The sequence below is a fragment of the Notothenia rossii genome, assembly GCF_949606895.1.
Source record: "Notothenia rossii genome assembly, chromosome: 8".
Taxonomy (NCBI): domain Eukaryota; kingdom Metazoa; phylum Chordata; class Actinopteri; order Perciformes; family Nototheniidae; genus Notothenia; species Notothenia rossii.
In genome coordinates this window covers 75895263-76037855 of record NC_136906.1, presented here as the reverse complement: position 1 = coordinate 76037855, position 142593 = coordinate 75895263, and the positions used below count along the sequence as shown (strand labels likewise).

At 40.7% G+C, this 142593-nt stretch overlaps 13 protein-coding genes across 15 annotated transcripts in view; 9 read left to right on the top strand and 4 right to left on the bottom strand.

Annotated features, from left to right (window-relative positions):
• hsdl1 (hydroxysteroid dehydrogenase like 1) overlaps positions 1 to 1594 on the top strand; it is a 4384-nt gene extending 2790 nt beyond the window's left edge. The window contains exon 5 of the mRNA XM_079643252.1: positions 270 to 1594. Within this exon, the coding sequence (XP_079499378.1) occupies positions 270 to 341 (72 nt within the window). The 3' untranslated portion in view covers positions 342 to 1594. The remainder of the gene's footprint in view (positions 1 to 269) is intronic.
• Positions 1595 to 3169: 1575 nt separating this feature from the next.
• On the top strand, positions 3170 to 8995 carry LOC307016831 (gap junction Cx32.7 protein-like). Of its 2 annotated transcripts, XM_079646152.1 has the most exons (4): positions 3170 to 3234; positions 4155 to 4307; positions 5729 to 5914; positions 7975 to 8995. In XM_079646152.1, exons 2-4 carry the CDS (start codon positions 4179 to 4181, stop codon positions 8569 to 8571), a joined length of 912 nt encoding a protein of 303 aa, XP_079502278.1. In that variant the 5' UTR covers positions 3170 to 3234; positions 4155 to 4178; the 3' UTR covers positions 8572 to 8995. The 2 variants fall into 2 exon arrangements, with proteins under 2 accessions (XP_079502278.1, XP_079502279.1); XM_079646153.1 differs by lacking the exons at positions 3170 to 3234; positions 4155 to 4307 and adding an exon at positions 5209 to 5306.
• Positions 8996 to 10361: 1366 nt separating this feature from the next.
• On the top strand, positions 10362 to 12631 carry gja13.1 (gap junction protein alpha 13.1). Its single transcript, XM_079642501.1, has 2 exons — positions 10362 to 10506; positions 11168 to 12631. Exon 2 carries the CDS (start codon positions 11196 to 11198, stop codon positions 12054 to 12056), a length of 861 nt encoding a protein of 286 aa, XP_079498627.1. The 5' UTR covers positions 10362 to 10506; positions 11168 to 11195; the 3' UTR covers positions 12057 to 12631.
• A 965-nt stretch (positions 12632 to 13596) lies between these two features.
• On the top strand, positions 13597 to 17328 carry LOC307014524 (gap junction Cx32.2 protein-like). The gene is made up of 3 exons (XM_079642502.1): positions 13597 to 13747; positions 15279 to 15417; positions 16231 to 17328. The coding sequence occupies exons 2-3, from the start codon at positions 15289 to 15291 to the stop codon at positions 16876 to 16878; spliced, it is 777 nt and encodes a 258-aa protein (XP_079498628.1). The 5' UTR covers positions 13597 to 13747; positions 15279 to 15288; the 3' UTR covers positions 16879 to 17328.
• Positions 17329 to 18413: 1085 nt separating this feature from the next.
• On the top strand, positions 18414 to 28342 carry cUnh1orf198 (chromosome Un C1orf198 homolog). The gene is made up of 6 exons (XM_079642128.1): positions 18414 to 18775; positions 19522 to 19572; positions 20041 to 20166; positions 21305 to 21472; positions 23222 to 23650; positions 26163 to 28342. Exons 1-6 carry the CDS (start codon positions 18458 to 18460, stop codon positions 26217 to 26219), a joined length of 1149 nt encoding a protein of 382 aa, XP_079498254.1. The 5' UTR covers positions 18414 to 18457; the 3' UTR covers positions 26220 to 28342.
• A 6912-nt stretch (positions 28343 to 35254) lies between these two features.
• Positions 35255 to 41406, top strand: clec11a (C-type lectin domain containing 11A). Its single transcript, XM_079644301.1, has 5 exons — positions 35255 to 35599; positions 36916 to 37021; positions 37765 to 37872; positions 39155 to 39238; positions 39600 to 41406. The coding sequence occupies exons 1-5, from the start codon at positions 35513 to 35515 to the stop codon at positions 40010 to 40012; spliced, it is 798 nt and encodes a 265-aa protein (XP_079500427.1). The 5' UTR covers positions 35255 to 35512; the 3' UTR covers positions 40013 to 41406.
• A 388-nt stretch (positions 41407 to 41794) lies between these two features.
• selenol (selenoprotein L) lies at positions 41795 to 52437 on the bottom strand. The gene is made up of 9 exons (XM_079644300.1): positions 52258 to 52437; positions 51309 to 51387; positions 51145 to 51198; positions 49276 to 49321; positions 48076 to 48203; positions 47392 to 47506; positions 46572 to 46694; positions 44384 to 44521; positions 41795 to 42889 (listed from the first exon to the last, which is right to left on the bottom strand). The coding sequence occupies exons 1-9, from the start codon at positions 52361 to 52363 to the stop codon at positions 42755 to 42757; spliced, it is 924 nt and encodes a 307-aa protein (XP_079500426.1). The 5' UTR covers positions 52364 to 52437; the 3' UTR covers positions 41795 to 42754.
• Positions 52438 to 54469: 2032 nt separating this feature from the next.
• On the bottom strand, positions 54470 to 83581 carry ttc13 (tetratricopeptide repeat domain 13). Of its 2 annotated transcripts, none has more exons than XM_079645498.1 (23): positions 83357 to 83581; positions 81814 to 81908; positions 79845 to 79920; positions 79688 to 79758; positions 79504 to 79569; positions 78175 to 78267; positions 75335 to 75451; positions 73967 to 74077; positions 70609 to 70691; positions 70331 to 70472; positions 67837 to 68011; positions 67556 to 67712; positions 66379 to 66509; positions 66168 to 66300; positions 62813 to 62905; positions 62520 to 62603; positions 61340 to 61424; positions 60490 to 60599; positions 60254 to 60389; positions 59642 to 59721; positions 58867 to 58945; positions 58109 to 58188; positions 54470 to 58028 (listed from the first exon to the last, which is right to left on the bottom strand). In XM_079645498.1, exons 1-23 carry the CDS (start codon positions 83523 to 83525, stop codon positions 57914 to 57916), a joined length of 2481 nt encoding a protein of 826 aa, XP_079501624.1. In that variant the 5' UTR covers positions 83526 to 83581; the 3' UTR covers positions 54470 to 57913. The 2 variants fall into 2 exon arrangements, with proteins under 2 accessions (XP_079501624.1, XP_079501625.1); XM_079645499.1 differs by having other exon boundaries at positions 60490 to 60596.
• A 489-nt stretch (positions 83582 to 84070) lies between these two features.
• Positions 84071 to 89913, top strand: arv1 (ARV1 homolog, fatty acid homeostasis modulator). Its single transcript, XM_079644299.1, has 5 exons — positions 84071 to 84222; positions 84421 to 84540; positions 85004 to 85157; positions 87734 to 87958; positions 89306 to 89913. The coding sequence occupies exons 1-5, from the start codon at positions 84127 to 84129 to the stop codon at positions 89431 to 89433; spliced, it is 723 nt and encodes a 240-aa protein (XP_079500425.1). The 5' UTR covers positions 84071 to 84126; the 3' UTR covers positions 89434 to 89913.
• A 10350-nt stretch (positions 89914 to 100263) lies between these two features.
• On the bottom strand, positions 100264 to 106535 carry fam89a (family with sequence similarity 89 member A). Its single transcript, XM_079643251.1, has 2 exons — positions 106142 to 106535; positions 100264 to 102680 (listed from the first exon to the last, which is right to left on the bottom strand). Exons 1-2 carry the CDS (start codon positions 106382 to 106384, stop codon positions 102402 to 102404), a joined length of 522 nt encoding a protein of 173 aa, XP_079499377.1. The 5' UTR covers positions 106385 to 106535; the 3' UTR covers positions 100264 to 102401.
• Positions 106536 to 113943: 7408 nt separating this feature from the next.
• Positions 113944 to 119043, bottom strand: sprtn (SprT-like N-terminal domain). The gene is made up of 5 exons (XM_079645496.1): positions 117918 to 119043; positions 117149 to 117248; positions 116869 to 116997; positions 116472 to 116778; positions 113944 to 115624 (listed from the first exon to the last, which is right to left on the bottom strand). Exons 1-5 carry the CDS (start codon positions 118247 to 118249, stop codon positions 114744 to 114746), a joined length of 1749 nt encoding a protein of 582 aa, XP_079501622.1. The 5' UTR covers positions 118250 to 119043; the 3' UTR covers positions 113944 to 114743.
• Positions 119044 to 119962: 919 nt separating this feature from the next.
• Positions 119963 to 126222, top strand: exoc8 (exocyst complex component 8). The gene is made up of 4 exons (XM_079646323.1): positions 119963 to 121221; positions 121903 to 122156; positions 122646 to 122894; positions 125027 to 126222. Exons 1-4 carry the CDS (start codon positions 120066 to 120068, stop codon positions 125432 to 125434), a joined length of 2067 nt encoding a protein of 688 aa, XP_079502449.1. The 5' UTR covers positions 119963 to 120065; the 3' UTR covers positions 125435 to 126222.
• A 12889-nt stretch (positions 126223 to 139111) lies between these two features.
• The window catches only part of trim67 (tripartite motif containing 67), a 48852-nt gene continuing 45370 nt past the window's right edge, over positions 139112 to 142593 (top strand). Inside the window, exon 1 of the mRNA XM_079645502.1 lies at positions 139112 to 140332. Coding sequence (XP_079501628.1) covers positions 139535 to 140332 — 798 coding nt within the window. The 5' untranslated portion in view covers positions 139112 to 139534. The remainder of the gene's footprint in view (positions 140333 to 142593) is intronic.

The following is a 142593-nucleotide window of genomic DNA, read 5'->3' as shown; positions in this document are numbered from 1 at the left end:
AAGACTAGAGAACAAATCCAATCAAATGTGTGCAAAGCATCTGAATGAACTTTGAATATGTTGTATTTCTATTCCTAATAGAACAATTTAAATAATTCAGATATATTTTTTCATATTTTTTTTAGTTGAATTCTTAAATTTTTCTCTATTTAGTTTTTTTCCCATTTTAATGTATTATATATGTTATCCTCAGAAGTGACTCAGACAGTAACACTGATAATATGATCTGGAACATAAGATCTGTTTCTCTCTGCTGTTTCTCTTCACAGTACGGACTGATGAGACGCATTCCAGACTTCATGTGGGTTCTTGGATCACGTGTGTGGATCAGTTTAAGCTAAAAGCTCTGCTCTCCTTCCTCTGACTTACTCTAACCCACTTACTGGATCTTCTTGTTACAGAGTTTTAAACATCTGCCATTAGTCTAAATTCATTCAACTCTCAGGCTCAGTTAAGGTCGGTAGTTAAAGATCATTTCATTTCTTTATTTGGTGTCAGTATTTATTGAAGCTGCAGTGGAATTTCCTAAATTGATGAATCGATATACACTACAAGTGTATCAATATATGGTCGGACAAATGTGTGACATCCTTTAGTTACCTATAGAAACTAGACTATAGAACAATTATCGTTTGTATATCAAAACCTCCCCCTGGGTTGAACCTTGCATTTGTAAAGCAGATTGTGTGTTTCTTCCATGGTGAACAAAGAATACAAAACAAACTAGTAAATGGGGGACATGTTCAACAACTAGCAAAACTATATTAAAAAATCAGTTTACAAAGTCTCAATTATCCGGTTGTATGCTCAGTACTTCCTGAACACATTCTTTTGAACTTAAATCGTACTTTTTAAAACACTTCTGTATAACAATGATGCTCGATCAGACAAGACTCAAGTGTTCAAAGGCATGGTTCATTACATCTAAGCGAATAACTGAACGTACAATTATTCTATTTGTATATGTGTTCAGATCAAATGTTACATTAAAAAAACACAGCCAGGAGAAAGCAATACAAAATCAGCCGCCATGAAATAAACAAAATGTTATTTTTGACACTACATACAGTATACCCTGTGTTATCTGGTTTTATCCATAGGGTTTATTTTACGATGTTATTGTTTTGTGCTGACTTTCCATTTATCACTGCTTGTATCACTGCTTACTGGTATCTACCACACCCACAGTATATAAGACGCGTTCAAAGACCAAATGGCATTCACCCAAAAACACAACCACATTCCCAGTTAGAGAGACGGACTAATAACGTAATGTAGGATAATTATTCTCGATGTGTGCAGAGCTGTATTAAGCAATACCAGTGAATAGAGTTATTTTGATCAATATAATTACATCTAAATCTCAACGTGATGTACAGTAGAGTGAGATTGTGATGTTTGTTTCATTGAGAAACGATATTTGAGATACATGTGTATATATTGCTTTAAAATCAGTATTTATTTTAAACTAGCTCAACAGATCTGTAAACAAATTATGATGTATTTTCTGAGTGGTTGCTTACACATACAATACTCTATATAAATTCAATGTGTCATCATTATACAAAAACCATTAAATGTCTTTCTCCATTCCCATACTGTCCTGTGTTTTATTTAATTGAAGTGTTTGTCTATATATGAAATGTTGACTGAACTATATTCCGAAGGCCACACACGCTTTGTTTTTCTCCTAAAACATCAGGATGGTGTAAATCATTCACGTGAACAGACACTGCCAGAGTTCACCCTGTGACCCCCTTCACATCAGCCAGGTCACAGAGTGTTGGTAACCTTTAGTAAAAGTGAGTGAGGCGCTGGCTTCCTAAATCCACGCGGTGCAAAACCAACCTCGACTGCTTTCAGGGGATTCAAACACACAACCATAGTCTATGAATCCATTGTAGGTTTACTTATCTGCATGTATTGTGTCAGACAACAAAGTAAGATTATTTTCAGACTCATTTGGTAAAAGTCTTCATGAAATAGGTCAAGTTGTAAAGGCATTAGGTTTCCTTATAAACATTCATATAGCAAGCTTTCATACAAATACTGAAGCTTTAAGGAGATCCTATTATGCTAAGTTTCAGGTTCATAATTGTATTTTAAAGGTCCCATGTCATGCTTTTCCGGTTACCACCCGTCCCCTTGTGTGTTATGAAGGTTTTTCTGCATGTAAACGGTCTGCAGAGTCAAAACCCTCAAAGTACACCCTTTAGGGAGTAAAACTCTAAAACAGAAACGACCTGTCTATGCTGCCCCAGAACGCCTTGTTGGGGATTTCTCTTTTTCCATTGTTTGCTTCCTGGGTTCTTTGACGTGTGAACACCCAAATCAACAACAAATGACCGGATTGGCCCAAATGGACCAATCCGTGGATCCCCTCACACACCAGGATCTCTTGGCTAACAAATTGACTTGCATAGAGCTCCCTGAACGCTGGTAATAGACGAGTTGGGATGGCGGATAAATGCTTTCCACAGACCCATGCTCACAGCGTTACAAACCTTCTTCTTAATCAATATCAAGCCACACTTATTGTTTTTACTTCGGCTGTGAGCGTTTGTGTGTGCTCAGGATGAGTTTCGCTTGTTCTCGCTGTATCGCCGACCCGGAAACCTGTCCACTCCTCGCAGCAACGAGCCTCGCAACGTCCCGACCAATCAGAGCACACTGGGCTCACAGGGAGCGGGGGGGAGGCAGGAGCTCCAACAAGCCGTGTAGGACAGAGAGTGAATACACATACTTTACAGAGATGCTGTATGAGAAACCAATGTGAGTTTGGAAAATTGAACAATTTAAATCTATTCTAGTAGACCTCAACAACGGAATTATGATCAGTAGAAATGGCCATGACATGGGACCTTTAAGCCCAATGTGACATATATGTATACAACCTTCTGTACAAAATATACAAAAAGTAGATGAGGTAGTTGAGTATACTTCAATTTGTTGTTGAACAATGACAATAAATAATCCATACAATACAACCATCCCCTTCTTTCTGAGCCTGTTCATTCTCCACTGTCAAATGCAGCAGTATTGTCTCAGATATAAAACCCAGGTGTTCAGCAGCCACTCAGATTCAGTGTTTTTTGTTGTGGTTAGGATGGTGCCCTTCCAGATAAGACACAAAAGGAACGATGAAAGAATTTTCATCTCCTCTTACTCTCTTCGTCGTCCTCCTGAGACATCTTACTCTTCACTCATCTTTTTCTCTGTGGGTTTGTTCAACTGGTAAGTTCTTATTTGTATTTTATGATACTTATATGTATTCTCTTTTAAGCTGTAAATGGACTGGAATCTCTTAGGTAGGTTAATGGATTTATTTTGATTGGTGTTTTACAATAATCTACTCTGCATTTGTACCATGCACAATTTGGAAACAAAGGTAAATATGCTGGCCGCTTGTTCTAATGCGTGAATGCAAGAAACCGTAACAATAGGCTCAAAAGGCAGAGCTACATAGTGGATGTGCAATGGTTTAATAAAGTACAAAATGTAGTTTCTAAATGTCGAAAAGCTAAAAATTGGATTCTTCTTACTAACATTTATTTAACAGCTAATTTACCAAACAGTCAATCATTTCGTCGTGTAAGGATGCTTTAAAAGCTAATATTCTGATTAAATGAACAAATGTAAAAATAAAATAACTATATAACATATAACAAATACTTTACTTGTTGATGTTTTTGAAAGCTATGACCTTAAACAGTATAGCAGTATAGCAGCTTTTTTTACTCGGTCTTTATTCCTCATTGGTGGAGCTCACATTCTTTGAAGTGAGATTTGCAATAGTTTGTAATAACCAAGGTTAAGGTCTTAGTTGTTTTGGAGAGGTTAGATCAGCAGCTGTGGCATCTATCAGTAAACTCACAAGCCTTCAGGAAATGATAAAGTGTGGCCTTGTGAGAGAGACTGTGTTCTCTGTGTTAACAACTACAGGGATTCCTGTAAGACTTTTTATAAAACTGCAAAAAATAGGTCCAATCAAAGTGTGTAACTCAACTGCTAATGGAAGGAATAAAAAGCAGACATTGAAAAATATTCTCTTCCTGTCAAACAATAATACTTCTCAAACAACGCATGTATACCCTCAGATTGTAGTTGTTTTTAGGTCATGATGGATTGTTTTGTTCTGTTATGTCCTCACACAGAAAGCAGGACAACTGGCGACTGAAATGGGTGAGTGGGATCTGCTGGGCCGCCTGCTGGACAAAGTGCAGAGCCACTCCACGGTGATCGGCAAGGTCTGGCTCACCGTGCTGTTCATCTTCCGCATCATGGTCCTGCGCACCGGGGCTGAGAAGGTCTGTATATATATAATAAGCATTTCACACAAAGAAAGGATGTGGAATGTCTTCTAATTCCCAATAAATGTAGGGTAATAGATACCAATGAACACTTCAGTTCAGTTTCATGATCACTTTCGAAGTACAGGGCAGTAGATATTGACCTTACTATACTTTAAAGGTCACCTATTATGTGAAATCCTCTTCTTCATGTCTCTTCATCAGCATGTGTCCCCTCTTCTTCATGTCTTCTCATCAACATGTGTCCCCTCTTCTTCATGTCTCTTCTACATCAACATGTGTCCCCTCTTCTTCATGTCTCTTCTACATCAACATGTGTCCCCTCTTCTTCATGTCTCTTCTACATCAACATGTGTCCCCTCTTCTTCATGTCTCTTCTATATCAACATGTGTCCCCTCTCCTTCATGTCTCTTCTACATCAACATGTGTCCCCTCTTCTCCATGTCTCTTCTACATCAACATGTGTCCCCTCTTCTTCATGTCTCTTCTACATCAACATCTGTCCCCTCTTTGGAAAGAGACTCTGAAAGTTTCAGGAACAAAGATTCTCTCTCTTTTTGTCCTGATCCATTTCTATAAAAACCTGTCTGAAAATGAGCTGATCAGATTTTGGCCACTTTATGATGTCATAACGATGTTTTGGCTTGTGTAACCATTTGCCAATCACCAACCAGTAGCCTACTACAGAAGCCTTCCGAGTAAATAGCCAGAACGCCAACACCTCCTCATCACTCCACCACTCCCATGTTTTTTTTTGTGTTGCCATAAGTTAGACTCTCTCCGTTGGTGCGCCGGGCTAATGCTAATAATGCTAATGCCAGCAAATACAATGGCGGCTTCACAAAACATTTCGGATTTTTACAGGGCGTGGTTTGCTAAAAAGGGGTGAAAAGGTTCGCGAAAGGTTCGTAAAAAAAAGTTGTAGTTCCAGATATTTTTGGTGTGAACACAAAATCCCAGGAACTATCGGAACTATGCATGGGAAAAGTACGAAGGTACGCATGCGCAGCAACAATCCGAAATGCATAACGTCTCTTGTGTCACAAAGTGCATTTGCGTACCGACGTACTTGAGAAGCTTTTCCAGAAGGCGGTTAGATCACCGGACGACAGATTCGGTCTCCGTGTGCAAAGACAGGGCTGCTGTTAACGTGTACAACGGAATTGTGCCACAATTACGCCAACCGACTGCGGAGGGAGACTCCCCCCCTTCACCGGAGAACTGCACTAAAACAGCTGATCACAACGGTCACGCTCTGTGGTCACGGAGTACTCCACTAGCACCCCCCTCCCGTTGACGTTCGCGATACAGAGGGCTTCATCAAAGAACTTTGAGTGGAGCCAGAAGTTGGAGTACCAACCACTGACTGAAAGTTTGCATTGTGTATAATCTTTCGTTCTCTATTCTCTTCCTCTAGGTGTGGAGTGATGAGCAGTCCGACTTTGTCTGCAACACCCAGCAGCCCGGCTGTGAGAACGTCTGCTACGACATGGCCTTCCCCATCTCTCATGTTCGCTTTTGGGTCCTGCAGATTATTGCTGTGGCCACTCCCAAGCTGCTTTACCTTGGCCACTGCCTCCATGTGATCCACTTGGAGAAGAAGGTGTGTTTCTGCTGTGGGTGTGGTATAAAAGAGTGAAATAGTTTTACAAAACAATGGCAGAGACATTAAGATCGGTTCTACCACTGATCCTTTGTTGCAAACTTTAGGCGGCTGTTTCCAGATAAACTGGTCCCTACAGGCAAAAGGTTGATTAACCCTTAAGTTGTGTTCGGGTCTCCTGTGACCCGTTTCAAGTTAAAATGATATAATAACTACCTTTTTCTTTGCGGAATAAGGCTTATCCTCCGCAACAGCTATATAAACACTGAAAAACTGATTTTGACAATTTTAGCCAAGTTTGAAGGCCTCTAAAAAAAAAAGTGTATAATTTGGTGTGGGGGTCTGGGGAGACCCAGCTGAATTGTTGGGGGTGACTCGAGGTCAAATTTGGCCCAATCAAGATTCATCTTTGACTTTAGACACCCCTCCCCCTCCCCCTTCATCCACTGTAACAATAATTTAAAACTCTTTGGGGGGAGATTGTATTCTAATATTAGTCTATAGTCAGATAACGTAATGATCCACTGTCGTCACTATAGGAAATATAATGAGTGAATTGAATCACATGTTTTACTTAAATAGGTGGTGTAATGTTTTTTGGAACCATAAAATAAAATGACAGCAGGATTGTACGGTTATGAACGCATAATAAGTTAGTTATGATGTAGTTAAAACAATATTGGATGATAGTCATTATTTGTTTGTGTTTTGGACTGAGATAAATCATGGGTGAAGATCGTCAAGATCAGAATCAGAATACCTTTATTAGTCCCACATAGAGGAAATTTGCAGCGTTACAGCAGGAAAGAGCCATAGACAGCTTAGTGTTGCATATCTGAAATGCGTTAAAAAAAAGTACTAAGTTATAATATAATAAACAATAAACATGCTAAAAAAAGATTAAAACTAAAAAAAGTTACATAATTTTCAAAAATACAGATCAAAAACAAATCAAATCTCCAAATCAAATCTACAAATCAAATCCTGTAGCAGTTCTTAGGATTTAGCAGCCCGGTATATATTACAGTTATTAAAGATGGCATATGTATATAAAGTATATATTGCACATAGTTATAGGGTATTTAACAGCAGCAAGTTACACAATCTACAAAATACAAGATAGATACCTTGTAACAGTAACAAGGGTTTAGCAGCCAGGTATAAATTACACAGTTATCAATGGCATATATATATTGCACATATTGCACAAAGTCGGTTTGTATTTAGCAGCAAGGGGGTGTTATGGTCTGTGTTGTGGTGTGTGTAGGAGGGTTTACTAGGGGCTGTGCTGGTTGTAAAGTCTGACCACTGCAGGAAGGAAGGACCTGCGGTATCTCTCCGTGTGACAGGTGGTTTGAACACAACACAAGGGTTAAAGCAGCTTTAATGTGAAACTTAGAATTACATTCTAATGTACAAGTATAGCACCATGTCACACAAAAGCAGTCCAGAGAGGTTTACATAATAAAACAAAAGACATGTGTACATACATAGACATACTAAACTCAGATCTATTTTTAAGCACCTAAAACTCAGTTCTTGGTTTTAAAGCTAGTTTTGTTGTTGATCAGAGGTATTCATGACAGCAATTTGTATCAACACTTTAACATTATCTGAAACGTATCTGCTAATCACGGATATGCTGATCTTTTATATTGTGCTCATATCTTTTCCCAAAACTTTGCTAAAAACAAAACTGCATCCAAGTTTCTAGGAGGTAAAAAGCTCTACATGCAACAAGTGTTTTTGAAATATTTGTCAAAACTGAAAGCTAATCTCATACATTTCCTGGACTCCTAAGGCGTGAACCATGTTTCATCGGCTTTTATTGACATGTGTGCAAAGCTACAGCGTAGATATGTCAATGAAAATCTTAGGACACAGGTTCCTCCAATGGTGAAACATAATAAGACAGACAAAATAGTTAAAATAGTGGAATTAATACAAATAAAAATAGTGCAAGGTTCACCTTATTACTTCCAATTAATCTGCAGCGCCTCAAATCTGTAGGGTTACCAAAACCAAATCTAAATCTGATTTCTTATTCTTCCAAATCCAAGATGAAGGAGAGGATCAAGAAGCAGGCGGAGATGGATGACCAGACCAACGTCTTCCTCAGGAGAACCTACAAAATCCCAAAATACACGAAAAGCACCGGGAAGATCAGCATCCGCGGACGACTCCTTCGTAGTTACGTCCTCCATCTCGTGGCCAAGATCGTCCTGGAGGTCATGTTCATCCTGGGTCAGTACTTTCTCTACGGCTTCACCCTGGCGCCTCGCTACGAATGCGAGCGCTCGCCCTGCCCCCACAAAGTGGACTGTTTCCTGTCCAGACCCACGGAGAAGTCGGTCATCATCTGGTTCATGCTGGTCTCTGCGCTCGTGTCCCTGGCCCTCAGCCTGGTGGAGCTCTTCTACCTGTTTGTGAAAGCCGTGAAGGAGTGCATGGCGAGGAGGCAGGACTACACCGTGACCCCCGTGACGCCCCCGCCTTCCGAGAGGAAAGCTTTTAAAACCCGTGACGAGATGATTCAAAATTGCGTCAACCTGGAACTGGAGCTACAAGGGCGAAAGTTAGGGGTCAACGGGGTCAACGAGAGGAGTAAAATAATACTGCCTGAGAGCAACAGTTTGGGAGGGGAGGTGCACATCTGAAACATGGGGCAGGTTGAACGTGTCCAATTCAAAACAAATCAAATCAACATTTATTATAGCCCCAAATCACAAGAAATGCCTCAAAGGGCTGCACAAAGCAGACAAAAGCTAAATACAAACGTCATAGCATACAAATGATAAAAACATTGAACATCTGAAATGGAAGACGATTCCAAAGGAGAGTCGATCGGAACGAAAAAGCTCTGCCACCTACGCATGATTTGTGATTTCGGGGGATGGGAAGGAGAATGAGTTCCAGTGTTTGTGTGCTTTGGCTTTAGAGGTGTGTGTGTGTGTGTGTGTGTGTGTGTGTGTGTGTGTGTGTGTGTGTGTGTGTGTGTGTGTGAGAGAGAGAGAGAGAGAGAGAGAGAGAGTGTGTGTGTGTGTGTGTGTGTGTGTGTGTGTGTGTGTGTGTGTGTGTGTGTGTGTGTGTGTGTGTGTGTGTGTGTGTGTGTGTGTGTGTGTGTGTGTGTGTGTGTGTGTGTGTGTGTGCAGCAAATAAAGAGAGAGGGAGGGGGAGTAGCCAGCTTCTGTAAACAGGACTCAGTCACAGGCAACATTTCACTTTTCGGGCATAATACAAAAATAATAAACCGCAGATCCATCTCTTTAAAAAATAACGTCAGAAGATTTGCTGATAGATTTTGAGAAGGGTGCTTTCTTGTAATAGTTTTTAGACAATGATGGTTTGTAATTCTGTTTTCAATAAACCTCCAATATTTGCTAATATGTGTCTGAATGTTACTATTCATATTACAAACACTAGCTTACTAGTTGATGAATGATTTTGTAGCAGTTTTACACTTTGTTAACCGAGTATAGCTTATTATATTTGCCTATATTCAAAAAGCAAATGTGTTTATTTTAAACAATCAGCAAACTTTTTATTCCTAAAATAATTTGTTCATCGTATCAGGTAAATATTAACAAAAAGGGCAAATAGAAAATACCTGTTATTGCTATTATTTTGAGAAAGAAATGTGTTGAAATAGCCATTTTGGGTGGAAACAAGTTCAACGCTCTGTCCAAACGTAACAAATACACAATTTTATTCAATTGTTTAACGCTGTACAAAACACAAAGGGTACAAATATCAAGACTTAGTCTAAGGGGACTTATTTTACGTGCGCTAAACTTATATTGGCAAGGTGTGAGTTAGAGTCTGCCTTATATGGATGTTTCTGATAAGCTAGGCTATTTAGCTTAATATTTAGCTGACAGACATTATGATGGTAGCAGCAAACAAGTATTTCTATGTTATTTTATCTCATGTGCTTTATTGCTATTGCTCTTACTTTTAGATAGATAGATAGATAGATAGATACTTTATTGATCTATTGATTTTAATCAAGTGAGAGTAACAAGATACGGTATCATTATATCATAAAAATGTTTCAAACCTCAAGAAGATTGTTTTTCCACACATTTTCTTAAAAGAGATTTTTCAAAATGAACAAAGGGGTGAATGATACTGTAAAAAAGGCATCTGTTTGAAGGGGCACTTTGTGTTTACCATTAGACTGTTTATGTATGACAGTTAGTTCGTTGTGTCCGTATTAATTGGCACTAGATGGTAGAACTGTATTATTTACAACTATACACTTATTTAACATGCAGTCAAATAGGCAGAATATTCAAATATGGGCAGTAGTGGTTTTTATCTTTTGTGATAACTAAGTTGTTTATTTCCAAACATCCAAGGTCATTTAGCTGAGATACTGAGCTCCTGTCAATTATTACACTGACCGTCTTCCAACAACTTTTTTTGCCCTCGTTGGCTGACGGGAACAACGTGACATTTCTTGCCAGATGTGTGTTGTGCAACAATCTGCATCAGTCCTCATGCTGTCCTCACCCAGCTAAAAACTCCAAGGTCCAACTCTAAAGTTAACCATCTGTCCCAAACGCAGGCAGTCCTCTCCGACTGGTCGCCAGGTAAGATGCAACCATTGTTCTCTGCTACAGATTTTACGCTTTTTGAAAGAATATCTGAATATTTGTAAAGGGTACAATCCAGGCTGGGAATGTAGAGTACCGTTGTTTATTTTCATACAAATAATAATAACTGTAAGAAAGTTTTAATTGTACTTTTGGCTTTTCTATACCAGTATTCGTATGACCAATGATGGCACAGGATTAATTTCATGTTTCAGAGTTGCCTTCAAGACATATGTTTAATATCTTCATTCTTTATAATCAGAATTAGAATATAGTTTTTTCTAATGTTAAATTAACACAGAAGAAGTGCTTTTATTTTATTAGAGTTGTCTTGTTTAATTGTATTTACGCCTTATTGGTTTGAAGCCACTGGCTCTGCTGTTTTTTCCGTTCAAAATTCTCACTAATGACTAATTTAGGAGAATATTGACCAGCTACCTCATGACTCGATGAGCTCTGATTTCCTCTTTTTCCTCAAGTAGGCAGTTCAAGAACTTATTTATTTTAACCGAATTTAAAAAAGAGACGGAGCGTCTTTCTTCCAGCAGCCGCGTATTAATTGAAGTTAATAGTTCAGGTCACAAGGTGTGGCGTAGGATCATTGCAAACATAATGTGGTATCAGCTCATGAGTACTTTCTTTGTTCTTTTTATCACAGATTAGTAACTGATCATCACAAAATAAAGATGGGAGACTGGGGATTCCTGTCGACTTTGCTGGACAAGGTCCAGTCCCACTCCACGGTCATCGGGAAGATCTGGATGAGCGTCCTCTTCCTGTTCAGGATCATGGTCCTGGGAGCGGGCGCTGAGAACGTTTGGGGGGACGAGCAATCGGGCTTCCTCTGCAACACTCAGCAACCTGGTTGTGAGAACGTCTGCTACGACTGGATCTTCCCCATCTCGCACATTCGCTTCTGGGTCATGCAGATCATCTTCGTCTCAACGCCAACGCTGGTCTACCTGGGCCACGCCGTGCACGTCATCCACCAGGAGAATAAAATGAGGGAGCGCATGTTGAGCCCTGGGGGGTCCCAACTGAACAAAAGGCCCAAATACACGGATGAAAAGGGGAAGGTGAAGATCAAGGGGAACCTTCTGGGGAGCTACCTCGCGCAACTGATCGTCAAGATCATCATCGAGAGCGCCTTCATTATTGGCCAGTACTACCTGTACGGCTTCATCATGGTGCCCATGTTCCCCTGCGCCAAGAAGCCCTGCCCCTTCACCGTGGAGTGCTACATGTCCCGCCCCACGGAGAAGACCATCTTCATCATCTTCATGCTGGTGGTGGCCTGCATCTCCCTGCTGCTCAACTTCATCGAGGTGTTCTACCTGCTCTGCACCAGGGTCAGGTGCGGCTCCAGGCGTCACACTCACAAGATCACCTCAGCGGAAAACCCTGCCACCCTGTTGGGTCCAAAATGGCCGAACACAGCAGACGCACTGAGGGAGAACAAGATGAACATTGAGATGGAGAGCAGCCAGAGCATGGGGGGAAGTCTGGATGGAGCCAAAGAGGAGAAACGGCTGCTGAGTGGACATTAAAAAACATTACGATGCATTAAATACTTGTTTTATGTTTCTGGTTCCTTTTTCAGATACATCTAAAAGACTCAATATATTACATTAGGGTGTACACATTATGACACAACAACAACAACAACAACAACAACAACAACAACAACAACAACAAGGAAAAGCACGTTTAATGTGTAGTTAAGAAATGTTCTTGCTGAGTAAAGTCTGCTTAAATCTGTCCATCCATGTTTTGTAGGGGCACTTTGTTAGAATTTTACATATGTTTTTTATTATTTAACAGGAAATCTAATGATGGAAAGTCTGCAATTTTGATGATGTCTTTATGCTCTTAGATACCCACTTGTTAATCTGTTAGTGAGCAGAGTTTTGTCCTTGCCTAGTTTTGAATGTGTCCTGTAAGTATCCAAAACGAATAATTTGCTCACTGATAAACAATGATTATGATGTCGATGATTGTGGTGAAAAAGTATGTTTCCACTGTATGGCTGAAACATGTTTATGTGCTATGTTGTTTTTAATAAATTATTGAGGTTGGATTGAAGAAAAACTGTTTCCTGACTGAATAAATGATGTTCAGATGATAGGCTTCAAACACCTTTCTTTCAAAGATGACTGACACTTTTTAGTAACACTTTTAAGCTGGAAATATTTTTCATTACCGATGAGTAAAAGATATGTTTGAATTAATTGAGTACATTTTTTAAACCGTAAAAAGTAATAAAACATATCATCACCGCTTCCCAGAGCCCATGGTTCACATCATAAAGAGATATTCATTTAAATATATTATTAAATAAAAACTAACTTTTGAGAAGCTGAAACCAGTTTTGTCCTTATTAAAAACGACATTAATGATTAATCGATAAGCAACATTTGAGTAAGCCGTTAATCATTGCAACTTTGTGACAGTGTTCTTTTGCTTCGGAATAGGGTGCGTTCAACAGATCGATAAGTCAACCTCTGATTCAGAGAGAGGGTTTAATAAGTTCATGTAAGGATAAGGGCATTTACATAAGATGAACTGTGGGTCACACACTCACCTGCACTTTGCAATTCAATACAAAATCTCTCCAAAGACAATAACCCCGAACCATAACCCAAACACATTTTGGGGAGATTACAAGATACATTTGCTCCATTGGTTAAGAATTTCTGAAAATTAAGCAGAATGAACCATGAACCTCTTGATGCAATCTCAACCATCAATGAATGTGACAATCCTCACGTAGTATTTATTCAGGGTTAAACTGGATTTCGTAAGTGTGTACACAAGTTCATGTCATTGCGTCCTTGTCCTTAAATCCCTGAGATTGTATCTGAAACAAAGTGCAGAAAAGTCATTTCTTTCATAGGCGTTTTTCAAACAGCATCATCATCAGAATGTGACCCTGATAATGGTAAACAATAACCTGGAAAAGCAGTAAAAAATTCCAGTGAACATTATTTGTTTTATAGCGCTGCCAATCAATCATTAACCTTTACAATCTTGTCAGTTTTCCGCCAAAAAAAATGCTCCACTTTAAATCTATCATCTCCAGATGTCAGGACAACGTGTCAGCGCTCGCTGTTGCGCAGTATCATCGAACCTAAAGTTCAAGGTACCACAGACACAGCTTTGCTTGGTTCACTGGGCTCTCCGTCAGACTTCTCCACAGCTGGTGAGCACTGTTTGTCCGCAGAGGCCTTTCAACTCAAAGGTAAGCTGGTACCATTCTTTTTTCCAACACAACATACAATATTGAATTAGTTCAAAAGTACATTTAGTGATGTTGCTTTGAATTAAACACAACAACATCTACCAAAATGTTATATTATGATGGGTATGAGTTTGTTTTTTGACATTGGCAGTGTTGTAAGCATGTTAGCAAAAGTGGGTGTGTGAGTACAGGGGAACTCATTAAACAATATGTAATAACGAATTATTAATAATAAAATTCACTATTTTCTACATATTTCTACATTTTTCTCACGATTCTGAATTTTTTGCAAACAAAATTAAATGTTACCTTTGACCAATGGAGCCATGTTGTGTAATGTGGATACGTGTGCTTTTATTCTTGTGAACAATATCTATATATCTATCAGCGATTCAAAATCACAAAAACATCTGTGGAAGATAAATTCCTCTCCTATCAGGACTTCTGACCTCCTATAGCAAGACAACTTGAGATAAGTTGTTGTTATGCAATGGATGTTATCGATCCTTCTTTACCATGTGAACATACTACACTATAGATTAGGAGTTTTTACAACACGGGTTTATGTCTTTGAGCAAAAAAATACCTTGTGCTGTTGTTGATGTTTAACCTTTAAGTTAAATAATAATCAGAAAAAACTGCACCGCGCCCGATGTGTTAAAAAAAAAATGCTTCATCCTTTACCTTTGTGGTTTGAAGTGCAGAATGAAATTGAATAAAAAGCATTTCACAAATGATGCATCTGTTCTCCAAAATATCATACTAGATTAATACCATGTACAATCTGTTTCACCTAACCATGATGTGCCAAATGATTTGGAAACCATTGAGCAAAAATAAAATGCCATTAATAAAAAATAATGCGTGTATAACCCTGTGGTTGAAATACACTTCAACATGTAACGTGTTTTTTCTTAACACATGCTAAACCCTTGCTCCAAGTTTCATGAAAGTCAAGTTACTAGTTGTTTGTATTTGGGCGGCGGTGGCGAAGTCGATAGGGACTTGGCTTGGCAACTGGAAGGTCACCAGTTCAGGTCCCGGCAAGACCAAGTGCTACCGAGGTGTCCCTGAGCAAGGCACCGTTCCCTACACTGCTCCCCGGGCGCCGTTCAAAATGGCAGCACACTGCTCCTAACACTAGGATGGGTCAAATGCAGAGAAACAATTTCCCCACGGGGATTAATAAAATATATCAAAATAAAAATAAAAATAAATAAAAATGCTGCCAGACAACCAAATCTAACAAAAAGAACCTGACCTTTCTTGGCGGGTGTTCTTGGATTACTGAGTTTCCATCGGCCTCTATCTCCGGTTCACTGAATAGATGCTTTGTAAGACTATTTAAAGTTGTAGGGTCTGCATGTAATAAGTAAACGCTGATATTACTGTGTAGGCTATATTTATATGGGTTAGGGTTACGCTTCTCCTCTGTCTTTATCTGATAGAGTCTTCCGTTGTTAGATGTCTGCAATATCATCGTCCAGGCATCAATATCATAATCAATTCTTCTGTTTGCTCTCCTCACCAGATCAGAGACCATGGGAGAGTGGGGATTTCTGTCCTCCCTGCTGAATAAGGTCCAGTCTCACTCCACCGTCATCGGGAAGGTCTGGCTCACGGTGCTGTTCATCTTCAGGATCATGATCCTCGGAGCCGGAGCAGAGAAGGTCTCCTTTTGTTCATCAGTACTTTACTTTGAGACGTGTTTAACCTAACCGATGAATTACTTTTATGACACGTTAAAGGCTTTACGGTGAAATAACACTCTCTGCTGGCCGTATTAGGGTCCACAGTATGACAACTATATTTGCCTTAATTACAACCCTTATCAGCTTTTATAACAATACCAGGACTTGATGTAGCCTGTAGACTGTTCCGTGTTCATCGGATGAGATTTGATTCCAATTTTTGATGAATTGTGGTATTTTCTAGGCATTATAAGCACTTTTTTATATCTTAAATGACAATGTTATACTAAAAAGTTAGGTGCAATCATCTATCATCAATATATTTGTAAATGAACGGTGTATATAGCTTCTGTAACTCAATCACTTTTCTGCTTAATTGTTACTTTTCATTATTTTACCTTATCTGACGTTTCCAGTGGAAGTCCATAATGATGCAAATAGAGGATGATGGGAAATATGTGCAATAAATATATGAAAAGCCTTCACATATGTCCACCAAGGTAACATAGCACTCAGAGGACTGTATACTGCTGGATGTAGGTGGGTGGGAGGCGTGGATTTAAAAAGAAAATGCACCAAAAGTAACCTGAAGAGTGGCTGTCTGTTAGGAAGAAAGGATCAAGTGTCCTGTAAGGAGGACTCAAAAAAGAAAACATGATACAGTGGCATAAAGGAAAACCTTTTGTGTGCTTTTGCCCCAAAAAGCATTCGTTTTTATTTTGTATCGCTACTGAGACATCCTGACTCCTACTCTGTTGATAATAATATAAATGTATCTTCTGAATATTACAGGTGTGGGGTGACGAACAGTCCCAAATGATATGCAACACCAAACAGCCTGGTTGTAAGAACGTCTGCTACGACCACGCCTTCCCCATCTCACACATCAGATTCTGGGTCCTCCAGATCATCTTCATCTCATCACCGACGCTCATCTACCTCGGACACGTCCTGAATGTCATCCACAATGAAAACAAGCTGAGAGAACATATGAAGACCCACTCCACGAGCGAAATCGTCAAAGTTCCCAAGTACTCTGACGACAGCGGCCATGTCCAGATTAAAGGCAACCTGCTGGGGAACTACATGACCTCCATCATTTTTAGAATCCTTTTGGAGGTAGGGTTTATTGTTGGGCAGTATTATCTGTACGGGTTCATCATGGATCCGAGAATAGTCTGCTCCCGAGCCCCCTGCCCCTTCACCGTGGAGTGCTACATGTCTCGCCCCACAGAGAAGACCATCTTCATTATCTTCATGCTCGTAGTGTCCTGCATCTCTGTCCTGCTCAACGTAATGGAGATCTTCTACCTGGCCTGTTTACGCTCAGCCAGACGAAAGTCTAAAAAAACAGTCGCGTCTACGGCCATCACTCTTCACCCGCGTCTAAATGGAGGCATTCTGATCAAGAGTGACAAGATGAGCCTCCATGATGCCTGAATAAGGCCATTTAAATTGTGTAAAAAATGTACACAGTTGCATAATTACTGAGAAATGTTTTTGACTGAAATTAGTCCATTTATTTATTTATGTAATGCTTAAGAATTTCAGACACAAACGAGGCAACCTTTAAAAAGTGTACAGAAAGTGAGTATTTTGTTCCTTGCTGTTTTTTGTACTTGACACATTTCCGCTGGCTTAAAGCCATTTGGTTTAGCTTAACGCTTTTTGTTGTTGCTCAGAAACGGTTTTAAGGGCTGTTTTTGCCATCTTACTTTTAAGTTTCTTCAATAACGCTAAAATTGCAAGCCCAACTTGTAATATTTTAGTAACAAATCAATCTTTTTTCCCTGTTTTGTATTTGAATGTGATTGTATGTGCCTTGCGTTTGAGTATATTGTAAAAAGGAGTCAAACAATGTTTATTAAAATATTATTTTGTCAAAAATTGTATCTGAGTTTTTGACAATTATCACTGTTTTCATACACATTTCTTTTTCGTAAAACTGAAATATTTTAAATAGTAAACAAACAAAAACAACAACACAATCTTGAAAACCACTTTTAATAAAACAATTGCGAATAGTCAGATGTAATATAAACGAATTTATTTTTCGCCAGATGGCCAGGACACCAAGTAATGGAAAATGTGGCTTAAACGCTGCTGGATGTGTAAATAGTCCATGTCAATGTCAAAGGTGATGACATGTCAACGTTGTGTACACACCTTGTGTTGGCTGCCCCCCAGTGGCAAAACAAATCAATACTTGGATGAAAACTACATTCACATGTCTCTCTTGTAGTGTTTTGGCTTGTATGCAACACTCACCTATAGTGTCAACAAGAAATAGATTCAGTTGGAATAGGATTTTTTATATACACTGTAGATCTGCTGAATAATGCATCCACAAATTATGTAAAGTTATTTCAAAACATTTATGAATCAAAAGCGCTTATGAGGGTATATATTGGCCGTTTTTGTCTTAAAACAAACAAACAAAAACAGAATAACATAAGACCAAAATAAACCAAAAATAAAAACAGATAACTAATGGGTCTCTTCTAACATCTTTAAGGCGTCAATAATGTTAGATATAGGCCTACTCTTTTTTTTTTTTTTTTCGCATGGAAAATGCGTTGCTTTTATATTTATTTTATATTTTGCCTCAAATATTCTCATATTTGAGCTAAAATGTCTTGGTGCACTTTGTTTTTTGGAATACATTTAACAAATGATGCTTTTAAATAGTGGTGGGGACACAATTGGACCCTTCTGAAAGTTGTCCGGACATGTTCCCACTTTAAAGGACAACTATGCCATTAATGAACCCCATAAATAAGATTATATATATCGATTTTTAATGTGTTTTGCCCGTTTTGCCACTATCTGCGCACACGCTCTTGCTGGGAAAGACCATTAGATGGCGCCATTTAAAACATCTGGTCCATCTGTGTGACGTAAACCTTACGTAAACCGACGACCCGCCCACGCAGCGACCTACGCAAAACATGGACGTAAACCAGCTTCCTCTTCCTTCTTCTAACAAAAAAAAAATAACAACAGCTGGAAGCAGCTAAAGATGGCCGCCATGATAGCCTCCGCCAACACGGCGGGGCTCAGCTCCCACAGGATGGAGGAGAAGAAGTTTGAATACTTTTCCTCCATCAACTCCATGGCGAGGAAGATAATGCAGGAGAGGAAGACTATTGAAGAGAAACACGGCCCTACATGGGAGAAAATGACGCATCAGGAGCAGGACAGCGCCATCGATAACGAGATGATGGATCCTCAGATCCGAGCCCGATACGCCATGCACAGAGTAGACCGTGAAGAAGTGCTCTGTTACCCCAAACTTCTCATTCAGACGGGCCAGAAGATTGTTCACTTCGGAGAGGAGGTGATTTAATAACATTTTTGTTTATGTTTAATGTGTTTTTAAGTGTTTTTCCAGGTCACAATAGCCAGTGTTGTCATGGTTGCTAACTAGCCACGTAGCCGTTGAAATATGCAGGTTAACGTCATAGTGGCTAAAGACGTAACGTAGCATAGCTACCAAATGATTGTAATCGCAACTTTTAAGAAGGGATAACTATATAAAATGAGGCGTAAATGTGGAACAATACTCAATGTTATGTAAAATACACTACCCTCACATAATAAGTTGTCGAAAACAGGTTCGCTAAGAAAATATGTGTTTCTGTTTAAGGCTAACAACATAAATAATGTATGCAAGTCGTTGTTCTAAACATAGAATGAGACATTACTATATAATGAAGGAAAGTCAGTGAGTGTTGGCAATATAACTATCCTGTTGTTAGTTGTCAACAGCCCTGTACAACCAACACATTCACTGCCAATTTCATTTTACAAAGATGTGTACAAATAATAATAACAATTGTTTGTTTACAGAAAAACTGGACTTGTATATAAGTTATTGTGTGGTTAGTGGGTTTTTTAATTGCTTAACATCCTTGTGTACCTTTTTATAGTCCTGTCTATTATTCTTTATTTGCCCATCTTTGTTCCTGGCTGTCATGTCTATATTATTTAAGTAAATTGACAGCAATGCAACACAAAAAGAAATTCCTTGTACGTTCACACATATTAGGTTAATAAAGATGATTCTGATTTTGTGTTTCTTAGGATATGACCTGGCAAGATGAGCATTCTGCCCCTTTCTCGTGGGAAACAAAGGTAAGAATATTTAGTTAAAGTTTGAGTCTGCCGCTTGTTGAAGAAATGTGGCTCAATATTAACCCTGCAACTTAATATGTTGGTCTTTATTGTTTTGATTGTTTAGTTTAAGTTCCTTCGAATCGTGTCCAATGTATCCTCTTCCAATATGTTTTGTCTGACCAATAATAACAAAAAAAACCTCTAATATTAGGTTTACAATTACACAAATATATAAATGATCAAACTTTTACTTTTAAAAACGTTTTACTTTTAGATTTAGGTACTATTTGGCATTGTAGTTTGATAGTTTACTTAAATGTTTACCCATCATAATGTCCAGCTATTAACTCGTTATTTCAAGACTTACGGTTTGTAATAATGAGTTGATCTCTGCTGTGCACTATCTAAATATGTCCTCTTTACTGTCTAAAATGTGCAAGTAGTGTTCCGCTCAAGTCCTGAGATATTGTCGCTTCCATCTTTCAGAGCCAGTTGGACTTCAGCTTTACGTCTGGCCCGGCAGAACAGGGAGTCTCAGTCTCTCAGGCCGAATCAAAGCCTGCGAAGGTTCCTCATTCCAACCAGATCAGCAAGAGTACTCCAGGAACTAAGGTATGTTGAGAGGAGTGCCCTGTAGCTGGTTGGACAAAAAACACTTCATTCATCAAAAGGTTATATGTAGTTTAAGACTTGGCTTTCAAATGCGTCGCATCCAAATCTCACAGGTAGATTATTCTTAAAAATCAAGAGTTGGTCTGATTTGTCAAAGCATCTTTCACACATTGGAAGGGACAGAATCCTTGGCCAGGACTCTCTTGAAAAAGAGATGTTTAATCTCAATGAGACCTATCCTGGTTCAATAAAGGTCAAATACAAATGCAATTGATCAAACTGAGGAGGTAGGGTTGGTGTTATGAAGTAGATCTCAACATCCCTCTTTACACACAAAGTAAAAAAACCCAGCTTAGTTATTAAGGTGTTTCAATGGTTTACTCATAACAAAAATATTTGGAGCAACATGCTAAGGCCACGTTTACACGGAGACGAAACGGGTTGTATCCGCTACAGTTCTCTATCGTATGGACGGTTCGTTCACACGAGGCCCTAACGGAACCGCGGAAACGGTTAATAAACGATAACGGCTCCCAAGGTGGATAGATCTGCAGACGAAATGCTCTGGGGGGCCAAACGGCTCAGTGTGTACGCCCTATACGTTAATTTCCTGATAACGATGACGCCATAGCCCCCACCTCTGCTGCTCACCCCCGCGTCATTGTTGATGTGTTTCGCAAACAACAACAACAATGGCGGATCACAGGGTTGCTTTCGTGCTCCAGACGCTACTGACCATGCTACAGATGTTAGTGCGAAATCTACTGCTTTGGTGTATTTTGCTGCGGAAGTACAGCGCCACTCACAGGCCCGGCATATGTACTACAGCGTCTCCAGCGGTCTCGTGTGAACGGACACGGTTATTGAGCCGATTCCGTGTGGACGGAAGACTTTTTTGATATCGACTAAGGTTCGTTTTCGTCTCCGTGTGAACGGGGCCTTAGTTTCAAAGCGTTTTGGTCACAAACAAACACTCCCCTTGCCTCTTGGTAAACCTTCACCTTGAATTAAATCACGACAATGATGCCAAGAGTTTTACTGGAGAGAGCAAAGCATTGTATGATTGAATAAATACAGACGCTAAACTCTGGAATGTTTGACTCATACCTGTTGTTATTATTATTGTGTGATTGTGAAGGTGACTGTCAGCGAGGCCCGGAGGCCAGAGGAGGAGTCGTCTTTCTGGAAGATCAGCGCCGAGAGGTCCAGACTGGAAGGAGAGATGGCCGACTTCCAGTCTCTGACCCCCAGCCAGATCAAGTCCCTGGAGAAAGGAGAGAAATCCTTGCCCTCGTACCTCCGACTGGTGAGCACTGATATGCATAACTGTTTCTCACTCTGATGGCGTTTTCAATTCAATCAACAGCTGCCAAAACCTTTTTTTTTTTTTTTTTTTTACATTTGGCACAAGTACAGCATTTTCTGGTCTGCATAGTTTCAAACAAACAACAGATTGAAAGCGAGTCCCACCCAAACTCTTGCCTTATCGAGCTGTGTGTTCTGAAATAGTCTGGCCTGAAGCTGAGAACTCTGGCATCTGTGCAGCCTCCACAAGTGTCGGAGAAACAGTTGGTGAATGCAGCAGCTTAGCAGTCAAAAACAGATCTGTAGTTTGTTTCCGAAGGGTCTATTTGTTTGTGCATCGTCCCTATATACTGTAGCTAATACATGTTTTCTTACCTGCAGTGCTATTTGTAAATCTAGATTGTTATGGTGTGAGTGTTGGAGGTATCATTTAAAACACATTTTTTAATGAAGCAAAGCAGGGAATTTTTGGTCGCCGAAAACAGCATTTTCTGCTACTTTTGCACGATGTGAATTCCTTTATCAATCATTTCATTATTAACCCTAACCCAAATACATTGTGGGTTGACCTGTCCCTTTTTTAAATGAGATGTCAGCCAATACGGGACCCCTTTTTTGTGGCAATCAGTTTCAGGACAATAAAAAGACATCAACATTTATTTTTGGTATCTCAACATATGTGTCGTGACTTCCTTCCTAGTTTTTCTACCAAGCCACTCGACGCCTTAAACAGACATTTTTGTACTCGTTTCTTTCCTTTTATATTACTTACAGTTGACGAGTTGCTTGGCCTCCGATGGTTTGGACGATGTTATACGATGCGTTTGCTCCAAATCAAAATAACAAACTTGTACACATGCAACACAGAAAAGAGGCCTTTACAATAGTCAAAACAAATAGTTTTTGGAAATCCCTTGTCAGCCAAAGTTGTGCATCCTGGGTATTTATCCAAAAGACTTTGTTTCTAAGAAGAGTGAGCGTGCACTTATAGACTTGTGTCTTTTACAAGCTAAGAGGGCAATAGCTATAGAATGGAAAAATGTGAACAAACCTAGTATGAATAAATATATTAAGGATCTGTCAGCATGTGTCGCTTTAGAACAACTAACATACATTACTAAAGGAAAGCTGGCAGTTTTTGAAAATATCTGTGCGAGCTTCATGGAGTTTCTGAAAAATAATGTTTGTAATGATTAATAACAACAAAGACCGGGGCGGGGAAGGGGGCAACGGGAAAACGTTTCTACAGTGACATATTCTTTCAGATTTTTGTTCTGTATCATCTGTATACTGACCTGTGTTTATTTACATGCCTATTCATTTGATTTTATACTGTATCCGCCACCTAGACTGACCATGTATGTAATATGTATGTGTAATGTTCGTTATTTTATTTTATGTATGTGTAATGTTCGTTATTGTATGTATGTGTAACGTCCATATTTGAAAACTTCAATAAAAATATAGTTTAAAAAAAAAGAAAAATAGGCAAAAATAAAATAACAAACAACTTAGGTATTCTTTCTGTCTTGATACGGCTTATATAACTTAAAGGGTAATTGGACGGTTGAAAACTGTTCCTCTTTCTAGCAGGTTGCCCATGGGAATTGTAGTCTTTTATAGTGTGTTGACTACAGACGTCACAATGAGGTGGCCTCTCTTATAAAACAAAATACTGGCTCTAACAATATGTATAAAATATGAAATTACGGTAAAAATATCAACCGTGACTATGATGCTTTTCCCCCAGGAGACCTCTGTGAACACCAAGGAGCCTGAGGTAGTGGAGCCCCCCCCTCCCGCTCATACCAGGTCCACAAAGCACCGAGCCCCCAAACCTCCGGCCCCTCAGCCCCCTGTTCCTCTTCATCTTCCTCTTCCTCTTCCTGTGGCTGTCAGCGCTACTCCGGCCTCCATCTCCATCTCTCCCAACCCTCCTCCACCTGTCAGGGTGTCGTCGTCCGTGGCCGGGTGGGAGCGCTCTCAGAGCACGCTGCCCTCCGTCGGGACCACCGTGGATGAGGTGTTCTCCTCCGGGATGATGCCCAAACCCCCCAAGCCCTCCAACCCCCCCGGCAGTGTGAGAAGAGAGAGAGAACAGAGAGAACAGAGAGAACAGAGAGAACAGAGAGAACAGAGAGAGGGAGACGGCTCGTCCGCCAGCCCCACCTTCGCCCAGGTGAGTGTTGAAACAGCAGATGGAAATGAGCTGTTAGCAAAAATCAATTCATCTCTTCTCCTTTCTGAGATGAATGCATTTCTTTGCATGGTCCTTGTTGAAGTAAATAGCGAGAGCACTGTTTTGAACTGCTTTGGATATTGTGAGTGGAGCAATGATTGATTGAGAGCAGAGATGGGGTCGTTACTCAAAAAAAGTAATATATTACATATTACTTTTTTTTTTTTTTAAAGTAATATATTACTTTACTTTGTTACTCTCTACATAAAGAACGCGTTACTTTACTCGCAGGGCCGCCCCTCCCTACAGGCGGATCACGCAGACTTCGGAGGGAGCCTCATCTGAAGCGCAAATGCGGCGCACCTACAGCGTTACTCGTTACTTTACTCGACATCCTCACTCTGGGTTCGGAGGTCCTCCTTAGCTATTAGCTTCACGTTAGCATGTTGTCTTTGCAGGTGCTTGTTGAGGTTTGACGTTGTGTTTGCAGCAGTGGATAAAAGCTTCTGGCCTGGACACAGTTTGCACCTCACCGTCACATTCCTGTCCTTTCTTCAGACAAACTCAAAATAATGGGCAGACCTCCACCCTAGGGATGTCCCGATCACCTTTTTTTGCTCCCGATCCGATTCCGATCATTTGATTTTGACAATTTGCCGATACCGATTTTTCCCGATCCGATCTTTATGCAATGCATTAAGAGAAAAAAAGCATTCAAGTTGTCCCTTAAGGTTATTTTTTTATTTAAAGTGGATATTCTATCCAACATGGATATAGCTTCTTTCTTTCACAGCAGCATTGGATCAGTTCAGTTGTGCAGCATTGGATCAAAACAAAATAAAGCTTATCAGTACTCGTTAGCTTACTGGTACAATTAGACACAGCGCCCTGCCCACTCTGTTGCCAGATTTGAGAGAAATAAGCAACCAGGTCTATGAAAACAAGCCCCAAAGAAGCAACACATACATGATGTTCTGTAATTTGAAACCAAAACTAAGGCCTCAGGATGACTTTAAGACTTGAACATGGTCATTTTTGTTTTGTAACATTGAATACAAAACTTTAAAAAAGTATTTAAAAAAAAAAAAAAAAAAATCCCGATCCCCGATTTTTGGAAAATTAAGTGATCCCCGATCACGTGATCGGATCGGGACATCTCTACTCCACCCCCAAGTTATCGCTGTTGACTCAGCCTGTTGACTCAGCCATGTTTATGCACTTTATGTGAAAGTCACGCTAATTTCACGTAAATATAAAACCTGTGGTGGAAATCCCTCTCGTCTGTCAAAGGGAGAATCTAGTCATTCTGTATGTTAGTAGGCTAACTGTAGTGTGATTACTGATTTTATAAAAGTAACGAAGTAACACGTGTCGGGCAATGTTAGTAACTGTAGTGTGATTAATGAAGTATGACGCGTTACATTACTCCGTTACCGACCAAAGTAATATTATTACAGTTGACTTTGTAACGCGTTACACCCAACTCTGATTGTGTTCCAATTAGAATCCATGTTGAAACAGATGGAGGTTTCAGAGCGACGACTAGCTCAGTCTCTAAAGACACAAGTCACAATCCATGTCTTCTACAATGAAAAAAAAAGGCCAATTCTTTATTGTGTCATAAGGAGGTGAGTGTTGACACAGAGGGAGCTTTCAGAGTCACTAGAGCACAGCTTTGGGTATTGTGAGTGGAGCAATAATTGACGTAGAGTTAGAATTACAATCTGTGTCTGCAAAGAAAATACAAGGCCAATTCTTTATTGTGACATTAGGGTGTTGCCAGCAATGCATCATGCTCTACAATTAAGTTCAGCTTTTGTTTAGCCTTTTATGGAGCCACAGGTATCGATACATTCTAACAAGACAAGTAAATGCTAAACAGGATTAGTTAGGAAAAAGGGAAGGTCTTTAGAAAGCAATTAAAAGACAGATTGCAGCTAAATTAGTTTCAGTAAGGTGCAATGCGTAGACTAGACATGATGTAAAATGTTCGCCAATAAATGAATTGTAGGAATCTTTAATAACATAAAAAATCCAATTTAATAAATAAATAATGGAAACAAGTCATTCATTTATTCCAATTGTAATTCTTGGTTTCAGATACAAGAGTCAAGAAAACCTAAGAGTACAGGGTTCGTTCAAAGTGTGGGAAATATATTCATCATGTTTTCAAAGATTAGGAATACGCTTGAATTTTGAATATACTCCTTCATTTGCATCCTAAGCTGTTGTTTCACCAACAAAAGTGTAATATTTGAAATGGAACCATCTTATTTGTTCGTCACCTCGCACAAATATAACCAAACCTACAATATACATCAGTCTCTCTGAATAATAGCGTAGTTTTCCACATTTCTTTGACATTTTGCTCAAGTGACCTTTTACTAAAAAGCTGTACGAATCCTGTTTTCCTAGTCCTTTCCTATCTCAGTTATATACTGAACCTCTCTGTCTCTCCCTTCCCTCCTCCCTTTTCCCCTCATCTCCCCCCCCCCCCCCCCACCCCCCTCAGTACAACACAAGCAACAACCTCCTGAAGACCGGATTCGACTTCCTTGACAACTGGTAAACCACAGTTGAGTTTTTCAGCCCCCGCCCTGAATGAGTCATCGCCATCATCACTCTGAAGAAGGACCACCACACTGCCATGACTACAGACGTCCACATTTAACAAACACCAGTCTTTAGCATGACCACATTATGTTGTTGGGATTATCTCCAGTGGCTTGTTAAGACCTTATCTCACTGCCTGTGTGCTGGTGTCCCCCCCCCCCCCCCCCCCTCTCTGGTTAGCTTTCAATCTCTTAGATTTTGTTGGCACTAAAAGCAGAGTAAGAAGGGGTTGTTTTCCTCTGACTGTGCATTCAGACTGAGACCACTTTGGGATATATAATAGATAATATGATGCATTTTCAATTCATTTAGCCTCAAGTATTTCAATTACAAGTTTTAAAGGGGATTGAAAGGCCAGGGGGCAAAGTAGTGTGATAATCCAATGATTTTATTGTTAGAAAAACTTTATTTAAAGAGTTCATTTGATGCAAAGATGCAGCCAAAACACATCAAATAAATTGAAATGAAAATATATAATAACCTAAGACAAAACAGAGGGATTCATCACAACATAACAAAGCAATAACAATAGGCGCGTTCACACCGGAGTACTTTTCCCAGTATAGTTCCGATATAGTTCAGAACATGTGCGTTCACACCAAAAAAATCCGGAATTAGAATTTAGTTCATGAAAACCTTTCACCCCCTTTTCCGTCCCTGCTAGAGAGCAGGTACTTTCGTGGGAGAAAAAGGTTCCTATTTCTGATTGGCTGGGCGGATTGCAAAGCACGCCCCGTAAAACTCCCAAAAAGTTTTGTGGAGCCGCCATTTTTATTTTCCTCGCATTATTAGCATTATTAGCATTAGCATTAGTCCAGCCCACCAACGCAGAGAGACTAACTTATGACAACACAAAAGAAAACATGGGAGCGGTGGAGATGAGGAGGTGTCGGCGTTCTGGCGATTTACTCGGAAGGCTTCAGTAGAAGCTGCTGGGAGTCCCAGCAGCTTCTACTGAAGCCAGTCCCCAACTCCGCGGACTTCCGGCCGGGGACTCCGGGTGGCAGTATACGCCGTGAAGTTGTTTGCGGCCTGCCAGTAAACCCAAAGCAGACGAAGAAGAAGTGACGTCAGCGGCTTCATTTGCCTAATTTTGTGGGATTTATTCCGGTGTGTGAACACGATCTGCTCTTTAGTTTAAGTACAGCAAAGTACTTGGTGTGAAAGCGCCTAATGACACCACAAATAATTATGCTAATTTTGACCGTGTTCCACAGTTTTTCGACATAAAAACAAAAATCAGCAGTACACTTTGATGGTCGGCAAAAATGTTTTAGCCAATACCGATAAAAATCCAGTTAGTGATTAGTACATTAAGTTTGGGATGTATCTGGTAACCTGTTGTAGTGTGGATGCTAAGAAACAGCGTGACTTGGCTGCTTCACATAGATTTAAGAAGCTAAACTAGCAAGCAAAGATGTGTTTTTGAACTGTTAGCATGTCAGATATTCATGTGACAAAAACACGAGAACCCTCTTCGTTTTTTGTTATGAAGATTATTTATACGTACTGCATATCCCCCATGAACCAATGAAGTTAGAGTTTAGTGCTCAGTCCTGGCCGACATGTTGCAATTATTACCGACGTTCCCTAAGCTTCCTGGAATATGGGATGTTCCAGGGCAATGGGAAACATCATGGATTTGTACCATTGCATCACTCAGAAATAACACGGAATGTATTTACAAACTTTAACACACCTATTGAGTTAGGAGCTGGTTTGCAGCAAAAGGAGAAAAGTGTTAAAATGGGATCAACAGATGTTCTGAATGGATTTAGAGTCTCACCCACACTTCCTCACCCCCTCGCTACCGTCACCTTTGACCTCAAACTAGTGCTGAGCAAAGCTAGTGTGCATTTGTAATAAAAATGAGACGCACTCCGACGTCGTGTTTTAGATGAGCAGGCATGTAGTGTTTTGTACCACTTGTGTCGTAGATCTAAGATCCAGTTTACATGACTAGAGTACTATTTTACTGAATTTTATATTTATCAGCTGATTGTATCTTATGCTATACATGTACTGCACACATGCATTTGGAGATTCGAAGAAGTTCATAAAATAAAAAAGTCAAACCTGTTTTTTCTGTCTGTTTTCTGCTAATATATTTTTAAGAGGAGAAACTAAGGTTTACAAAAAGATGTATCATCAACTTGAATCTTGTTTTTGATTTGATGTATTTGATAATATGTTTAAGTTATGATGATGATTATGTAGATTATTGGTTTTTTATTTTGTCTCATGTTCATGATATTAAACAGAAAAGCAGGGAATTGTTTGGGGTCAAAACAGTATGTTATGCTACTTTTGCGTGATGTTAATTCCTTCATCAATCAATGAAATACAATAAACAATATATTTACGGAATAATATTTTTGGTTAAATTACCCAAATGAGGCTTATCTCGTCTAGGTAAATGAAGGAGGAATCTACTAATGCAAATAGAAAACGTTGATTCAAAAACTGCTGTATTTTGGATGTTTTCTTTACACAAATAAGACATGATAAACATCATTTGACCCATAATGAACCAGTGCATTATAACAATGTTCTTGCATGTAGTGTCAAGGTCACAAACCCCTTTCCTTTGTGAAGCTGAGTGATGTTTCCAGGTTGGTTTTCCCTCACTCAAACTTATCATATTTTCCAACGTTAATGACGGACACAGTGCCGTTTCTGCTGAATTCCTGCACAGAGGGAGAAAGGAGGTCGTGTGTGTGTGTGTGTGTGTGTGTGTGTGTGTGTGTGTGTGTGTGTGTGTGTGTGTGTGTGTGTGTGTGTGTGTGTGTGTGTGTGTGTGTGTGTGTGTGTGTGTGTGTGTGTGTGTGTGTGTGTGTGTGTGTGTGTGTGTGTGTGCGCGCGCGTGTGTGTGTTGTGGATACAGATGCAACATGGTTTGCAGATTGTTTGCATTCTTGTTGCGCTCCCTCTCAATTCCATGACATCAATTCCTCCAGCTGTAATTCCTACCAGGACCAAAATGCCATTGAGGGAAGAAGGGGGGGGTGGCTTAAAGGAGGATGTCCAGTTCTCAGAGGAAACTTTGAACACGTTGGCCCAGTTTAAAATATCCAGAGCTCATTCCAGCGGGTCCCTCGACACGAAGCGTAAGCAGCCGCTCCTCTGTGGATATGCAGAGGAGGAAGAGGGTTTCTGTGTTTCGTCCATAATGAATGTGCTGCTGAAGGCTGTCAGAGTTACACCGACATGAAGTGGGTGATTGACTAACTGACGAAGTTCAATTCACCTTTGCTTTGATCATGAACCATGAGTGTAATCGCCCTGTCCTCACCAAACTGAATATTATTGACTCTTCCCTGATATTTTCCACAAACTATGCCATGACTGATAATTTTCTGCACTATGACTTTTTTTAATAAAACGTTACAACTACTATACTAGGATTTTTCCTGATATATAATTTTTCTCTTACTTAATTCCGACATACTGTATAGGCTACTATGACCTTTTTTACAATACAATGATTACTATGACTTTCGTTCTGTAATTTCCGACTTCTTTTTGACATGCTGTAATATACAAACTATACTATGAACTTTTCAACGTACTTTAAAATGTTTTCAGAAATGTTTCAAAATGATGACACTTTTAACTTTCTATATTATAACTTTTTTTCTGGAATTGTAAACATACAATTCTATGACACTTTTGACAGTATTATAATAAATGTTTTCTTAAGACTTTATTACATTACTATACTACGATTTTTTAAAACATTTTTTTACAATGACACACTATGCTTTCCCCTCAAAACTAAATGTCCATAAACAGATCAAATGTAAGTATCTCATGTATCAGTGTTGGTTTTAAAGCTCTTAATGTTTGTGTCCATCCTCCTGCAACACTGAGAGACCTTTGTCCCCCTCTCCCCTCTCCCCCCTCCCAACTCCTCCACTCTCTGAATGGCTGCTTTGTGCCGCCTCTCACCTTTTTTGCAACAACTGTTTGAGTGAATTAAAATCATCGCACGCTACTAAACTCACAGCGGAAACCGAAACCAGACTGATGTTGTGTTAACTTCGTCTAAAGGGGCAGCTTCCTCATCAGACATGGCCCTTCATTAAACTGGAAATAAATCCACACTACTGATCTGACAGACACGGATTCATTTGACATTTTCCCATTTATTTAAGTACTGTGCATCGAGGTCTGAAGATTGTTGGACATTGTTTCAAATGTTTTTATACTGATGAAACTAAATTATGATTAGATTATGGAAACAATCTGCAGTCCTGTTATGTAGGATTATACAAACATAAACCCAACGCTAATTTTGTTGATATTTTTCACACATTTTGAGGTGATGCTTTTAAATATAACCCTCATACATAATCACATAGTTTTGATTTAGGGATGCAACTTACAATTACATTTATGATCAAGTTTTTTCTTGATTTCTTTGGTTCATTAAATGCAAGAAATTCCTGTTGGAAGTCCGTAAGATACCCTCTTCAAATTGTATTTAATGTTAAAATACCAAATGTAACATCCATCCATCCATCCATCCATCTTCTCCCGCTTATCCGTGGTCGGGTCGCGGAGGTAGCAAATGTAACATCATGTATGACAATGTGACGGGGTTGGAAATTGTGTATGACATTAAAAGGCAGGAAGTTATCACATTTTAGACAGTTTCTAATTCATTTTCTGTGGATTGACTTGTTCACAGTGGGAATCAGCAAAAACAAACACTGCTAAAACAAGGAAAAACACGTTATCCAAAGTCAACTTTAATGTCAATCTTTCAGTTTGTGTGTACAGGCAGGGAGATCGAAATACCGTTTCCTACAATCCCGAATACAAAAATACAAATATATATAAAAATATGTATATACCTGTATATACACAATCACATAAAGGCAGGAAGTTATCACATTTGCACACATTAAGACATACAAAAAGCACAACAATCAATATATACAAAATAACATTCACTTCAATATCTTTGAGAATGTACATTAGTGCAAGATTGTCCATAGAAGCGTAAAAGGCGTGTGGTGCTGGATTTGAGTGTCTGAGTGTGTGGGTGTTAAAGTCCAGACCTTTATTTGGATCTAAACTAAGTCTGCATAAGGTCTTGACTCCAGGTTACAGAGTGCACACTGGAAGGTCTGTCTGCGTGCCGTCGTCCTGCGGACTCTCACATCTGTCCCTCTGCTGAACGCTCACAGCGAGTCTGCTCCTCCTCGTCTGCAGACCCCAGCCTCGCTTTCCCTGGAAACGCTTTAGGATTCGTGCCATATGAATTAGCATACCTCCCGTAACAACCACCCACACACACACACACACACACACACACACACACACACACACACACACACACACACACACACACACACACACACACACACACACACACACACACACACACACACACACACACACACACACACACACACACACACACACACACACACACACACACAGACATTTCTTCTTAATTTTCTCTTAAAAGATACAGTAGGGCTACACATTTCTCCATTAGGAAAGCTTGGCAAGCAGGCTTGAAATCTAGCCAAATTAATAAAAGGGCTGTGTGGTATTTGTGTGTGAGTGTGTGTGTGTGTGTGTGTGTGTGTGTGTGTGTGTGTGTGTGTGTGTGTGTGTGTGTGTGTGTGTGTGTGTGTGTGTGTATGTGTGTGTGTGTGTGTGTGTGTGCATGCAGTGATAGGATTTGGTTTTCATGTAGGCTTATGTCTTTAAAGGGAAAAGGCCCATTGGGCTCAGTGTGTGTGTGTGTGTCCTAGTATTACTATCCTTGTGGGGACCTACATCTGTTTACATAGTCACGTGTGGGGACTCGCCTCCCTTATGGGGACATCATTTTAGGGTGAAGATTTTGTTAGGGTAACGGTACGTCCACACAGCAGCTTTGAAAAAATCTTGAAAATCTTGGAGCTGGGCGTGTCTGAGAGCTTGGGGATTTTTCGCAAGCAACGCGACCAACAACCAATCACATGAATCTCCCGCCCCCGACATACAAAGCAAAAAACCCCGGGGATTTTATGCGAGCAATATATATACAGGACTGTCTCAGAAAATTAGAATATTGTGATAAAGTTCTTTATTTTCTGTAATGCAATTAAAAAAACAAAAATGTCATACATTCTGGATTCATTACAAATCAACTGAAATATTGCAAGCCTTTTATTATTTTAATATTGCTGATTATGGCATACAGCTTAAGAAAACTCAAAAATCCTATCTCAAAAAATTAGAATAGTTCCTCAGACCAAGTAAAAAAAAAAGATTTATAACAGCAAAACACAATCAAACATTTGAAAATGTCCATTAATGCACTCAGTACTTGGTTGGGAATCCTTTTGCACGGATTACTGCATCAATGCGGCGTGGCATGGAGGCAATCAGCCTGTGGCATTGCTGAGGTGTTATGGATGCCCAGGATGCTTCAATAGCGGCCTTTAGCTCATTAGCATTTTTGGGTCTGGTGTCTTTCAGCTTCTTCTTCACAATACCCCACATATTCTCTATGGGGTTCAGGTCAGGGGAATTTGCAGGCCAATCGAGGACAGTAATGCCATGGTCAGTACACCAGTTACTGGTGGTTTTGGCACTGTGGGCAGGTGCCAGATCATGCTGGAAAATGAATTCCTCATCTCCATAGAGCTTTTCAGCAGACGGAAGCATGTAGTGCTCTAAAATCTCTTGGTACACAGCTGCATTTACTCTGGGCTTGATGAAACACAGTGGACCAACACCAGCAGCTGACATGGCTCCCCAAACCATCGCTGACTGTGGGAACTTCACACTGGATTTCAAGCAACTTGGATTTTGCTCCTCTCCAGCCTTTCTCCAGACTCTGGCGCCTTGACTTCCAAATGAAATACAAAACTTGCTTTCGTCTGAAAAGAGGACTTTGGACCACTGTGCAACTGTCCAGTGCTTCTTTTCCTTAGCCCAAGTCAGACGCCTCTTCCGTTGTCTTGAGTTCAGAAGTGGCTTGACCATGGGAATACGGCTATTGTAGCCCATTTCCCGGACACGTCTGTGAACAGTGACTTTTGATACCTGGACTCCAGCTTCAGTCCACTGTCTTTGAAGCTCCCCCAAATTCTGGAAGCGACTCTTCTTCACAATGCTGTTAAGGCTGCGGTCATCTCTCTTGGTTGTGTAGCGTTTCCTGCCACATTTCCCCCTTCCAACAGACTTTTTGTGGATGTGCTTTGAAACTGCACTCTGTGAACAGCTTGCTCTTTGAGAAATTTCTTTTTGTGTCTTACCCTCCTGATGGAGGGTGTCAATGACGGTCCTCTGGACAGCAGTCAGATCAGCAGTCTTCCCCATACTTGTGATTTAGTTTACTGAACCAAGCTGAGTGTTTTTCAAGGCTCAGGAAACCCTTGCAGGTGTTTCGAGTTAATTAGACGATTCAAGTGATTCGTTGAACACCCTACTAGTATACTTTTTCATGATATTCTAATATTTAGAGATAGGATATTTGAGTTTTCTTAAGCTGTATGCCATAATCAGCAATATTAAAATAATAAAAGGCTTGCAATATTTCAGTTGATTTGTAATGAATCCAGAATGTATGACATTTTTGTTTTTTTAATTGCATTACAGAAAATAAAGAACTTTATCACAATATTCTAATTTTCTGAGACAGTCCTGTATATATGTAAACTCCCCAAACAGGCGAAAACCTACCAGTTTCACCCACTGTCTCTCCCACCTCCCTCCATGCCTGGTTCCTCTGGTTTGTATCCCGGTAAATAGTTCCGGTCGTAAAGAACCGGGTGATTTGCTACCGTAATTTCTCGTTTGGAATATGAGGAAATGAACTGCGGCCTGGCTCTCCCAGCTTGCACGCAGTTTGATTGGCTAGCGCTTGAACTGTCAGATTTGCATAAACGGGATTTGATTGGCTGACGCTTCCAGCTCAGCTTCAAAAGTTGAACATTGCTCAACATTTGAATCCTGAAAATCTTTGCTTCGCTTCCCCACAATGCAGTTCGGCGAAAAGCGAGGCAAAGTAACGTCACCCCATTCAAAGTCAATGGGCAGAGAAGCGTTGGAAGCGTTGGAAGATTTGTTACATGTTGTGTGCGTGTGTGTGTGTGTGTGTGTGTGTGTGTGTGTGTGTGTGTGTGTGTCTGTGTGTGTGTGTGTGTGTGTGTGTGTGTGTGTGTGTGTGTGTGTGTGTGTGTGTGTGTGTGTGTGTGTGTGTGTGTGTGTGTGTGTGTGTGTGTGTGTGTGTGTGTGTGTGTGTGTGTGTGTGTGTGTGTGTGTGTGTGTGTGTGTGTGTGTGTGTGTGTGTGAGACCACAGCATGCTCATGTGTACAGACATGCAGTGTTTTCAGTTTTCAGCAAACATGTTAGGCAGAAATAAACACGAGGAGGTTAAAGCAACATTAAAGTTATTCTAAACCTTTTAAATAGTCTGTCAGGAGGTCGACAGTTTTGTCGAGATGAATTTAACACAGACAAGAAGTCGTAAAAGAGATATAGAGAACAGAGGGAACCGTAACAGCCACAGGGCGGGCATGTCAACAGATCCATCTCCATGACAATTGAGTAAACTGATGAATCAACAGCTGCATTTTGCAGTCGGAAAGCTTTGTAAATAAACATGTTTGTAATGAAGACAATGATCAACCTTGTGGAATGAACCGAAGGATGAAGGGACCCTTTATTTGGATGAAGAAACTCTATTTGTTAAAGTCACTTTTATTCCTTTATGGATTGGAAAAAAAGTCAATGTCCAAGGCTTAAAAGAATCCTTGCAGAAGCTTAGAATGAGTTTGTTGACATTTTGGAGAAGCATCGTTTACTGGGCAGTGAAATAGGGCTTAAATATATGCCTTTTTAACTGGAAAAGGGCTCAAAAATGCACTACCTGGTGTTATCCCCTTAGTGAAACCACTAAGTTCACACAAAGAGTGGAAACGGGAGGTGGGAGTAAAACACAGACCCTTCCTGTTGTTTGTCACGAAGAGAGACATCCTGAACAACAGAGAGAGAGAGAGGAGGCAGCAGGAAGAGGACTGCATATTCTCTGTTTTCTCTCATTCACATCAGTAATGAGGGATCTGTAATCCTGCTTCACTTGAGTCCTGGATCACAGGAGAGAGAGAGAGAGAGAGAGAGAGAGAGAGAGAGGGAGGGAGAGAGAGAGAGAGAGAGAGAGAGAGAGAGAGACAGAGAGAGAGACAGAGAGACTGAGAGTTTTCTTCAGGAGTAACAGCAGAGTTATTAGGAAGCAGAAAATGGGACCGGCTGCCGCCTCGCTCGCTCTCCTGTGTTTATGCTCTGTGGGGGGGGGTGTTCCTGCAGGGACGACCGACAAGACACAGGTAACGGCAGTGTGTGTGTGTGTGTGTGTGTGTGTGTGTGTGTATGTGTGTATGTGTGTGTGTGTGTGTGTGTGTGTGTGTGTGTGTGTGTGTGTGTGTGTGTATGTGTGTATGTGTGTGTGTGTGTGTGTGTGTGTGTGTGTGTGTGTGTGTGTGTGTGTGTGTGTGTGTGTGTGTGTGTGTGTGTGTGTGTGTGTGTGTGTGTATGTGTGTGTGTGTGTGTGTACTGTATGTGTGCATGGACTCATTTGTTGATAACTTAATGTTTTATCGGAGTCACTTCTGTCACTGCTGCCTCTTTGTCAGTGGAGTTTTGCAAATAGTTGAAAACGCAGCGATATTAAAGCATGTACAGATTCCATTATACGTTAAATTCATGCACTCAAAATATCAATAAAGTACAGAAACTAGCAAAAGGGAATTAGCAAAAACATGTATTAAATAGCTTAAATCTGAACGCTAATTGAGTTAATACTTAGTAACTTTCCCCCACTGCTTGTTGTTTGGGTAAACACTGTTTCCATTCACAATGATCTCAGTGTATGAACCGTGGATGTGTGTGAGAGGGACTCAGATCTAGATAAATAAAGTAAAAGTGAATAAACATTAAGATAAGGTCTGACAAGTATTGTGCTGAGGCTGATGAGGTGCGAATAAAGCAGACATGCTGAGGATGATGACAGTGCAACCGCAGAGGTAGACTAGTCATGAATACACATGCAGCAGGTTTTTAATTGCACACGTGTCAGACTTCAAGATTAAACAACGTTAATCCATAAAACACTGTGACAACCTGTTGATAACTATAACTATTAAGGTGTTGCTGATTCTGAGCTATCCATATTTGAACGCTAAGATACTGTGTATAGATAAATATGTTGTATATGTTTGGAAATACTTAAGGTTAATACAAGATTGCAAACACATCAACAATGAGTAAACCTTCTTACATTCGGGTCCTAATTAGAGAAAAAGAGTAAGAAGACGGTCACAAAACCAACATAATTAACATCTATTTTATTACCTGGATGGTTTCATTCTGTGTATTGTTAACCAAAGCAGCTTCTAAATGTGTATAAAGTCAAATGCACGGAGCTATCTACTTGATTCCTGGTTTCCACTGTAAGTTAATGAGACACATCAGCCCAGGGAGATGATTAGAATTTTTGATCAAACCCTGTAATCAGTTGTGTTGAGCATCTGATGCTTGTTTGTGGGGACGCTTGGTTTCGTTTAATGACATCTAACAGAACTTAAGTGTGGTGGAAACAGCATCTGTGAAACGTTGACGTAATGTCTCCCTCTCTGTGTGTCAGGCAGAGGTGAAGAAAGCGAGAGGAGACGTTCCTGATATTCTTCCAGAGCCTGAACCCGAGCCAACCAGCCCAATGTCAGACTTTGAAAACTCCTACAACTATGTCTGTGAGTCTCCATGTTCAGATTTAAAGGTCACCTATAATGCAAAATCCACTTCTTCATGTCTCTTCTACATCAACATGTGTCCCCTCTTCTTCACGTCTCTTCTACATCAACATGTGTCCCCTCTGTGGAAAGAGACTCTGAAAGTTTCAGGAACAAAGATTCTCTCTTTTTGATCCATTTCTATAAAAACCTGTCTGAAAATGAGCTGATCAGATTTTGGCCACTTTATGATGTCATAACGATTTTTTGTCTTGTGTAACCATTAGCCAATCAGCAACCAAGGTAACCCCCCCCCCCCCTTATCACCTGAATCTCTTCCTAGAGCACCATTGAGTTCTTTGTAACCAAATTTCTCTCAGAGGGGCGTGGGGAGGGGCTCCTTATTTTCATCTAAAGTAACAGACAGAGAATCAGCACTTTGGAAACAGGGCTGAAACAGAGGGGATTATGGGTAATGCTACAATTATCTGTTTGGTGTTTAGAGCCAAACACTTCAGAGACATGTTTTGTGTATATCTGAGACCTATAATATATTGATGAAAAACAGTATCATAGGGGACCTTTAAAGCTTCCTATCCAGAAACACTACGGCAGAACTGTGGAAAGAACTGCATCACGTTACTCCAAATAATAACCACAAGTTTTAACAGCTGTACTTTGAAGTAGCAACGTCATGTTTCATGAATGCAACATTCCTGTTCTTCTCATTAGTCTACTCTGTCATATTCTTTTCTGTTCCTCAGTGTCTAGACTAGCCAGTATGGACCAGGCGATCCACAGGCTGGATGTGGGTCACTACACTCTGGATGTTAAAGTCAGTCAGCTAATGGACCGTCTGACCAGGGTGGATGGTAAGAACATCACTCTCTCCCACAAATCTTCCAATATAATCTCGCTTCATAGATTTATTTCCCAGCCCAACTATTATTTCCCTTCCTATTTCTGGTCTGTATTTCCAGCAACATAGTCAGTCAGTTTCATGGTAAAATAGTCATACTGTATGATGATAAATGCATCGCCCATCTCTAATAAAACCGGGAGTATCTGCAGTGAAATGCATCCAAATGGAGTCAAAATTGGTGTTGATATTGCCCAAAGTGAAAGAAGCAAGATGAATGAAAACTAAACTATGAGTTAAATGTAAGAAAGTTAATGGGCGGAACTACATTTGGTGTCCTCCATCGACTTATATTATAATTTACACAATCCATTTGATAGACTTGGTTGAAACCACACACACACACACACACACACACACACACACACACACACACACACACACACACACACACACACACACACACACACACACACACACACACACACACACACACACACACACACACACACACACACACACACACACACACACACACACACACACACACACACACACACACACACACACAGACACAGACACACACACACACACACACACACACACACACACACACACACGTCACTTCAGGGGACATTACATTGACTTACATGCATTTCCTGGAGACTTATCCTGACCTTAACCATAACCAACACATGCCTAACCCTAACCCTTACCCTAACCAAGTCTTCACCCTAAAATGATGTCCCCATAAGGGAGGCGAGTCCCCACACGTGACTATGTAAACAGATTTAGGTCCCCACAAGGATAGTAATGCTAGGACGGACGGGCACACACACACACACGACCTACATGGCAAACTTCCGTCTCCTACGGCGAAAACTGTTGCCACCAAATACTTGGAAAGTGTTCTAGTACAGAGCGAGCCAGCACCAGACACTTTTTACGCTGCTATGGACAATCTTGCACTAATGTACATTCCCAAAGATATTGAAGTGACTGTTATTTTGTATATATTGATTGTTGTGTTTTTATCTTAATGTTTGCATATGTATAAATGTGTTGGTGGATTGTGTATATATAGGATTTACATACATATTTCTATATATATTTGTATTCTGGATTGTGGGAAACGGTATTTCGATCTCTCTGTCTGTACACACAAACTGAAAGATTGACAATGAAGTTGACTTTGACTTGAGCTATAGAGCAGCTGTTTGCAGTTAATATGAAGATGCATTTTTCTGACTCATTTCATGACTCTTTTTTTTTGTTCCCTTCCAATAACATGGCAGCTAGAGTGGAGGAGCTGGAGGACAGCATCGCGGAGGTCTACCAGCACAGCAAGGTCAACCGCAAAGAGATGGGAAGACTGGAAGGTAATGGAGATATGTTCCTACAAACATGACTCCAAGTTGATGCCACTTCAGAATCAGAAATACGCTATTTATCCCGAGGGAAATTAGGTTTTTGAATAAAATAAAATAAAAGACAAAATATAATAAGTTAATATATAAACATGATAATAATTTAAAGTAATCTTTTCCAATACAAAGATAAACATTAAACGATTACAACATTATATCAACATAATAAATATGTAAAGTAAGCAACAGTTGGTGTATGCCATCCATACGCTTTGTATGGTGATAATATGTCAATACTTTGTTTACAAAATGTTGCACTGCCCCCAAGTGGCCAAAAAGATAATGGCGGTTTTTTTTTTTTTTTGCTTCTCAGGCTGTCAGAAGGGACACAGGTTGGGATACAAATGCTATCTTGTGTACAATAGCCTCGAGGACTACGCCTCAGCTTCCAGAAAGTGCCAGGAGCGCGGCGGCCGCATGGCGATGCCCCGAGACCGAAAGGAGCAGGAAGCCCTCGCCGACTACGTGAAGTCCTTCTTCCACCCGGGGAACTGGCCCGTGTGGCTGGGCATCAACGACCTGCGATCTGACGGCCTGTACGTGTTCGATGATGGGTCGAGGGTTTCGTATTTCCAATGGCGGAGACACTTCCTGTCCAGCCAGCCGGACGGAGGGAGGCGGGAAAACTGTGTGGCGATGTCCTCGGACGACGGCGACTGGTGGGACCATTACTGCGATCGCACCATGAACTATATGTGCGAGTTTGATAACAGGGAGGCACTTTAAAATGAACTCTCTTCAAGATTTAAAGGTCACCTGTTATGCAAAATCCACTTGTCCATGTCTCTTCTACATAAACATGTGTCCCCTCTTCTTCATGTCTCTTCTACATCAACATGTGTCCCCTCTTCTTCATGTCTCTTCTACATCAACATGTGTCCCCTCTTCTTCAGGTCTCTTCTACATCAACATGTGTCCCCTCTTCTTCATGTCTCTTCTACATCAACATGTGTCCCCTCTTCTTCATGTCTCTTCTACATCAACATGTGTCCCCTCTTCTTCATGTCTCTTCTACATCAACATGTGTCGTCTCTTCTTCATGTCTCTTCTACATCAACATGTGTCGTCTCTTCTTCATGTCTCTTCTACATCAACATGTGTCCCCTCTTCTTCATGTCTCTTCTACATCAACATGTGTCCCTTCTGTGGAAAGAGACTCTGAAAGTTTCAGGAACAAAGATTCTCTCTCTTTTTGTCCTGATCCATTTCTATAAAGACCTGTCTGAAAATGAGCTGATGAGATTTTGGCCACTTTATGATGTCATAACGATTTTTTGTCTTGTGTAACCATTAGCCAATCAGCAACCAAGGTAACCCCCCCCACCTTATCACCTGAATCTTCTCCTAGAGCACCATTGACTTCTTTTTAACCAAATCTCTCTCAGAGGGGCGTGGGGAGGGGCTCCTTATTTTCATCTAAAGTAACAGACAGAGAATCAGCACTTTTGAAACAGAGGGGATTATGGGTAATGCTGCAATGATCTGTTTGGTGTTTCAGCCAATCAGAGACAGGTTCTATATATATCTGAGACCTGTAATATATTGATGAAAAACAGTATCATAGGGGACCTTTAAACACAGTATTTTTCAGGATAAAAACATTTTCCATGATAAGATTTCACTGTATTTAAGTTTTTCGAAATCAAACACGTGTCTCGCATTTGAGCATAGTGAATACTATTATATTTCTTACGCAGCTTTGGTGACATGAACTTAAACCAATCAGGTGTCTGCTATGATTTCCTGCCTAGAAGTCTCAATATTTATTAAAAGTTTGATGAAAAAACGTAAAAACCTGGAAGCACTCTTTTCGCAATCAGCACATACTGACCCTTTTGAAGATATAACCAACGTGTGTTTGGGTTTAACAGAAATTAGGGAGTATTTAACTGTTGTTTCTGAATTTTGAAGATTTCTTTAACCGGTCTGGTGGCGGTTGTGATTTCCTGTTAAACTGCTGATTCTTCAACACCTCTGAGACACCGGAGCATTTTCAGATTAAGAGTCCTCTTTCAGACACATGGTAACCGTACTGTACGTAGATGTATCCAGTCACTGCACGTAAAACAGAGAGTTGTACATAAAATGCTGAATTTTCATAAATCTTTTCTACATTTGAACACGTTTTACGAGTAGTTTTTTCTGATCACTCAAGAAAAGAGAGATATGCCTCCTCAGCAGGGCTTCAAATCTTTCGAAACTTTGCCAACAAAAAAATGCTTTTCAAGGCCCCTAATATTACTCTCTGATTACTTACTTTGAGAGATACAGAGATATTTGTTCATCCTGGTTACAAATCTAAACAGATATTATATTGACTTTCTTTCCTCATTGACACCAAGGCATACAAAGTCACAGCAACATCTGTAATGAAAAATGAAATATTATATTTTCTTCCTGTACTTAACACTAGTCACATGGTTACCGAAGGATCTGATACCCTGCCATGCATATACTGTAAGAAGCCCTTAGTTGTCACCATGATATTAACAACAAACTAGTCACAGATCATGAACATTAATATTTAATTTAAATAAATATATATGAACAGATTTGTTGTACAGCAGCAATTATTTGTATTGTAATAGCAGATTTATCTAAAAAAGTGTCTGCATTAAAACATTTAATCAGAAATGTTTATTGTCTAAGGCCACATGGAGGCACAGGGGGTGTTTCTCAATGTCGAGGACGCTTCCTTGGTAGCACATGTCTTCCGAGTCACTTGCTTCAGAAGCGAGGTAAGAATCCTTCCTAGCCTCGGAAAACGAAGAATGGTGGAACAGGCTAACAGGTGTGCGTCATATGCGAGGCCCCGCCTTTAATGGAGCACGATTTCCGCCAACATGTTTGAAATTGGTCCGTGCGCAAAGCATTGTGGGGATTTTAAGACAGTTGAGGATACACATTTGCAGCCTCGAAATTTCCCGGAACGAAGGACGCCGGCCTCGGTAGAATTCCAAGGATCCGTAGTATCCTTGAAATAGTGTCTCTGGAGCAGCTTTCCTCAACATTGAGAAACACCCACATACATGAAGAGAGCAGTGATAACGTGATGTTGCAGGTTTTCTGGGTAATGTAGTTTCCCAAAAGATAAACCTCTAGCTGCCACTTAGGGCCGCCGAAATCCAAAGCTGCTCTATGCCCCTTACTCAAAAACATACTGTCTATCATTCCAGAAAATTGATAACATCTGTGTTTTTAAACATGAAATGCCATTATATAAAAGTAACTTTATATAAAATTAAACTGTAATCCAGTTGCAGTTCTCATTTAAAAATGCTCCCATCACAACTCTGACACCACAGAGAAGATCAGATGTCTCTGCCTCACTGTTCTGCATCGGTCACATCTCTTCATGGAGTCATGAGAGCGAGTTGTGACGTCATTAACGTGAGACAAAGAGCTGCTCTTCTTCTGTGGTGTCGGTGAGGCGGTAACCACTTTAGTTCACATTATCTTTTAGTTAGATTAGAGATTAGACTTGGAGTTAGAGGAGCCGGCGGCCTGCAGGATGTCCTCCACACTGGGCCGGTCCATCGGGCTTTTAGACGCGTGACAGAGGAGGACTTTCCCCGCTTCATCCAGCAAGAAGTCTCCTCCCAACTGAAACCATAAAAACAGCTGCTTCAATAAATGCTTTTTATATCAGCGTGCTTCAAATGAGTCAATTACATGCAGAGGGAGGTGGTTTCAGATCATTATAAGCAGACCCTGCAGCTCTATAGAGTGCCACAGTGACGCGTCCTAAAACCAGAAGTGAGTTAGCATTTTACCACGTCCGGTTCCTTCGACAAAAAGCAAAGCAATCTCTCCGTAGGATTTTAGAAAATATCTGAAATAAGGTCTGTGGTTGAGACACATTGAAGAGACGGATCACGTTTTGTTCTACGACATTAAATCCATCAGCAGTGACCCCACTGGTGATTTCTGAAGAGTTGACGTGTCTGAAAAACGATGGTTGTTACCAAGTGGCTGAATAGGACTACAGAAGTTGAGGCCGTTGTACGTCATTACGCCGAACACGTAAATACTCCTGAGTTTGTTTGCCCTGTTCTGCTTGAAAGCAAGTCCCTGCCTCCTGCAGACTGTTCAAACAAACACTTCAACTTGAACAATGTGGAATCTGTATGTTTGAATATGGATCTTAAGTTGGCGTGACGTTGAAGCTGTAGCTCGTTTATAGCATAACGTTAGCATTTTGCTTCAGGCGACTAGATTTATGATTAGAAAATGATAAAAGTAAGGTAGACATGTGGAGATTATCCGGCTGAACAAAACGTGATCCGTCTCTTAAATGTGTTTCAACCACAGACCTTATTTCCAGCTATTTTCCAAATCCTATGGAGAAATTGCATTGCGTTTTGACGAAGGAACCGGAAGGAGTTTACTTCCTGGTTTTAGGACGCGTCACTGTGGCTCTCTATTTTTTTTTTGTGCCTTTTTTACTAAGATGAATACGTTTTGAGGCAATAAATGTAGAAATGTGGCTACTCTGTACATTTTCCAGCTGATATGTTTCGAAAATGTTGCTCACAATTCTCACATTCAAGCAAGAAATACAAAGAAAACAATATTTTATATGCAGTTAATAACGATATGTTTATCTGTAAAAAAAATACATGGAAATGTTAAACGGCTGGAATATTCTTTATCAAATATTTACATGAAGCGCTTCTTTTTTCTAAGTACTTTATTTTTTAGTTGAACCTCATTTAGACTGATTTAATTCAAGTAGATCACATTTACCCTCACTACCATTTCCTGTTGTTATTAAATGTTGTTTTAATACAAATAAAATATATTGTTTTAGTGGTTTTAACTGTAACCAAGAAGTGTCTTTATTTGTTTTTATCAAGATGGAATAAGAAGATAATAGCACTCAATTTATAAATATGTTTTTGTAAATATGTTCTTGTTGGTCAGGCAATAATGAAGTCTCTCAGTTTCTAAGCCACAGCTCCAAGAGGGTGAGAAGTTAATAAGTGACCCAGCAGCACATTTTCAATCCCCACAGGCGTTAATCTACCCAACATCACTGATTCAGGCCTCTGATCGGCACCTCGGTGTCAAAGTGTTCTCTGTGTTGCACATCTGTACCTGGTAGATGTCTTCCAGCATGTGGGGGGGCATGTCGGGGAAGTCTCTGTCCATGGCTGGGTACTCTGAGTACTGCAGCAGGCAGCCGAACCTCATCACCTTCGCGTAGGACGAGCCGAGGCCGAAGCTCCTGTAGACCTGAGGCAGAGAGGCAAGGCATGTTTATTGATAGAGCACTTTTCAACACAAGGCGATTCAAAGTGCTTTAAGAGACATTAAAAATCAAAGATAATAAAACATGAATAACACAGGAACATGAATAAAAGTTACAGTGCAGTGTGAGATGTGAATAGTTCAATTCAAAGCAGCTTCAAAAAGAAAGTCTTCAGCCTGGATTTAAAAGTAGTCAGAGTTGCAACGGACCTGCAGGTTTCTGGGAGTTTGTTCCAGATATTTGGAAATATCCCGAACCAGATTCTCTCATTCCTCTACCCCTAGTCTTCCCGTGAAATGATAGTTCTTTTGACAGTTTCCTAAACTTTTGATATTCCTTTCTTCCTTCTCTTTCATCCATGTTGCATCCCCAGACAACAAAGTTTCCTGTTTTACTGCTACCTGAACCCATCTTTGACCTTTAAACCACTTTTCTTTACAATTCCCGGATTTAGGATTATTTAATAGAACATATATTATATATTATTTCAGCAGGAACACATGATGGCAGCTTCATGCACTCACAGGCAAAGAGAGAAGAACATCCTCTCTGGATACTGTGATATAAAAAGTGCTTCTGTGACATTTGGAAAATATTCTGTCTACATATTTGGTAGATTGCCCCTCGTCTTCATCTCACATCTGCTAACATCTGGCAGTTGGCTTTTCAGGATAAATGTTTTGAAGGCTTGTACTCACTCTGCTTTCAGGACAAATCATCAGCTGCTAAATCCTCTGTTCCCAGCAGCCTCTCTGACACAGATATAATCTTCTTTAACCGGTTTTATTTTATTTTTGGGAATGGTAAATGGACTGTACTTATATAGCGCTTTATCCAGTCTTCAAGACCCCTCAAAGCGCTTTACATAATACATGTCGTTCACCCATTCATACAGAGCAGTGTACCTTACTCTAGGACCTAACATTCACACACATTCACACACCGTTGGCCATCGGGAGCAACCCAGGTTACCTTGATTGCTGATTGGCTAATGGTTACACAAGCCAAAACATCGTGATGACATCATAAAGTGGACAAAATCTGATCAGCTAATTTTCAGACAGGTTTTTATAGAAATGGATCAGGACAAAAAGAGAGAGAATCTTTGTTCCTGAAACTTTCAGAGTCTCTTTACACAGAGGGGACACATGTTGATGTAGAAGAGACATGAACAAGAGGGGACACATGTTGATGTAGAAGAGACATGAAGAAGAGGGGACACATGTTGATGTAGAAGAGACATGGAGAAGAGGGGACACGTGTTGATGTAGAAGAGACATGGAGAAGAGGGGACACATGTTGATGTAGAAGAGACATGAAGAAGAGGGGACACGTGTTGATGTAGAAGAGACATGGAGAAGAGGGGACACATGTTGATGTAGAAGAGACATGAAGAAGAGGGGACACATGTTGATGTAGAAGAGACATGAAGAAGAGGGGACACATGTTGATGTAGAAGAGACATGGAGAAGAGGGGACACATGTTGATGTAGAAGAGAAATGAAGAAGAGGGGACACGTGTTGATGTAGAAGAGACATGGAGAAGAGGGGACACATGTTGATGTAGAAGAGACATGAAGAAGAGGGGACACATGTTGATGTAGAAGAGACATGAAGAAGAGGGGACACATGTTGATGTAGAAGAGACATGAAGAAGAGGGGACACATGTTGATGTAGAAGAGACATGAAGAAGAGGGGACACATGTTGATGTAGAAGAGATATGGAGAAGAGGGGACACATGTTGATGTAGAAGAGACATGAAGAAGAGGGGACACATGTTGATGTAGAAGAGACTTGAAGAAGAGGGGACACATGTTGATGTAGAAGATACATGGAGAAGAGGGGACGCATGTTGATGTAGAAGAGACATGAAGAAGAGGGGACACATGTTGATATAGAAGAGACATGAAGAAGTGGATGTTGCATAATAGGTGACCTTTAAGATTTCTACTATGCTCTTCGTTTAAAGTGGATAAGGGTGAAATCTGTATATAGACTGTATGTATATATAAAAAAACAGACAGATCCTGACCTTCCTCTGTGGATCCAGCAGCATGTCGAAGGTAGATCCAGTCTGCTCCCTCCACACCTGAGCTCCCTGCAAACCTCCGAAAGCAACGACCACGACCCGCACTGACCGAGCCTCCAGGACAGCCTGCAGCCACAGCATCAAAAACATGTATATTTGGCTTTTAAAGGATCTGTTATTCTCACTTTTCCACATTTCTGTGTAACTGCAAGTCATTTATTTGTAGGAAAGTTAATGGGTCGTGGCTGCAATGCCTTGGGAAAATGTTGGAACCTTTTGAAGCCAGAAAAAATACTTAAGGAATGCATTTGTTTAAAGGAATATTTCAAAATATATGGAAATGAATGGGCAGATATTGATTGTATATATGGGCAGATACATCCTTACGAAGTTTGGGGATTTCTTTTGTATTTGTTTTGAAAACGATTCAATGCTTTGTTTAAAGACAGTGACACCTGGTGGCTTCGAACGGTAACGCAGATCTTCAAGAGTGGCCAAAGCACTAAAACACCTCTCTGATTTTAATAGTTTTATTCTTGTGTTTAATAAAAATCAAAATATTTATAAAATACTATGGTTTCAAGATGTGACATTACACATATGTTGATAGAGATTGCTAACTTATTTCATTTCGCTTTGGATAAGAGCATCGGCTAAATTAAATGGAATAATAATGATATAATTGTTTGTATTCGTTTTTGTAAAATGGCAAGAAGGAGAAAGGTAGGAGGAGGTGGTCTTTATTTTTCTAAATTTAAATTTGTATAATGTGTGTTTGTGCCATGTTGTAAAGACAACTTGAAAATATACGTGTTTTCTTTACCAGTCTGTCCTTCAGCTCGGCCACGTGGTCTCGTCACGGCAGTCATCCGTAATGTCTGATGAGAACCAGCAGAGTCTTCTCCCCCCGACCCAGGAACTGACCCAGAGTCACACTCCTGAGAACAACACAAAGAAAACGTTCTATTGAAAACGTCAATATGGCCACGAGGATGGTTTGAATGTGTCTTCTTCAGTGCTTTCAACAAGAAGCCCCTCAAAGACCCTCGATTCTGGCTGTGTATGTCATCTTTGCTGTGATTTTTTATATTTTCCTGACCCCAGCACCATAGGACAAGAAACTTAACCCACCAATATGTTCTTTTAAAGTTACCTCTATCTGCAGGAATCTGATGAACTGATGTTTTCAGAGAGAAAGTGGCTTTTCAGGGAATTTGTAAATGTAGTGCACACTGGGTATTTGTTTAAACAGATGTCTTCCTTGCTGTTTAAGGGGAATGATGCCTCCTGCTGTTTATGATATTGCATTGCACGTTTTAGACTGATGAGCAAAATGTGCCTTTTATATAGTGAGTCATTTGAAAATGAATTATTTTTACTCACATTTTAATTTTTTTTAAACGTCAATATGGCATGTATTTAATCTAGACATATAACAGTGTTTCAGTATTAACAATAAGAGGCGATAAGAGCATCAACAACAGAGAGGTTCAGTTTGTGAACTCACTCTCCGCTGCGCCCGTCGGTGAAGGCCGTGTCGGGGCTCAGGCTGGCGGCCATCTTTCCTCCTGACAGCTGTCTGTCTGTCGTCTGCAGGTCTCTGTCCACGCGCTCCAGGAAGGAGTCCCACTCTGACTGCGCACGCACACACGCAGGCACACACACGGGTTATCACACAAACACACATGTTATCACACACACACGGGTTATCACACACACAAACATAGACAGGTTATCATACACACACGGGTTATCAAACACACAAACATACACAGGTTATCACACACACACGTCACACACACCGGTTATAGCCAGATAAACAACAGTATGTCATTCGTACTGATAACAATACTAACTAATAACAAGTCACACTGTATCTTTTTTTGCATTTGAATAAATCAAAACAATGCAACTACTTTGCACACTTGTCTTATGTATTCAATATCCTACGTTAATATTTTAGCACTTGGTATATCTATAGTTTATTCTAGCTTATTTCTTTAGATTTTATTCCAAAGATAATCAAATGTTGATATGTATATACTTAGTGTTTATTTTCTATGTATTTCTTGCTGTACAATCCATCTATTCATTTATATGTGTCGATGTATCTTGTTTATAAAATAATAATTAGAACATGCAGTTAAAACTGGGTCTATGAATCTGATTGTAACCTGATGAATATAGTACATAATATGCACAATACTGTATATATTTAAAGTGGACCTATCATGCTATATTTGAATAATATATTGTAGGGCCATACCTTTATAAAACATGTCTTTTCAAAATACCAAACAGATCATGCATATTAGCCATGCCTCATTTCGCTCTATTTGCTCTTTTTTGTGAGAAGTCTTCTTCGCTGCTTTTGTGGCAGACTACAGCGCCCCCTACAGGCCTGTCATATGTACTACAGCGTATCCAGCGCGTCTCCTCCTGATTGGTGGAGTTGGCCCAATAGCCGTAGCGCCACTTCTGTGACGTCATAGAAGTGTTCAAATCTGGATCAGTCTGTATCAGATCCGTTGCAGCCCCTTTTTAAGAGATTTGGGTATGGAGGAAAAGAGACAGGGTTGTTTTCTGACACTTGGTGAGTTCCCTGGAACACCGGGGACACATATTCATGTAGAAAAGACGTACAAAAGTGCATTTTGCATGATAGGTCCCCTTTAAAATAAATACAAAGAGCTTCACTCATACAGACCTCCAGCTGCAGAAGCTCCTCCACCTTATCTCTCACTGTGGCATTGCTGGAAAAATACAAAGCTTTATTGACAAACAGACGCCACCCAACTGTATGAATAACAGAACAAAAGAAAAGTAATTGATTAACGACTGTAAATCAATCTTAGCGTGGGAATAATAAAAAAAATACCTGCCAATGGTCCATTGGCAGGTATTTTTTTTATTATTCCCACGCTTGATTATTTTTATGATGATTCGCCACAGGAATTTTTGTGGAGTCTCGACTTTGGATCGGTTAGGGTGGAGCTCAGTGTCAGGATGGGACGTGTGTAAAATGTGCCAGATGAAAAGTGTGTTAAAAAGCATTCAGACTATCATGGAACATACAATCTTTTAATAAATGCTGGAGGCAATGAGGACACGCCTGTAAAGGGATGATAAACCTGTAAAAACCTGTAGTAACCCCTAAAAGACCCAAATTAGACACACCATAAAGCTGGCTGGAATTTCATTTATCAAATTAAAGACACAAATACACAAATGTATTGAAAATGATTCTTAAGTAAAAGTATTTGAATGAGTATTACAATGACTCGTTGCAGAACAATTCTTAAAAGGGGCCTGTTATGCTTTTTGGGGTTTTCCCTTTCTTATAGATTGTTATAAAGGATTTTTTTTTGCCTGTAAAAGGTCTGCAAATGATAACATCCCCATGTTCCCCATTCATACATTTAAATACTTAAAAAGGAAAAGCAGTAAACCTTCATATTTGAGAAGCTGAAGCTGTGAAATGTTTTTACGCAAAGAAATTGCTGCCTCATCAACCCACTCATTGTAACAGGTGCTTAAACTTACTTTTGGGTCATTTAAAAGTAACTGTTTCATAAGTTTTGTGTGTAAAAATGGTTAGTCTCTAGTAACTAACGCTGTAATGAAACACAGTGAAGTAAAAACTGCAATTTTCCCCTTTAAATTGTAGTGAGGTAGAAAGTGCAGCACCAGTAGCTCATAAGTGTACTTAAAGGTCCCCTATGATACTGTTTTCATCAATATATCACAGGTCTCAGATGTATCCAGAGCCTGTCTCTGATTGGCTCCAAACACCAAACAGATCATTGCAGCATTACCCATAATCCCCACTGTTTCAGCCCTGTTTCCAAAGTGCTGATTCTCTGTCTGATACTTTGATGAAAATAAGGAGCCCCTCCCCACGCCCCTCTGAGAGAGATTTGGTTACAAAGAACACAATGGTGCTCTAGGAGGAGATTCAGGTTATAAGGGGGGGGGGGGGGTTACCTTGGTTGCTGATTGGCTAATGGTTACACAAGACAAAACATCGTTATGACATCATAAAGTGGCCAAAATCTGATCAGCTTATTTTCAGACAGGTTTTTATAGAAATGGATCAGGACAAAAAGAGAGGGGGTCTTTGTTCCTGAAACTTTCAGAATCTCTTTCCACAGGGGGGACACATGTTGATGTAGAAGAGACATGAAGAAGAGGGGACACATGTTGATGTAGAAGAGACATGGAGAAGAGGGGACACATGTTGATGTAGAAGAGACATGAAAAAGAGGGGACACATGTTGATGTAGAAGAGACATGGAGAAGAGGGGACACATGTTGATGTAGAAGAGACATGGAGAAGAGGGGACACATGTTGATGTAGAAGAGACATGAAGAAGAGGGGACACATGTTGATGTAGAAGAGACATGGAGAAGAGGGGACACATGTTGATGTAGAGGAGACATGAGTAGGAGGGGACACATGTTGATGTAGAAGAGACGTGACAAAGTGGATTTTGCATAAAAGGTGACCTTTAAGTACAGTACTTGCGTAAATGTACTTAGTTACTTTATCCACCACTGGTTATATACCCGTACTTACTGATAAAACTTCTTCCATATGGCCTCTGCCTCGCTTCTCTTCTTCACTCCGAGGCTGCACAACAGCAACAACACAAACAATTATAATAATAAAATGATTATAATTGAATAAATCACACTTAATTCTACTTATGAATGTTTCTGCAGGTGTTGTGAACTCCTCACCTTTTGTAGAAGTCTGCTCCGGCTGAGATCAGGCCGAATAAAATGGAGATCTTATGGGGGACGAACTTCTCCAGGGACTCTGCAGGAGAATAAAGGGACGCAGTGATTGGTCGGGCTGCTTTGTGCAATGTCACTGTGTGTTGGCAATAAAGCATGACAAGGATTACATTTCAAAACCTTCAATCCAGACCTGATCACACTGATCTGCTTTAACAACTAATGAGGAGAATGGGTTGTAGCCAGCCTTTACATATTCAAAAGGAAACCTGTGAATTATAATTAATAATGTAATAATATGTTATAAACAGAGTGGTATCGAATGTCAATGTAGCTTAAAACATGGTTTATTTCAACTAGATTTGCCAAGTTATAATGAAGCAACAACTGCAACATTTCTTGCACTTCGATGTTTTTTGCTTGTTGGGAAAACAAATGAATTACAAAAACAAACAGATCGTTATATCCGAACTATCTCTTTTTGAATTATTAATGGTTTGCAGTATGTTTTTTAATTCATTACGAATAGATTTTATATGTTATGTAATGGCCATCTACCCACGATCTTCAAGTACATTTCTTGCATTTTAACACTTTTATGCTTGTTGTGACCAATATAAATTAAACAATAATTAAATAATCATAAAACCCGAACCTATATTACCTCTCCTTTAATTCGGCGTGACTAAAAGCTATTTAAGAACACACGTTATAATGAAATATCGTATTTTAGTATTGATTCACGTGCTTCCTTCTGTCTAAAGCAGCATAGCACAGCATTATAAAAGCATAAAACAAGGTGCTTTTTGGTGTTTTATGTGAGCCGAATTATTTATAAGAAGAAAATAATACACTCTAAATTAACATAAGTCAAATTAAAGTGGTGTCTACCTTTCTTGGCATAAAACAATTTAAAATGTCCAAAATATAAATGGAGTACTGCCTCTCTTACCTGCTGCTTCCTGCCGGGCTGTCTGCAGCAGAACTTTGCTCAGGTTGAGCAGCAAACTGAGAGCACATGTTAAAGTGTCCTCAGAGACAGACACGTCCTCAGCCATGGTCCCCGGCTCTCCTCTCCTCTGCTCTCACACACCGACAATAACGGGACAACTAGTGAACTACAAGTGCATGTCGAGAGACCACGTGACCTCGTGACGTGGGTTTAAAGCATAGGCTGTATGTTTAAAGCCATACCGTGCAGTCAATGGTTAAAGCCTGACTGTTGCAACACTGAGGGGTTTCTCAATTTTGGGGGAAATGTCACATTCACACGAAAAAATTGACTGACTCTGAACCAAATTGTGGTCCTTTTTACGGAGAATTACAACAACATGGCACCACAGCTCAAAAATAAAGATGTATAAATTAAGAAAGACATCTAAACAAAATGTGTATTTAATTAATATTTTACTCGAAATGTCACCTTTTATTTGTATCACTATCTTTTTGCACAAACTGTACTGTTGTATTTGCTGTTTAGTGTCCGTAAGGTATTTATTGAATGTAAAGCACTTTGGGTCGACCAAAAATCGTTTTAAAAATGTGTTATATAAATAAAACTTGATTTGATTTTCCTTTATCTCTTTATTTACCTACTTTATTTTTGTATCTGTATATGCTGTGTGTATATAATGTATGATGTAAATATATACATTTTGTTGAATAAAGGGGGGGACAGTAGTATAATTACATATTTGACAAACATTTGCAAAAGATTCACAGTTTAACCATGAGTACAATACACTGTTCAATTGTACATCTGTTTGTAGTCATCATATTAAAAAGTATATACATTCCTTACGTATACAGTATTTGATCTACTCAAAAGCATAGGTGTAGTTTTTTTTTTAACAATAAAGCTGTGAAAAGTGGCATTTTAAGCTATTAAACATGCGAAATATGCAATAACAAAAAAACACAAATCAATGTTTCCTTTGTGTCTTGTGTATGTTTTTTGTCATTTAGTCAGGGGCGCACCTTGCGAACAGGCAAGGCAGGCAACTGCTTAGGGCCCCGGACCAGAAGGGGGCCCCCAAAGAAGGTAGATTAAGGCCCCGGCCACACGAGGACGAAAACGGTCGTTTGCGTTACTTTTTAGTGTCATATAGACCGTTCGGCCACACGAGGACGACCGAATATGACAGTAAACAACTGCGGAAACGATAACGGGTCCCAAGGTGGATAGAACGGCATACGCAACGCTCTGGGGGGTCCAACGGCCCGCCTCTCCCCACCTCTGCTGCTCACCCCCGCGTCAAAGTAAACTGCACACTGAATTCAGATTATTTATCTTTCTCTCGATATGGACATAAATGCGAGTGAAGTCTAATCTGACAGGACGGAGACACACAGCTCTGCTCACCTGCAGCTCACCTGCAGCTCCTCCCGCTGTGATGCAGCGGCGAACGGAGCAAAACACACACTTCAAGTCAGATCATCACCCTTAGCTATTTTAATTATCTCTCAAACCTAAACTAGTTATAAATATGTTTATTTTTACTGTCGGGTCACTCATCACTGGATCAGCTGCTGCTTGAGACAGACACTTACGCTGTCAGAAGAGAGGGAGGAAAAAGAGAGGCTCCATGTATTATATTATTATATTCGTTATTCATTTGTTTTAAAGCTCAATAAATAGCAAAGAAGACCTTTGACCGGCACTTTTATAATTTTGTCCGGAAGATTAAAACTTTAATACACGTTGACTGGCGAAAAACTCTGCCCGGTTCCCTCTGCCTCCACCGCGGATAATAAACAGAAGGGCAACCATGACAACCATGCTTCTTCGCTGCTTTTGTGGAGGAAGTTACAGCGCCACGTACAGGCTCCTGCATACGTACTGCAGCTTCTCCAGCGGTTGGAGCTAAACGGAGCTGTCTCGTGTGGACAGAAACTATCCGGTGAACATTGCGTGTGGACGGAAGTTTTTTTGCGATTGCGTTTGCGTTAATCCTATGCGTTTAGCCGTATGCGTCCTCGTGTGGCCGGGGCCTAAGAAGGTCCATAGCAACGACAACATGAAACACCCTTTAATTTACTGGAAACAGAAGAAGCACCAACATCAATGTGTGTCCTGTTTCATCAGTGTTGTGCTACATGTATTACATTAAATCCATTGGGAAAAGGACTAAGTATTGTATCACATGCAAGAAACACAGAGCCTGTTCACATTATAAATCAGTTTTATTGACTGCTGAACATTCAATCCCCCGTTCAATGAAAACAAATAAAAAATCCCTCCTTCAAGTTTTAAAAACTCATCATAGCACTGAATGACTGGGTCACAGTGCAAAGATAAAGAAGACAAAAAGACGAGCAGTTAGCACAATCATTGATATAAGAAAGCCGACCGTCAACAATGCTGGAAATAAATTAGATATGCCATGAAACAGATGAGTTTGTTCTGTGTGGATCTAATGAAATGCTGAATGTAGGGAAGCTGCCATTCAATTAAGAAGTCCTACAGCGTTGAGACGACTTTCAGTGACAGTCAATTCAATTCATTCAAAGACATTTGTTGAGACTTGTTCCAAAAACGGAATACTTTCAGATATCTGATGAGATTGTTACTAATAACCTGCTGAGCTCGTTTCCTCCCTAACTGACATAGGACATAAAACCTCAATATCACACAAATATGGCTGTTTCATAGGGTTGTAAACATTAGATCCCATTCAGAATAATAATACACTTATTTCCCCATTTTATCTCAAATCAAAAACAACAAACAGCATCAGGTTTTTTATATAGTTTTGTAAAGCCAGAATTAAACTAATACAATTTAACTAAAGAGAATACCAAACAGTGGTACATATTTGGAAATGAACAGCCAATTAAATGTGTTTTTGAAGATTTCCCAAATCGGTTAATCCATTATAATCTGGCCAGGTTTTCCCCAGATATAGAAAAGACAGAAATTGTCCCACATTGTCTTTTTACAGACAGTATTTTTAAGACTTTTGGAGCTCTTTTCTCCCAAAGTAATGCTCTTACAGAACAGCTTTTGACGGCACATTTAATCCACGAGGGCAAAAGAAAATCCGGGGATGAGAGAGACACAGATGGCATCCAGTTCAAGAAGGGAATGATAGCAAAGACGATGACAGTGTGTTTACCGCCATCTTTAATTAATCCTTTACGAGACCCAGCAGTCAGAGGAGCCAGAGAATATTCAGGAGTCTATTCATGTTGCCGATTTGTTTTTTTTGTACTTATTTCACTTTTTAAAAAAAGGGACATTTACTGCTTTAGTGCTTTTCAAATCAGACTACTATATAATACCCTTACTCATATTTATTTTTGGTATGAGACATATAACTGAACACAGCTTATTATGCTTCTTTTTAAAGTCTTTCCACCACAGCAAATCGCTTAAAGACATGACGCTAAAACTCAAAACAATCGATTATTATCAAGTATTATATCCCAAAAACCAATGGTGGCTGTTTTGGTTGGTGTATCTTTTGCTTTTTATTGATTTGCTGCTTGTCTTATATTTAATTGTATTAAGTATAAACACATTTATTTGATCAATTTCTGTTGAATTTTCTTGTGTTTTGAAAATCTTTTTTCATTTTTGCGATTTATTTATTTATGATCATGTTCCAATCTTAAAAATATTTAATATTATCCGTGGTATATTTTTAAATGTACATTAACACCATTTTATAAATCTTTCAAATAAATGGACACAACTGTTTAGACGTCTTCTTTCGCGAAAAATATTTATAACAATTTTGAATTCTTTATTTCCACATGAATACAATTCTTCCATTTCTCTGCTGTGTCGAATCCTAAATGTAGTATTGAAATTTAACACAAATATTTAAAATATAAAGAAATCGGTACTCTGCATTTCACATTGTTCAAATTCAAGTTTATTTTTTGCTTAAACTCAAATAATTCATGTTATCGTGACAGAAAACTCAGAAAACCCATAATTTTGAAGCAGTTTTCCTTCGACAAATCATTGAGGACTTTATACCTCTCTGAAAATTCTCTGAAATCTTCTGACTCTCGCTCTCATAGTCGTTCAGCAGCCAACCCCTCTCACCATCAACCCTTTTATTGGTCACGCTAAAAGAAAGCGGGGTTCAATCCCCCGAAAAGACATAAGCGACACTTCCTGCGAGTGTCGAGAACAAACTAAATAAAAAAGAGAGACTGCTTCAAGTATCCAGAGTGGGATTCAATAGCCCTGAAGGTTTTTCCATTATCATTTCACTTTCCGTAGATCCCGAAACTCTTTCTCTGCTGATAGGCTGGAGTGCTGGAGTGTGTGTGTGTACCTTAGTGGTTAAGAAAATGTGCATGTGAGACGCCAAATTAACATCCAATTTTAAGTTTAAATCCAAAAACGCTTAGATGTATTAATTAAATAACCTTGACTTGTTCCTGCTGAGATGGAGGACTGTGTGCGTTGTGTGTTTCAGTGTGAAGGCCTATAAGGCAGAGAAACAGATGCGGGTGGACAGAATCCGTTCTGCATCCCAAACTAAGACACTTTCTCCGTCACCTTCACCCAAAACGCTGGAGTGTGTGAATATTGGGACTGAAACAAGGTAGCACCAAATGTTATGTTTTTGTATCTGAACTAAATCCAAATCGATTTGAAACTGTATAAACGTGACATACTGTCCAATGAAAGGGGACAAGTCAAGCGGAAACAAAATATTTGTCCTCTTACCTGTTCCATTACGCAAATATAGGTTGTAGTTCGGGTGCGTTGCGAAACGTTTGAGATACCGATCATAGAGATGTCTGCCTTGTCCATAACATAATAGAACTAAATAGCCCTCTGCGTGTGGTGCTCTAAAGAAACATGTGAGAAACTCAACAGCCTCATGGAGAGCGTTATTTCCTTCCTTCGGTGCAATGATACTGCTGGCAGGTGGTGTACTGTAGAAATAAAACAGTTCCTCCAACAAGGTCTTTCCTTTTGAGTTCAAAAACATCTTTGGACTCATTAAGCTCAACAAACAGAATGCCATGTTGGTTTTTTTTTATATAAAAAATAAGGCAGACATCTCTATAGTGAATATTCTCTAAAACGCTTTGACAAAACAATATAGATGGGACTACAGCTGAGAGGGAAAATGTGTAGTTTCACGTGAACATGTTGACACAAGCATCTGAACAAAGTGTGGCAGGGACTGTTGTTGCAGTTGTTTTACTGCTACTACGGTAATTATAGTCTAGCGTGCCAAATAAATGTTCAAATGTAATGAAAACATTGTGTGCACCTGCTGGATGAATGCTCAAGTATGCACGTTCACACCTTAAAACGTGTGAATAAGAGAGGATTACTGAGTAGGAAGTCATTGTATACCAAATAAGATATATTTCAGAACCAAAGAAAAAGCAAGGTTTTCTCAGAGGGAAAGTATTTTTTTAAATACACGTTTTCAGTTGGTATTACCTTCGTTTTTAGCCAAGCCCAATAGACCAGGTTCCCAAATGTGTGGAATAAACAATATGCATTTAAAATGTAGGGAATGACCGTTAGAGCTCAGATGCTTTTGGGGTTTAGTTTGGGATGCAGAAGAAGACTCTGTCCTGCTCAGTGCAGCAGCTCCGTTATTAAGACAGAACAGACTCCTGAAGTTTTGTTAGGACTTCTTGGGACAGTGTGAGGATGAGTCTGTGTTGAGAACCTCGATCATCGTTCTGCTGGACGGGAACGTGTCTGCTACAGAAGGAAGACTCTGGTACCAAACTGGTAAACTGTTAAAAGGAGACAGAGAATATGAATGAACTGCGCTGAAGAGTATTTATAAATAAAAGGAAAGGTTCTGTCTCGTTACCTCATGAGGTTCATCCAGTTCTTGGCTGTTTTACTGAAGCTTTCTGGACTGGGTGTTGTCATGGCTTCAAAATCCACCAGCTGAAACAATGTTTAACAAACTGTTAGAGGACAAAGACAAGGGATACATGTCAAAAAAACATCTGCTACTAAGCAAGCGTTTTTCAAAACTAAACATGGCACTTATGTTAAAAAACTCTTCAGAATAGAAAATAAACGATAGAAATAGATCAGGGGGGTCAAACTCAAATACACAGTGGGCCGAAATTAAAAAATGGGTACTAGTGGAGGGCCGGACTGGTTCAATGTTTATTGCAGAACTTATTGAAATGAACTTATTGCACATATTAAATCTGGAACTAACAAAGCTTAAATTATTGCCTCTAAAAACAACATTAAACATTAAATAATCAGTTCATTCATTTCTTATGGCTCTATCTGCAGCTTCTCCAGAGTCATTTCTTATGAGTACATTTTCCCACAGGCCAACAACAGCTTCAACAAAACTATTTCCCTCAAAGAACAACCAAACATGCCCTGTTGTCGTGAGAGAGAAAGTGCAGAAGGAAACATCCATTAATAATAAATAATCTAAATGTTTTGTAGTTTAAAAAAATGAAGCGCAGAAATTAAACGTGCGAAAAGTTCATGATTAATGCAAGGAAGTCATCTGTTTCTTCAACTGTACTTGACATCAATCTGACATGTGATAAGGTCTGCCACACTGAGGTGAATGTGAGAAAGGTTGTTTATGTTTACCTTTCCTTTCGGGATCCTGCCGACCACCTCCTTCCCGCTGGCCATCAGCGCTCCCATCACCACGGAGTACGCCACTACACTGAGGAGAAGAACATCAGAGAAACACTCTTACACACCAGCATCATAAACTGAACTGCTCTGTAGCACGCTAACAGTAAGAACAGTTTACTCAAAAGTTTCCAAAATCTATTTGAAAGTAAGGAAACACTTTTTAAGTTAACTGTAAACAGGGATCCCACTCAAACAGCAAGCTAAAATGACAGTTACGTATCCTACACACGGTTCCGTTGCGTGCTTCAACGGAGACGCTTCCCATTCACTTTGAATGGGGTGACGTCAAGCTTTGCCGAACTGCATTGTGGTTCCGTTGCTTCGCTTTGCCTCCATTGCTCGCTTCAAATGTTGAAAAAAGTTCAACTTTTCAAGCGTCGACAGAAGCGTCAGCCAATCAAATCCTGTGCCATTACAAGCTCTAGCCAATCAAATCCTGTGCCATTACAAGCGCTGGCCAATCAAATCATATGCCAGTACAAGCGCTAGCCAATCAAATCATATGCCAGTACAGGCTCTAGCCAATCAAATCATATGCCAGTACAAGCGCTAGCCAATCAAACCTCATGCTTGTGTGTCCGGGGCGGGAGATTAATGTGATTGGTTGTTGGTCGCCCACCGGCAAACTTCAACGCGACGGAACCGTGTGTACGAGGCGTTAGTTGCACAATAGTTGAACCTTTTGAAGATCTTAAGACTGCAGGCTGTTTCCATGTTGAATTACCTGGATCCTCTGGAGAGGGGCATGAGATTGCAGAAGTAATAAACCAGGGAGAGGATCAGGTTACACACGGCATCCGCATCCTGGAGGACAGACAGACGACCGTTTAGTCACGAACTGACGGAGCAAAAATTTACAGACACATCCTTCAATTTAAAACTGCCTTCACTTTGAACTGCCTATATTTTCGGTTAAACAACAAAGGGTGAAAGAGACAAAAGACTAAACAAAAAGAGGACATTCGTATTGTTCCAGGTATCTGTTTCAGCTGTTACAATAATAACGACATTGTCCACACAGCTGTCAGTCTGGATTAAGTAACTAGAAGCTGAACAATGAGGAATTGAGCCTAAGTTGAACTGACTGACTTTTAATCAAGTCGAAATGTGTCTTTAATAAATGTCCGATAGTTTTTTGTCAAGTCTGAAAATCCTCCACAACAACCAGCTGCTGAACACATTCAACGACAATCCTGTATTTGATCTGTGATATTCTCTAAACGATGAATTAAATTCCCTCACTAGCTTTGCCGTGTGGAGATCTGATCTGTATTCTGCTTTTTGTAATGTATGGAAGACCAAAGTTAGGAAGGTTGACAGCAGAGATGAATCTTACCCCGAGTTCAGTGGACAGCATTAAGGCCTTCCCTTTGGCGGTGAGGTCTTTGTAGATGGACTCGATCTCTGACTGGTACTGCTGCGTCCGCTCCTCTGTCGTCTGCGTCTCTACTGAGAACAACATGTTGCCCACCCTAAAACACAGAGAACAGTTCAAACATCCGAACAAGCAATCAGTTCACAGGTCGACACTTAAAATATACTTTGGAAAAAAAGACAGTCTTTCCCTCGTACCGGTCTCCAGTGATGGTGATGGTAAAACCGTCGTACTCTTTCCCAAGATCCTTCATGCTCGGCACCTTGGAGTTGACCGTGAAGCCATCTCTGGTTTTACTATTGAACTGCTTCAGGAAATAAAACAGACACACAAACAACCATCCGGGTTTTCACTGCTGAACGAATACAAGACATGTATTTGGTACAAGACAACGAAATAAAAACTCGATGTTGTGAGTTAATTTCTTGAGACACTGAGACGGCAGTTGGTAAAACAATCTTCACTCATGGTTCCCTTTGTGTTTCTAACTGAGCCACATGCTTATTAGGACCTTATGTTATATAATATTCAAGAACTGCAGTAAAAATAACAAAGAGCCTCGTCTTCCCTTCCTGCAGCGGTCAGACTATACAACCAGCACAGCCCCTAGTTGACCACCCCCCCCCCCACACACACACACACACACACCACAACAAAGATTATATCACCCCTTGCTGCTAAATACCAACGAACTATGTGCAATATATTAAATGCCGTTAATAACTGTGTAATATATACCTGGCTGCTAAATAACTGTTACAAGGTGTGTATTTTTTTTGTATTATGTAACTTTTGATTTTTTATTATATTTGTTCTTATATCATAACGTAGTACTTAAATACATGTCACATATTTAACATATGTAACATTAAGCTGTCTTTGGCTCTTTTCCCTGCAGTAACTACGCACATTTCCCCTTCGTGGGACTAATAAAGGTATTCTGATTCTGATTCTGAGTTGAGAGCAATATTTTGAGCATCCAACTTAAGTCATGAACACATCTTGTTTACTTTCCTCTTAACTAATCATCCCGCTTTTCGTCCTTACCTTCATTATAGGAAGCAGATCTTCTACTTTATTCACATTTTCAAGAGCTTGCCGGACTTCTAAGAGTCCTCTGGGGTTGTACGCCCTGAGACACAAAACAGGAGAAAGTTGAATAAATATTCATTTATATTCATGCGTAAGAAAATTCATGCAAAACAAGAACGTTTTTAAAAAGCCTGGAGGAAAGAATGATGTACACAGTTCTGCTTTGTAGGCAGAATGCAGTAGCAACAATAATACCATAGCTCCTGGGAAATAAATTAGGACAGACATGGGGATGCTAGTCTTTCGTTGTTTTTCGGATACAGTTTTTCAAAGAAAGCAAAAGAAGGAAAAAAGGAAATAACTAAAAAGGATATTGCAGCAACAGAGATGTGTCGGTCGCGAATTCTTTTGAACGGCTCTTCGGTACGAACGAGGGGAACCGAGTCGTACTTGGTGAGAGCCGTTCTTTTTATCGTTCGATCGTTGGTCTGCACTCACTGCCTGCCAAAATCCACTCGCCTTTTAAAAAGCTTGATTTTGTTCCCCAAACGTATTCTGTGAAGACAGACCTACTCCGATTGGTAGGTTTCAGCTCGAGGAATGAGATGGGGTGGGTCTTAACGGAATACGCGCGAGAGAGAAGTCATAACAAGTGGTACAGGACAGGACAGGTAGACGACGTGTTTTTGGGATGGCGCACCATTTGTAAAGGCAAAATATCCTCTAATATCTCCATCGCCACTTAAAAACACAGTATCTAATATTAAGAGTTGCGTGAATTTCATTCAAGGCAAGGCAACTTTATTTACTTAACACATACGTAAATTCAAAGTACATTCACTGACATGAAGGACATGGATATGGCGCCACCTTGTGTCGTGTTTACAAAGCAGATTATTGACATTAGGTCTGGCAATACAGTCAATCATTATCCTGGGGATTATTTCGCAGATAAACCTAGTAACCCCGCCCCCTTTAAACGTCTCTTTAGAACGGCTCTTTGAAAGAAACGGAGCCATAAGATCCGGGTCCCTTCAAAGAGCCATAATTCCCATCACTATTTCTGATACAGTTTTTCAAAGAAAGCAAAGGAAGGAAAAAAGGAAATAACTAAAAGGATATTGCAGCAACAGAGGCAGTACAGAATATTATGGTAACTGTTTGTGATAAATGTTTCAGTAATGGTGTCATTTACCCATGATACACCAGTATTCTGTCTTTGATGAAGTCGAGGATGTTGTCAAAGTACGCTAGGTATCTGATGTTGATAATCTGTCCCCTGAGGAAAGACAAGGACAACAACATTCAACATACTGTCAAAAGATCTGCTTTGGTATGAAGAAGTGCTTTCTGTGAGTTTGTCCGAGTCAAGGCTACTGTGATTAAAAACGGAACAAACAGTGTCGTATATAAAAAGCAAGGCAATATGGAAATTCAAGTCAATCCAGAGACTTATGGGAGCCTCTGTCTCCAGGGGGAAGCTGTTACCTGATGAGGTTGATGTGATTGTTGAATCCTCGACTGAGACTCCTGGCAGGCATCTGGTCCAACCACAGGACGGGCTGGTCTGGGTCTGCGATCCTACGAGCAGAGGAAAAGGTGGTGAGTCCGTTAGCACTGTAGTTCAATAGAGAGGCGAAGTCCCGCCCATCTACTTCCGACCCATGGGACCTTATTTCGGAAAAAGTATGTATTGAAGTCAATGGAGAGAGAAAGGTTATCTTTCGATCCCGTTTGAATTGTGCCACGAATTACAAATATGATTTTTGTCAATCTTAAAAAATAATTTCCATGTCAAAAAAGTCAAAGTTTGTCGTAAAACTGTTGAAATATAAGAATATGAAAAATACGCAACTAGAAAGACTACAAATCCCAGAATCCCGGTCCCGCATGCTGGCTCTTAGGAACCGACTAACTCCCCTTGTGTGTGTGTACAGCTCTCAACATGCCCAGACTTGGAGTGATTTTCACCTCTTTTAATACTTTTCGCCTCATTCTGAAAGAAAGAAGTGAAATGTGCCAACGTGACGGCCATCTTGGTGTGTGGTGCGAGATGGGAGATGTAGTTCATTGAGCGGTTTCACACAAACAAAGTGTTTCTTCACAATTTTTCGAAACATTTTAATTTTTTTGACTTGCAAAATTATCTTTTAAATTGACAAACATCATATGTGTAATTCGTGGCACAATTTAAACGGGATCGAAAGATAATCTTTCTCTCGCCATTGACTTCAATACATGCTTTTTCAGAAATAAGGTCCCATGGAGGTCCCCCCGGAAAGGGAGGGACTTCGCCTCTCTATCAGCTGAGGACAAAAGACTCTCTGGGTAAATGTCATTTAACCTATAACCTGTAAATACAGAGGGGGCGTCCATTTGTTGCATGTCTGTATTTGGTTTGCTTAAGTTAATGCTATAAGTAAACCATGACACACAAGGAATGGAAATATACATGTTTTATTATTTAAGTATCCGTCTTTTCAGTCCTCTTAACTTTAAATAACTTTTTAAGACCACACAGATCTGGAGTCTAGAATTGACTATGCTACTTAACCCTTAGATGCATAAGTGGGTCTTTTTGGACCCGGTGAGGTGGTTTTCTTGAAGTATCTTTGTAATTACATTTTTTATTTCATATTCCAGTTATTCCTCAAAAAACATGTTTTGGATTTCATGCCATTCACATTTTAAATGTAAATTTTAAGAAATCGTAGTTTTTGTATTTCTACCCCAAGCTTCCATAAGTGGGTTAAAAATGACCCGCATGCATTTCCTATGGGATCCTATGGGAACCTTTGATTCTTATCACCTGTTGCTGTCAGGAATACATTCACTGTAGACCACACAGACTACATCACAAGTGACACCTCTCAGGAAGATTATTATAATAATAATAATAATAATAATAATAATACATTATATTTCTATAGGGCTTTTCAAAGACTCAACATTGCTTTACAATATAAGGGAAGGTTAGGGTGGGGGGTATGGGACTATCAAACTTGATCAACCGGCATGGATTGACAGGGGGTGGGCTATGAGTAGACAAGAGGAGAAGAGATGAGTTTTGAAAAGGGACTGGAATACTGTTAGGGTCTCAGAATAGCGGAGATCTTTGCATCGATATGTTCAAAACGTTTTTTTTCAAAATGTATTTTCTTTTTCCGAAAATTATAAATAGTGAAAAATTAAATATAAAATATTTCTAGTGTGAACCAAAATATAATACTAAATATTATAAGTGATTTTTCTTAAACAAAATGAGAAAGATGGCATAAAAACACATATCATTCTAATACGGGTCCTTTTTGACCCACTTGTGGACGAGTGTAGGGTCCAGTCACTCTAAAACGGCCCTTCTACACTACAGGCATCGAAAAATGCTTTCAACGCTTCGCCCATTCACTTGAATGGGGTGACTTAGAAGATTGGTAATCTTCGCCGAACTGCATTGTGGGGAGCATGGCATGGCTTTGCAAGCATCACGAGCATCAATCGGCTTGAGGCTCGATGCTTGGCATCAGCCAATCAAATCCCGTTTATGCAAATCCCGCCAGTGCAAGCGCTAGCCAATCAAACCGCGTGCAAGCTGGGAGAGACAGACCGCAGTTCATTTCCTCATATTCCAAACGAGATATTACGGTAGCAAATCACCCGGTTCTTTACGACCGGAACTATTTACCGGGATACAAACCGGAGGAACCAGGCATGGAGGGAGGTGGCAGAGACAGTGGGTGAAACTGATAGTTTTTTCGCCTGTTTGGAGAGTTTATATCCAGTTTACTTCGTTTTAACATTGCTATTGCTTTGTATGTCGGGGGCGGGAGATTCATGTGATTGGTTGTTGGTCGCGTTGCTCGCAAAAAATCGCCAAGCTTCAGACACGCCCAGCTTCAAGATTTGTTGATGCCTGTAGTGTAGACGGGCCGTAAGGGCATCTAACGGTACGTCTACACTACAGGCATCAAAAAATGCTTTCAACGCTTCGCCCATTCACTTGAATGGGGTGACGTAGAAGATTTTTAATTTTCGCCAAACTGCATTGTGGGGAGCATGGCATTGCTTTGCAAGCATCACGAGCATCTATCGGCATCAAAAGTTGAACAATGTTCAACTTTTGAGGCTCGATGCTTGGCATCAGCCAATCAAATCCCGTTTATGCAAATCCCGCCAGTGCAAGCGCAGCCAATCAAACCGCGTGCAAGCTGGGAGAGCCAGGCCGCAGTTAATTTCCTCATATTCCAAACGAGATATTACGGTAGCAAATCACCCGGTTCTTTACGACCGGAACTATTTACCGGGATACAAACCGGAGGAACCAGGCATGGAGGGCGGTGGCAGAGACAGTGGGTGAAACTGATAGTTTTTTCGCCTGTTTGGAGAGTTTATATCCAGTTTACTTCGTTTTAACATTGCTATTGCTTTGTATGTCGGGGGCGGGAGATTCATGTGATTGGTTGCTCGCAAAAAATCGCCAAGCTTCAGACACGCCCAGCTTCAAGATTTTTTCATGCCTGTAGTGTAGACGGGCCGTAAGGGTTAAGAGGGTAAATTGGTGGCTATGAGGTATAATCATCTGTCTTCTTATCCCTTTAATCCTCTGTGTTTTAGAATGAGCTCCCGGAGATGAATATGAATCCCGCGTATAATTTCTCTTGGAATACAATACAGTTTTAGGTGTCTTAATCATTGTTTTCAAATCTAGTCAAAACACATTTACACCGTGTTAAGAGTAACCACTTTTTGACTCAATAACTGATGTTAACAGTCGATAAGTTAGACTGTGAATGGATGAAGTTCAACATTGTTTATTTCAACACAGATGATCCGAACCAGTCCTCACCTCCTCCATTTGACAGCTATGTCAAACATGTCTCTCCACTGCATTTGCCTGGTTTTCCCGTTGACTCGGACTTTGGAGTTGCTCCACGTCCGATGCATGGCCTGCATCACCTCCAGAGTGGCTAAACCCATGGCTGAAACGGCACAAACACCATTATTCTACTGCCTTTGTTTATACTTCAAGCGTCTGTATGAAGTGCAGCATTCATCACCTCTGTGTATTCTCCTGTTAGGCAAGAAGCCAGGAGTGTCGTATTGCATGAGCGCCCCCAGGTGATCGGCTGTGCAGATCAGCTTCTGGACTTCACTGCTGTAGCTCTCGAAGTTCTGAGGCAGCACGTCTCTGCAGAACACAAACACAAATCTTTTATGAGGTGTGCACTTTTATTAGTTTATTTCTGGACTGTACTGTGGCTACTGTTAAAGCTTCTGAAACGTCTTGGTCAAACAGAAGAAAACGTTTATTTCAGGCATAAAAGAAATCTGCCTTAAGGACACTGGATCTTTTAAGCCTTATCGAAAAGATGGCAGGTGTTGCCTATGAACCATTATACACTGTTTGGATGGGCTCGTGCGTTTGCTACAAACTACAGCTCAAAACAATAGGAAGGTGATGGATCATGGTTTCCGGAATTAAGTTATTCAGGGTGTATGCAGGAATCCTGAAGTCAAATGTAATCCCTTTTAAGACCTTAAGACCCTTTCCACACATTTTAAGACCTCATCTCCACTTGGAGTTCTAACCGGTTACCTTGGCGACACACTTTACCTCACATTGACTATATACAGTATTGATTGTCCTTCCTCCTTATCTTCCAACCATTTGGACGCAGACTTGCATTTCCCCATAACGATGTTGTTTAGCAACCGGCGTAAACGGACCTTCAAGCGCTATCAAGCAGTGAGCGAGCGATGTCCTGTTCAGATGACGTCAAACCCAACGGGATGCCATAAATAAACTACACAGAATCACACTACACACCTACGCAATGATTACATTCAGGCAGACTGTAGAATACAACCTCTTTGGACAATTTATATACTTATTGAAAACAAGCTACAAAATGTAATACCTTGGAAAATGCCGTTTTTAATAGCCTTAATTTTTGCTAAATTGATTTATCAACTTGTAATACTTTTTAAGACCCCGCAGAACACCCTGTTAATACTCTTCCGTGCAGGACACTGTGTAATGAACCAAATAAAACCAAGAAAATGTATGAATGTTATATATTAATATGTTGGTTTGAAACCCCTTTGAATGCGCTACAAATGAAGTACCTTATTATATTACATTTTGCTAATATCTTAAGCATTAACTGCAGTTTTTGTTTGATCTCAGAGCAGGAAAAAGTATAATATCAGCTGTATAGGACCGATCAAACCTACTTGATGTGTGGCTGCAGGCCGGGCTGTTCTTCATAATCTTCTATTAAAAACGGCAGGTTCTTGGCCCAGTGGTTCTTAAAGTTTCCCGGTAAGTCCTGGTCCACGTTGTACTCTGCTACCGGGATGTCAAGGTGGGAGTGCAGGTAGCGAGAGTACTCTGGGGGGGAAATAAATGCAAGATATCATTTAAAAAGTACTGGTTTGGTTTGTAGTTATAGTAACTGTCTGCTGCTTATGGTTTCTTTTATAGGGATAACTAAAGGGAATGTGTGGACACTGACCTCTGAGGTATTTGACTTTGAGGTATTCAGAGCTGGCCTTCTGTCCCAGCAGAGGGTCGTTCAGCATGACTTTAGTCTGAGCTTTGATGCCCTCGTAGAACTGACCCATCGCCACGTGACTCAACCCCTTCATGTACTGACACACCTCGTTGTACGGCTCCAGCTGAAGACACCTCTGCAGCAGAGAAATACAAAGGGACCAAACACAGAAGAACAATAAGAAGGGTTGGACTGAAAAAAGATGGGTTGTGTTATTAGCCAACCTAAGGTATACAGAAGTTCAATATTGAATTGTTTTTGCTGCAAGGGGTCTCACATTTACAACAATATCAAAAGATGTAGTGACACGTTGACGTAGTGAACTAGTGTGGTATCATGGGAGCTGTTTTTTTCACCCCCATTGTTGTCATTGTAGTTATCCTCTCCGTTGTAAGCATTATTCCATTGTTCATCATTCAGGAGATGTTTACCAACAGCTGGATTAGGTGGTTATAACATACAATTAAACATTTATGGGTTTAAAATCAGTTTTTATTGGACTCTGTGCAACAGTGTGTGCAACAAATGGAGATGTGTTAACAAAATATGGCTAAAAACTCAATTTTAAAGTGGAATAATTACGTTACCATTATATTAAACTTATTATTATTTTTCTAGGCTGGAAAATGTGTGGAAATATTTGGAATAATGTTTTCTAACAACTAAACCAAATGTATAACACAGCCGTTTTGAGACCCTTTAATTTGATATTTTACATATTATAATTCTAAATCTGCAGTTTAACGAGTATAAGGCCCACACAATTAATATAATAACCATATAATTAACAGTGTAATCCCCCGCCCCCCCCCACATGAGCTTTTATGGGTTAAAAATCAGGGTTTTTTGGACTCTGTGCAACAGAGTGCAACAAATGACCAATAAAGGCATTGAAAGAAATATGGCTAAAAACCCAACATTAAAGTGAAATGATGACGTTCCCATTACAGGCGACTAAAGCCAACAGGGAACCGTTACCTCAATTACAATTACTATAACTTATTATTAATGTTTCCAGGCTGGAAAATGTATGGAAACATTTGGTAGTAAAAAAACTAAATCAACGGTACGTCCACACAGCAGCGTCGCGTTGAAGCTTGCCGGTGGGCGTGTCTGGCGTGCGACCAACAACCAATCACATTAATCTCCCGCCCCAGACACAAGCACGCGGTTTGATTGGCTTCCGTCGAAGCTTGAAAAGTTGATATTTTCTCAACTTTCGAAGGGAGCAACGAATGGGAAGCGTCTCCGTTGAAGCACGCAACGCTGCCGTGTGGATGTACCGCAAATGTAGAAAATATATTTTATTTTTATTTCTGTTGTACCTATATGTTCACTTTGTTTTATGGGGTTTTATATTTTATATTGTTGCATCACTTGTCTTGTGTCTTATCTGTCAGAGAGAAACCATTTTTTATATTATTTTAATTAGCATACGTTTTACCTGCTTGTGTCTATCAACCTGATAAAATGTTATATTTTTTACCTGTAAAGATCTTAACAAATAATCTGAGGGGAATTTCTTGTTGTTTATTTTTAACTTGTGATGTGTCATTTTGTAAAGCACTTTGAGCGTCATGTGTTGTATGAAAAGTGCTATATAAATAAAGCTTTATTATTATTATTATTATAACACAGGTTTAGTTGTTTTTGGAAATGTTTGACATATTACAGCTTAAAACTACAGTATAAACGACGCAACTTCTGGTCCAGGCTCTCGTCATCTCACGCCTAGACTACTCCTGGCTGGTCTACCTGCATGTGCCATCCGACCTCTGCAGCTCACTCAGAATGCAGCGGCTCGTCTGGTCTTCAACCTTCCTAAATTCTCCCACACCACGCCGCTCCTCCGCTCCCTTCACTGGCTTCCAGTAACTGCTAGAATCCACTTCAAGACCCTGGTATTTGCGTACCATGCTGCGAATGGATCTGGCCCTTCCTACATCCAGGACATGGTTAAACCGTACACCCCAGCACGTGCACTCCGCTCTGCATCAGCCAAACAGCTCGCTGCACCCGCACTGCGAGGGGGACCCAAGTTCCCATCAGCAAAAACACGTGGGTTTGCTATCCTGGCTCCTAAATGGTGGAATGAGCTCCCCATTGAAATCAGGACAGCAGAAAGCATACACATCTTTTTCAAACTGAAAACTCATCTCTTTGGACTCCACTTCGAGCGATAGAATTACTAACAAAGCACTTATATACTAACAAAGGACTGGCTTATCTAGAGCCAGTTGAGTAGCACTTGAAATGTTTTGGCTCTATGAAACCTGATGTACTTATGATTCCGTTTTCTTCAAGTTTGTACCTTCTTGGTCGAATGCACTTATTGTAAGTCGCTTTGGATAAAAGCGTCAGCTAAATGTAATGTAAATGAATATTAGGCCCAACAAATAAATAGGATATGAAGCCTAGCTATATAATCCCACAATGTCTCCCCCCCCCCCCTCACCTTGAAGTTCCCGATGGCCTCCTGCAGCGAGCCGTGGTGGTACAGCATCATGCCTCGCAGCTGCAGAGACTGGATGTGGTTCTGGTTCAACATCAGGGCTTTCTGGAAGCTCTCCATCGCAGACTCAAAATCCCCCAGCTCTCTGCAAAGAGGAAGAAGAGAAACCAAGAGAGCAACATGCACATGCTGTTAGCGAAGCAGAGGGGAGAGGGGGGTAATCTCAACTCCTTCAATGCAAAAAAGGACATGTGTTATCGGGTATATAACGGTCTCTGTACCTGTAGGCCTGTCCAAGGCTTTTATAAGCATCTATGAAGTCAGCTTTTAACTTCAGCGCCTCTTTGAATGTCTCGATGGCTTCCTGACGAGTGAAAACAGAGTGACGACACAGAGTTAACAGGAAATTACAAAAAGGGAACATGAGAATTGACCCAAAAGGTTAGACTCAGCAGATGGTGCAGACCTTGTTTCAGATATAACCAGATAGTGATGGCACATTTTAGTTGACAGAACAGTCGTCACAGTGGAACTCATGAACTGCCAACACTGTTCATGTAGATCAGTGCTTCTCAAAGTGTGGTCCGCGGACCACTGGTGGTCAGTGAGCGCCCCCTAGTGGTCCGTGAGTATATTGGTAACATTTTAAATTAATTAATTGATTTAAGTTTTCCGCACTCTCGCGGGAATATCTCCGCAATGGAACGAGCTTAAGTTTCACTTTCGATTGCATGAAATAGCCCAGCGCAACACCTTCGTCACACATGTTGCCACTTGTTTGTAACATTTTCAGGCGATTTGTAATCTGTTCTAGAAAAACGATGTGTTTTGATATTTGTGGCGTTAGGTGGTCCGCGAGTGTTTTTTTATTGGTTAAGTGGTCCTTGGTATGAAAAAGTTTGAGAAACACTGATGTAGATGCATAAAATAATGTTTTGTAAAGTGTAAATCAAATACAATTCCACGACGTAATCCTTGCAAGGAGTGATAGAAGTAGTACGATTTTATACCTAATTCGAAATGCCAATACACAAATGTAAAGGTACTCCACAATAAGTCAAAGTGATGCATTTGAAATCCCCCTCAAGTAAAAGTACAGTTGTATTATTATCTTAATGTACTGAAAACACATTATGTAAGGGTCACAAGATAAATGAGATGGGTGTTGAGAATATTTACGGGAGAGGGAGACCAAGGAGAAACAAAGTTGTCCTTTTAAAATGTGTATGCTCGTTTGGACTTTTCTCAAATTTAGCATTTCTATGAAAAAGTGGATAATTTTCCCTCTTCGGGCCTCTAACGGTACGTCCACACGACAGCGTGCTTTGAAGCTTGCCGGTGGGCGTGTCTGGCGTGCGACCAACCACCAATCACATTCATCTCCAGCGCCGGACACACAAGCACACAGTTTGATTGGCTAGAGCTTGTGCTGGCATATGATTTGATTGGCTGGCGCTTCACGGAGGCAAAGCAACGCGACGGAACCACAATGCAGTTGGGCAAAGCGTGACGTCACTCAAAGTGAATGGGAAGCGCCTCCGTTGAAGCACGCGACCGTGTGGACGTTATGTAACAGTTGTTTAAATCAAAAAATCTGAAATGTTAAGTGGGGACATTTGCATTTTTTGATGTACAATTAAAAGAGTAATTGAAGCTTTATAGTAAATGTGGTAGAATAAAAAGTGCCTCAAGTACACGAAACATTAAATGGAAATGTTCCAAGTAAAAAACAAAGACTCCTAAATTGTACTTTAGTATATAACATGAGTACATTTAGTTATCTTCCAGCATTGAGGGAAGGGGCCACTTATGGGTCAGCAGACAACCATTTCCCTTTCTCACAACAAATAACTCAGTCACAGTTCCTCCTACTGATTAGAAGGATGTAGAGATGCAGAGTAGATTTGTTTTCAAGAGAAATTGTTAAAATACATTAAACTCTCATATCAGAGTTACATCATTAGACTACTGTTAATGGTGAGAGTAACTGGTTCTGATAGTCAAATGTTCTACTGGCTCTTTTCTCAGCATATTCACAGTGTGTGTTCAGTAGCTGCTGCACAGGGCTTCCCCCAGGAAATTGGTTAGCCGAGGTGATAAGCACAACCAAAAAAAAAACACACACTCATGTGACTGAATTAAACCGAGCAACTGAAGCAGCTTTGCAGAAACCCTCAGATTAAACAGCTGCAGCTCGGCACTCCACTTAATCTGACATACATACATATTTTGAGATTGACAATAAAGTTGACTTTGACTTGACTAACAAGAGTTGGACAAATATGTTTCAGTTGTTTTATGAAGCCAAAATGAAGCAACTTACATTTGAAACGTGAGATAAGAACTCTAGTGTGTCTACATACGGTTGATAGGGACTTTTCAGGTCATTTCCAGTGTGTTTTTAATGAGAATGGTACAAAATAATGTATGTAAAGGGTTAGGACCTTAGGACTAGGGTTGCTCAATTAATCGTATTTTAAATCGCAATTACGATTATGGCTTGCAACAACATAATCAACAACATAATCAAAATAAAACGATTATTTTTTTATTATTATTATTACTTTTTATTTATTTTTTTTCAAATAATTTTTTTTTTTTATTGGTTTTTCAGTTAAATTATACTTGAAGTTCAGGGTAATCAACTGTTAAAAACATACTGTTCACATTTTTTTTCTCTAATAAATTGATGTTTTCAAAGTAAATGGATTATCGTTTTTAATAATCCTGATATCAATTATTGATCCAAATAATCGAGATTATGATTTTTGCAATAATCGAGCAGCCCTAGTTAGGACTGCTGAAGATGAGATGGGAAGTCAGCTATGTATCAGCCCTGCCCAGCCCTCAGGGAAACCCTGTCTGTAACACCACAGCTTTAAAGTACAGCCTCCTATGTGTCGAATAACACCCTGAAGTGTCTTTGAGGTTTCTGATGACATTAGCGGTCCACAACAAACAGAAACAGGAAACTGGTGTCAAACACAGCTTTCTCTCGGATTCAGACGGCTGTATTGATCCTGAAAGGTCAATTCCCTCCCTACTGAGAGAGCTGCTCAAACTCTCTTATCGTGTAGCCTATAAAAACCAAGGCTAAACTTCAAAAAAATCAAGAAAACCCAGACTCAAAATGTCTCCCAAAGCAGTCTACTAGTTCTAGTTTGCAGCTGCTCATAGGTGGTTTAGTGTATATATTGGATGGTAATTAAGTTTGCACATAAAATATGAATGCAACACCATTAGCTTCGAAGCATGTCCTTGTTGATATTCTGTATACATCTCATTGAAAGTGTTCCCCTATATTATTGATTGTAAACATATTATCAATAAGGCTTTTTGTTTTTGATCAATTCCCACAATAAAATAAGTGTACTTTCTAAAAGATGTGGATTGGTTTAAAGCTTTTTTTATGCTCCTAAGCATCCACAAATGTTATATATTCCTTTCAGTGAGAGGTCGCTAGCTAGAGCAGGGGAGCAGTTTTTGCCCTACTGTCCCTCTCAGTAAGGCATACAAATCTTAAACGGGATGTTTGTGCCGTGAATGCTATTTTTAAAGCCTGATTTTCAGTTTTTCTTGATAATCAGAACACACACACACACATCCAAATTCCTATATTTCTATAGTGAAACCCCTTACCTTGAGCATGCCTCTGTGGAAGAAGGTGAGGCCTTTATACAGCATGGCGATGGGCTGATTCTTCTTCAGCTCTAAAGACTGCTGGAAGTCTTCCATAGCTGCCACATAGTCCTGGGGAGAGAGCACAGGATCAGCTCGTGGACGAACGAGGACATGAATGTTCATAATGCACATACAGAACGGTTTTCAGACAAATAACAGGCAACAGTAGTATTCAGAGTGTCACATTGGGCTTTATACAAGAACAGGTAAGAAATACAAGCTTAGAGAGGGAGAGTAAACAGAGCACCTGTCTGGTAAAACTAACAAAAAAGGCCACGAGCAAACACGATAGGTCACCTCGACAGTTAAGAAATGATCTTGATACATGGCAGTTGTAAATAAGTGCTCACATATACTCGTACATATATTGAGTGCATAGCAGTAATACACCAATTAAGAGTGTGTCAGTCCGGGATAGTATCAAAGGTCCCTTTATCAGTATATGCAAAAAATGGTCCCCATGTCTTCTTAAAACAAGCAGACGACCCTCTCATCTACCGTAATTTCCGGACTATAAGGCGCACCTGAATATAAGCCGCAGCAGCTCAATTGAATGATGTGTACATATAGAAGCCGCACTGGACTATAAGCCGCAGGTGTTTTAATGTTTCATTACCATATGTAAGGGTTCGTGCACAGAGGGGATTGTCGGGAAAGAGATGGCTGTTTGAGGAAGCTCCCATTTATTAACATTTCAACAAACAAGTTGCATATTTGCATAACGTATTCAAGTGTTAGCATTTAGTGCAATAGTAGCTACAGAACATGTGCTGTGTAAACTGTACTGTATCACATAGCGTTTCAGACACACACACTTTTCAACTTTCAAACTTAAACGGTGCGCTCCCAGCACACGTACCGGCAGTGATCTACAGCAGCGGTTTCCAACCAGTGGTACGGGGACAAACTGTCTCGCTCTCGTAATGTCTGTCTGTCTTGCTCTCGTTCTGTCTCTCGTACCACTCTCGGTTCCACTTTGACTTTTGCGCGTTACCTGTCTCACTCTTTTCCGGCCTCCAGCTTTTCCTGCTGGAGCCCGCTGCTTAAAGGTGGGGGGCGCGGACCGGCCATAGAGCCCATAGAGTTAAACGTGGTGGACTGTAACCTGTCAAATCCAGATTTAGGAGTTCCCCTAGTGGTCGTTAGCTGTAAAAATCCATAGATTAGCCACACCGTTATATAAGCCGCAGCGTCGAAAAATGGGAAAAAAGGCGCGGCTTATAGTCCGAAGATTACGGTAATTGTGTCCATATTAACAAAGATATCTCTAATCCAGTCCTGATGGGCAGGTGAAGCTGGGGATTACATAACGTTTGATGATCACACCTCTGAGATGAAGAGCAGGGTTCCTCTGTGCCTGTAGAGGCGGGCGGAGGGCTGCAGCTGGATGGCTTTGGTCAGATCGCCCAGAGCCTCGCTGATTCGACCCAGGGGAGACAGGATCTACACAGGGAATCAGACAAAGCACACACTCAATCAAAACAACAGATGTATGGAAACCAAGTGAGATCTGAGCTCTACACACATCCTTTTTTTAATGTTTATATTTTAGTTTTCTTGTATTTTATTTACATATTGTTTTTGGTTGGGTATTATTTTATTTTATTTCATATTTTATTTTTAACTAGCACCTGTTTCGGATTTGTAAGCATACCTGTCTGTACCGACTACCCAGGGAGAGGTCAGAGAATTGAAATGAATGTCTTTATTTAAGTATAATTTACCAAGACTCAGAAGGAAAGGGGTAAGTGTCCGGCAGTAGGGGCTTGGACTGTGAGCCGTAGGGTCGCCGGTTCAAGTCCCCGACCAGATCTAAATATGGACTGCTACTTGGAGAGGTCCCAGTTCACCTCCTGCCCTGCCGTGGTGCCCTTGAGCAAGGCACCGGACAACCCCCTTCCCCCACTGCTCCTAGTACTAGACTCCTGGTACTAGGAGCAGGGTTAAAAGCAGAGAACACATTTCACTGTGTGTGCTGTGTGCTCTGCATGTGTGACCATTAAAGAGGGTTTCATAATGTATGTATATGTATGTGAGCAATAACGTGTAGATTTGAGTGGACTGTAAACTGAGGCGGGTTTGATTTGTATGTACATCTCCATGTATGTTATATATTTGTGGAATAAATAAAAAGTTCTAAAAACAACATATTTTCATATCATTCTTGCAGAAATCCACTTCATTTGATTTGCCTATCACTAACAAGGACTATGGCTTTCCCAACATGACTTCACCAGTTACTAGGCCGACAAATACACACACAATAATAATGGCAGGGTTTTTAGGAAGTGATTCCTTTGTTTGATATTAAACTGCTTCCACTATTAGGAAAAGCTGGTTTGATAATTACAACTGAAAGAAATGTATGATAATCTTTTTTAATGCAAATCGCACTAGTCACGTTTAGGTGAGGAAGTTCATCACACTTTGCCATTTACAGTTCTTTGAGTTTTACTAATGTGATACTTCTTATGTTAAATACAAATGCATTTAAGGACAACAAGACAGAAAGCAAGTAAAAACTTTTTTTTTTTACGTGTAGGATCTTGAAGAATATGTTTTAACAAACACTTCAACATCTCGTGAAATTCCTAACGGGGTCTTTTGGCTGCACAGTGTTGGTGAATTGTTCTTAAGGCGACACTAAATGACAAAGTGACTCTCTGTCGTGTGAAGACAGGGTTGTGTAACCGCTTTTGTGGGACTTGCATGTCAGCTTGATTTCCACACAGATGTTTTTCAAGTGGCTCACAAAGAGGAAACGGCCTCAGAGTGAAACCGAGCAGTGTGATTCTTCAAAGTAAAAACTCACAGTTATCGCTTGTATGATTTGCCTGGGAAACAGCTTCAATTTGTATGTAGTAAAAAATGTGTTTTTCCAGATGATGATTTCTGTGCTTTTGTGCTATAAAACCAACACTGATAACGTCCCCGTCTTTTAAAGTGTCAGCTACTTAAAAATAGGCTTTTTTTCTTTTTAACATCTCACACACCATCTTATGTGTTGTGTGCTTCCTAAAAAGTCTAAAGGTACAGTGAACATACTGTATGTGTTGCTTCTCACTGCACCAGAAAGGGACTGTGTGAATCACATGTCATCAAGGAGCCAATTATGCTCCACTGACGCCCATCGAAACATACAATGATCAGATATAGTGGTGATAAGTTATCAGTGGGATCAGATAAATGATATTACTTTTTGTGTTTTATGGAACTTCAAATCTCATTTAAAGGTCTCCTATTACACTGATTTTCATCAATATATTACAGGTCTCAGATGTATACAGAACATGTCTCTGATTGGCTGAAACACCAAACAGATCATTGCAGCGTTACCCATAATCCCCTCTGTTTCAGCCCTGTTTCCAAAGTGCTGATTCTCTGTCTGTTACTTTAGATGAAAATAAGGAGCCCCTCCCCACGCCCCTCTGAGAGACATTTGGTTACAAAGAACTCAATGGTGCTCTAGGAGGAGATTCAGGTGATAAAGGGGGGGGGGGGGGGGGGGGGGGGGGGGGGTTAGCTTGGTTGCTGATTGGCTAATGGTTACACAAGACAAAACATTGTTATGACATCATAAAGTGGCCAAAATCGGATCAGCTCATTTTCAGACAGGTTTTTATAGAAATTGATCAAAAAGAGAGAGAATCTTTGTTCCTGAAACTTTCAGAGTCTCTTTCCACAGAGGGGACACATGTTGATGTAGAAGAGACATGGAGAAGAGGGGACACATGGTGATGGAGAAGAGACATGAAGAAGAGGGGACACATGTTGATGTAGAAGAGACATGAAGAAGAGGGGACACATGTTGATGTAGAAGAGACATGGAGAAGAGGGGACACATGTTGATGTAGAAGAGACATGGAGAAGAGGGGACACATGTTGATGTAGAAGAGACATGAAGAAGAGGGGACACATGTTGATGTAGAAGAGACATGAAGAAGAGGGGACACATGTTGATGTAGAAGAGACATGAAGAAGAGGAGACACATGTTGATGTAAAAGAGACATGAAGAAGAGGGGACACATGTTGATGAAGAAGAGACATGAGGAAGTGGACTTTGCATAATAGGTCCCCTTTAAGAACAACACTTTTGAAAAGGAGGGTTAGAGAGTAAACCATACTGAGGATTGACTCTCTTTGTTCGTGTCTTTGTGCACCTCACCTCTGCTCGCTGCTCGTAGACCTCGGGCCAGTTAGGCTCCAGGGTGATGACTCTGTTGAGCTCGAACAACGCCAGGTCAGCATTCTTTATGTCCTGGCGTGGAGAGGAAGGAGAGGCGGTCACATTTTGTTGACATAAACCTTTATGTTATATAGTGAACAAAACCAGGAGCACCAACACTAACAACTAAGAAAGCTTAAAAAGTGCTGTCCAGTGTTTTTACCGGAGGGCACTCTCTCCTAGCCACAGATATAATTTGTATTCATTGAATGACACACTGAGTCATCCTGCACAGGCCTGAGAGTGCTGCAGTCATCAAAATGCATGATGCAAAAAGAAAACCTACAGACAACAACGCCTTCTCTTAATATATATCAACTACGGTTCTTTTTTTATCCGCAGACTCCAAATAAAGGAACTCCATTTATAAAGAAAACAGAAAAGGAACTTTAGCTTGTTCTGCAGGTATGACTCATCTGCTGTGAATAATCTGAAGACCTCACCGACAGCTACAACGCAGCGTTATAAGTGTTTCTCCTAAATAATCACTTCATATCCTGATGAGGCCACAAAGTATACCTTATATATGCTTTCTGTTTGTTTTTAAGGCTTTGTGTAAATGGTATGCAAAGGTCACAAGTAGGACTGCCAGAAACTGACCATGATCAAATTCGAAAATCGGACAGCCCTGGCGAATATTAATCGATTATTCGCCACCCAACCTCCCCCCCCCCCCGGGAGAGAAACATTTGTTTTTGTAGCGACACCATTTTTTTATTTATTTGCACATGTCAGTTCGAAGTAGATCCACGAGGAACTCTTCTTTGAACGTGCCGCTTTGTTCATCTTTAGTTGTGTTGTTCCCACTGTTCTGTATATCACAAACAAATCAACCGCACGTGTGACGGAGAGGGGGGGGGGGGCGGGGTCGGTGTGTAGCGGCACTCTGTTGGGGTGACCAATGATCATTTACAATTATTAATACTATTATTAGCAGTAGTCTATATTTTGGTTGAAACTAAGCCAGGAAAAAAAAGAAAATCATAAATAATAATTAAAAAATATATAAATAAAATCGAATTTTTAAAAAATAATTTTCGATTATGGAGACTGTAACGAATATTCGAAAAATCGAATAATCGCTGGCATCCCTAGTTACAAGTTGTATTTTAGTGTAGATAAATGAAGTCAACTTTATCTCTGTTGCACATTTCAAAGCCAGGTTGCATTACACGTGCACAGAAAGTTCAGATCACTAAAATACAAGAATAGTTTTGGGGATTTCCCAAACACAGAGAAGTTACAAAAACACTATCATCAACCACTCACCTGTAAGCTTTTTTTCCCGTAAGCTATCCCCCTCCCATAGATGGCACTGACCAACTCGGGGTCACCCTTAAAACAAACACATATTGTCAAATGCAACACAGAGAAAGGAAGTTGTACTCTAGGTTTGAAAGGATTCAAAAGGGGGTTTACAAAATAGCAAAAGTACGGCCAAATGAAAACCCACCTGTAATAAGAGTGAGAAGTGTTTGATGGCTTCATCATAAAGACCGTTGCCTATCAGAACGTAGCCTATCGCTGCAATGACAGAACAAAGCATGATGAATACCCAGGAGAACATGGCGAGAGATAGCTTTTGTATTTAGAACATCAAGCAAACTTACCAAGTTCTTCGTTTGTGTTGTGGTTATCTACGGGGAAGGGGATTTTTTTCTGTTCTATAAACAACTTGGCTTGGTTCTGTGAGAGGTGGAGACAAGAACAAAAAACATGTAGGGGTTAAAAAAAGAAAGAGACATTTATCAAGATGGCACGCTAAACTAAAAAAACGGTAGCTTCCTGTGTGAAGCCAATGACAGATCAACTAAATGTGGAAAAAACTCAGATGAACCAGATGGTTATCAGTGGGCTATATCTAAAAACATGCTTCCTGTTCCTTTGAATTCTTTAGAAACAAGAAGTGATACCTTTCTACAGAACACGTTTAAATTAAAACCTTTGTCAAGAACATTTAGGTGACTTAAAAGCTTTCTCAAGGCAAGCCAAATTCGACTGTAAAACACATTTTACTGGCTACTCAAAGTGAGTAAACATTAAAAGCACAAAGATGAAGTGCAACAAGATCAAGGTTATTCTTAGAATTCAAGCCCATTGCTGAGGACGTTGAGTACAGCCGAGCAAAGTTCCTGTGTAGCAATAAATATTCTGTGTATTGCTTAAAAAGGCTGTTTTGTCATTCTCCCTCTCACAGTGCCACGTCGTGTCACCGTGCCATCCCAAATGCAGAATGGCAGCATGACATACCAGTGTTTCCCATACATTGATTTATTTGTGGCGGGCTGCCACAATTAAATATCGTCCGCCAAAAATGGATCTCATAAAAAAAAAAAAAGTATTATTATTATTATTATTATTATTATTATTATTATTATTATTATTATTATTATTATTATTATTATTATTATTATTATTATTATTATTATTATTATTATTATTATTATTATTATTATTATTATTATTATTATTATTATTTATTTTTTTTTGTTTTTTGTTTTTTGTTGGTGGTCTAATGGATAGTGAGGTGGGCTGATGATCGGAAGGTTGCGAGTTCAAATCCTGCCTGGAACACCACTACTAGTGTGCCCTTGAGCAAGGCACTTAGCCTTCGGTTACTCACGGGAGAATGTCCCTGTGATTGGTCATTGTAAGTTGCTTTGGAATAAGGCATCTGCTAAATGCCTGAATTGTAAATTGTAAATAATATTTTGGGGAGAATAAGCCCCACAGATCCTCAACTCCGGTGTGTTTCACTCATTAACAACGCAACACAGAGCAACAAGAACGTGGGGGGGGGGGGGGTGCCCCCACAAATAGAATACAAATTATGTGGGAAACACTGCACACACCATTACAGGATGCAAATGGGACAGCATGCAAATGTTGCTGTCGGCAGCATTTTGGGTTTTCAAAACAGCGGCGAGAAAACCGACAAGACAAACGTCATCGGATAAAGTCACAGGAGCGACGTCCTCAGAATGTGAACTCAGGTCGTGACGGAAAGCAGAGGGTTGTGTTTCTCCTCTTTCTAACTTATCAGGCAGATCTTCTCTTGAGTGTTAAGGCATTACATTACAGGTTTTTCTCACTTTTGGGAATGAACACTAGCCCAAGCATTTCACCTGTAGAGGAAGGGTGCGGTCAATACATGTTGGCATCATTTGTTGGGTGTGGTTAGAAGTGCAACAGACATAGTACTCTGGTATACACGCAGCAAGGTTGTTGTTCTTTCCCCTCAGAATGAAAAGAGATTCTGTCATTCATCTTGTGATCAAAGTGTAAAAGCATTACAAAAAATAATGCGTATCAAACTGAAACATGAGCATAGTGTAATAGTTCATTAATAAATAAGAGTATCAATCAATAATATGCAGGTCAGGTTTCTTCCTTGATACACAAATGAAAGATGGGAGAGCTTGGAACAGACATGTAGCACATAGTGCAGAGTGTGTGTGTGTGTGTGTGTGTGTGTGTGTGTGTGTGTGTGTGTGTGTGTGTGTGTGTGTGTGTGTGTGTGTGTGTGTGTGTGTGTGTGTGTGTGTGTGTGTGTGTGTGTGTGTGTGTGTGAGATCTCACCAGGATCTTCTCTGCGTTAAGGGAGAAGACTGACTCGCAGGGCGGGTTGCTCCCCTCCTCACAGTCTGGGTCTTCCAACTGTAAAATAGAGGACTCTGAAAAGAGAAATATTCTGAGTATTTATAAAAAGGGGTCAAGTTACATTTAAAACATCACGTATTTCAAAGAGGAAGTGCCACGACAACTGCCAAGCAGACCTCACCCCACTTCCAGTGGCACGTCAGCAATGCAGTTTGAATTACTCCACAAAGCTCTTGAGAACGAAAGTAATGCACTTATAAGTTATTTATTGATTATTCATTCTAAATCATGTTTTTTGGAAGATGTTGTCCTCTTTTAACTGCATAGTTTAAGCTTTAAAAGAAAAATATATTGATCATTCTTTAAACACACATGCAGTTATATAGTTAAAGTTGCAATTGTGGTTTAAAAAGTGAATTATTACATTGGTGTTTTAGGAAACTTCCTGCAAAACACGTGCCTTTTGCCAAATTAAGAAGGTTTGTGTGTATTTTAAGGTGTATATGTCATGGCCATCAATCACTTTAAAGTGAACACTGTGTCACTTTTAGAGTGTGTCTGAGTTATGTTATACATGTGGGGTTAAAAAATAAAATATTTAAAGCATTGAAAGGGATTTTTTTGTTATGTTTCCAATGCATTGCTACAAAAAGATAACCTAACTTTAATAATAATAATAATAATAAATAAACCAAGCAAGCGGATTGCCGAGTCGGCAGGAAAAACTTTTAACAGCTCAAAATGCATGTTGCATTTGGGTTTACGCTCTTTTAGTGCTCTTAAATATTTTACATTTGGTTAATAATATCTCTTCAGCTCAGCACACACATGGGTTAAACCAGACAGCAGTAATCTCAGCATAATGTCAATTTGTAAAACCAGTTCACCTTTATTTTAATCCCAGACTGTACAACCTGTCCCCTCTTGGTCAAATTATCTGATACATGACTGCACTACAACTCTCCAGTATAATTTGCAGTTAAATGTGCACTACCTGCACTATGCATGCACACATGTACTATATGCACTTTGCAGTAAGTAAAACCGTAAATGCTTTTTTTTAATTAAACTATATAGCGGGGGGCTATAGCAGAATCCACCACAAGCTTATTGCCTTCACAAAAATGTTTCATTAAATTAGAGCATTAAATTAAATTAGAGCAAGTCAACACCAAAATGATGTATTTTCTGAATGGAGTTTGGTGTTGACCTTTTAGGGTAAGCCAAAAACAATGCAGTTTGTGAATGAGTTTTTGGTTTCCTTAACTTACTGTTCTGTACACATTCCCATACCCTCACTCCTATGCTAATAATATGTCATTTATCACCATTTCAAATGTCCCATTTCAAATCCCATTTAACCTCTACGGTAGTAAGGGCCAGAGCTTATCTCAGTAATCTCACCGCTTGTTGTTATTAGCTCATCTATTAGCTTACAAACGGTTAGGCTACTTCCACAGTGACAGTTGAAACAGAGGGAGGACGTGGCAAAGTAACAGCCGAAAAAGAGAGACTTTATTACCGCAGTCAGCCGCGTACTCTTCCCACTCGGACAGCGAGCTGCATCCCTTCTTGTGGAGCTCATTGTTGAACAGGGTGAGAGTGGAGAAATATTCAGAGGAGAGGATTTCTCGGCTCAGGTAGAGCAGAGAGAGCGCTGCTACCACAACAGCCCGGCTGGCAGGGGCCATGTTGTGCTACATGTGTGACGCGATGAGAGCGGAAGCTGCGGCAGTTGGTTCCGAAACAGAGGGACACGCCCCCCTCACGCGCGAGAGAAGAAGAAGACTGTAGACGGAGATGGTGATTAAACTACATTTCCCAGCATACTCTGCGGCTTTCAAACCGGTCCAGTGTCCACTGTCAAGCAAGCCGGACCGAACGAACACACTATCAAAATAAAATAGCGATATTTTTTATTTTGCATGGCTCCACAATTTTCCAGATTTTGACAGATTTTCTTTGTTTTTTTTATTTTTTTTATTCAAGAACATATTTGAACCTCATATATTTTGTATCTAAAAAAATTCAAATCAGGGGAAGACATAAAAAGTAATACAACTTTTTTTATACTAAAATAAATAAATAAAATAATTTACACATATGTATAATCACTACAATTAATTGGGGGAGAATATAAAATGATTAACTTTAATTATTGATTAAATAGCAAATTACAATCTGTGCTTTTATTTTGAAGGCGAAGCTGTTTGGAACCATCGTACTTCCGCTTTGATTGAACAACATGCTAGCTGTTCTGTGGTGTAAAGTTATCAGTTTACAGGTTGAAGAATGGGGAAAGATGGCTTTAGATGTGTTGAATGTAACGAAAAATCACCAGAGTTACACCGGGATTACAGCAACGGGATCCTGAAGATAACAATATGTGTACGTTAGTTTGTATCTTCTTAAATTAGAGGGGTTTGGTCACTGTTTATGAATGAAGATGCTACATGCTATAAGATTATACAGCTAACATAGATCTCATAGACATGTTTGATACCTAACTTTTGACACAAATGCTTAATATTATCGTGTTATTCCAAAACAGCAACATTTTAATACAAATTGTGTGTGTGCTTCCAGGAGTCGTGTCAGAAGCCAGTGGACAAATACATTGAATATGACCCAGTTATCATCCTGATTGATGCCATTTTGTGCAAGACGCAGGCTTTTAGACACATTTTGTTCAACACAAGCCTGAATGTAAGTCTAATTTCCTTTCACATGGTCACAAACAATAATATATCAAAATAAACTACTCTATGTATCAACAGTTTGTAGATTTGGGCATGCTCTGTGTTCACAACAGGACTCTTAAGTGACACAGGGTTTATTGAAAGTATAGTGTTCACTTACAGAAAAACAGTATATAGTTATTTGTCGTTGTTTTGTATGTACTGTGTCCTGATATATCCATGTTGATGTTATACATGGAGCTGCTGTTATGCAAGTCAAATTTCTGACTTGATCTGACCATTAAAGTAATATCATTCTGACATACTTTCACCTCTGTGTGGTTTTGTATGCAGGACTCTTACTTGTAACGGAGTATTTTAAATAGAGTGGAAATGGAGGAAATTCAATGAGTACTTTTACTTTATTAAAGGATCTGAATACTTCACCACTGGTGTTCAGGTACTTCAAGTGTGTGTGTACTCTCCTCCAGATCCAGTGGAAGTTGTGTGTGTTCTGCCTGCTGTGTGAGGCGTACCTCAGGTGGTCTCTGCTGCACGGCACCGAGCAGAGCAGCGACCCCGCGGACATCATCCGGTACACCAAGGAGTGGGAGTTCTACGGCATGTTCGGATTGGCCGCCCTCGGTGAGAACCAGAGCTTTATACACACCTGTTACTCTGTTACTGGCAGAGATGGCAAAAGTACACTCATCTTTTACTCAAGTAGAAGTACAGATACTTAAGTTTGAAAATACTCTGGTAAAAGTAGAACTACTGACTAAACTTCTTTACTCAAGTAGAAGTAAAGAAGTATGGGCTTCGAAATGTACTTAAGTAAAAAGTACCCATAACTTTGTGTCCTTGGGCAAGACACTTCACCCTAATGTGCTGTATTCACTGTTACTTGTCTGATATGTGTAATATGTAATGTAAAGCGCTTTGAGCATTCGGAAAAGGGCTCTTATAGATTTAATGAAATGCAGATTAAAACTAAATTAACGAGCCTGTTTGGAAAATGTAAGAAGTAGAAAGTACAGGTATTTCTATTAAAGGTCCCATGTCATGCTTTTCTGGTTATTACCCGTCCCCTTGTGTGTTATGTAGGTTTTCCTGCATGTAAACGGTCTGCAGAGTCACAAACCCTCAAAGTACACCCTGTAGGGAGTAAAACTCTAACACAGAAGAGACCTGTCTATGCTGCCCCAGAACGCCTCGTTGGACATTTCTCTTTCTCCATTGTTTACTTCTTGGGTATAGTGACGTATTTCGGGTATAGTGACGTAACGTAACAGCTCTGCCGATTGGTCCAAATTGACCAATCTGCAGAAGATGCTGTATGAGAAACCAATGTGAGTTTGGAAAATTGCACAATATAAATTTATTTGAGTAGACCTCAACAATGGAATTATGATCAGTAGAAATGGCCATGACATGGGACCTTTCAAAATGTAAGAAGTAAAAGTAAAAAGTCGTCAGAAAAATAAGTAGTGGAGTAAAGTACTGATACCAGAAAAAATGTACTTAAGTACATTAACTAGGGATGTCCCGATCACCTTTTTTTGCTCCCGATCCGATTCCGATCATTTGATTTTGACAATTTGCCGATTCCAATTTTTCCCGATCCGATCTTTATGCAATGCATTAAGAGAAAAAAAAAGAAAAAAAGCATTCAAGTTGTCCCTTAAGGTTATTTTTTTATTTAAATTGGATATTCTATCCAACATGGATATAGGTTCTTTCTTTCACAGCAGCATTGGATCAGTTCAGTTGTGCAGCATTGGATCAAAACAAAATAAAGCTTATCAGTACTCGTTAGCTTACTGCTACAATTAGACACTGCGCCCACTCTGTTGCCAGATTTGAGAGAAATAAGCAACCAGGTCTATGGAAACAAGCCCCAAAGAAGCAACACATACATGATGTTCTGTAATTTGAAACCAAAACTAAGGCCTCAGGATGACTTTAAGACTTGAACATGGTCATTTTTGTTTTGAAACATTGAATACAAAATAAAAATAAAGTATTTATATAAAAAAATTACAAAAATTAAAAAATCCCAATCCCCGATTTTTTTCTCCCGATTCCGATCTTTTGAAAATCACGTGATCGGCTCCGATCCCCGATCACGTGATCGGATCGGGACATCTCTAACATTAACGAAGTATTACTCCACTACTTCCCACCTCTGGTTACTGGCTTTGTTTACCTGGGAGTATGACTGCATTTACACTATATTTTGATTAGTCTCAAGGTTTTTTTTTTTAATATAACTGTCATTTAGTCTGAAAATGTTTTAAAATACTAAAGCCCTTCACAATTTCCCAGAGCCCTAAGTGTTAAATTACTTGTTTTTGCCAAGCGACAGTCCAAGTCTACGATATTTATTTTACTTGTATATAAAACAGAGAAGAAAAATCAGCACATCTTCCCATTTGAGATGCTGGAAGCACAGACTGATTGACATGTTGCTTCATGCATAACTTAATCACTCTGAAACATTTAGTAGATTCATTTGCTGTCAGTCAACACTTCATTTCAGCACTATCCTGGAGTCAAAAGCTCAGTGGAATAAAACGTTATCTTTTTGGTATAACAGGTCAAACATATTGAATCAGGCCAAATGTTGCTGATACTACAGTTCCATCAACGCCCTTTGCACTAGTGTATCATTCAATGCATGTGTCTATGTGTGTCAAGGGTGTGAAGCTGGCAGCGTTCTGTCAAATGTAATGAGGTACTAAAGAAGATGCCCTTTACAATTTCCCAGAGCCAAAAGTATTTAGTGACTTTCATTTGACTTACAATATAATTGAGAAAAGCATCAAATCTTCCCGTTTGAGATGCTGGCAGCACAGAATGATTCACATGTTGCTTCATGAATAACTGAATCACTCTGAAAAATGTAGTTGATTAATTTTCTGTCAGTCAACACTTCATGTCAGCACTACTTTCTCTACTTGGTATAACATATCTAACTCACCTCTTGCCCTGGCTTTTAATACTAGTTGAACATAACATTTTTACATTTCTATGTGTTTTTATATGTTTCTAGTTATTGTGCTGAGGTTGTTTTAAATGTGCTATATAAATAAATAAACATTGAGATTGAGATTGTGAAACATATTGAATCAGGCTAAATCTTGCTGGTACAACACTCCCATCAACGCCTTTTGCACAAACGTATCATTGAATGCATGTGTCCGTGTGTGTCGTGTGTGTAGAGCTGTCAGCGTTCTGCGTTGCCGTGCTGTTGTTCCTCATGGTGGTGGTGGGGGGTCTGCAGGGCGCGACCCTCGACCTCCGCCTGCTGCTCCGGGCTCTGCTGCTCTCCTGCTACGGGAAGGTCCTCCTCATCCCCGCCGTCATCTGGGAGCACGACCACTCCCCGCTCTGCCTGGGCCTCATCAAGATGTTCGTGCTCACCTCCAACTCGCAGGCTATCAGAGGTACAAGAAGTGTGTGTGTGTGTGTGTGTGTGTGTGTGTGTGTGTGTGTGTGTGTGTGTGTGTGTGTGTGTGTGTGTGTGTGTGTGTGTGTGTGTGTGTGTGTGTGTGTGTGTGTGTGTGTGTGTGTGTGTGTGTGTGTGTGTGTGTGTGTGTGTGTGTGTGTGTGTGTGTGTGTGTGTGTGTGTGTGTGTGTGTGTGTGTGTGTGTGGAGTTATCTAGACAGGTGGACGGTGCTGCTTTCACTCGCTCAGGTTTTGAGATAAGCATTTTTTAGATGTCTGCCTCTACTGCAATACTATGGATGTAACTGAAATATATAATTGGTGTGGCTCAGAGAGTTGAACATATATATTTTAGGAAGTCAGCGGAAGCATCTGTTTCTACAAAGAATGTTCCCTTTACTCTGGATAATCTAGTCTCACTGTGAATACTTTAGGTGTCTTTGTTTGAATATGAACTTTAAACAAATCTGAAATAGGAGCTTTCAAAATAATATGAGTAATACCTTTGAATACATTTTAGTATGTAGTACCAATATTCAAAATCTTAAACTTATGGTATATAAGTGGTCATCCATAGATTTTTTCCCTGTGCCCTCCTAAAGTATGAGTAGGGTGGTAGCAAAACCTTTAGCCAGATGCTGACGTTATAGTGGAATCACATAATTTAAGGCAGGGGCGTCAAACTCAATTTCATCGCGGGCCACATTCGCATAAAGGTTGCACTCAAAGGGCCGGTTGTAACTATTTAAATAGATTATATATATATATATATATATATATATATATATATATAAAATAATGTATTATATTACATTATTGCCTCTGATTTTGATTATTATCTGATAGGATAATAACTTAGTAATTAACTACGTCTGAAGCAGAAGTCCAGGGCAAATAATTGCAAGTCTCTTCAAGTCACAAAACGAGATGCATTGTGGGACATGTAGTTTATGGGCAACCTGCTTCTGTAAAGTGGCATGTAACCATATAATAAACGTATTCTATTCTTTGCAAGCTCTTGCGGGGCCACATAAAATGAAGTCGCGGGCCAGATTTGGCCCCCGGGCCTTGAGTTTGAGACGCCTGATTTAAGGGATGGATACGATGCTGATCAAAATAAAACGGGATTATTATAGAAATTAGAAGTCATTTTTTATCTGAATAATTAGTTGTTCTAATATTTGAACCTTACAGTTCAAGTATATAATTCTTCAAAAACCTTTTAGAGCACCAGCAGGTGGCAACTACCTCCAACTTTGTGTGAAACATCCCCCTGCTCCTGGTGCTTCTCACAAAGACCCCCAGTCAGAATCTAATTTCTCTCTCACCTCTATTCTTTCTGCAGTGATCCTGAACAGCAGCAGGCGTCTCTCTCTGTTGGCCGTGTGTGTCGGCCTGCTGTCAGAGACCTGCGTGGCTCAGGCCTCTGAGAAGCTTCTGTGGAGCGCCCAGGACATTTTGACTTTTGATTGAACGTCCTCAGACTGAGAGAAATGTCAGTTAACTCAGGGATGGACAAGTGATGCCAAACTGTGCCAGGGAACCCACTACACAGAAAGGTGTTTGCTGCTCATATCCAGTTCTCAAACTGAGACGGAGAGCAGCAGAAGAGACATTATAATGACTTTTATTCTGTACTCTTTACAGAGATACGATACATCTTCATTTTGGAGAGATATTTAGGAGGTGGCGTTGTTTTTTATCGTGGTTTTAAAGTGAATAATTTGCTTAAGACTCCTGTCGTATTTTAATAATGTGACAATAAGTACTTCTCTGTTTGGACAGGACTGGGACTACACTCTTCACATTCTTTGGCTCATTGGGGAAATGCTTAGCTTAACACACACACACACACACACACACACACACACACACACACACACACACACACACACACACACACACACACACACACACACACACACACACACACACACACACACACACACACAACGGTATATTGTGAGAATAAATAGGGATAATTAATTAATAAATAAAGAATCCAGGATTTACTTTCCCTTTTTTTATTCCCATTATTTATTGCAATGCTGAAAGCGTATATAGCCCATACTGTATAGGAGGGACAGTGACAGCTCATGTAAACGTTTTGGTTTGACTAGATGTGGATTTTGCATTAGTATTAATCAATTACACCTCAGAAGAGAACGAAAAATGCCTTACAAAGCGCAAAGTGATGGCTTCAATGTGCTTGTTTTGTCAAAATACTAGGGGTGGGAATCACCAGGCTCCCCACGATACGATACTATCACGATACTTAAGCCACAATATGAAAATTGCGATTATTCTACGATATGCTAAGTATTGCGATACGATATATTGCAAATCACATGTGTCATATCCATGTCCGTTTTCCCCTCCTGGTTAAAAAATGTATTTGCAATATCAATAGTTTATCTAAATAACCCAATTTGTGTTCTTTCAACCTGAAAAGGAGATGGCATTGTTTTTCTCACTTTCATTGCAATTGTATGTCTTAACGTAACTTCCTGTTTTATATATACGACCATCTTTCGGAGGGATATGCTACACTTTATATAAAAAATAAATAAAGTTTATTTAATAAAATATCGATCGCGATACTATGCTGTATCGATTATTCCCCCCACCCCTACAAAATACCCTAGAATATGTATTTTATTATGTTTGTAGCGGCCACAATCCTATAGAACTAAAACAGCCGCGGAGGCGCTAGTTAGCGGATCTTACGCAGGGCAATTATCCAAGTCCAGACAAGAACCTCCATTTGTGCATTTTATTCCAATAACAAAATACAACGAACAGGTTTCCTATATCTCTTTTCCTTAAGCCTTTCCTATGGCTTTCCCTTGTGTGGCTCGAAAGAGGTAAAAAACCGTTTGCCTCCTAGTGCTCTGGCTCCCACCACCACCTGTCTCCAATATATACAATTACACCAGCTGCTCTAATCACCCAGTGCCCAAAACATGCCTTCAAAATAAAAGCATGGAAACTCCTTTAACTTATGACGCTAACTAACAATACATTTACAATAAATAGAAAGAGAATAAATGTTAAACTATTAAATAATATAAATAGTTCCAACAATGTTGATAAGGTAATTATCTTCACAAGCCTTATTAGGTCAGATGAGATTCAAATGTATTGTTATTGCACATAGTACAACTAAATGCAGTCTGCATCCAACCATAAAGTGCAAAGAGTAAATAAAGTGCTGATGAGGTTACAGTAATACATATTGTTGTGATGCATATGTACACAAAGCAGCGTAAGGTCCCTGAGTGTGAGGCGCTGTAGTGGTTATGTGGGTAAACTTAATTAAATCTACACTTACTTTCCCCGGTGTGTGTGTGTGTGTGTGTAAACAAAGTGAATCCGTAAAACAAACGTCCAGAGCAGACTGAGAGTCTGTGGAATGATGGGAATTCATCAACTGCACTTTCCTACAGTACGAAGAGTGAACCGGCCCCCAGGAGACTTTGCAGGAGTGGAGTTGTTATGAGGCTGGATTCTCTCTAAACAAAACCATCTGCTGACAGAGCCATGAGATCTCATCATATTCTCTCAAAGATAATGTGATGGACATTCAACGTTTTAAGGGCTAAGTATGAAAAAGGCTGCGTGAAGCATCCATTCAACATCATATTTATCTAAATATCGATTACAAGTGTTTCTGTTTGTACTTCTTCACATTGTGTCTTGCCCTCCATATCCTTTCTCTGGTGTTTAATCAAAGAGATAAGAAGATATTTCTTTCTTCTGCATTGCACTCCTTCTGCCAATAAGTTATTGAAGCAACTCTGTTAAAATGTCACCCATTTATAAGAAATGGACAAAGAAGTGCACTGTAAAGCCAGTTGCCAATGTTCTCTATGATGATGTTCAGAGCAGATATGTGTGTATTCCTCAAAAATAGTGATACATTGATTATAAAACTACATTTTTCGCTACTTTAAATTGAATACTACACTTGAAGCTGCCTCCTGAATATTTCTTGTTGCACTACACTCCTATGTTCTGAGTCATATTCAATGTGAAGCTTATTTTGTGACGCACTGTACTCTCTGAATATCTGTGTCTCTCTGTCATTGACAAGCCCTAAAGTGTCGCAGGGATTTATATTTTATGATAGATTATGTAAATTAACTTGAACAGCCCGTTTGCCACGAAACACTGCAGAGAAACACTGCAGAGAAATGTTGCAGGATATGCTGTTGACATAAAAGTATGACATAAATACATGGATTTGTTTTTGTGCATTCGTGTACTATGTGGGTGCTGTGTCTGCACGTGGATGCATGTTACTACAGGCGTGTGAATAGTTGAGGAGACAGCACACACACTGAGGAATGTGTTGTTAGGTGTCCTCACTGTGTGCTCCAGTCTCTGCAGAAACACAAAGTCGGCATTGTTGTCAGATTAACACAGAAATGTAACAATCGTACTCTGCAGGAGATACACTGGTGTGTTCATGGAGCCACACAGCAGAGTGATTGTAGGAAAAGTAGTCCAGTTTGTAGTCTGTTTTTTCAATGGGGGTTGTAAAAATGACATACACCTATTAGGAAAACTGTGCAAATTGCTAAATGAAAGGTTAAGTGCTTTATAAATGCAGTTTATGCTTATGGTAGACACTTTTCTGAGTCCTATGGGCAGGGACATCATACGCGATACAGGATGTCTGCTAAACTTGTTGACCGAGATTTGTTGTAAACAAACCCTGAGGGAGTTTCTAAATGTGGAAGTGTGGCTCAATTAGTGTGGCATGCAGTGGTTAAATGTGACTAATCAGATTACAGCAGTCACCTCCCTGCAGTCTGCACCGGCGTTAGCCGAGGAGATAAAGCTGGGTGCAGTAAATCCAACATGAAGTCAATCTGCCCTCCTGGTGCATGATGCTGGTCCAAACCCCTCGGCCTTTATTGGGGATTTGTCCGATTTTTGGTGATATTGTGGATTTATTTTTGACATTAAATTCACATTGGACGTCATGTACATTTGTATCTCTTTTTCACATCAACAAAAGAACATATTGAGAGATTTATTCAACCATGCTTTAGCTTTGAGCGTGCTCGTCAAATGCTAATAACATCAGAATATCTTAACAGCGTGCTGATGTTAAGCTGTTAGAATGTGCTTGTTTATTTTTCATAGCACATTTCCGGATGTATTAAAACAGTCAAAAAAGATGGGCAAGGAGAATAAAAGAGCTTAAGTCTAAGAGAGATTGCAGTTTAAGTTAAAGGCAAGATGATGAATATAAAAGTCTTCAGTGTTTTTAAAAGTAGCTTTTGTTAGTACAATATTAATAGGACATCTGAGGGGAATTTGGGAAGGAATTTCCGTACCACTTTACAATAAGACTACCCTTATAAAGGGTTTACGAGTAGTTTGTAATTCATTTATTAATTAGGTTGTGAACACTTTATAAATCTTTAATAAGCTTTTTATAAGGCATGAGATAAACAGGGCAACTGTGACTGGTTGCTTGCCAAATAATGAGCCCACATTTATCTGTACTGCTAAGCCTTATGGTAGTAACTCATTAATAAATGGGAATGTGTTTTACACTTTACAATAAGGCCCCCTTTTGGCAACTATAAATGTTAGTAACTCGTAAATAAATGCTCATAAAGAGATGCCAAGAAACATCAAGATGGAAGGGGGGGGGGGGGGGGGGGGGAATCAACTCAGTGAACAACAGATACCAAGGATGCAAGTTGATGAAGAAGACGAAGTCAGCTAGGTAGCCAATATAAGGCTTAGTCATCTTGCCAAATAGTGAGCCTGTGTTGATGTATGAAAACTATGTTAGAACTGGTTTATAAATGGTTCTTAATGATTAATAAAGTGTTTACAACCTAATTCATAACCTAATTATAAACCCTTTATGAATCCTTTATAAGTCTTATTGTAAAGTGGTACCGGACTTTCTTTAAAAACCAAAGTATTAGATACACATGAATTGACCAAATGTCATGGCAATCCATCCAATTGTTGCAGACATTTGACCAAAAAAACCACAAGCTACAGCAACTAGCATAGATAACGTAAAACTGAAAAAACACTAAACATCATGACTAGTTAGTACATCGTGTTTTCAAAGCTATTGCACTGCAGTTGAGTCTTTATGTCAGGAAGCAGCGCACTGATGGAGGAACTTTTAAATGAGCAGGAACGAGGCCCATTGGCACACTAACCAGCGGTCCTTTGTCTCTTATTCAAAGAGACAGCAGCTCTGTTGTAAACTGGCCTCACTGGGATCAACAGGCTGAAAGGAAAACACAAAGGAAGCACATTTCAACAGAAATGATCTTAGTTGGGCTTAGTGGGGAAAATACACATTCAGACAATATTTACAACACTCAACAAGCAACTGCCACCTTCAAGGTCATCTATTGTGCAAAGTCCTCCCCTTCCTCATGTCTCTTCTACATCAACATGTGTCCCCTCTTCTTCATGTCTCTTCTACATCAACATGTGTCCCCTCTTCTTCATGTCTCTTCTACATCAACATGTGTCCCCTCTTCTTCATGTATAATAATAATAATAATAATGCATTTATTTTATAAGGCGCCTTTCAAGGCACTCAAGGTCGCCGTACAACAAGGTTAAAAACAGTTTTTACAAACATAGTTAAAAGCAAAACACAGTTTAAAAACATAACTACTAAAAACATACAGCTTGCAGCACAGGTCAGCCATACGCTTGCCTGAACAGGTGGGTTTTGAGGTGAGTTTGGAAAGTATCTTCTACATCAACATGTGTCCCCTCTTCTCCATGTCTCTTCTACATCACCATGTGTCCCCTCTTCTTCATGTCTCTTCTACATCAACATGTGTCCCCTCTTCTTCATGTCTCTTCTACATCAACATGTGTCCCCTCTTCTTCATGTATCTTCTACATCAACATGTGTCCCCTCTTCTCCATGTCTCTTCTACATCACCATGTGTCCCCTCTTCTTCATGTCTCTTCTATATCAACATGTGTCCCCTCTTCTCCATGTCTCTTCTACATCACCATGTGTCCCCTCTTCCTCATGTCTCTTCTACATCAACATGTGTCCCCTCTTCTTCATGTCTCTTCTACATCAACATGTGTCCCCTCTTCCTCATGTCTCTTCTACATCAACATGTGTCCCCTCTTCTTCATGTCTCTTCTACATCAACATGTGTCCCCTCTTCTCCATGTCTCTTCTACATCAACATGTGTCCCCTCTTCTTCATGTCTCTTCTACATCAACATGTGTCCCCTCTTCTCCATGTCTCTTCTACATCAACATGTGTCCCCTCTTACTCATGTCTCTTCTACATCAACATGTGCCCCCTCTTCTCCATGTCTCTTCTACATCAACATGTGTCCCCTCTTCTTCATGTCTCTTCTACATCAACATGTGTCCCCTCTTCTTCATGTCTCTTCTACATCAACGTGTCCCCTCTTCTTCATGTCTCTTCTATATCAACATGTGTCCCCTCTTCTCCATGTCTCTTCTACATCAACATGTGTCCCCTCTTCTCCATGTCTCTTCTACATCAACATGTGTCCCCTCTTCTTCATGTCTCTTCTACATCAACATGTGTCCCCTCTGTGGAAAGAGACTCTGAAAGTTTCAGGAACAAAAATTCTCTCACTTTTTGTCCTGATCCATTTCTATAAAAACCTGTCTGAAAATGAGCTGATCAGATTTTGGCCACTTTATGATGTCATAACAATGTTTTGGGTTGTGTAACCATTAGCCAATCACCAACCAAGGAAACCCCCCCCCCCCCCCTTTATGACCTGAATCTCCTCCTAGAGCACCATTGTGTTCTTTGTAACCAAATCTCTCTCAGAGGGGCGTGGGGAGGGGCTCCTTATTTTCATCTAAAGTAACAGACAGAGAATCAGCACTTTGGAAACAGGGCTGAAACAGAGGGGATTATGGGTAATGCTGCAATGATCTGTTTGGTGTTTCAGCCAATCAGAGACATGTTCTGTATCTATCTGAGACCTGTAATATATTGATGAAAAACAGTATCATAGGGGACCTTTAATATATAATTACCAGTGTTCCTACTAACTGATTTATAGTTAATTGTTCATGTAGATGTTATTGTGATAGTCCTCACAGACTGACTCAAGGCTGTCTGTCCCTCCCTCCCTCCCTCCCCGTGGAGAGAGTGATGCGCACCTTGGATTTGCTCTCGGTCGAGATTATGTTAATCTGCTCTAATCTCCGGAGAGACGCTCAGATGGGCGGCCGAGCACAGAGAGAGAGAGAGAGAGAGAGAGAGAGAGAGAGAGAGAGAGAGAGAGAGAGAGAGAGAGAGAGAGAGAGAGAGAGAGAGAGAGAGAGAGAGAGAGAGAGAGAGAGAGACACAACATGGGCAGTTAAGATACAAAAAAATCACAATATTAATATCATTTTTTAAGTAAAAATGTAAAAGTCTTTATTATGCTTGCAAAAAGCCCTCCGCCATTTTACTTTGCATTAAGATATTGATGCATTCACAGCTAATTTGACCTATTGTTCTTCGTATAACCATTTCTCATATTGTATTCATGCACTTATGTCTTTTATCCTAATCTGTAAAGTAACCAGTAACTATAGCTGTCAGATAATTGAAGTGCAGTTAGTGAAAGGTAACATAATTACACTTTAAATACTGGGTTATTACAACAGGCTGTATAAACAACACTTAAACTGCATTTAAAAAGTCATCTGTTAGTAACTATTACAGATTTCCTTACACTTAAAGAGACACCCTCTCACTATTTGAGACCTTGAGATGTAAAAGGACACAGTTCACAGTATTAAAAAGCAGAGCAGAAATACCAAACCAGCGGAAAAACACATTCAGAGTTGAAAGTGTTGTGACCCATTTCTTCAGTCTCTCAGGGAGAATTGAAATGCATGAGTCTCGGAGTATGAAAATATAAACAGTGTTATCATCATCAGTAATTCATCTGAAGCTCTGCTGCTTCAAAGCCTCACATCCTGCTGCAGTAATGATCAATTAAAGCGGAACTGCTCCGGCGTGGCAGAACGTCGGGACCAAAATGCAGATCGGTGCATTTAAATGCAGGTCAGAGGGAGATGCATTCAGGGGAAAGAAAGAAGAAGTAGGGCAGCAGAGAGAGAGGAGGAAGACTGCAGTTTGATGTGAGAGAGCTCAGAGTTTTACTTGGGTTGATTTTGGGTGAAAAGAAGATGCTTCATATTTTTGTCTTACTGTTTTTTATGTATTTTAAAGGGGGCCTTTTTATTCTTTTTGAGTAGTTCCCTTTCCTGTAGTGTGTTGTATAGGTTTGTGCGCATGTACATCTGCAAAGGCTCAAATCTGGGTTTCCTCCAGAGGTTACTCTCCCCCCCTGTTTGAAAACGCCTCCATTTGACTAATTTTCTTACTTCTGTACCAGAGTGACATCACAATGTAACACTGTGCTTCTATTGGCTAGCCCTCCAACACATTGTATTGGACGCAAATGCGAATATTCGCTTCGCTCTAATCGCTCCTATCACTGAAGTTTCACCGCGGCTGCCAGCTGTGTTTACTCCCATCATTCAAACAAGACTACAACAAAATGAACATATTTTACCGTGATTAAATTGTAATACACGTTTCTAAATGATGCCAAAGTAACAACATACTGATTACTTATTACTGGTTAGTAAAAACCATGAATTAATGCTTAGACAAGTCTGCAGACAGACGGCAGGCGAAACAACTTTTAAAATGCGTGTTTTCTGAATGGAGTTTGGCTAAGCTAAAGTTGTATATGCTCCGACCGTCCACACTCACAACAACGGCCTACAGACATAAATAAACCAGCGACTGTATTCTCCATGACACAGACAGTCTGTGGTTTGTACTTGTTTAACTTTTGTCTAGTTTCTGAACAGATATGAGGATCTGTGAGCTCTGAGTGCTAACGGCTGATGTTGTCTGGCTGAACGTCAGTGACGGCAGGCTGAGATCCTCACCGCTGATTGGCTATCACGAGATTGCGTCACGCGAATATGTCCCTCGGCTCGAGTTGAACAAATTGAACTCGAGCACAATGTAATAGCTACAGCACATTATTAGTGGATTATAATCCAATGTTTTAGGATTTCAAGGCTTGTAATTGGCTTTGAAACTGGTGTTATATATGTAAACCTATAAGGCTCTCCTGTTTTTCTCTTGGCTGAATAGCGCGCTACAATTCAACTGATTAAACTCAGGTGTCAACAGAGGTCAGCTAAAAAAAAATAAGATTGAGTTTTGGTACATTTTTGGGCCTGTTATTCAAGATTTTTAATAATAAAGTTCCCCTCTAGAAGCTCATGAAAACCTCGAGTCTCTTTGATTGAGTTATTTTGTTGAGTGTGTCAAAATAATGTCCCTGGATGCTTACCACTAAAGCCAGGGTGTGACTGTGATTACTGTAATAACCCTCAATTAGTCAAAACACATGACACCTTTGTGGTTGCAATGCATTCTGCTCTATTGGCGCCACTTTAAGTAGAAACTCCCAAGATCTTTTTGGATATTACGAGAGACTTGTACCTAAACTTTTCACATTTTCATAATAGAATGTTGGTAACACATCACATTGTGTAACTTTACAATCGTGTTCAAAAGTTTAAGATTTTTCTGTGCATCAAATGTACATTTCTCATTAGGAAAACACAACTTTAGCCCCGAGATGACATCGCCACATCACATATCCAATAATCACATAAAGGGGGGTCATAAAAGCAGGATTGTTTTTTTGGACTGCCAATGGTACGATATTGGGTACAATTCGCTGGCGTTCAATTGAAAGCACATTTGTCTCGTGTGGATTTAGGTACAGTCGAGTCACTGAAGAAGCTGTTGTGTCCCGTCAAAAGTGTTGAGTCTAGTCATGTTTCAGTTTAGTCAATTGTTGTATTGTCTCCCACTTCCTGTTTTATTTTGACACTCACCTGTTATGTTCATTCCAGGTTCCTTGACTCCTTACCCTGGTGTGTTTCTCCCGCTCTCATCAGCACCAGCCCGATTGTTTTCACCTGTGCCTAGTTACCTCGTTTATATTCCCCAGTCTCCCCTTGTCTCGTCTCCATGCCAGTAGTCAGCGTACCAGCGACTAAGTATTATGACTCAAGCCTAATTTATGCTCCAGAAGTCTTTAGTAAGTTTTGTTCCTCACTATTTTCTTTTGTGCTTTTCTGAAACCGTCTTCACCTCGTCGTCAAGTAAATAAAGTACCTTTTTGCATACTATACCTTTGTCTCTCGGGTCGTGCATTTGAGTTCAGTTCCTTGTTGATTCCAAGTTCGTGACAGAAGCACCATGTGTCTGTGTAATAAAGACAGACTCAAAGGGGATCAGGTAGCTGTACTATTGGGGGAGATTAGCACACGCAAATAGAAAGAGGTGCGAATTAAAACCCCTTAAAATAAGTAAGTAGTACACCCTGTATTTCTTTTTGCAACTGGCATGACTGATTTTAGGGCCGATACAAGTTTTGGAAGCTAGAGCTGCTTTATGTAGAAGATTACATTTGATTTTGGCATGATACATATTGGAGGAAAGTGATATATTCTCTGTGCTGGTGTTGTATTTCTGGAAAACATCGACCAAGAGAGGAACAGAACTGCTTCAGCGACTCATATTTCAGAGGGAGGAAGCATCAGAAAACACACACGGCTCCAGCAGCTGCAACCTCGTCAATAAAAATGAAAAAGGAGCCTTTGACAGCAGAGCCTGAAAAAACCCAAAGTGAACCTCCAGATCTCTTGGCACACCTTTAAATCAGATCGTTGAGATGTCCTTAGATTTCTAGTCGGAGCACAACTTCACTTTTTTTCTCGATTTTGCAAAAGTTGAGATTCTAGATTTACACGTAGCAGCTTTAGGAACAAATAGCATGTCAAGCGGGTCACATGATACAGTTTATTTATTCTCGTCCCCGTGGTACACAGCAACCATCCGGTCTGAAGGTTTGCAAAGGCACTAATTGTGTAGACATCCAATAATAAATCATCAGGGGTCAAGTTGGTACAGAAAGACTTTCTAACTGCATCGATTACAAACGGGTAATTTGACTGGAAATATTAGTAGCATTCAGACACAGATTTATCACACAACGGGCAAACATTCAATCCAACTTATTAGATGAGAGAAAGCACCATCGTATTTGACTGAAGACCTTTGTTTGCATGTATTGTAATTGTTAGAAACTTGCATTATGGGTATTAACAGCAAAAGGTTTGGAAGCGGGCAAGACGTGGAGTTTCAGAGCAATATAAGAAAGTACAAGCTCAATTTTTCTGATAATAATGGTCTAACTGTTGAAGGATTTGAATATATTTTATGAGGGAAATGGGCTTTGCTTTCTTCCAGCACAGCAAAAGCATGTTTTAAATCTTTTTTTTTTTTTTTTAAATGATAAGTTGATCAGATAAGTAGCTTCATAATCACATAGATATGAGGGCGGTATGGTTGTTATTTAACTGTCTGCAAGAAAGCAAGTAAACACCTTTCCTAAAATGTTTAACTAATCCTTTAATATGACTGCTGTGATAACTACTGTAGGTCACTATGCACTCATGCGTGTGTACACTATCATTTAGATAGGATTTACACTCTAGCTGTGTAGACCGAGGTGAGAACTGAGACTTTCTCGTCAGTCAGCGATAAAGAAAGCCGTGGGAATAATGTCATTGTTTTTGTTTTTTTAAATATCAACGTCAATATTATCACCACAGTGAAATATGAAGTGTCACCGCTGGAGGACAGAGATGACATGTGTCTGATAACTGTTTGAATAAAATGTCATTCAAGAGCATTAACTATCAGCTTCTTTTTCTGAGCACTTTAACCCAAATACATTTCATTTTGAGTGCCGTTCCTTCTTTGGTTTGACACACACACACACACACACACACACACACACACACACACACACACACACACCAGAATCTTTTGCACATCCAAACATTGTTGCTTGTCGCTGGATAGATAGTGCGGGACAGAAACAGAGTCCAGAGTGTTTCAGTCAGAGACGGCAGTTGAATACACTTACAATCTTGTTAGTGAGCAGTATCGAAGCGTTGTTGAAACACTGAGAAAACCCCCTTCACATCCCTCCGACACGTCATAAACAATGTTCAGTTTATATAGGGATACAGAAGAGTTCTAATAAAAGTACCCTGTATTCAGCTGATACACACACAGCTTTGTGTCTACACCGTGTGCAACATTATGAGCATTCAGAGTCGAACAATCACTTTTAAGTTCGTACACTTCTCCGTCAGTCACAGTGATTAGTAACACAGACAATGTTAGCAAGTGTGAATGATGTGAGGAGTCTAAACATCTCAAAGCTGGTTATGTGGAAAGTCATTTCATCCAGTTCTTTTGAATCGATGCTGGCTAGCAGTTGCTACGTGGCTATGTTGTTGTTGATTACAACGTGAGCTTTCCTTTCATAGTACTTCCCATGAGTTTTGATGAGTTATGGTTACTTTTCCTTTCTCCCTTCCAGATCTAAGAGCAGTATACTTTGAGAACTTGTTCTTATCATAGGAATGAGAACTATTAAAAAAACAAAAACGCAAGTAAGATTACCCTTTAGTTTGTGTGCAGTATAATTAGACGATTTCCCATAGATTAAAACCATCTGGGCCTTTAACACCAACGACACATCAAAGTGGTCCGTAATGCGTCACGACAGCTTCAGTTGGGGGTCAGGTTGCAACCGTCTCCAGCATTTTGAACATTTCACATTTTCAGAGCGAATAACTGCTCCATCCTGAAAGGCTGAAAAGTGTCGCCCTCACCCCCTGAACCAAAACTCAGTCTGTTCCAATCATCTTTACACGGTGAGCAGGTATGAGGACTTTCTCCGCTTTTCACGCTGGACCCATTTTGTTCTGGAGTTGTGTAAATATTGACCTCGCCGCTTAAAGTAACGTTTGACCCAATCGTCTGCTTGGGTCCAGAATCCTTTGTGTTCCTTTATGAAGCCTCCGGTTCCTGGTAGTCCTTGTACCTGGGGTAGAGTTGCAGTACAAAACATCCGTAGAGAGAAACAGGAAGTATCTTGTCATTTATATTATATAATAAATAATACGACTTTGTTCATATATTTTGTAAATGTAAAAAAAGTTCTGCCAAAAAGGGGGGGGGGGGGGTGGGGGGGGGGGTCACTGGCTGGCAAAACCACTTGATACAGAAGCAGCTGTTTTTGTTTTTTTTAAAGAAGAAATCATATATATTGCCTAATTTTGAGTATGAGGAGTCTGGGTAATCTGAACTCTGAGTTTGAGGACGTGTCGGCAACTCTCAGCTCAGTGAAGATCAGAGAGGAGCTGGACTTAAGATGGAGTCTATTATGGTAACAAAAAAGCTGCTACCTCTTGCAAACCAGTTCCTTCCTCCTCAAGTCTTCCCCCCCCCCCCCCCCCAAACAGCATGTATCCATCCAGAAAGGCCTCAGATGTTGACGTGAAAAGAGTCCCAGCTGTCGTCTTTTGCGATGCCGCTCCCTTTCTTTCCCGTCCCGTCTCCCAGCTCTCCGTCCGGCTTCTCTCCGGTGGGCGTGGCTCCAGGCTCCGGGTAGTCCTCGTCGTCCTCGTCGAAGTATCCGTTCTCCATCATGCTGAGGCTAGAGGCGGCGCTCAGGTCCTGGCAGCTGCCCTTGTAGTCCTGGATGGACTCGTGCAGGGACCACAGCTGGCAGAGCAGGGACATGTCCTGCTGCCGGAGCCCCACCTGAGGGACGCATTCAGAGCATGGTTCATACTTAAAGAGGGCTTTTTGCAAATGTCATTATATTTTTGGTCTGTACTTTAAACTGACTTCTAGTAAGTGCACACTTTTGATTGTATGTCTAATGTTGGGGAATGTCCGGTTGTTTATGTGTAATGTGATAAATGTAAAAGATCATGTTAAAAAAATTAATAAATACACAAGGCCGTTTTTTCCTGGTTGTCAAACTTTGCTTTCTGGGGTTTTAGATAATCTGCGAATGGTTCTCTTAACTCTGCATACAGCCTGATACAACTAAAGCTACTAAGGAGGAGTATTGTCTATATTCTAAATAAAGTACCATTTATTTTCAAACACCAGCACAAACGCCAAATATATTTTGTTAGCCACAAAATGATTCAAATCCCCAGAGTTACAAAGCCGGAGCAAAAAATGATTAATTACAGTGTTCTCCTGGTTGTTAAAGGTCCCATGTCATGCTTTCTGGTTGTTACCCGTCCCCTTGTGTGTTATGAAGCTTTCTCTGCATGTAAACGGTCTGCAGAGTCACAAACCCTCAAAGTACACCCTGTAGCGAGTAAAACTCAAACACAGAAAAGACCTGTCTCTGCTGCCCCAGAATGCCTCGTTGGACATTTCTCTTTTTCCGTTGTTTACTTCTTGGGTATAGTGACGTAACGTAACATAACGGCTCCGCAGATTGTTCCAAATGAGCCAATCTTCGGAGCCGTTATGTTACGTCCGCGGAGCCGTTACGTTTGGACCAATCAGCGGACTTCCTCACACACTCACAAACTCGGCGGGACGTTGCGAGGCTCGCTGCTGCGAGGAGCGGGACACTGTGAGCTGGCTCACTGGTGTGGGGTCGGCGAGACATCGAGACACCGCAGAACTCAGCCTGGGCACACACACAAACTCCCAGCCAGGCTGCAGGTGTGTGTGTGTGTGGGGGGGGGGGACTGGTTTCGGGCTGGGTTTCGCTGTGTCTCGCAGACGGCCACTGGGCTCACAGGGAGGGGGGGGGGGGGGGGGGAGGAGCTCCAACAAGCCGTGTAGGACAGAGAGTGAATACACATACTATACAGAGATGCTGTATGAGAAACCAATGTGAGTTTGGAACATTGAACAATATAAATCTATTCTAGTAGACCTCAACAATGGAATTATGATCAGTAGAAATGGCCATGACATGGGACCTTTAAAGAGGCCGGATTGTGCTTTTTAGGGGTTTACTTTTGTTTCAGATAATCTGCGAGTGGTTCTCTAAACTCTGCAAACAGCCTGAGACAACTAAAGCTACTAAGGATTATTTAATACCCTTTATTTTCAAACACCCAAATGATTCAAATCCTCAGACTTAGAAAGCCGGAGCTAATGAACCATGACTTTTACTGTGACTTTATTTCAAAAAGCAATACATCGGAGTAATCTTTTCAGCTAAGCAGACAATTGATGTCCAAATGATATTAACAAACTAGCCGATTCATTGATAATTTGATCAAGAGACAAATGATAGCTAAACGGTTTAATAATCAATTAATTAGTACGGTTTTTGTACAAAGAAAATTCCAAATGTTCACTGGTTGCAGCTTTTAAAATCTTGCCTTTATATTTATTTGTAAACTGAATATATTTGGGATGTTTGTCAGACAAAACAACACATGGTGGTCATGTTTTAAAAAAAGCATTCATCTAAAGTGAAATCAACCAATAGGAGAGGAGATGAATCTTTCCTACCTGACATTACCAATTCACAGAATAAAGAAATGATACATCGACTGGCAGAGTTCAAAAGTGCATTTCTCACAGAGTGAACTGCGGGTCGCTGCATTGCATCCACACACACACACATCACTGTCAGTTCAAACAGCTGAAGCCCCAAGCTCCATAAAGTGGGGAGCGGCTCACAGATTCTGACCAATAGGACATCGACAACGTATTAAACGGTGTCAACTACGACCTCGTAGTTACACATTAACAGAGCAATACCCTTTGATCAGGGAGCAGGGGAAGCAAAGCAGGGGTTTAGTGAAACCTGTAACCGTAATCCAAATGCCACAGAGGTAGAGTTTCATACAGTTTGACTCTAAATGACTGGCTGTGAGGAATGCTTTTGTTATGGATTCACTAAGAGCCGTGGAGGAGTCTACCTTGATACTGAAACTCTGTTATTAAATCCCTGCGGCTGGCAACGGGGAGTAAGAGTGTGTGTCACTCTGTTTACACCCCAATTACTGTGGCCTTATAATGTCTTAGTATTCACTACAGGTCAGGGTTACATGCTAGCTCATGAAAACAGTTTTATAATGATACTAAAAGGTATTAAATTGAGCTTAGACTATAAATCAGCATGAGCGTAATTACTTAAATTTGACTTAATGACTGCAGACCTTATCCTGATCCTGGTTTCTCTTGTATTCTTACTGCTAGAGTTTGAAAAGACTTCATGTAGCATGTACACTCTGTGAATCAATGGGGTCTTTTCATAACCTCGGTAAACATACATTTCACTAAACAAAGTTGTTATTGTGCAATATTTGGGGCTAGTTAGGGTCCAATGATGACTTTCTATCACTAAAATGTAAGTGGGCTGCAGGAAAGAAAGTGAAATCCATACCTGAAGATGATATTAATTATATGCATGGTCATTTATATGTATGCCGAATGTGACAGGAGACTCTTACAACTTGTACAAAGTCGTAAACTGTTTGTTAAGAGGTGTGTAAATATGCAAATCCAGGCAACATCCAAATCTATCTATCATTCAAATGTAAGATGAAAATGCAGGAAAGAAGCTAAAGCCATACCTGAAGATGATATTTAATTCAGGCAATGGTAAATGGTATGTATGCCGACATTTAAAAGGAGACTATTATAATTTGTAAAAAGCCTTAAACCGTGTGTTAAAATGTGTGTAAGTATGCCAGACATCATCCACATACCAGATTTCTTTAAAGGCTTTGAAGCAGACACATGTTCATACAAGATGATATTTTAATCCATGTATTTTAGTGCATGTTAAATGGTATGCATGCCAAATTTAACAGGAGACTCTTATCATGTTTAAAAAGCCTTGAACTGTGTGGTAGAGGTGTGTAAATATATGCACAAAGCCAGGCAACATCTAAATATATCTATCACTAAAATGTAAGTGGACTGCAGGGAGAAAAGCGAAATGCATACCTAGAGAGTGGAGAGACGATATTTAATTCACGCAATGCTAAATAGTATGTATGCCGAATTAACTAAGAGCCTTTTATCGTTTGTAAGAAGCCTTAAACTGTGGGTTAAGAGGTGTGTAAATATGCACAGAGCCAGGCTACATCCAAATGCCAGAGTTTCTTGAGGGGATTTGGCTGGCTCTGAATGTAGAGCGCAGAGGGATTAAAACATGTCGACAGACCAACCAACGGACAGGGACAAACTGACCACTTTCTTCTCGTTAAACACAACTAAAATGTTACCATTTCTTTCCGCAGGAGAGCCAGAGCAGCGTCCAGGTTGGCCGGCTTGTGTGAAAGCAGGTTGTCGTTTCTTCCCCGACTCAGGTCGTCCTGGATCATGGTCTTCTTCACGTACATCCTCTCCATGTCTCTCCAGGAGCCGCCGCTGGAGTTCAGCAAGCCGCTCAGGCTCTTCGGCAGCGGGGGAAGACCCTCGATACAGGCCATGCCCCCCAACGAACCGTTCGTAGACTTACCATTCATCGTCCTGTGAGTTACTGGCCGAAAGTTGCTGGGATTTAACACTAACGGTGACTGTTTGTTGGGGTAGAATCCTGTAAATGTTGTGAATAAACCGCCGTCTCTTCCACACCAAACAGACTGAGCAACAGCCGTGGTTTTCTCTGCTTAGGGCGGCCGGTGACGACACGTCAAAGTACCCGGATTGAAGTAATTTCATTTCCGGTTTGACCATCAAAATAAAGGGGATTCTTTTTTTGTACTAAAATAAATATACAAGATGTAGGTTCTGAAATCATTGTTTTTCATTCAACAACTGCAAGTTAGACCATCTATTACTGTAAGAAGAATATGTATGTAACTCTGTGAAATATATACGATTGAATTGTATCAATAAAGTACTTATCTATCCATCTATCTATCTATCTATCTATCTATCTATCTATCTATCTATCTATCTATCTATCTATATATCTATCTATCTATCTATATCTATCTATCTATCTATATCTATCTATCTATTTATTTATCTATCTATCTAATGATCTAATGTAATCTACAACACTGTATTCTGCATGTTACACCTTTTTATTTTATAAATAGTGCTGCTACTACTTATTTAACTGAATGTGTACTTCTGTACATTTTAATGTATTTATTGTGCATGTCTTTCATTTATTGTTGTATTGTTTTCATCTCTATCTATACTTAGCTCTCACAATGTAAATGTCCCCTCTGTGGGACGAATAAAGGAATTCAGATTCTGATTCAAACGTACATTTTAATGTTGAATCAGGTTTAGGAAGACAGAAACGTCACTAACACTCAGAGCTAGCCTGTACTGGAGAGCATGTGTTTGAAGAAGCTGGATATAAAAAGGAACTCACCTTGTGGTATAACCGGCAAGAGAGAAGAGCCTTTGAGCTCCAGACTGTTTCAGAAATAATCCTTGATAATCCATGATATGGCGTTTCATCACGGCACGGCAGTATTTAGTTTAGACCAGTTGTTCTCAAATGGGGGTACGCGGACCCCTAGGGGTACGTTGGAGTACTGCAGGGGGTACGTGAGATTTATTTTATGTAATGAAAAAACAACATAAGTAATGCATTTTAAAAAACTACTAATAGTAGATTAACTACTTTATTCAAAAGTTTACAGCAATTCTGGATAATAAAATGGGAAAAATAAACGGGGTGCTCTCTTTTCCTCTCTCTCTCCTGACAGCCCGTCAGTCTCGTGCAGCTCGCTGAACCTGTACTGTGACCCGACAGTGAAGAATACAGATATTTATAACTAGTTTAGCTTGTTCCAGAGTAGATAAACTAGCTAAGTGTGTTAGGTCTATCTCTTAGTGTATTTTGCTCCGCTCACCAGTCCGTTACAGCGGGGGAGCTGTGACACGGCAGACCTGCCTGTTCTCCATTATGATCTGATCTCTCTCTCGCGTCCGGTTATACTTCACTCGCGTTTATGTCCAAATCTATCAGATCTAGCTAGTTCTAGTTAATGATATGACTGCTTGCTTATCAAAGGACCTAAACAATAAGCGTTGCTTGGCAACGGCGTGTGGCCGCAAAGTATAGCGCAGCATGTTTATATATAAGGGGTCAAAATCCAATAAAATGTTTTAATAAATCAGACACCGATGGTGCAGCGCCCTATTGTACCTCTTTATATAGGCTTTTTTCCATAGAATTTCTTTTTGCGCTGACCAGGGGGTACTTGGCTGAATTTTTTTTCACCAGGGGTACATTATTGAAAAAAGTTTGAGAACCACTGGTTTAGACAGTATCTGCCGGGTCCCGCGAGAACTCAGCCCCCTCCTTTTTATTTTGTAATCCTTTTTTTTTTTACAGCTTTATTCCCCAAATCAGCACTTTTGAAACAGGAAGTGAAATAGAGGGATATGAGGCATGGCTAGAATGGGTGATCTGTTTGGTATTTGGAGCAAAACACTTCATAGACATGTTTTTTATATATTTTTATATATCTGAGACCTATGCTGATAGGTGACCTTTACTATGACTTTGTGGCCGACACATCTGGCTGCTGACGTTTTGATGGACTGGTTTTGTTAATGACAAATATTGATTTTTTTTTTTCAGTATGGGCATTTTTATAAATGTTTTTTTACTAAGGAATGTAGGTGTAGGTTCTGTAAGCATGTTTTCCTTTTCACAATCACAACCCTACATTTTTCCCGTTGAGTCAGGTGATGGTAAACCATTCGACCATGATAGTATAATGGCGACTATAATTAGATTTATTCCACATCATTTATTCAACTGGAGAGCTGGTCCCTCTGGAGGCATTTGAAGGGTTTTAAATGACTTGGAGGCAGACACATCTGGCTGTTGATGTTTTGATTAATTGGTTATTTTAATGAGGAATTTTGGTTAAGATATTAGATATGTGTTCATTGTTTTATATTCTTGAATATCTTATCTTGTCTTTATATTAAATCAGAAGACTCTTGAATATATATTAGTATATTCGTACACAACTACAAAGCAGCAAAATATCAAAGTCATTGACCAGTTAAATTATGTATTCAAGTATTTGGAGACATGTATGAAAAGTGGACATGTACTGGGGGTCTCTTTGTGGTGTTCGCATTCTCACAGAATAATTGTGACTACTCTGTTCCAAAAAGAAAATGTAATTTAAAAAATTGACATTTATTTTGAAATCCAACTTCCGGTCATCTCATGGTTGGATATTACCTTGATGGTGCTGATTGTGGCTGAGAAGTCAAATCCGCTTCCTGTCCATTTAACACTGTGGCTGCTGGGCGTCTGCCTAGGCAGGAAAACTGAGTCTTTTTGATGTGTTTAAGTTTTTTAATTAATATTCAAAATGATTTGAACACCAGTAAAGATATTTTGACCAAAACATAACAAATTCAAAATATATTCTTTACTGCGTTAGTGAAGAAACGAGGTAAGATATTTGACAAACATTTATGATAAGAAATAAGAAGCATACATTCAACCTTGAATATACAGTATAGCCAACGACATTTAGCTATAACATCAATACAGATTAATTCATATACACTTTCTATTTGGATACATTAATAACTATTGGAGAAACGTATACACAAGTCTTAATACAAATGACTACAAAAAAGAGAAACAAGATGATTGAATAAGCTAACGGATGTGATCTGTAAGTATGAATCTTTCTATGATGTTCGTGCTCCAATAGTGAAACATTGAACACTCAATACTTATTTAAAATGTAACCGTAGGCCTTTCTATCAGCTTAATGTCGGAATGTAGTGTTCATTGGAGTGCCTGCAATAAACCTAATTGATAGATTTCCCCCAGCTGAGTGCAATCATAGAGTATGAGGTCACGATGGGGGTATGTGTGTGTGTGTGTGTGTGTGTGTGTGTGTGTGTGTGTGTGTGTGTGTGTGTGTGTGTGTGTGTGTGTGTGTGTGTGTGTGTGTGTGTGTGTGTGTGTGTGTGTGTGTGTGTGTGTGTGGGGACAATAGTTTTAGAGTATAAAGGACAGATGGTTGGCTTCACTTCCCGCACCCCCAGCCTGCAGCTCCGTAACAAAATTATAACAACAATAACCTTGAAATCAACACACAAAAGCATCACACACGCTCCCCGGCAAAAGAGGAGCATGTGATGTACCACACACACACACACACACACACACACACACACACACACACACACACACACACACACACACACACACACACACACACACACACACACACACACAGGCAGATGGATAATGCCTGGTATTTGTAATCCACTCATATTAATTGAATCGGACTCCTACAGACAGCATCATGTGCTTCTTCTTATGAGCACCCTACACCAGAGCCAAGCTTAACAAATCTACACTTATTGCTACAAAAAACAATGATTTGATTTTTACTTTCATAAGCTATTAGACTAAAAGGTGCTGCTGTCAGACCTTATGATTTATTTGCCCTATTGGGAGTGGGTGAATAGGTCTTAATCTCTGAACGTGTAAAAAAGTTTGCATTGACTGACAAAAAGTATTAAAGGGTCAGAAATATAACTCAAATAAATCATATTAACAATTGAAGAGTTAAAATAGAGTTACATTTGGAATATTAAAATGTATCCTTTTCCTTAAACCCTTAATTAGTTTAAAAAGCCAACAAGCTACTATTTGGAAGCAAATGCTTAGACCACTAGTGTGTTCAAATCAAACAAAGTTGGTTCAAATGTGTATTTTAATCCACTTTGTACCTCATTGATTTACAGTGTTGTCATACACATAATACAACTCTGTTTCCTGACTAATATTCCTGTTTTGAGATGGATAACCAACAATGTGACTTCCTAACTGTTAATTCCATGCTATCAATACAGTGTCAAATACTACATTTGCCGTGGAAAAGCATCTGTACAGTACAGCCTAATCCTGCTCTCAGAAACAATCAGTCATGCGCCGACCGTCCTCAGCTGCAGACCGATCAGGGACAATCTGTTGTGTGAGGCTTTTATGAGCAGAAGGACTCCTCTTTAAGCTTTCACCACCACCACCACCACCATCATCACCACCATCATCACTGCCTTCAGAGATCAAAGGATTAAGCGTATGATGCCCCCCCCCCCCCCCCGGGTGTCATGTAACCGCAGCAGGCTCGTGTTAATCTGCCTTGCTAAAAAGCATCGCTAAGCGTATGGTGGCTAATAATGCTCTGAAGATATCCGCTTATGTCGCTGCTGGAAAGCGATATGTGTTGCTAAAGACCAAGGAGATGACACTAAGTACTCATGCACTGTACATAGGCAGAACATGAACGTCTTTTGAATGTCTTTTTCTGCCTTAAATGTGACTTTATTCTCCTTTCCCCATGTCTTGGGCATTATTATTGTTTGAAGCCCTAGAGTGCAAATACTATGAATTGTCTTTCCCCTAAAGATATTCTCCCACCATGCATAGAATATTAGCTTGGACATTTTCCATAATGAATAAGTGATTTGAGGTTTCATGGATGAAACACAGACATCCATTGAACATGGCAGGATATCACAAAGCCATCACTCAGCCTTATGGTGCACGTTGTTAGTGTCTAGTATAGGAAAAGGCATTAATATTCTGAAAAAGGATTTACAGTGACAATTCAGGTTAAACATACAAAATGATTAGTTCTAATTTGTGTACCATCAATCACCGTAAATGTACATAATGAACAACCATTTGAACTAATGTTATTATTATATTTTCTTATATAAATATCATTATTTTGCCTTAATGTATACAATCATAATGTGTTCTACTTGTCTTTGCATTTAAACTTTTTTTTTTCTATTTTCCTATAATGGGACGAGACAGAAGTCTTCACTAAGCAGAGTAAAATTATGGTACCCCGTTAGTCACGTAGACATGTTTATGTGTGTGTCTGTTTGTGTGCGTGCAACATCTGATTCGTCCTTAAATCATTCAAATTTGATCATCTCTGTCTAAAATTGTAGTTTTATGACCGGATTTCACCCGGACCTCAATTTATATTTTAAAAAACAAACGCAATATCATTTGTTAAGAAAACATTTTTCTTCTACCACCATCCCATCTCACTGCTGGAACAACTCTGCATTGAACTTGGAGCTGATGCATCATTGTCTGAGAAACACAATGGGGTCTGAAGGGAAGGAGTGTGTGTGTGTGTGTGTGTGTGTGTGTGTGTGTGTGTGTGTGTGTGTGTGTGTGTGTGTGTGTGTGTGTGTGTGTGTGTGTGTGTGTGTGTGTGTGTGTGTGTGTGTGTGTGTGTGTGTGTGTGTGTGTGTGTGTGTGTGTGTGTGTGTGTGTGTGTGTGTGTGTGTGTGTGTGTGTGTGTGTGTGTGTGTGTGTGTGTGTGTGTGTGTGTGTAGGAGGTCAGCTTCCTAGTGTGTGAGTGTACAGCCGGTCAGGGGAGAGGAGTGTCAGAACAGCTACTGTCCCTGCTTCCTCTGGAGGGGTGATGTCAGGGTGACGTATAACTGTACTGACAATGGGTTATACGGCATTGTTTCAAAGTATAAAATCACATATGGAAGTGTGGTCAACAATAAATATGTGGAGGGTAAAACATCCTCTTCCTGCTGTTTAAAAAGGAAACAATGAGACATTTCTCACTGAGGGGATGCGTGCACTCCCACTCCTCAACTTCCAGGTGTATTCAAAAAAAATTGAAGCTGATCTCTGTTATTTCCTGTTTCTGAAAAATATATGATCTCACGACCCCTCACTCACGTTGTTAATTGCCGATAGGGCTTTAATAGGATTGGTTGTGCTTTCAAGTTATCCTTGTAAGCCATTACTTCCAAGTGCATAAATCAGGATCATGGTCTTTCATTCAGATAAAACTACAGGTTGGAAATAACAAAACAAAACCTGTTCTTCTTTTCTTTAAACATCACATTGTATACCTCAAACATCAGAGAACCTCCATGCTTTCTGTCCCAGATCTATTCTCCCCTCAAGTGATGCACGTGCAGAGAGAGGATGATCAGCGGTGTGTGTAGCAGCAGCAGCATCAGTCTGTGGTGCTTGAATGAGATGTGTGTTAGCTCTCGTGCTCTGTCACCCTCCTGGCTTCTCTCCATTCTGCAGGGACAGGAGGGCGTAGTCCTGACCAGCAGCTGGCCTCCCGCTGTCTGACCTCTGACCTCCTCCCCCATTTCTGCTCACCCACCAGCTCCGTTACACCCACTATATGTCCTTCTCTTCTCCTGTCTCAAGTCCGACTCCTCATTCTATGTGTGTGTGTTTTAGCTAAGGGGTTCTTAGATTAAACACAGACACAGCAGTGAGCCCCGTTACTCTATATGAATCACATTGAGTTGCAGGGGTAACTACAGTAACGTGTAGGGCGGCCTAAACGTTTGAACTAAACCTTTTTTATGGTTCATACAATACTAGTTATTAAAAATAAAATATATAGACACTTGTTTCCTGCTACAGATGTGTTTCGTGCAGTGATTTAGCACAGGTTAGCTAGCACACGCTATTGAGTGCCACAGTGACGCGTCCTAAAACCCGGAATTAAGTTAGCATTTTACCACTTCCGGTTCCTTCGACAAAAACCAATGCAATTTCTCCGTAGGATTTTGGAAAATAGCTCGAGAAAAGGTCTGTGGTTGAGACCGGTTGAAACACATTGAAGAGACAGATCACGTTTTGGTTTTTGTCGAAGGAACTGGAAGGAGTTTACTTGCGGGTTTTAGGACGCGTCACTGTGGCACTCTATTGCATGATTAGAGGGTGATTTCTCCCGTGTTCAGTAAGCAGTAAATGTGTTCTTCTGGAGTCAGACTTAATAGTTGCTAATATGCTAGATACTCGATAATATAATGCATATTTTTAGACATAATTAAATAAGAAGGTCTGAAATATATATATATCTTAATGGTTTGGTGCAGTCAGTGTTTTTTGTGTAGCACTGAAAAACAGATGGTTGTAGCTGCCTGAGGTTTCATTAATACTGGATTCAGAACTGATGGTGCAAATGTATCAAGTTTTTTTTGTTATTTATTCATTAAAGTTTGTGTTTTTTTATCGATGTGATGATAAAATGTTAGATACTGGGACACGCTCCAAACAAAAAACAAGGTTAAATAGGTTTTATTTGGCAACAAAATCTCAACATATTCAAAACTTTCCTCCAACGTATAAAAGTGGAACAAATATATATAAAATGATCTTAAAGTAGGAGTAAAATGTACATTTCAAACTTAAAACATTAAAACACAAACATGTCAATAAAACATCCTCGGTGTATCTACAGTGGATCTGTGTAATCAAGAACACTGAATCACAGTCACAGATACCGTGCACTGCCTGACCCCTGCAGCGTAAATGCAAAGAGGTGCAGAAATAAATAGCCAGTCTGAAAGCTGACTCCAGATCAGCAGAGGTCAGGCGGTGTGAAGGGCAGCACCAGCATATTTTAGGTGGAGGATCCATATATCACACACACACACACACACACACACACACACACACACACACACACACACACACACACACACACACACACACACACACACACACACACACACACACACACACACACACACACACACACACACACACACACACACACACACACACACACACACACACACACACACCATAATTAACTCAAGTAAAATTCCTTACGTTATCCGTTATACCCTGCTGTAGGCATTCAGTGTCAGACGGCACTTGTGATCATGACAGCGAGGTAATACTGAAAACCACATAAAAACCATTATTTTCAAATAAAACGGAAAGTATTTAGACTTTGTTGAGAAGATTTGGAACTGAAAACTCAACACAGCAAACTCCCTGAAACTCCTCCTAACATTTGAAACATTATTGCAACGTCCCTTTCACCTTCTCAACGTGCCCCTCCTTACTCCTCAGGCGAGGCAGGAATCAAGATGCTGGTTGATGGCTGACTCCGGCATCTGCGTTTGGCACACGGGACAGCTGACCGTCAGCACGGAGGAGGAGGGGGTCAAAGTGAGCATCCCAGGGAGCGAGGAAGTAGAGGAGGATGCAGAAGAGGTGGCAGTGGCAGTTCTCTGCTGCATTGCGGGTGCTTGTGTCTTCCCCAGCTCCCTCGGCGCCGCTGAATCGCTGCCTAATGCCTTCTGGAAAAAGTCATAGATGCTGGGGGAGTTCCCGCGCTCGTCCCACGGCCTCTTCCTCGATGCCGGAGCAGAACCGGAAGCTCCTGATTTACCGTCACTGTTAGTTTGACTGAAATACTTGGACTGTGATGGTTTACCAGGGCTGCCTTTGGTTCCTGTTGACACCACAGAACGGCTGGGTTCACTCGGACTAGCCGTAGATGTGAGGTTGTTATGTAGCTGTTTAGGAATGACGCCAGACGCAGAGAAAGCAGCATTGGGAGGATCTCTTTTTGTTTCTGGGTTAGAGGGTTGACCCGCTGACCTCCCGAGGCTCGTGCTGGTAAAGAGGCCTTCTATGGACCTCTGCGTGCTTTTATCTGCGTCTTGGCTACGGTTGCTGCCGCCGTGGGGTCTGTAGATTCTCACTGGAGAGCCGTTGATGTTGACAAAAGCTCTGGTGTTGCCGACAGACTTCTTCTTAAGTGGTTTCTGCACCACGGAGGAAGCTGGTCTGATGGAGGGGACAAGACTTTTAGCCGGAGAGGATGGCGGGAAGAGCTTCTTTGGAGGGGGAGGCACCGCTGGGGAGGGTTGGGGATTCCCTCCGAGCTGGAAGCCTTTGCCACTGAATGGGATGAGGTTCCTTATGTCCTGTGATACGGAAACTGAGGGGAAATAAGTTTATATTTGAGACTTTCTGTGATGTCAGACCAAATCGATTATAAGATTACGCTTTTAAATGATTATCTAAGAGCTGTTGCTAACCTTGAGCCTTGTTGTGGACTTTCATCCTTTTGAGTCATCTGAGTCATTGTACGTATGAACAAAGTAAACAAATGCTCGCTAGGCTAGCATAAGCTACAAAGAACATACACTGATATACACTCTAAAAATCATTGTGTACCTCATTTAGGGATATATAGTGACTTAACCGTGATTTACTTAAAATGTATGACCAGGGTATATGCAGGAATCCTGAAGTCACATGTAAGACCTTTTTTAAGACCCTTTCCATACATTTTAAGACCTCATGGCCACTTGGAGTTCTAACCGGTTACCTTGGCGACACACTTTACCTCACATTGACTATATACAGTATTGATTGTCCTTCCTCCTTATCTTCCAACCATTTGGACGCAGACTTGCATTTCCCCATAACGATGTTGTTTAACAACCGGCGTAAACTGACCTTCGCGCGCTATCAAGCAGTGAGCGTGCAATGTCCTGTTCAGATGACGTCAAACCCAACGGGATGCCATAAATAAACTACACAGAATCACACTACACACCTACGCAATGATTACATTCAGGCACACTGTAGAATACAACCTCTTTGGACCATTTATATACTTATTGAAAACAAGCTACAAAATGTAATACCTTGGAAAATGCTGTTTAATACTTTTTAATAGCCTTCATTTTCACTAAATTGATTTATCAACTTGTAATACTTTTTAAGACCCCGCGGACCCCCTGATGAAGGACTAGTTAACACAGCAACGCCTTCCTCACCTGTAGTTGTGCTCGGAGGCTTTTCATTTCCAGAGGTCTTCCTCTCTGAGGCCTTCTCGTCTGTTTTATCCTCCTTCTTGTCGTCCTTCTTGCCTTTTTTGCCGTATCCTTCTGGCTCTTTGACCTTGGTGTAGGTCCCTCCACACGTCCTCCTGTGGTCTTCCCACCACGGATCCTGAGGAGAAGGAGCCCGGTTCATGGCCCTCTTTACGAAACCAAGGTAGGGCTTGCGGTTCTGACAGGGCCCGTTGCATTTCCACCAGTGCTGCCGGTACACTTCCACCTCATCGTGGAAACTGTGGTAGACCTGAGAATAGGACATGGGTTTATTTATTATTCTTTAATCTAAGCCAAAACAGACTTAATACATAAAATGTGTAATAGAAGATCCACTTACAGAAATGTGTGTCCCGGTGGCATCGTTGATCCGGTTCATGTGTTTGCAGAACTCAGGGCCGTGACCGTCTCTGTCTCGGTTTTTCTGGGTCACAAACAGCAGCGCGTGGATCATCTCATGAAGGAGAGTCTGTGGAAACAAAAAGAAGACCAGTATTAACCAGTGTGAATAAATACTAAATTGTGTCTAATCTTTCCAGTGTTGTGTTCTTGTTGTTATACAATATGTCATAAGCCAAACACTTCTGAAAAAGCAAGATCAGTGTAACTATCCACCTCACCTGCACCAGGTCTTTTCTCGGTCTGAGCTTCAGCAGAGGCACACTCAGTCGGATTGAACACAGACCCCCTCGGCCCTCATAAGAACAAACACCAGCACACCTGAACAAAAGCATAAACACAGAAGGAAACATTAGAGACAGACGGCCCTTTCATGAACGCTATTAGCACCAGCAGCACTGGTGGTTCAAACCAGAGGCGGAAGATGTATTCAGGTCCTTTATTTTGGTAAAAGTAACAATACCACACTGGGAAAATAATCCACTATGAGTAAAAGTCCTGCATTTGAAACCCAAATTAAGAAAAGTATGTAAGTATTGTACATCAAAAGCAGTAGAATGGTCCCTTTAAGAGTTTTGCTATGATTTATGATGTTTTTAGATCAATATTATTGCTGAATTTATGTTAATTATGTGAAATGTTAATGCTGTAGACAGAAAGGGTATACAAAAGTGAACTGAAAACGAACTAAAACTGCTGTGTGTGGAATAAAAAGTACTATATTTGCCTCAGAGGTGTAGTGGAGTATGAGTATATGGTAATATATAAGTACCTTAAATGTGACCTTAAATACATGCATCTAGGGTCATTAGACCACTGCTTTAAACAGTGACATAACCTTATCATCTCTCCAATGGTCACACCAACACCCAACAAATGATCTAAGCATATTCTTTTTTCATTGGTGGCATTTTCTGCACCCTTATTGCACACGTCAGCATGGTTTTGGTTTCTGGCAACACAATTATAACACAGTATAATGTGACTCACAGTGTCATCCTTGGGCTCCACTTCACCTCCACACCGCTAAGTTTCCCCCAGAAGAAAGTGTCATTGAATTCCAGAAACATGGCTCTGACATCGGGGCTGGGGTCCAGCGTCTCCCAGGAGGAGTCCACGATGGACAGCGGCCTGTCGGGCTGCACTTTCGGCTTCCAGTAGGGAACAACATCGCCTCCAGAATCAGATACCTCCACTTTCCGCTTCTTACTGCTCTGTCCGAAGCCTTCATCATCACAGGCACTGGATGAATATGGTGGTGTCTCGTATTCATTGTCAAACTGCTCCTGGAGCCGAAGAGCTAGCATAAAATCTTCATCCATTACAAAAACAATACATAAAAGATTATGCAAAATGAGGTAGCTAGCCACTTAGCTTTGGTTGTTCGGGCTAACTAGTTAACGTAGTTTGTAAAAGGCTCTCAAATAGCAAGTGACAAAATTACCGGAGCCAGAAAACAGTCTGACAGATATAAGACCTGTACAAAACATTATATTTGTGTCATAATTTCATTAAAAACACGCAAATCATGTTGGACGAAAGTTTTCCTGCTAACTCTCAGTCCGAAGCTAGCGCCAGCGGTTTTTTGCATGAAGTCTTCTTCTTCTTCTTCTCTTGCTTTTGGCGGATTGCAAAAAACTTAAAAGGTGCATACCGCCACCTACTGTACATGAGTATGAATCATCACATCATTCCAACTCTTTAACCTATGTTCTAATCAAAATAAAATAACAAATAAATCAATAAAACCATTAAATAAATAAAACAAAAAACAAATCTATGTTCTTTCCTGACCTAATGTTAAATTATTTTTCCTACCCCAGTTTCACTCAAGAATTTAAACAGTGCCTTTCTGGTAGCTTTTACTCCCTCTCCTTTTGTTCCCAAAACACCAACCACACTCCACTCCCTCTCTGCCTCTAAGACTTTAGCCTTTAATTGTTCTCTTTCCGCTTTATAGATGTCACAATGTAACAATATATGTTCGACATCTTCTTTTACTACACAGTTCCCACACTTGTTACTGTCACTTTTCCCCATGATATACAGCGTACTATTCAAAGCCGTGTGATTTATTCTGAGTCTGGCCTTCATGATTTCCTCCCTTCTGTTTCTTTCTTTATGAATATTAATTGTAATTGTATTTTGTACTTTGTGATAGTCCTTGCCTTTCTGGTCTTTCTCCCACCTTTTCTGCCAGATCTCCATCCCTTTCTTCTTAATAACTGCTTTTCCTTCTCCTTTACCAAGTTCAACTGGTAATGTTATTTGCTTTTGTAGTGCACTTTTTGCTCATCTATCAGCACACTCGTTCCCTTTCACCCCCTCATGTGCAGGCAACCAGCAGAACTGCAGATCCATGCCGCTTCTGCGCAGTCTTAACAGGCTATGATTCAGTTCTATGAGAATGTCTTCTCTAGTAGTTGTTGTTGATTTTTGCATGAAGTCTATCACAATGCAACCAAATAACATCCGTTAAGAATTTCAAAATAAAACTTCCAAAACAACTATAATGTAACTATTTGTTGTAAAATGTAAAACTCAAATAAATACAATAAAGAAAATGCGTGTATGTTTAATGAATATCAAAATGATAAAATTACAATTATTAGGAGCCTTACACATGAGTGTTTCTTTAGTTATTCCTCGACCTGTGTTTAAATCATGATTGTTTGCTCTTATTGTGACACTCATTTCCGGATCTAGATTTATTGTTAACTTGGCAACACCTTGGTTTGTTTCGAACGGTTTCAAATACAGCAAGGAATTGTGGGAATTGTTGTCTTCTTTAATTCTTGTAGGCGGCTTGTGGTTGGCCAACCTAAAATGCACCCGGTGTTATTTTTGTTGTAGTTTACTGTTAAAATAAAAATATATTTTGCCTCAAACAAAGTGTTATTTATCATTTACATTGAAACTGTATGTAATTTAGAACAATTTATAATGTTAAAAACGATCACATTGTAATAAATATATTTTTATTGATGACATTTGTTGGCCATTTCATTTTCTGAATCCCGTGACGTTTAGGGTGGCAACTTCCTGTTTGGGTTGCAAGCGGACATGAATCGATGAACTCTTCTTCTGTCTACATGTATCACTATTTTATCTAAACAAGGGAACACACACACCACAGAAATGTCGGAAACGGGGAACAGACTTCGCAAACTGCTCGAATCGCAGAATTTCGACCCGCAAAATTACGTGAAGCAGCTGTCCCAGCAGTCCGATGGAGACAGAGACCTGCAGGAACACCGTCAAAAGATCCAAAACCTGGCCGACGAAACGGCTCAAAACCTGAAGAAAAATGTCTACAAGAACTACAGACAGTTCATTGAAACTGCTAAAGAGATATCCTTCTTGGAGAGCGAGATGTACCAGCTGAGCCACATCCTGACCGAGCAGAAGAGCATCATGGAGAGCATCACTCAGGCCTTGATATCCACAGATAAGGATGAGACCTCTAAAGAGATGCAGGCTGCTTTCCCCAAAGAGACAGAGGAGCTGAAGCAGAGGACACTCACATCCCTGCTGGAGAAAGTAGAAGGGGGTAAAAACATCATGGACACCCCAGGGAGGCACCTTGTCTACAATGGTGACCTTGTTGAGTTTGATGTTGACAACATGTCCCCCATCCAGAAGGTGCACGCTTTCCTCATGAACGACTGTCTCCTAATCGCCACCTGGCTGCCCAACCGCAGGGGAACCGTGAAGTATAAATACAACGCCCTGTACGACCTGGAGAGCTTCGCTGTGGTCAACGTGAAGGACAACCCTCCCATGAAGGACATGTTCAAGATCCTCATGTTCCCCGACAGTCGCATCTTCCAGGCGGAGAACAGCAAGATCAAGAAGGAGTGGCTGGAGATCCTGGACGAAACCAAGAAGAACAAGGTCACCAAGGACAGGCACAAGAAGGAGGAGGAGGTCCCCGTGTCTCCTGTGAGGGCCCAGGTGTCCACCAATCCTTTCGACCAGGAGGAAGAACAGCAGCCAGCAGGGGAGGCAGAGGAAAGCGTGGACCTCAGCCTCGACTGGATCCAGGAGCTGCCCGAGGATCTGGACGTCTGCATCGCCCAGAGAGACTTCGAGGGCGCCGTGGACCTGGTGGACAAACTCAACGAGTATCTGAAGGAGCAGCCGGTCAACCAGAGGGTCAAAGAGCTGCGGCTGAAGGTGGAGGAGCGGCTGCGCCAGCTGACCGAGGTCCTGGTGTTCGAGCTGTCTCCAGATCGGTCCCTTCGGGGGGGGCCTAAAGCCACCAGGAGGGCCGTGTGCCAGCTGATCAGACTAGGTCCGGCTTTGTTTGTGGTTGTCTTTCATTTATAGCCCCTTACACATCAACTCAAAAGTAAACATTGCTTTTCTGCAGGGAAACTACAGCGTCTCCACTCTCCAGGTTAAAGGGCACCTTGGCAGGAGTGGATAAGGGATTGTTACTGATTTACTTCCCACTCCTACACTGTTTGTAATAATGTCGCATGTGGTAGTTAAATATGCTAGCTCAAATTCTCCCAGCAGAACACCTTTTAAAGACTTATTTGATTCCTCACCACCCAAACTCTTACATTTGCTAATTTTTCTTTTTTTTAAATGACCAAATTCCAAATAGTATTTATTAAATGTTATTTTATCCTCTCAAATTATGTTCTAAAGTTGTTTCAAATTATGTTCTACACTGCTAAGTACTCAATGCATTGTGATGGAGTAACAACATCAATATTTGTTTTGCTACAAGCAGTAAAAGGTCAGATATTTATTCAAAATCATGCACGAATCAGCCTTACTTGATGAATGGTTATTGAAACATGTTAAAATGCCTAATGTCTCACTTAATTAGATCATATTTGCATTCAATTTGAATCGTTTTTGTCGGTGTATGCAGGCCAGCCCAACACGATATTCAGCCAAATAGCAATATAAAACCCCTGTGATATTGGTTGTAAATTTGAATCGTGTTCACTGTGTTTTCTAGGCCAGTCCACTAAGGCCTGCGAGTTGTTCCTGAAGAACCGAGCTGCGGCGGTGCAGACGGCCATCCGGCAGCTGCGTATAGAAGGAGCCACGCTGCTCTACATCCACAAACTCTGCAACATCTTCTTCACCAGCCTGCTGGAGACGGCCAAGGAGTTCGAGATGGACTTTGCCGGGAACACGGGCTGCTACTCCGCCTTCGTGGTCTGGTCCAAAACCACCATGAGGATGTTTGTGGACGCCTTCAGCAAGCAGGTATGTAGAGGATAATACGATATTGCTTTGATGGTCGGATCAAGTCTGAAATGTGACATGCATCACAGCAGCTCCATGTGTAAGATCAACAGACAAGTATCAAGACACGATACATGAAAAACAAACATTTAGCAGAACGGCACGATCACTGAGAGATGCTCAAACAGCCTTCAACGTGCATCTGATCTGGATTCAGCTCTGTGTTCACTGAGAGGACTGACTGGAGCTCAAAGGATGCTTCAGTCTGACTTTATTCAATCTCCATTAGATGGCAGCAGTTAATATTCTCTGTTCAGAGCATGCTTTGGGTCCCAGGTGATGTTGTTGGACAGCCTCACAGGTTATTATGGTATGCTGAGTCAGAAAGTCTCATAAGTAATACATGATATGGTTACCACAGGGGGAGATTTGTCATTTGAACCCAGTGAAGGTGTATTTATTCCTGTGAAATATCAAAGTAACATCCGAGTGGCTTCTTGTGTTCCTCAGGTGTTCGACAGTAAGGAGAGCCTGTCCACAGCAGCAGAGTGTGTTAAAAAGGCAAAGGAGCACTGCCAGCAGCTGACGGAGATCGGCCTGGACCTGACCTTCACGCTGCAGTCGCTGCTGGTCAAAGACATCAAGGCGGCGCTGCAGAGCTACAACGACATCATCATCGAGGCCACCAAGCACCGAAACTCTGAGGAGATGTGGAGGAAGATGAACCTCATGACCCCCGAGGCTCTGACTAAACTCGAGGTGGGTTTGGATTTAACTCGTTTTTCGTGTAGTGCTAATTGGTTCTCAGCTGTCCCGTTCTGAGCTGCTATTGAGTTGTTTAGCAGTCATGCTGTCAGCTCACAACTGAACGGAAGCAATGACATTTGTATATACCCCACTGTATAACCAAACATAAACATTTACCTATCTACACAAGTATACCCATACATACAATATATGTTAACCAATACAACCATACACTTAAATGTAACCATGCAAACATTACAAAATGCCATTTAAATAAAAGAAACACAAAAAAGGGTTCATATATTAGGGATGCCAGTGATTATTCGATTATTCGAATATTCGTTACAGTCTCCATAATCGAATATTATTTTTAAAAATCGTTTTATTTATATATTTTTTTATTAATATTTAGGTTTTTTTTTTTCTGGCTTAGTTTCAACCAAAATATAGACTAAGAATAGTAATAGTATTAATAATTGTAAATGGCCATTGGTCACACCACCAGTTTGTTTTACTGTAAACTTGGAGGAAGCCTGCGTGCAGAGCAGACTGCTGCTGCAGCACGCTACACACCGCCCCCGCCCCCACCCCCCCTCTTCCTCACACGTGCGACTAAAGATGAACAAAGCGGCAGGTAAAAAGAGATCCTCCTCGTGGAACTACTTCGAACTTACAAGTCCAAAGGAAGTTAAATGCAAGCTCTGCGAAAAGACGTTGGTCTATCACAGCTCAACCTGCGAAGCACGCCAAAGAGGTTAGAGAGCATAGCGCATCTCCAAATAAAGGCAATGGCAGGCACTTTAGAAAATAACAAAAAATAAACCAACATCATGTTGGTGTTGGTCTATGTGTCGTTTATTTTGTTTGTACTGTTAAACATGTTCCAGTCAAGAAAACAACGGGGGGGGGGGGGTCGGGGTCGGTCGAATAATTGATTTTGATCATGGTCTGTTTCTGGCAACCCTAATATATATATATATATACAACTTTGGACTATTGGAAACTTTAGAGCATGGTGAAAATAATTTGTAAAGGGAGGCTGTGGGGCAGTGGGTTGTGTGTTGGTGTTGGGATCAGCGGGTCACAGGTTCAAACCCCACTGCTGTCAGCATGTCGTTGTGTCCCTGAGACACTTCACCCCAAATTGCTCCTGTGGGGATTGTCCACAGTATTGAGTATGTAAGTCGCTTTGGATAAAAGCGTCTAACATGTGATGTAATGTAAAGTCTGTAGTGATTGCTACCTCAGTGCAGAAGATCTTTATCCGAGGAAAAACTAACTACCGTAATTTCCGGACTATAAGGCGCACCTGAATATAAGCCGCAGCAGCTAAATTGAATGATGTGTACATATATAAGCCGCACTGGACTATAAGCCGCAGGTGTTTTAATGTTTCATTACCATATGTAAGGGTTCGTGCACAGAGGGGATTGTCGGGAAAGAGATGGCTGTTTGAGGAAGCTCCCATTTATTAACATTTCAACAAACAAGTTGCATATTTGCATAACGTATTCAAGTGTTACCATTTAGTGCAATAGTAGCTACAGAACATGTGCTGTGTAAACTGTACTGTATCACATAGTGTTTCAGACACACAAACTTTTCAACTTTCAAACTCAAACGGTGCGCTCCCAGCACACGTACCGGCAGTGATCTACAGCAGTGGTTTTCAACCAGTGGTACAGGGACAAACTGTCTCGCTCTCGTAATGTCTGTCTGTCTTGCTCTCGTTCTGTCTCTCGTACCACTCTCGGTTCCACTTTTACTTTTGCGCGCTACCTGTCTCACTCTTTTCCGGCCTCCAGCTTTTCCTGCTGGAGCCCGCCGCTTAAAGGTGGGGGGCGCGGACCGGTCATAGAGCCCATAGAGTTAAAGGTGGTGGACTGTAACCTGTAAAACCCATAGATTTAGGAGGTCCCCTGGTGCCCGTTAGCTGTACAAATCCATAGATTAGCCGCACCGTTATATCAGCCGCAGCGTCGAAAAAAGGCGCGGCTTATAGTCCGAAAATTACGTTAGATGCTTAGTGGTCATAAGATAAACAAGATCAGATGTACTTTGTTGGACCTTTCTGACTTGCAGCAGCATAACTAGCTTTCATAATTCATTTAATCACCGTCACGATATAAATCTTTCCTCTGCAGGACGAGATGCGCAGCTGTGGCATCGCCAGCTTCGACCAGTACACGGGGGATGACTGCTGGGTGAACCTGAGCTACACCATCGTGGCCTTCACCAAGCAGATGATGAGCTTCCTGGAGGAGGGTCTGAAGCTGTACTTCCCTGAGCTGCACATGGTGCTGCTGGAGAGCCTGCGCGAGATCATCCTGGTGGCCGTGCAGCACGTGGACTACAGCCTGCGCTGCGAGCAGGACCCCGAGAAGAAGGCCTTCATCATGCAGAACGCCTCCTTCCTCCACGACACCGTGCTGCCCGTGGTGGAGCGGAGGTTTGAAGAAGGCGTGGGGAAACCCGCCAAACAGCTGCAGGACCTGAGGAAGAGCACCAGACCGGTCCGCATCAACCCAGAGAGCACAACGTCTATGGTGTGAGAAGACGGAACGCTGGCCAAAAAACACTGAAAAGCTCTTTTACTGAATGTTCCGCCAATTTCAACTCCCATTTGAATAATAACCGCTAGATGTTGGTTGTTTTGAGATTGCCGGACAATAATTAAAAGGATGCATTAGGAGAATACCTCAAGATAGGTATGAGTATAAAGCTACTTTGATTTACCTGCATTTCTACAGACACACACACATGCCTATTGTTATTGGTTAACATGGATAACACCTGATCTGATTTAGTTTTTTTGATGCACTAAAATGATTTATGAGAAAGCCTTGTTCCATTCGACAGTGAAACAAACGCATCATCAGTGACTTAGCATCAAATAAGACACATTGAAATGTGTTTGTGTTACTGTATGATGATAACCAACAAGTGCACAGTGTAAGTGTGCAACAAGTCCCTGAGGACACATTTCAGACAATGATTATATATACATTTATATCTGATCAGACTGCCAATGTTACGTGCCGGTTTCCATGAAATGTCAAAACACAATTGATCAAAGATATTGAATCTATTGACATCAGTGAAATAAGTGTGTACCCATGCCAAACTAATGTTTATACTTAAGTTGGATAATATGAAATATGATGTTTGATGCAAACTCACCCAGTTTAGATTTTGACGCTACTGGACCGTCATTAGACACTAAATAGTTTTCTTGCATAGGACTTTTTGAAAAGGGACGACTGAAAATATAATGCACTGGTGGTTAGCGCTCACTGTTATAAAAAACACATGAAAGTGAATAAAGGTCTAATGCACAAAACCTGATCTGTGTTTTTTTGTAAAGAGACACATTAATTGCACAAAAACTCAACGTATTGCTGAAGATTATTCACCTGTGAATGTGTTTTTAGAGCATTGCTACCATCAACACCTACTTCTTCAAGGTCGAGACCTCGGATAAGTCGACTCCAATTCACATAAAGTCGAGTCAACAATATGCAAAAGTGTCTCTCCGAAGCTTTTCATCTGCTCTCCTGAATTCACAGCTTGAATAATATAAGGTCACATGTTGGTGAATGCAGGAAATACAGAACTCAAACAACACTCAACTTCTGGGTTAGAGTACATTTCATCTATAAAACACATGTAGTTCCTGAACAACTTTCCTTTAAGCTCACCTTTGAAAGATAAAAGAGTATTGCCCTACTCTTTAGTATATAACGTATAAGAGAAGGGACGTTACTATTTGAGGCAAGCATGTTTCTTTTCCCACGTGTCTCATTATTTGAGAATGCTAATTAAACCAACCCATACAGAAACAAAGCTCCCTCTCTGTGTTGACAGTGAAGAGCGATATGTGAATGTGACCGATGTGTTTGCTTGATAAGGATCACCAATTTGCTTCTTTGTTCTCTGCCAAAAGTATATTTAGCATTTTTTCTTCTGTCAAAATGTGTCTTTCCAACCCAATACACTTTTTTATGTTTCTTAATGTTTTCCAAACAAATCAGAATCATAGACCTTTTTGCAGCAGCCATGTTAGTAGTTCCACCAATGCTTTCCCTGCAATTCTATTAACATATCCAGAACTCTGCTGCCCGCCTCCTCACCCACACTCGCTCCCGAGACCACATCACTCCCTCTCCTCCGTCCGTCCGTCAAAGAATCGACTTCAAAGTCCTCCTCATAACTCACAAAGCCCTCAATAACCACCCCCACAGACCTGCTGCACCACCACACCCCTTCCCGCTGCCTCCGCTCATCAGAAGCCAACCTCCGTCCTATCCATCCCCACCCGCATCAATCACCGGACCTTGGGGGACAGAGCCTTCTCCGTCGCTGCCCCCTCCCTCTGGAACTCACTCCCACAACCCATCAGAGACTGCCCTGACCTCACCACCTTCAAAGAACTCACCTCTTCAATCTGGCTTTTAATGTGTGATTGTGTTTGTATTATTTGACTTTAATTTGACTTTAACTATATATATTTATTTGTGGTTCTTTTCTTTTGTTTCCACTATTTTGATAGGTACCTATATGACTCATTTCTGGGATTTCCCCTCCTCGACTCCTATCCTCGACTCCCAGCCTCGTGTCTTAGTCCCGCCCACAGGAGATGCGAGCGGACGAGCCGCGGAGGACCCATCAGTGTATCCTCGATTATAGCTCCTCCAGAGAGCCTCCTCGACGCTCGATCCTCGGTGCTCGAAGTGCATTTAGAGAAATGAGATGTCCTTCAACATGGCGCGCTGAAATTCATTTCCGGGTAACTACCGGGGGACCGAGGATTCGAGGAGTCAAGATCTCAGAAATGAGATACGTCCCTAGTCTTTGGTAGGCCAGTACTCCTAGGTGTGTACATGCTATCACATACACCCAAACCCTGCCTTTAAAAAAAAAATCATGACTAAAACCCATACCAGCACATTACAACGAATTGTAAAAAAGCATGTATCTGTGCTTAAACCATAGACTGTATATATAAAGGCTTAAACAGAAGAAAATCACCGCAGATCAGAAAACATTACTTTTCATGACTTTGTCCTTCTTTATTGACTACACTGCCCTCTTGTGGCAACTCCCAATCAGGACATCTTATATTATGATTGATTTTGTTTATGAAGATGTTAAGGAAGCAATTCATAATCCTTTTACTGTTAATGACGTGATTGAACATTCAACAGTCAGTATGTTTTATTATTAATTTAATTTATACATTCTGTTTACAGTTCTAGTGTTACACTGTAATCCATGGGGAACCTCCTCAAATCCTTACAGTAGATGTGATTAATTCCCCTTTACTGGGAAAATGTGTCCACTCATCATCCTGTTTTGCTGGAGAAAATGGGAAGGAAACCTTAAAAATATAATATTTAAACATGTCTCTGTTGCCCTTTCAGTAAAACCCAGTTAGACCTATTTGACTTGTGTTGTTGCAACATGAAAACAAGTTCTCCACTCTCTGTTTAAAACATTTCCCAGCAGCCACAGTCAGTGTAGACGGATATATTTTTAGACTTCCTTCATGATTCAACACATGATTGTTCTCTCTGCTTCACAGCTCATCTGGTTATAATCAGTGATGTGACGGAGGACTCGAGGAAAGCCTCCGGGTAAGGTTATCAGCTTATCCTCAGAGAAGAAGCATCAGGCTGCTGGGATGACTCCAGAGAAATGCATTCAGTCAACACTGAAGGAATAAAAAAGAGAGAATGAATAGGTCGTAGACTGAATGTGCTGTAAACTCAAATGCATAATCCAATCTTTTAAACACAGCATGAAAACACATGTTATATATTTTAATTAGTGTTTCACATCTACATTAAATTTCATTTAGCTGATGCTTTTATCCAAAGCCACTTACAATAACAGCAATCAACCATGAGGATTCAAATCCAAACAGCAAGAATCCTGTAAATAAGCGCAACATATGAGAGGAATGAGATTTTTCTATTTTAAATGTAGATGTTTTTTTTAGTTGCCACGGTGCACTGGAAACAGGTGTTTTTTGGTTTGTTCGAAATATGTGTTTATCTGCTGTTCTGTTCAATGGGGAGCTGTCTACTCCAGCCAGGATAACTGCACATAAAGCAGTATCAGGGGCATTTCCTTCTAGTCAAATTGATCCTATGGACAGAGTACAGAAATAATAATAAAATAAAAAAGTAAACATTTTATAAATACATTAAAAATAATAATACAGCATCAAATAAAATGATATACATACATTACAAATAATTATAATAAAAACAATTTAAAAAATACATACATAATAAAATAATAACACAACAAATAATAATAATAATAATAATAACACTTAAAAAACATTTAAAAAATAGCACTGGCCAGCCTTACAGGACCGTGCTACCACCGAAACACAAAAAATATAACATAAATAAAATGATGAAAAACGTATTAATAGAAACATAATAATATTAATAATAATAATATATTGCTCAGAGGTTAGAGCAGGCCGCCCATAACAAGTGTTGCTGTGAATCCCAAACATGGCCGTACAATCAGACCCAACCACATCCCCCTTCTATATCTGAGCAAGGATTTATACCTTCAAAAAAGTGACCAGCAGGGAAGTGTTAGAAGATGTGTGAAGGGATTTTGGTAGAACTTTACTTTATGACAGGGAAGAACTCCGAGGGACATGAAGAATCACAAGAACACATATTCAAATAACATAAAATAATAATAACATAAAAAAATAATCACAATAATACAATAAAATAATAATGAAATAAATAAAATAATAATATAATTATTGTACAAAAAACACTGATAAAATCTCACTTGAAAAAATATGTATGTAAAATAAAAAATGTTTAAAGTGATAAAAAATAATAATTAAATACATTATTTTTAAAAGACATTTTTATATAAAACCTGAAAAGAAAATTGAATTAAAAATTGTTTTGCAACACAACAAAAACATTTTAAATAACAATATGTTTTATAAATGGGGACACAGATTTTCAGTTTGCTGCTTTAAGAAAGAAACACACACAGAGATACAGGACTTTCAATTTTTTCATTTCTTTTGAAAGATTTTGGTCTTTGCCAGTCTTAAGGTCATGTGATCCAGTCACTTCAAATCAATCCTGCCTGCTTAAGCTTCTGTATAGGTCAGTGGTTAAATCAGGGAAATCCAGGTCACTGTGAGACTAAGGGTTCAATTCCCAGTCATGGTAGAACAATTCCGACTGTAGGCCTATATTTAAAAATAGAAGAAGAAGTGGTTTGTCCAAAAAATATAATAATTAAAAAAAAAAAATAATTAAAGAATACTCACAAAAATTAAGCACATGCAATTAAAATAAGAGATGTGTGCAGTGAATTTGATAGAACTTGTCTTTATGACAGGGACGTTATTTATTATTGCATCGCAGTCTGCTTAAAGAAAGACAACAATTGAAACAAAGCTAAACCGACCGAGTGCTACAAGATTTAATTGTTTTAAAATCACATTATTAGAAAATTAGAAAAGAGGAGTTGTGTTGATGGACGTATTTATTAAAAATAAAAATGACACACTGACAACATTTCTTACATCTTCATATCGTCTCTAGATTTAACCTTTTCCTATTGGTCGGATCCAGTCAGCTGACCTGGGACAGTGTTCAAACGTTTCCTGTTCACTGTCGTTTAAATCTCTGTTTTGAGGCGTGTTACTGGATGTCTTTTTCCAGAAATGTCTCCTTAACACACTGCCCGTTTATTCAGTGTAATAATGAGCATGTGCAGGACTGGGACAATAAGTCAGGCCGGAAATTATACACCCAGCCAGACCATATTCATGCATATTTTACTAATCACTACCCCCTCAAATGGAAATAGGTGTTTACATAAATGCTGACCAAACCGTTTGAGACCCACTGAGATAACTTAAACTAAGTTAACTATCTAAACACTCAGAGTCCTTAACCTCACCTAAGCTGTAGTTATCAGTCTCTCAGTCTGACAGCAGAGGACTCTCCCTCCACCTTGTTATTGAAACAGCTCCTTATATCTGTTAGCAGCTAGCTAACCAGATGCTAACAACAAAAATACAAGTAACCGGTGCACGCTCTCTCTCTCTCTCTCTCTCTCTCTCTCTCTCTCTCTCTCTCTCTCTCGCTCGCGCCACATATACACACACCCTCCCGAGCTTGAATGACACAGAGACCAATCGAGGGCTTTAATTTATTATCGGTATGGAAGTGGCCATGTCGGCAGGCCACATTATGTAGACCACATGTGTATAAACTCAAGGCCCGGGGGCCAAATCAGGCCCTTGGTGGATTTAATTTCGGCCCGCAGGATAATTTCTAATTACTATTAGATCTGGCCCGCCGGTATATTGCACACAATCACTCAAACCCGAGGGTCTCCTCAGCTCAGAGCCTGACCTCAAACATTGATGACCTTGCACCCAAGATGAGATGCCAAGTATCTGAACTAGCATCACAGAGCAGCACACTGAGTTTCCATGGATGTTTCCTTCTGCACTTTCTTTCTTGAGACAACAGGGCATGTTTGGTTTCTCTTTGAGGGAAATAGTTTTGTTGAAGCTGTTGTTGGCCTGTGGAAAAATGTAATCATAAGAAATGACTCTGGAAAAGCTGCAGATAGAGCCATAAGAAATGAATGCAACTGATTATTTAATGTTTAATGTTGTTTTTATAGGCAATCATTTAAGCTTTGTTAGTTCCAGGTTTAATATGTGCAATAACTTCATTTCAATAAGTTTTGCAATAAACATTGAACCATTCCGGCATTCGACTAGTACCCATTTTTTTTATTTTGGCCCACTGTGTATTTGAGTTTGGCATCCCTGATGTAGACAGACAGTCACCCTGTGTGAGGCAGACCCACATTTGCGCAACGTTGCGTTCACAATACATTAAAAAAAAGATCGCCAGGCCAGCAGGCCACTTAACAGGCCAGGCCATCGGGGAACCTCCCCGTCCTCCCGATGGCCAGTCCGAGCCTGAGCATGTGAGAGGCTCTGTAGTAAATGAAAGTGTACTAGCAACGGGAGCAATGTTTGTTTTACATTTTCTATTCAAGTTTACTAACATGTCCAAATTGCACATCTTGACTATAAACCAGTGTCCTTGTTTATTACATTTCCCTGTACATGTCCCCAGCGTCCCCAGTGCAAATGAAGCCGATTACAGCATTTAAGCAACAGCAGGACAAAGTGGAAAGTTGAGCAAACATGGCTAACCAAACTGACAGCTATTCAAAACTGGACTTGAACAGGAAGGAGAACAGGTATGTGCACAATTTGTCATGTCCAAGAAACTTATTGTAAAAGTTTATTCTTTATGTTAGAATTGTCATGTCCCTTTGTCTTGTGCTTTATGTCTATACCCTTAATTATTTCATCCTCTCATTTCAGGCCTCCACGCTCCCCGCCCCTTTTCTGTCTCCTGCGTCCTTGATTATTTTCCCCGCCCTGATTGTTTCCAACTGTGTCCCCTTTACCTATGTATATATTGTGTTAGCTCCCTCCTGTTAATTGTCAGTTCGTTGTCTCTCGAAGACCACGTATCGGCTTACCTCACGGACCTTTTCACGGACCTATGCTATAGATCGCATTATAGTTTTCCTCGAAAGAGTGGTTTTGTTTTCCTTGTTTTTATTACTGTGCAAATTCCAGTAAAGTCTTTATTTTGAAACGCTATCTGAGTCTGAGTTTTGAGTCGTGCAATTGAGTTCATGCCCCAGTGTTCTCCCCTTGACAGTACGAACTGACCATCAAAATGAACTCAGCCGACTCAGATCAGATTAAGAACGCTATCCGTTCTCAGGGCCAACGTCTTGGGCAACAAGAGGAGCGTATGGCCACCATGCAGCAGGGAGTGCAGGATCTAACCAGCAGCCAGGGGGAACTACAAACATCGTTGACGACCCAAGTTAATCTACTGGCAGCAGAGGTTCAGCGTGTGCTCACTCACCTACAGGCTGTTTCTCCTCCTACGACTCCTCCGGTTCCAGCGGTGACCGGATTCGATCCCAACCGGGTTACTGAGCCGCACAGTGTTTCCATGCGTCTGGCTCCACCCGAAAGGTACTCCGGGGACTCAGAAGGCTGCCGGCCGTTCATCGTGCAGTGTGAGTTACACTATCACCACCAACCGGCTGCTTTTCCCACGGACATTTCCAAAGTGGCTTTTATGATCTCTCATCTCTCCGGCCGAGCAGCAGCGTGGGCCACGGCAGAATGGTCCCGAGGCTCGCCTATCTGCGGGTCTCTGGAGAACTTCATAGACACTATGAGGAAGACCTTCGATCAAACCACGCCGGGCAGGGAAGCAGCTCGGGCTCTGATCAAGCTGCGACAACATCAGCGGAGTGTGGCTGACTACGCCATCGAGTTCCGGACTAAGGCAGCCGACAGCGGCTGGAACTCCGCTGCATTGTTTGACGCTTTCGTCAGCGGTCTCTCGGATTCTTTACAAGACCAGCTGGCGCCTCTCGATCTGCCCGCTGATTTGGACTCTGTCATATCCATGGCTTTACGAATAGACAATCGTTTGACGGAGAGGAGAAGGAATAAATCCAAGGATGCGGTTGATCCACCTCTCCAGAGGAGACGCTCGCCGCTGGATATTACTTCTTCTTGGAGGTCCCGTCACCCCTCACCACCTGCGTTCCGGACAACAGCGCCCCCTGGCTCCGTGGAGGAGCCAATGCAGTTGGGCCGCGCCAAGCTGTCGCTGGCAGAACGTCAGCGTCGATTCAAGGAAGGCCTGTGTTTCTACTGCGGGCAGCGCGGACACCCACAAGCGGCTTGTCCGGTAAAAGAGGAGGCTCACCAATGAAGAGGAGTACGTTGGTGAGCCGGATCTCTTCCTCTGACTTTCCTCCTCGCACCCTGACCCGGATCCAGGTAAAAATCAGAGACAATGTAGTTACTCATGGTGTTCTCATTGACTCAGGGGCGGACGAAAGTCTTATGGATTGGGGTTTAGTTAAAAAATGGGACATAAAAACTAAACCTCTACCCCAGCCTCTTGAAGCGAGTGCTCTCGATGGGCGGCTGTTGTTTAAAGTGACTCACCAAACGGAGCCTTTAGAAGTAAGATGTAATGATAACCACCATGAGACAATGTCTTTTCACTTATTTAACTCAGCCCAACATCCACTCATTTTGGGTTTTCCCTGGTTGAAACTTCATAACCCTCACATAGATTGGCAATCTGGGAGGGTGGAGGGGTGGGGAAAGAATTGCATTGATCTCTGTTTTAAGCAGGTAGCAGAGATTGACAGGGGATGTAACACTGGGATTGTTAGGCAGGATACAGTCCCAAAAATATATCTTCCGGATGTACTTTCAGTTCCTTCCTGCTACCACGACCTTAGTGAAGTTTTTAGTAAGTCCAAAGCTCTGGCTCTTCCTCCTCACCGCTCCTATGACTGTGCTATTGACTTAATTGCCGGGTCTCCCATTCCTAAGGGTCGACTTTATGCAATTTCAGGACCTGAGAAAGAGGCCATGAAGGACTATATTGATGCCTCCCTCAAGACAGGGCTTATTCGTCATTCCTCATCCCCAGCAGGGGCAGGTTTTTTTTTCGTGGGCAAAAAGGATGGGTCTCTTAGGCCCTGTATCGACTACTCACCTCTCAATGACATTACGGTTAAAAACCGGTACCCCCTCCCTCTCATCTCGTCCGCTTTCGAGCAGCTTCAGGAAGCCAAGGTTTTCACCAAATTAGACCTGCGGAACGCCTATCATTTGGTCAGGATCAGGGAGGGCGATGAATGGAAGACGGGTTTTAACACCCCTTCAGGACATTATGAATACCTGGTCATGCCGTTTGGATTGTCAAACGCTCCTGCAGTCTTCCAGGCTATGATCAACGACGTGTTGAGGGAGTTTCTGAACCGTTTCGTTTTTGTTTATCTGGACGACATTCTGATCTACTCCCCTGACCTTCACACCCACAAACAACATGTCCGCCTGGTTCTACAGAAACTGCTCCAAAATAAGTTGTTTGTCAAAGCTGAAAAGTGTGAATTTCATGTGGAAACGGTCACTTTTTTGGGCTTCATCATTTCCCCAGGTCAGGTTATGATGGACCCAGAGAAGGTTAGCGCAGTAGCCTGTTGGCCTACCCCTGACTCTCGCAAAAAAGTGCAGCAGTTTTTAGGCTTTGCAAATTTTTACAGACGTTTTGTGCGGAGCTTCAGCGCTATTGCAGCCCCTCTTCATGTCCTCACGTCCCCTCAGGTGCCTTTTGTGTGGTCTCCTCAGGCTGAGGAGGCTTTTTCTCGGCTGAAAAAGATGTTCACCACTGCCCCCATACTTACCATGCCGGATCCCACTCGCCAGTTCGTGGTGGAAGTGGATGCCTCCAACGAGGGGGTGGGAGCGGTCCTCTCCCAGCAACAACAGAAGGACAACAAACTTCACCCCTGCGCCTTCCTGTCCAGGAAGCTCTCCCCGGCAGAGAGAAATTATGACGTGGGAAACCGTGAGTTGCTGGCCGTGAAGTTAGCGTTGGAAGAGTGGAGGCATTGGTTGGAGGGAGCCGAGCATCCTTTTGTGGTCTGGACCGATCACAAAAACCTGGAGTACATCAGAAAGGCCAAAAGACTGAACTCCCGCCAGGCTAGGTGGACCTTGTTTTTCAACCGTTTTGACTTTGTTCTTTCCTACAGGCCGGGGTCTCAGAATGTCAAGCCTGACGCTCTGTCCCGTCTGTTTGACCCTGTGCCTGCAGCCAAGGAGCCGGAACCCATCATCCCATTGAACCGGGTGGTAGGAGCGCTGACTTGGCCAGTAGAGAAGGAGGTAATACGTGCCAATGCTGGAGCTCCTGCACCAAGGGGTTGCCCGCCTAACCGGATTTTTGTTCAGGAGGCCGAGCAACCACAGGTGATCCACTGGGCTCACACTTCGCTGCTCACCTGTCACCCCGGAGTCAAGAGAACTATGTTCATCGTTAAACAACGTTTCTGGTGGACATCCATGGAGAAGGAGGTGAAGGAGTATGTGGAGGCGTGCCCTATCTGCGCTCGAAACAAGACCTCTTCCAGGTCGCGAATAGGGTTATTACAACCACTCCCTATTCCCAACAGGCCCTGGTCAGAGATCTCCATGGACTTCGTCACTGGCCTGCCCCTCTCTAGAGGTAAAACCACAGTTCTCACGGTAGTGGACAGATTTTCCAAAATGACACATTTCATTGCTCTGCCAAAGATGCCCTCAGCTAAGGAAACGGCGGAGGTCATGATGCAGAATGTGTTTCGGCTTCATGGTTTCCCTAAGGATATTGTCTCCGACCGGGGCCCCCAGTTTGTGTCACGCTTCTGGAAGGAGTTCTGCAGCCTCATCGGTGCCACGGTCAGTCTCTCGTCTGGATATCATCCGGAGTCTAACGGCCAGACAGAGCGCCTAAATCAAGAACTGGAGACCTGCCTGCGCTGCCTGGTGTCCCAGAATCCATCCTCCTGGAGCGAGCACCTCACCTGGGTTGAGTATGCACACAACATCCTCCCTACTTCTGCCACGGGCCTGTCCCCGTTTCACTGTGTTTATGGCTACCAACCGCCACTGTTCCCAGCCACGGAGAGGGAGGTCACGGTCCCGTCTGCCCACGCTCTGGTCAGGCGTTGTCGGCGCGTGTGGGCTGCGGCTAGGAAGATACTCTGCAGAAATTCACAACTGGTTAAAAGAGCAGCAGACCGAAAACGCCGACCAGCCCCTGTATACCAGCCAGGCCAAAAAGTCTGGCTCTCTACACGAGACCTTCCCCTCCACGTACTCTCCCGAAAACTGGCTCCCCGGTTTGTGGGTCCTTTTCCCATCACCAAGGTCATAAACCCAGTCTCAGTGAGACTACGGCTTCCCAGGGCCATGAAGGTACATCCCACCTTCCATGTAGGGAAATTAAAACCATTGAAGGAGAGCGCTATGGTTCCCACCGTCAAACCCCCCCCGCCCCCCCGGATGATCGATGGAGGTCCGGTTTACACGGTCAAGTCACTATTGGCTAGTCGGAAAAGGGGTAGAGGGCGACAGTTACTGGTTGACTGGAAGGGTTATGGTCCTGAGGAGCGGCAATGGATTCCTTCCCGCTTCATCGTGGACAAAAGCCTCATTGAGGATTTTGACCGCCTCAACTCAGAGGAGCCTGGGCCGTCAGGAGCCGTCCCTAGAAGGGGGGGTACTGTCATGTCCAAGAAACTTATTGTAAAAGTTTATTCTTTATGTTAGAATTGTCATGTCCCTTTGTCTTGTGCTTTATGTCTATACCCTTAATTATTTCATCCTCTCATTTCAGGCCTCCACGCTCCCCGCCCCTTTTCTGTCTCCTGCGTCCTTGATTATTTTCCCCGCCCTGATTGTTTCCAACTGTGTCCCCTTTACCTATGTATATATTGTGTTAGCTCCCTCCTGTTAATTGTCAGTTCGTTGTCTCTCGAAGACCACGTATCGGCTTACCTCACGGACCTTTTCACGGACCTTTCACGGACCTATGCTATAGATCGCATTATAGTTTTCCTCGAAAGAGTGGTTTTGTTTTCCTTGTTTTTATTACTGTGCAAATTCCAGTAAAGTCTTTATTTTGAAACGCTATCTGAGTCTGAGTTTTGAGTCGTGCAATTGAGTTCATGCCCCAGTGTTCTCCCCTTGACACAATTTGCATTTATGTTTTTTTTAAATTCCAAAACTAGACACTTTATCATTTAATATGTGCCTGTGTTTAACTTTGTGTGAGCAATGTGAAATAGGCTTAGGGCTTTGTTGTGTTATTTATGGTTTTGCATATGTGCATAGTAGGCTATAGCCCCACCATTATGTTATCTTAAAAACATCACTTATTATAATTTTTTCAACAGAGCAGGAAGTCAAATATTGTAATATGTAGGCAAATTGTTGAACTCCTTTTTCTTTACTTGATTATTTCCATTTTCTGTTTACTTCTAGTCAAAGATAATGCATGAATTCAGAGGCAAATATTACACTTTGTACTCGTATATTTCCTCTATAGAGCTTTACTTTTAATATTCAAATCAATTACAAACGTAATCGACAAACACTTATGTTTTACACTTTTAAGCTGTGAAATATAAAAAAACTGCAATTTAACTGAAATGGAACCAAAGTACAGAACACGTATAAACACAATTTCTATTTAATTCAGTAAAAGAAAAGACTCAAAATAACTTTTGACTGTCCTTTTAGAGGGATAGTGCTCTAGTGGATTTTCTTCAGGAGCTTCTCACAATGATGTCAAAGCCATTACAACTTCTGCACTCGATGTCAAAGTGGCACCTTTTATCTCTTGCTATCACGCTGAGCTGTCTCACTGTGATGTAAGCCCTGCCTTTACATTTTGATGAGTACATGTGCTCAAAAATGACTGGAACAAGAGGAAACTTAACTCTCACTTGTTAAAGAGCCTTAGATTGTGGTTAAAGGTTAAATCAGGCAAGATAAGTAGTTTTGTACGTCGACATACAGTATATCCATCTTTAAAGGGACGCTAACGGGGCAAATACTTGTAAGAAGTGTCCCAGTGGGTGGGATTAATGCTGCTGTCTGGTCAATTACACATTTAGCTATAACACAAAATGCTATAATGACACAAAAACACAAAGGATCAAACACATCTCCATCCATTGTAAGCAGCTATACTCTCTTTTATTGCATCTTAACATTATTTTCACAGAGTTTAATGGTTGCTTGTTTTATTTCTATTATGCATGATGTGCTACTTGTTGTCACTATGATCGTTTGTCTCTGACTGACAGGCAGAACAAATGCAGAGCATCAGGCAGTCACAATAAGTGATCATCATTATCATCAGGACCATTGTCACTGTTGACATAATGATCGACAATCATTGCCTTTCTGTTCACTGCACCAGCCTTAAGGATGGTTGAGGGTAATAGACTTTACCAACAGAAAGGAAGGTACTTTCTTTTTCAAAATAGCTTAACAATGTACAGGCCCTACTAAGGCAAAATGATGAACTCAACACTAAATCAGAATGTGAACAAGCTTTGGGCTATCATTCTCTTTAGGACTTGATATCTTTGTTTGTAGTCCATAATAACAATCACCATTGTTCTTCTCCTTTCGGCTTTGATTCTGACCTCATGAGCTGGATATTTTTATTTCCTTATTTAAGACACCAATATGTGTTTTAAACCATTTTTATGCAGTCTTAAATAATAATGCCATTAATTCTAAACTGTATTGGTATTGCACATCTCAAAACATGGAGTAGTTCAGGTTGACCTAAAAAATGTCAGGACTGCAATAAGGCAAAAATAAATTAAAGATAACAAATATATTCTTGAATCATGAAACAACTAAATTAAAACAATATAATTAAAATAATTAAAAACACCCAATATATAATAATGATTATAAAACAGATTAGACAAAATGCTAAATAAACAAACAGATAAATGAATGAATGAATAAATAACATTGCAATCGTGAGATCTGTGTTGTTTCAGAGCCGTTAAATTAACTCGATCACTCAACTCAAGCTACAATCCCCGCCCCCCTTCGCGCATGCGCAGCCCCGTGCAGGGAGCTGTCCGTGTCAGTCGGTGCTGGAGTGTTTTCCCTGCAGCTGCTTCTCCTCCCCGGTCCAACGAAACACACGGGAGCGATGGAGGAAGAGTTAAAATGCCCCGTTTGCGGTTCTCTCTTCAAGGACCCCATCCTGCTGCCGTGCTCCCACAATGTCTGCCTGGCCTGCGCCCGGAACATCACGGTGCAGACCCCGGACGGAGAGACCCCGGTGCAGAGCCGAGCCTCGTCCGACTACGACTACCTGGACATGGACAAGATGAGCCTGTACAGCGAAACGGACAGCGGGTACGGGTCCTACACGCCGTGCCAGCTCAAGTCTCCAAACGGGGTGCGGGTGTTTCCTCCGGTCAACCACCACCGACACTGCTCCCTCACCTGCCCGCTGTGCCACCGGAGCGTCTCCCTGGATGAGAGGGGGCTCCGGGGCTTCCCTCGGAACCGGCTGCTGGAGGCCATCACCGCGCGGTACCAGCAGAACCGCCGCGTTGCTTCTACCGGGTCCTCATCCACCGCGCAGAAGTGCCAGCTGTGCGACCGCAACCCGGTGGACGCGACGGTGATGTGCGAGCAGTGCGACGTGTATTACTGTAACGCGTGCCAGCAGCGGTGCCACCCGTCCCGCGGCCCGCTCGCCAAGCACCGCCTGGTTCCGCCGCCGAACCGAGCGGCAGGAGGAGGCGGTGCGGCGGGAGGAGGCGGTCAGCTGCCGCCCGCCACTGCGCGGAAACCGGCGACATGCGTGGATCACGAAGCGGAAAACTTCAACATGTACTGCTACAGCTGCAAGGCTCCGGTGTGTATGAAGTGTTTGGAGGAGGGGAAACACGCCAAACACGACGTTAAACCGCTGGCTGTGATGTGGAAACAACACAAGGTGAACAAACACACACACACACACACACACACACACACACACACACACACACGCACGCACGCACGCACGCACGCACGCACGCACGCACGCACACACACACACACACAGTAATACATTGAAAAACTGTTAACTGCCCTCTCTGCTGTTGAATATATTTTAGTCTTCATTTTGAACGGTTATATTTTTTTTTATACCAAATCCTTCCTCATCCTATGCTTTCGGTTGCTTTCGGTTTCGGTTATATAATTATGCCGACTGCTTCGTCAGTGAGTTTAGAGTGAGGGGATGCAACACATGGTGGACATATTAGTCACAGTAAAGGGAACAACCTGTACTGAGTTTACTGTATGTGGGGCAAATTGTGAACTAGAGAACACTGACAGATTCTCACAAAGTGCAAGAACTACTGTAGGCATAAAACCCTGATGTGTGTGTGTGTGTGTGTGTGTGTCGGTTTGTGTCGGTGTGTGTGTGTGTGCAGTGTGAGTCACATGTACTGCATGTGTGTGGGATGTCAGTAGTGACTGAGTGGGAAGAGCAGTCTGGTGTATTTCCTCAGGCAGGTTCGGGATGGGGATAAGAATCAAAACCAGGCTCTTATTGAAGTGTATTCAAGATTCGTTAAAAATAAACATTTTATACCCTCTTGTTTGAAGGACATAGTTGCTTATTGAGTAACTAAGTACTGTATTTAAACGTATACTTGTAATGCCCTACATTTCAAAGGGAAATACTTATCTTTACTCCATACCTTTTAGATGTTTTCAGTGTTACCTTGACAACATTTTAACATTGCTCTCATATTGAAGTATATTATTATAGAATAACACTCCTTACGTAATGTTTTAAGTATAACACCTCTTTACTTTGACTTGAATAGGATTTTGAATGTGGAGTATTTGATCAGGAGGCTTTGATGAGTAGAATATCTAAGTGCTTCTTCCAGCACTGCATCCGTAAACAAACATTTGGCCGTGTTATATATCTCGCTTTCATCCAAGCTAATCTCTGGCAGCACAGTTGAGTACTCAGATGTTCTCCCCTCGAGGTGTTTAAGATTGGCAGATTCAAAACATTTAAGAGGTAAACAGATTAAGCAGTGTGATTTTAGAGAAATGGGAAGCAAACCCGGTTTTCTTTGGGATTGTACACTATGGGGATTTAAAAGCATAAACTCTCAATTAGATGGCATTATTAAGATGTTCAAAGATTGGACTTGTTGTTGTTGTTGTTGTTGTTGTTGTGTATTTCAGTTTGCTAGAAGAAGAAGAAGAAGAAGGCAAGTTTGTATTTCTTAAGATTTCTTGAATTTTATACAGAACATTTATACAAATATATTTGTTTATTATTATTATTATTATTTGTACAATGTCTGACAGTCCAAACGTGAAAAGTATTTGAAACTGTTTTTGCATCGCTCTGGATCTGGCTTATAATAATATTAAACACACACACAATTAATAATTGACTGTAAATCTACTGGAGCTATATTTGGCTAAACCTTGTGCTAACTCAGTGTTTTCCCATCCAAGCGGAACCTCTCTCTCTCCCTCCCTTCCTGCCAAAAAATCACCCGCCTGATTCATTAACGGATGATTAAAGTGATTTACGATGTAACTCATTTTTTATTACACTTTCATTAATTTAAGAGTAGGCTAAGGGTTTGGGGTCAACTCAAGTTCACTCCTCACGGGACACAGTGTGATGCAATTTAGCTGCTGAAATGTAGAAATTGTAAAGCCACATTTGCTTTTACAAGAAGTGGTGTAACATTTTAAGATAATGGTGGAAAGAAGGCCCCAGAGGCACACATCGAAAGGGTTTAAAGGAAAATCAATACACTTCTAGTATTTAGCTTGCTGTGTTGGTATTGGATTTTGTCCAAGCCCATTCTTTAAAGAGGACACATTCTGCTCATTTTCAGGATCATATTTGTATGTAGTGTCTCTACTGGGACATGTCTCCATGCTTTAATGTTCAAAAAGCTCTTAATGTTCTCCTTCTGCCTATGCTGCAGCACCTCTATTCACCCTCTGTCTGAAACCAGAGCCCAGGGTGTTTCTCAATCTCGAGTAAAGCTGCTCCAGAGCCACTATTTCAAGCATACTATGTCATCGAGTCCCGTTCCAATGTCCAGCATACTTGGAATTCTACCGAGCCCGGCGTCCTTCGTAGCGAGAAATGTCGAGGCTGCACATGTGTAAACTCCGCGGTCTTAAAATCCTCACAATGCTTTGCGCGCGGACCAATTTCCCCAAATC

Excerpts from the sequence above, each read along its gene's own strand:
- LOC307016831 (XM_079646152.1), top strand. The coding sequence starts at position 4,179 with ATGGGTGAGTGGGATCTGCTGGGCCGCCTGCTGGACAAAGTGCAGAGC. Across the intron at positions 4,308-5,728 it reads TGCGCACCGGGGCTGAGAAG|GTGTGGAGTGATGAGCAGTC; the intron begins GTCTGTATATAT and ends CTCTTCCTCTAG. Across the intron at positions 5,915-7,974 it reads TGATCCACTTGGAGAAGAAG|ATGAAGGAGAGGATCAAGAA; the intron begins GTGTGTTTCTGC and ends TCCAAATCCAAG.
- gja13.1 (XM_079642501.1), top strand. The coding sequence starts at position 11,196 with ATGGGAGACTGGGGATTCCTGTCGACTTTGCTGGACAAGGTCCAGTCC.
- LOC307014524 (XM_079642502.1), top strand. The coding sequence starts at position 15,289 with ATGGGAGAGTGGGGATTTCTGTCCTCCCTGCTGAATAAGGTCCAGTCT. Across the intron at positions 15,418-16,230 it reads TCGGAGCCGGAGCAGAGAAG|GTGTGGGGTGACGAACAGTC; the intron begins GTCTCCTTTTGT and ends TGAATATTACAG.
- cUnh1orf198 (XM_079642128.1), top strand. The coding sequence starts at position 18,458 with ATGGCCGCCATGATAGCCTCCGCCAACACGGCGGGGCTCAGCTCCCAC. Across the intron at positions 18,776-19,521 it reads TTGTTCACTTCGGAGAGGAG|GATATGACCTGGCAAGATGA; the intron begins GTGATTTAATAA and ends TGTGTTTCTTAG. Across the intron at positions 20,167-21,304 it reads AGAGTACTCCAGGAACTAAG|GTGACTGTCAGCGAGGCCCG; the intron begins GTATGTTGAGAG and ends GTGATTGTGAAG.
- clec11a (XM_079644301.1), top strand. The coding sequence starts at position 35,513 with ATGGGACCGGCTGCCGCCTCGCTCGCTCTCCTGTGTTTATGCTCTGTG. Across the intron at positions 35,600-36,915 it reads GGACGACCGACAAGACACAG|GCAGAGGTGAAGAAAGCGAG; the intron begins GTAACGGCAGTG and ends TCTGTGTGTCAG. Across the intron at positions 37,022-37,764 it reads AAACTCCTACAACTATGTCT|TGTCTAGACTAGCCAGTATG; the intron begins GTGAGTCTCCAT and ends TCTGTTCCTCAG.
- ttc13 (XM_079645498.1), bottom strand. The coding sequence starts at position 83,525 with ATGGCCCCTGCCAGCCGGGCTGTTGTGGTAGCAGCGCTCTCTCTGCTC. Across the intron at positions 70,473-70,608 it reads AGCCTTGGACAGGCCTACAG|AGAGCTGGGGGATTTTGAGT; the intron begins GTACAGAGACCG and ends TCCTCTTTGCAG. Across the intron at positions 58,029-58,108 it reads AACTGGATGAACCTCATGAG|TTTACCAGTTTGGTACCAGA; the intron begins GTAACGAGACAG and ends TCCTTTTAACAG.
- arv1 (XM_079644299.1), top strand. The coding sequence starts at position 84,127 with ATGGGGAAAGATGGCTTTAGATGTGTTGAATGTAACGAAAAATCACCA. Across the intron at positions 85,158-87,733 it reads GTTCGGATTGGCCGCCCTCG|AGCTGTCAGCGTTCTGCGTT; the intron begins GTGAGAACCAGA and ends TCGTGTGTGTAG. Across the intron at positions 87,959-89,305 it reads CAACTCGCAGGCTATCAGAG|TGATCCTGAACAGCAGCAGG; the intron begins GTACAAGAAGTG and ends TTCTTTCTGCAG.
- fam89a (XM_079643251.1), bottom strand. The coding sequence starts at position 106,384 with ATGAATGGTAAGTCTACGAACGGTTCGTTGGGGGGCATGGCCTGTATC. Across the intron at positions 102,681-106,141 it reads CTCTCCTGCGGAAAGAAATG|GTGGGGCTCCGGCAGCAGGA; the intron begins GTAACATTTTAG and ends TGCGTCCCTCAG.
- sprtn (XM_079645496.1), bottom strand. The coding sequence starts at position 118,249 with ATGGATGAAGATTTTATGCTAGCTCTTCGGCTCCAGGAGCAGTTTGAC. Across the intron at positions 117,249-117,917 it reads TGGAGCCCAAGGATGACACT|GTGTGCTGGTGTTTGTTCTT; the intron begins GTGAGTCACATT and ends GCTTTTGTTCAG. Across the intron at positions 115,625-116,471 it reads GCCTCCGAGCACAACTACAG|TTTCCGTATCACAGGACATA; the intron begins GTGAGGAAGGCG and ends ATTTCCCCTCAG.
- exoc8 (XM_079646323.1), top strand. The coding sequence starts at position 120,066 with ATGTCGGAAACGGGGAACAGACTTCGCAAACTGCTCGAATCGCAGAAT. Across the intron at positions 121,222-121,902 it reads GTGCCAGCTGATCAGACTAG|GCCAGTCCACTAAGGCCTGC; the intron begins GTCCGGCTTTGT and ends TGTGTTTTCTAG. Across the intron at positions 122,157-122,645 it reads TGGACGCCTTCAGCAAGCAG|GTGTTCGACAGTAAGGAGAG; the intron begins GTATGTAGAGGA and ends TGTGTTCCTCAG.